The following is a 144,179-nucleotide window of genomic DNA, read 5'->3' as shown; positions in this document are numbered from 1 at the left end:
AGGAACTATATGTCTGCCAGTTCACTAAACTATTGTCACCTTTGCCATAAAACGTGGTATTTTGGCTTAGGCTTGCAGGAATTCTTTATGAAGTGAGACAATTAACACTGGGAGAATAACACTGGGGAACAAGTCTCCTAGTTCAGTATGCCTCAGAATGATACCAAACCTTTTTGAATTATTACCACATACAACAAAAAGTACAGAATGAGAAACACAGAAGGTAGAAAATCACTCCACAATGTATGATTTATGTAACTTGTGAAACTGAATTCTGTAGAAACCTGAATAAAGAAAATCAAAACAGAATGCACCATTTATTGGATGCTATTCACTTGAAACACAAAGCTGGACTTATACTAGGAATTCTCAAATATATGTTTGAATACTGGGAAATTACTCCAAAACATACAATTTATGTCTACTGCAAAGTACCTGCTACTAATTTAGCTCCAAATGGCATTAGCATTTCTAGATCCCCCAAGTCTGCTTATTTTTCCACTTCTTCATCTTTTGCCAACTTTCCATGTAGTGTACACACAGCATATTTCACACAATGCGACACAGAAAAGCTGAAACTGCTAATATAAACTGGTAAAAGAAAACCTTCTAAAACAGCAATTCTTTCCCCAGATATTGTTAAGGATTAGCACCACACACCGTCACGCAAGTGGAAAAAGAGAGAAGGTAGATGTAAAACATGCATAATGCTGGATCACTGCATTTCTGAAAGGAGTGAATTCCACAGAGGATTAAATCAAATTATTTTCTCTCTGGGCATGTAAATACACATCACTATGGAAAACAGAACAATGTATTATTAGCTCCCTCATATCCTAGTCTATGCAGGCCACTATGGAGCAACTCTGCCCCCTCTTTCACAGCTGTAGACGATCTCCACAGCAGCTGGCTATGCTCATCAATTTGAAACATGATTTGGGAAGTCCTTTTTTGCACCATTACCACACATTGGACCACTTACAGCCCCAAATCAGCGTGGTGCTTCAGCCTGTGGTCCCAGGAGAGCACTGAAACAAGTGAGTCAATTTATATACTTCATCTTTTAATGATTTAGAACCTCTGGACAAGCTGTGATTTCCTACAGTTATACAGATCTGCAAAAAATCACCCTCGTGGCTCCTCCACAAGCCAGATACACTGCCCTAATTACTTCTAGCAACTAAATTCAGTTCTGTAATTTTTTTTTTAATTAGCTCAGTATTAAGTAGGAGATCAGGAGTTAGATGTAAAATATGTGGATGTGTATATCTAAGTGCGTGCATGTGCTTATGTATCATGTTTGTGCTTCATAAACCTTCTGTTAAAGTTTAATTCTCATTGGATCATATATATATTCTAAAGAATATTGAGGATTTTTGCAGGCTAAACATTTTAAACCTTGGAGTTGGATTTTATTTCCTGCTGTTTTGAAAGCAGTTTAATGCAGTGAAATACGTTCTGGAAGTAACGCACACATCCCAGGATCGGTCACGTAATGATTGATTTCTCTGCTTTCCAAGCAGATCACAAATACTAATTTCAGCCAAGGATAGCATGTTCTTCACTACTACAGCCAATTTTTTTCTGTCCTGTGGGCCAGATACGACCAAGTTCTGATCTGAAAGCAGAGTTGTACAGAAATGGCTCACTGTGAATCAGTATTCCCCCCCAAAACACCTCCCTCAGAAAAGATTAGGCAAAGTTTTTGCCATGTGGCCTTCTCAGAGGAGTGAGGCCAGTTTTAGTTCTGCTTTGCACTCCCTTAGAGCAAACTGCAGAAGAATCCTGGTAAGCGCTCACCGCCGCAGCTGCTCCAGTCTCGCCTTTCTCCTGGACAGCTCTGGCTCTCGCAGGTGGCTCCACCAAAGGCAATTTTCACCTTTGTGAAACTTTCCCCAAGTTCTGTGCACAACTTACAATCAGCAGAAGCAGTTGTAAATCCAGCGATGAACCGGCACTGAATTCAAACCTGCATCCAGCTTTGCAATCATTACCTCTGAAGTTGCATGATCACTTGTAAAGGGAAAAGAGCTCTACGCATGTAAGGAAAAAGCTGTAAGACTGAGTCACTGCTTTATGGTTGTTTCATTCCAAAAGTACTTTCAGGAAGTTTGTATCTCTCCATATGCTGTCTCAGGGTAATAAGCTTGGAAGCAAAATTAACAGAAGAAATACCTTCTTGTTTCGACGGCAACAGAATAGCCAAATTCGTTCAAAACACAAAATCAGACTGAAAAGTTATGAAATAACCTAATTCCAGTGTAAGTTATTTTGGATCTGAGCAAAAGTTTAAAGGCGAAAACAGCTCAGAAGAATATCTTGCTGCAACTAAGAAAGTCAGCGCTACCTTTCCACACATCTATAAATCACTGACCTTATGAAGCTGCATATGCAATAAAAATCAAAAAGCAAGTGTATCAGCTGGTAAAACCAAAAACCAAAAGCTACCCCAGATGTATAGAAGTCAGTATTACCTCTACAAGCCAGTAGGATTATTTGCCCTCCATTTTACACTTGTTAAAATCATGTCTGTCTTTTTTCCCCCTTGTTATCCTGTTTCTGAATTATTAGTTTTTCCAGCCTTCTAAAGAACGACATCTCTGGACCTGTGTGCAGCTAAGCAAATCCAAACAGAGTATAAAAAAAACCAAAAAACCCAAGGTTTGTTCCTCTGAAACACACAGGTGAAGACATCTTCAGGAAGAGTGCAAATAGTCCTGTATTTCCTCATCTCTCTAGCTAAGAGGGATCGGTGCACCCTTTCCTTGGGGACGGAGGGGGGGGCGTCTCCCAGGTGGCCCTAGCACCCAACAGCAGAGCTCCCGGTGCTCAGCTGGCATATGCAGAGCCACGCTGAGCAGCTCGGCCCCGGCACACAGGGAGAGCACTTCCCGCACGCGGACCTGACAGAAGCAGGTGGGGAAAGCGAGCAAGGGAGGGAAGGAAAAGGCATGACATGGCAGCGAGAGATCTGTGTGAGGACCCCTGCTGGAAAGCTCTTTCAACAGGTTTTTTTCCCCAGCAGCCAGGGAACATACAGCATTAGGATTCCTGAAAGCCTAGTTAAGGGCAGGCAGTCCTGTGGTTTTAGGACCCAACAAAACCGATTTTGCTGCTCTGTCCATTTGTCTGTGCTGCCTGTGGCCAAAAGCCATCTCTGTTGCCCTGTGGTAGTTATTGGCAGTGAAGTCCTGGAGGACAGAAGTATAAATGGGTTGAAGTGTGGAAACCTCATAAAGGATGCATCCATCAGTAGCTAGCAAGAATGGCAGTATGGACAAAAGCTATAGTTCGGGATGCTCCTCTGAAAACACTGATTACCAAAAGTGGGCAGTTGTAACATATATATCTATAGCTATCTTTCTATATACACAAACTCACACAGCTTGATACTTAAATTCCTGTTTTAGTACCTAATACCGACTACCATGGGAGACCTACAGCCTGACCTGATATTGCCATTATTTTGTCACAGACAAACAATTACTAACACCCCTTCTTGCAACTCTTGCATGCCTAGGTGTGCTCTTGCAGCAGTAGATGCAAAATATTAAGTATACCTGGTGGCGTCACTGAAGGAGTAGTCAATGGCCAGCCAGCTGCGCCTGCAGGTGCATCAGTAATGTCCTAAAGTACACTGCCACCTTGTTGTGCTTTAGAGAGATGACAGCAAGCAGCCTTTTTTCCTTCCATCTCATTCCCCCCTCTCAGCAGGTGTGTGATTTAGAGATCAGCAAGGTCCTGGCATGGAGACAAGCACTGCTATGTTACTGCAGCGGAGATTAGGGGTGATGAGGATGCCCTACCGGTACTGCCTGGGAGTCCGGTAGGATGCGCTGATTCTACATGGATGCACTGAGAAAACCCACCTTCCCCTTTCCAGCCCTCATACTACTTAGCCTACTTTAAAAGCACATATCATTTGATGGTTTCTGGGTTGTCTAGTGCAGTACACGTTTGTCTGAGAACAAGAGCGATGTTTCACAACAAGCAAGATAATGCAACTGGACTGTGAGTGTGTATAAATCAGTCCAAGAACTCTTTGCATTTCTCAAAGTCTGTAGCTGGCAGCATATTTCACAAATTAAGTGGTTTTGCACACATCTGCATATTAAGTATTGCCAGGGACTAAAGTAGAGTTTAGTCCCACCTTGGAGTAAAGAACTATGGAGCAGGAGGGTGAAAAAGCAAGCCTTGTCTTTGCTCTTAACAGGCAGCACTGGCAGATAAAACAAGGAGCAGAGGAGAAAATTAAGTAACTTCACAGCACCTGCTTCAGATCTCTCTTGCCCGAGATCCAGGTCCATCTGATTGGCAGAGGGCTCACTGCCTGAGCACTCTCTGCATCTGATGATCCCTTTATTTAACCAGGCCCCAAAGCTGTTTTTGAAGAGCTTTTGCCTGGCTTACTAAAAGCTGCAGATTGATAAAAAGGGCTAAAATGCCTAGAACTGGAGAAGGCCATCTGAGGTGGGTGGGGAGGGCTCCCCTGAAACTAAGCAAGCTCAGCCTCCACTTTACCATCCCTCAAAGACTATCTGAAGCCAGTCTGAAAACTGAGTTGGGGAAATACAGTCTTGATGGAAAAACTATGTCATAATCAAGAAACTGTTAGAAACAACATAATCATTTATCGAATCCTCCATTTCAGTGGAGGGAATCAGTCAATGGGGAAGCTAGAAGACAGGGGAAAAAAAAAAAAAGAAAAAGAAAAGAAAGGATCTGGTCCTGATCTTACTTGCCGTATAGATCAAGACTGGCTCCAGCACATTTGGTTAAGTTACGTTGGAATAAAGACTCTATAAATAGAATCAGAATCTAGCCCACAGCTCTGGATTTTATCAGGTTGATGACACAAAAAAGTAAAGTCTGAATACATGCACTGAAAATGAAGTGCAAGCACTTTAAAAGATAAAGGTCCAAGACTGCAGGACTGGAGGCTTCATGGACTGTTTGTTGTTCTGTGTAAATTCAGTATGAAATACTGTCATTCACTTCATACAAATGTGAAAAGAAGCCTATAGGATGCAAAGGAATGAGAAATCAGGTTCTTTGGGCGAGCTGTATGCCTCCTGTTGACAGATCTGCCTCCTCGGGACATCCCCTGCACACACCTCCATGCTTGTCTACACACAGAAGTTTAATGGGTTCAACTTAGAACAGTTACTTTTTAGGAGCTGCTGACATTCATTCCTCCTGATCTGGAACTGATTTTATTGCTTTAACCTGAGCTGTACTTTTACGTACATAAGCGAGGTTAAAAGCAGTTTGAAAGTACACAGATAGTTGCATAGCTTTATCTCCAGTGATAGAGAATCAGTCTCTTAAACTGGAGGTGTTTTGCACCAAGGTCAGCCTTCACAGTGTTCTCCGGATTGCAGTGCGGGGTTCTTTCACTGTTTCCTGCACATGCTTGTAGAGCTTATACAAAGAATCTGGGGCCAATTATCGTGAGACAGCTAAAACAAGAACATAAGTTAATTAGTTAAAGAACAGTAAATTGAAATCAAACAACCTTGTTGTTCCCCAGGACAGAATTTTAGCTGTTTCCTAAGAAAATGTAAGGGAAAAAAAGAAAAAAAAAAAGCAATACCTCAGGAAATACATCTTAGTACTAATAATTTGAAAGCTCTGTTTTCTGGAACCAAGAACACCACAATCAACAGTAGGGTTTTTGAAGAAGGCTTAGGAAAAAAAAAAACACACAGAAAGGTTTCAGGTGAACTAATTTTTTTTAGATTAATTCATTTAAAATGTAGAACTTGGAGAATTTGTTTAAACAGACAAAATTACTTGTTCAGACCTATCTCAATATCTTCTATTTTCTGGCCATCACCAAGAGGCACAGGCTGCCTTATGCCTTACAGTCTATCACTGTGAGAGATGAAGAGTGCTGTTCATCCCATCCTTTTTTTCCTTCATCTAAAATAAAATTAAAGACTGAAAATCTGTGCCTGTCAAACCCTAGGAAATATGTGAACTACATGGGAAAGACAGTGAAAGTCTTGCCTGTGTGTGTCACACAACAGACGGAGAGGAGAAGGAAAGAGCATCCCCCTTATTGTGGTGTTTCCACTACAGCATCTGAGGCTGTACTAAGCGATACAGTGCAGCAAAAGCTATTTATCAGCCCTCACATCTGTGCACACACAGAGGCAGTAAAACAGGACTGTAGTAACTAGGAACATCTTGATACAACATTTATCGGAAGGAAACATAATTTCGCATTTCCTTAATTTCTGAAGGAAAGAGGAGAGGAACCTGATGAATACTCTCAAAACTGCATTCAAAGAACTGGTGGGAGACCAAAGCAGGCATTCAGAACCACAGAGCTTCCTCTATGAGCATGAAATGCTCATTTAAAATTAAGTTTAATTGGCTCAGATGTCACCAGCATGAGAGAAACAGCAGCATCTGGGCAAAGTGCTCAGCAAAAGGAAATGAAACCATTAACACAATGCAAAGAGCCAAAAATAAGCACACACTCATGCAGCTAGCAAAGGTAACTCATGGACAGTACGTGTCTTGATTTCTTGGATGGTCTCTGCTTGAGGATGTCAGCCAAAGGCACTCCAGAAACCAGGGATAACTCTGGAAAAGTCTAGCCCTGATTCGGAAGGACTCAGAGATTTTATCCAGCACAGAATTGCCCCAAATTGGGCTGCTGGGTCTCTAACAAGTGAAGCACGTCCTTGTGTTCGCTTTTGCTGTGGGAGTGAGTTAACATAAAGATTTAGCACTCAGCTAGCACTTGACAGCACTGATAACTGAAAAACTGATTCTTTTGTTTTTTTTTCTCTCCAAAAAAATATTTGACTCTTTTACAGAGTGAAAACAAACATTTTCTGAATTCCTAACAAAGTAAAAAATGGAAAGTATTCTCAGATTCAAAGTGCTTCATTATTGTCATAGCATTTCGCTTTAATATTGTTTCAAGCATGAAAAAAATAGACTGATTTTATATAAAAGCATTGATATCTCTGCCTTCCAAAACAAGAGACTTGACTAAATTGTCATACATATGGAATGTGTTGTTGCCACTGAATCTGCATTTTTTCTTGGGAAAAAAATCCTGTTTCAATTTACATCTTCGAAGATTTGATTCACTTTTTTTTTTTGCCTTTACTTGCCTTTTTGCATTTTTTTAATTAACATATATGAAAGTAAGGTGTGACCATAGGCATCACCAAACCTCAGCTTTATGGTAATATGATGGAGTTGCCAGTCTGCTGCAAAGTCCCCCTTCCCACACCTTCCTGTCGCCCCTTATGTTTGTATTTGACCCTGTAGTGTGGGTAACAACGTTGCATATCTTGTAAACCTCACTCCTGCACTTGTAAACACATACAAGATATTTCATCTAGTATAAAAAAACATGTTGAGTTGCATACTGCAATTTCATTTTCTTGCTATTTTTGTGTTGAATACCACACTGTATCTTCATGGTTTTCAGCCTTTACTTGTTATATCATTTGATATAACAAACCTGATAAACAAACTCAATAGAAATGTTAAATGTACAAATGGAAGCTAATCTCCTTTAATATTAAAAGGGTCTATTTCAGCTGAATAGTAAAGAGGAAATAAAATGCTTCAGCTACTCTCAGCCACCATTTAAGAAAGAAACATCTTGTTAAAGACAAACTATCATCACAAATACCACACTTAAGAGTTGATTTTTCCTTGCCTTAGCTGCAACAGCTCCTAAGTTTACTGGAACACAAGACACTAATAAAAATAACATGGCCTGTCTGCTTTTCAATTTATTTTGTGCCTTTGATGAAAATTTTTGTCTAGCCACTTTCACAGCTTCCTCTTTTGCCATATTACTCTTATAAATATGACAAGAGGAGGAAGAAAGTCCTTTTAAAAACATACTAAAAACATGACTGATCAAGGACTGCATCTTTAAATAAATTATTGTCCTCTTCAAAAGAAGGAATTGCTGTGCAACACTCCAATGCGTAAGACAATGAACTGTATTTTGATTTCTACTGCATTTATAGGGCTTTCCCAACATTAACGAACCGAGCCTGTCACCCCTCCTCCAAGAGCAGAGGTGGTTGCTTCTCCCACATAGGGCGATGGTGAGGGTAAGTGACTTGCCTTGGGGATCGCGCAGGAAGTTTGGGGCAAAGCCAAGCTTAGCTTTAAGCCCTCCTGGATGACATACCCATGCCCTGAACTGAACCCAATGGTTGGATGGTCTTTTCTCCCATACCCAGGCAGTCCACTGCCATTGACCACAGCAAGAGGCTTCTACCAAAAGGAAAAAATGGAAGGGAAGGAAGGACTCTTCGACACCTTTCTAGCCCTTTTCTAGCTCTTAGCCCTCTCATGCTCCTGAATCCTCAATTACCAATGTTAGACATGGAGTTCAATCATTCCCTCCCCTTCCAGCCACTTGGCCATGAACCTGTAGCACCTAACTGCACCATTTCACTAGCTCCTCTACTTTTGACTTGCTGATGCAACCACCAGAACAGGAGCTTAATATTGCAGGATCCTCCTCCTCTCAGAACATGCAGAGGCCTCACCAGCTACAGAAAAATAATAGATTGAAATTAAAATCATTGTGTACCTGTGACTCAAAAAATCAAAAATTATCAAAAGGCTCAGATCCTGAGCCTCGCACTGCTGTCCTGTAGCGCAGGAAAAAACATTTGGCAATGCACACATCACCAAGTTGTTTATTTCTGAATCACATCAAACTAACAAACATCCTCAGCAATCTGTTGCTAGGTACTGATTTATTTGATAACTTAGCGGACTTTGAACATCTTTCCAGAAAGAATTGCTGTCCCTGAAGGATTTGTCGCTATTCTGTTTGAATGAAGCAACAACAGCTGAAAAACTCATGAGATTTTTCAGCAGAGGTAGAGGAAAATAACTGTTTGCGTTATTGCAGACCCAGAAATCAGATCACACAGCAACTGTGAAGCAGCCTCTTTTGAATCCCAAGAGCTGTGAGGGGTTATTCAATCTCATGCTTTTCAGGGGAGATTAGATCCAAAACTGGAAGAGACCAGTTCAGAAACAACCCAAATCAACAAAGCTTTCACAAGAGGTATACTGTTCAAAATAAAATAAATCTTCTTCAAGCTGGGTGATCTTGGAAGATTTACTCTATCATACTTTTGGTCCTGCAACAGAACTCAAGCAATTTTGTATCATCAAATTGAAACTCAAGTGACTAACTAGGCTTTCAGCTTTAGCCTAAATGTAAACAGATTTTCCCTTCCTGTAGACTGCTTTATGTTTAAGGATGTCAAAATACTCTGCAAAGGCAAGTAAATAATATTCTTTTTTGCAGGGGAAAAGGAGGATATGATGCACAGAAAACCAAAATGACTTACTGGAAGTTACCGAGCAGTAAGTAATATAAAATAAAAGACCCATTCCTCATCCTGTGCTTTAATTACCAGGCTCCTCTGCAGACCAAATATCTTCCCCCATGAAACGCTACTGCAACTCCAGAAAATACCTGCCCCTCTCAAGAGGCTGAACAGAAGAACCAGTGAACTGGTTAGTTTTAATGAAGCTGGTTTGTGCCCAGTGAGATCCCACGCAAGCTAAGGTTTCACAAATGCCAGGGCTGGGCAAGAGTTCAATTGCCCTTTTGGGACCACAATAAAATAGAAGACTGGAAACCAGGAAATGATTTCAATGCTCCTATTGATTTCACTTGAGAGGAGAAACTGCTAAAGAAAAGAAGGAAGAGCTGACGACCCAAGATGCGGCACGGCCCATAAGACGGCACGAGAGGCTAGGAAGTCAGAAACACCTACCTTTCTGTCTTGCCTCTGCCTGTTTGCTTCGAGACACATCATCTCTCTGATCCCCCTTCATCTGTCCCACCAGCTCACGAGGGATAGTGGGAATCCCCCCCAGAGGCAGTCCCCATCAGCTGCCTCTCGTGCTCCACACAGCCAGAGCACCCCTCGAGCACCCAAGCAAAGTTTAGTCCCAGCCGTGGGTATTTTGGACACCTCACGAAGCAAGGGCTGGTCTTAAATAAGCAAGTTCTGAGTACCAAATATAATTAGGGTCCAAACTTTCACTAAACACTGGGAAAAATTTAAAACCAGGCTCAAACTTCACTGCCACTCTTGCTGCTTATAAAGAGAGGGAGCTGGACTTCATACTCACGCAGACTTGGTATTTGAGGTCTCAAAATGGATCTGAAACAGCGCTAAAATTGCCATAAGAATACAATTAAATCCCACTGCCAAAACCAGGGAATGGCACCGCATTTGTCCATCAGAACCTTCATTTTTTTCCATGCTACAGGAAAAGTCTTTTAGCAAGATTAAAATAAATCCTTGCCATCTTTTCAGAACCCATGCAAAGCACAAAGCATCACACAGACACAGCTAACTCAGACTCCAGATCTTCTGAAAGCTGATGGAGGCACACACAAAAAATTAATTTCCAAATATTTCTGCTTGCTTTCAAAGCACCCATAATCTTAGAAAACACTGCCCTGGCTGACTGAAGGCAATAATCTCTCTGGCAGACTACACACAGATCTGAACTTTACTTTTCTCTCTAAGCATGTTAAACTTTACACAAATCTACAGGTCTGCCAGACTTAGTATTTGCAGGAAAGTGAATACAGCAAGGCCAGTCTCTTGAAGGTCCTCTGGTTTCCCATGTGTCTGCTTGTAAGCCCTTTTCCTCTAGCTTGCAATATTATTTTGCTGTACCCTTCCAGTACAGGCAGCTGAAGTCCTGCAAGAATATCCAGTGCTGACCGTTCTAAGGGGCTGATCCAAAACCACAAGAGATGGTAGAAAAAATTGCTCCATTTGACTTCAGTGGCTGTTTGGATAATCAGGGTCTTACTGTAATTGTATGGCTATATGTTATGTACACTATATTATAAACTATATACAAAGTCAAAAGTCATATTACAGTCTCACATCACAGGCTAGTTTTGGTGCCAAATCACATCCCTTAATCTGACAGGAGGGAATAACTTTAAAAATAGGTGAAATACAAGGATTCATATGTTGTACCTTGCATGGAGATCCTGCTGCTTTACTCGTTTCAAAACTCCATCTAATCTTTGGGTCCTGTGAAGGGCATCAGTGAAGTTAGGATCTAGGAGTGGACCTAAAGTCCACTAAAGTCACTGGGTACCTCATGGCTTTCTGTACACTTTGCATTCGGAGTGCAACATCTGTACAAAGCCCAAATCTCAGAAAGCTGACTCTACAGGAACAAATTAGACCCAGTGCATCAGCAGATCCAGAGCATATGGCAGCTTAAAGCCATTTTGTATGAAAGAAATTTAGGATAGAGGATCAGACAGGCTTGGTTTCTGCAAGGAGATAGGATTAACCTCTTGCAGGCAGTCTAGCTACTAGCATGGTCTCTTTCATAAATAATTCCTTTTTTCTTGAAGCAATAATGTTAGAAGGGTAGAGCAGAACAGGAGGCTGAGAGCTCGACTATCCCAAGATCTCAGGTCTAATGCATTACTGCTGAGCATCGCAGGCCTCTAAGAATGAGCAAAATCAAGCAGAGTATTCAACTGTCTACTGCAGAGCTCAGAAAAATAAACTGGAAAACAAAGCTTTATATTGCATCTTAGACCCTGTGCCTGCCACTTCCATTCACAGGCTGGGCTTCTCACCCAGAGCCACACTGACACCACGCATTGATCCTGCAGCAGGATCCATGCAAGCATGAAGCCCTATGTAACATTAACTATCCCATGCTCTTTAGCAGCACTACTTTTTCCCCTGCAGATTGTAGCACCCACAATAATTTCCCAGGGGATACACCAAAAAGACAAATTTCTCAGTACAGGTCTGTCAAAAAAAATTTTTCTTATGTAAAAAAAATAACTCTGTGAAACATAATGTACTCATGTGAGAACGTAATCGTAATATTTCTAAGAACATACAGTATATCATTCTGTGTGTTGCATGCTTAATCACTTTGCACAAATTCACGTACCTGTCTGTAACATATAAGGCAGAGAAAGGGAGCCTGATTCTTTTTATGATACAGATAAAATCACCCCCCCCAAAATTTTTCTGTTAAAAATGCGAGAACAATACAAAGGCTTCAAATGCATTAAAAAGTAACAGCATAAAAATAAGCTATGGGTATTTACTGGTGATGCAATTAGGCCACAAGCAGATTGCAGTTTAGGTGTCACAAATTACAATGCTCTGATAGATGTAAAAAACACTAGCAAGAAATGACATGGTTTTCAGTCTTCTCATCTTGGACAAAGCTGAGAGCTTTTCTAACATAGAGAAATAAAACAATAATCAATTACACATACAGCAGTGAGATCTTCTGGTATGCAAGTGTAATCAAACATCCAAGGTCTGACAATCAGGGAGGCTATAAACCTGCAGATACTGTTGGAGGCAGCTAAAGATCGGCACATCTTTAACTATGGCCATGAATACCAATGAGGTAGTTTTAAAAATTAGTGTGTCATCATTTCACACCTGAAATCATAGTTAGACACCAGGGGAAAGTAAAGCAAACAACAGTGACAAGAGCTCTGCTCTTTTTGAGTTCGAAAGAGTAGGAAGATGAATTTGGCTTGCTTCACAAGCAAGCCAAAAACCTGTTTCTCTAGCCATTTAATTGCTAATCCTTTCTGTTTGCTTTCATACAGTAAAGCTTGACATTAAAGAACCTGCCAGAATCTTTGAAAAGCTTGTTTTTTGTCTCTTTCAAATTCAGCAACATAATGCAAAAGGTAAGAGCCACTTTATAAAACTGAGCTTCTGTCTCTGCATAAAACGCGCTTAAGATAAAAAAAGTCAAAGTAGTACCTGCTGTCTCAAAAATACATATAACAAAATGAATTTACACACTTAAAATGCTTACAAAATTCAAGTGAGACTTCAAAACAAAGCAATTACAATTACTCCATTAATAGCATGCTCTTAATGAAAATACACTCATTTTTTCAAAGTCAGCTTTTTTCCTAAAACTTAACCCCCTCTCCCCCCCTTTTTTTTTAACAAAGAAAGGGAGGAGTAAAACCATTCCAGTTATTTAATATCACAAAGAGTGAGAATGCATAAATGCATACACATATGTGCTGCTGAACACAAGCAGAACTGTGCAACTATGAGTCACAGGATCCCATACTGCTAAATAAGTTTTGCATTTACTTCAAGAAAATCCTGGGGAGCAGGGAGCTTCAGGGCACTATGCTGTCATGGTATGCTGCACATGGTCACAGGCACATTCAGATATTTTAGGCTTTCTGTATGACCTGCCATAAGCATCTACAACTCATATGAATCTGGACTGAAGTTACTTATCAGAAACCACACTGACATTCTGGTTACTTATATCATTTTGATATCTGATAGTCTCTGTGACACCAATAAACCCATCATGTATTAGGATGAGAATACATTTGATGAACAATGTCTTTGAAGGACCACGTCAAGGACACCAAGAAACATGTTAATCTCCTTGTCAGTAAGCTCTTGTTCAAGACAGGTCTCTTTCATAACAGCTATGGTCACTATTTGATAGAAAAGCTTTATTACAATGGAAGTGAAATATCAGCTATATAGAAATAATGTCAAGCAAAAGAGTAAATTATAGAAAGGGTTGCCAAACCATGTATTAAAGTTGCTTTGACTGCTCCAAGGCAGACTAGCATAGTTCTTTTGAAATGATACTGGAAATCCTCAGTTCAAAATACACTGCAAAATTATTCCAAAAGGGATTCACTCTCAGTTGGTGTAAAGCATTGTGCTAAACTTGTGTTAAACTGCCTCCAGCAAAGCTGCAACAGTTTCTTCCCAAGAAGAATCTGACACAAGTATTTGAGTCAGGACATTGAGAAGCAAAGTTTACAATATTCCTTAACCCAAGGAAGCAGCAAAGTGGGATGTTTCAGATGTTCTCCCAGGGTAGCTAGAGTAGGACAACCTTCATTTCTGGACTGGTTTCTTAAATCTCCAAATGTCTATCATTTCTTTTTTATTTTTATCTTCCATTGTTTGTAAGTCCCATACTTTTGACTTGGTTTAATTAGCCTGGTTTCCAATGAAAATCAGATTTCCAGATCAATCTATGTGTCTGTCTGTAGTAAACTTCTAACATGGATATCAGTCCAATCAGACAGAGACTAGAGATCTCAAAGACGAAGAGGTTTCTATGTATTTTCTGAAACTAGAGTGGGGGAATGCCAAAGTTCAGTTTTCCACTAACAGATTTTGATTCTGTTAAGGTCGAAACAGATTCCTAGTCAAAGGAGGCAGCCTGCCTATGTAGCTGTCAAAATAGTCAGCAGAAGAGAAGCTGTATGGGAAAGGATGGGAACTTTACAGGATATGCAGTGAGAACAGAAAGTAATTTTATAATTTACTTTTTAAAAGCCTATGAATGTAAAGGCTCAAGACCATAGGAAACCAAGATCCATTAGCTCCCCTGCTCAGGAACAACTTAATGTTTTCCTTTTATTGTCAAAGAAAGCCTGACTTATAACCTAGAGACTTGATAGTATTTTCTGCAGCCACAGAACTTAACATACCTTTGTGAACAAGGCAAATGCACACAAGTAGTTATATTTAATCTAACATTAATGATGAGATTTTTATTTTTAAGCTTTACTGTCATCCACAATAAATGGAACTGTTACTGGAATCGGTGGGAATTTAGTAATCCCACTGGGCTGGCCATCTCTGCCCAATGCTTGGTAAAGCTGCTGCGTAGCCTATACATCTAAAAGGAAGGAAAAAAAGGACTCTGTATGAATGAACTAGTCCAACAGAAAGAAATGGAACCTAGCTAACAGCGCCCATCTTATTTTACCTACATTGCAACTGATGGCAGGTCTACACTGAGAACAGTCCTGAGGACAGTTGTGGAAAATGCACTGAGCAGGAATGCAGTAATGTCTTTGCATTAGTCCCATCTGCTCCAACTGCATCCCTGTGCCACTCTCATTCCACTTCAAATAGTAATTTCCACATGGAACAGACTTCTTCTGCATCCAGCAGGGTAACTAGGTATGCCATCGTCCTTAGTCCCACTGCTGGGCCATATGCATCGTGCTCGTGAGAAGGAACTGCTACTCTCAGACCTATAATCTGACTAAAGATTTCTCTCACATCATTCACTAACTCTCACACTAACCAGAATAATTTTCAAACTGTTTTGGGCTACTGCAAGCAAAAGAGGTTTCCAAGCTGCACTGGTGGTTGTCATTAACATATGAGCATATGTTGATATGGAATCGACTTCTTGGGGAATTCAGTTTAGCCATCCAAACACACTGCTTTGACAAGCTTTCAGCACCCAGGCAGCAGCTAGTCCCGCCAGAAACTACAAGAGCAGGAAGACAACAAAAAGACTAGTTTCTTCTGCAAGGTGATCTTCTAAGATCAGCTTCATGTGATGCAGCACCACATCCAGGCTCAGGAAACCTGTGCTGCTTAGAAATCAAGAAACTAGGCACCGGTGAGCAACAGCACTGCCAAACTTCAAAGCCTTTCCTCCCTGTCTCGGCCAGTCAGCGACTGTCTGCTGTGGTGTGAAGGCCTGGACTGCAGGGCTAGATACAATGGATATGGGTTGCAGCTATCAAGAAAATGCTGTCAACACAAGTAATGAATAGTTATTGATGATTTCTGCAGGTATCCAAATTGCATTAGGATAACTAACAGAAATGCCTCCTTATTCTTTACCTCTGATATCAGGCTTCTTAGGCCCTAGGCTGAAAAGAGTCTTTGCCATTATGGTTTACAGTGGCATCTATGAATAATAACAGGGAGTGATCTAGAAAGGTTTGTAATTCTAAGGCTTCCACCATTTGTGTCTTTTCTAAATAAAGAAAAGGGGAGTTGCTTCATTGCCCACTACTCCGGATCTTAATAGCATTATGCTTTTATTGTGTATACTCTGCACCTGAACTTGAAAAACTTTCCCTATCCCCATTGGATCATAGGAAGAAGCTGCATAACTAGTGCCTGAGCAGCTGCAGGTTAATAACAAAGCATGCATTTGGGAGACTTGTCTCATGGGTAAGCCAAGGGCTGCTACACAAGTTCAGCCTTATATTCAAACTGCCTGTACCATGCCTGTAAGAGTCCTAGGGACCAAGAGGCAAAGATTTAGAGACAGCCAGAGAGCTCTAAGAAGCCAGACACCGGATACACACAAGCAAGAAGCAGACACATTTTATTCCTACTTTGAGGATACTGATTACTGGTTTAATTCAAAATTAAAATCCTACTAGCTTTTCTCTGTTAGCTCAGCTTCCCAGGAATTATTTCAGGAGTTTTGGTTTGGACTGCTCTTTAAAAAGTCTTAAACGACAAGGACTGTTTCAGTTGCATGAGCTGGGTATCACCCTGGCTTTGTAGAGGTGGCTGTGGCATTGGACACTTCAGAACTGGGCTCTCAGCAGAGGGCCATTGCGTCTGCTCTAACATTGACTTTGTCACCTCCTTCAAACAGCCTGTTGATCCATGAACATGACCGTACAGATCCACAGGGCCCACTACAAGAGCACAGACACTAACAAAAGTAGCGTTACTATGTAACTAACAGGTGAAAGCTAATAGGCAAAAACCCCATCTGACTTCTCACAGAAGGAACAAACTACCTCTCGCTCCAGGTGCTCCTATTGTTTGGTTTAGGAAATATTACCTTATGGAAATGTTCTTGAGAAATGTATACTAAAGATTAAATAAAATTATTCTTTGGCTTTACAGAAGGGTGATTGCAGAGATATGCAATAAAGACTAACAGTGCAAAAATGAAAGTAAAGACAAGAACAGAGGAGAGGAACATTAAAGTCTGTTAGTATTTGCACTCTTTGTTCACACAGCAATCAGGATTAAAGTGTAGCCTGTGGTAATTTGTGTTTGGTTACCTTTTGGGAACGCTGAAGTCACGAATCAGGTTCCCCTGCTGATGGGCTGGAGATCTTTAAGGTCACTTAAGTCTGTGCACTCTGTTGGAGGAGGAGGAGAAGCACTAATGGAGCATGTTTTTTCCAGTAATGCTGTTTTTCCATTCCTGGGCTTTGTAAGATACCTTTGTGTCCTTAATATTACCAGATTTTGTTTGGCAGCTCCCTGATCATGGAGAAGCTCTCTAACGCCCACACTGCCCGTGTCCTCCTCTGCCTCAGCTGCAGGAAACACCCTCCACTGCCTGTTACCAGTCTTGGTGGGATAACACCCGTGTTTTTTCTCGTGCTCTTCTCTTCTTCCTCCCTAAATTTGCCAGGCATTGTTGGGCTGAGAAAGCCCACAGCAACTAATTGCTCAATACAGACACTATGGAAGGAGAAGGAAGAAGTAGTTGTTCTTCATTCAGTTTTCACAACCTGAAAGATCAGACACCCTTTCACTTTTGGGAGGCCAGCCTCAGCACCTCTTCCCAGTACTAAAAAGCTACGTGGAGCCAAGTTATTTTCCATCTTGCTCCTTCCCTCTTTGCCTTCGCACCTTAGCACAACAAAGCTTCTTGTTTCTCCAAGAACTTCTGCAGTAAGTAGCTGGCTGCTGTAGAGTATCAGTCTAGGGATTTTCACTTACAGTGCAACACTGGGTTGGAGCACAGCCAAAATAGGAGGCCTAAATAGTAACTACACATGCACCTCTGCAAGCAGTCCAGCAGGGACCCAAGGGCAAGACTTTTTGCCCATGTGAACATTGGGATGGTTGATTATACACAGGGAACAGCTGTTCATCAAGGAGCAGTTAGTAACTGCATTTGCTTCTCTGCAATCAGGACTAATATTAACAGTTGCATCACTGACTCCTGTGATCAGGAAACACAGGTGGTGCCCATTTAAAAAAGTTAGAGCGCCCAACTAGATACACATTATATTTTGCATGAGTGGGAGGCCACACATTCCTGTTGTAAAATGAGCCATAAGGTGGCACTACTTTGCAACATTACCTCAGAGTGTTTTCCCTAACTTGCCATTTTCTATGCTCTACAAACAGGGACAGAGTTTCCACTGAAATAAAACGAATAAAATCATTCTACAGAATTCTCAGTATAGGGAGACTTAACGTCATTGGCATATATACCATCAAGTGTATTGTTTATTCCTCAATTGCTAAGTTTTGTCCTGAAAAACAAAGTGTCTCAGATATTTTTGCTCAAATGCTGTACCTCCTATTTAAAAATGTATGTTTGTATGTGTAACACACACCCACTTAGTACAAGTGACTGTCCTCTGGCACATAGTATAAGATGAAATACTTGGACAAGCACCTCAAAAGATTCTTTGTTCTTTTTCTGTGCCCTATTAATACACAACATACTTCTAAGAAGTGGTTTTCTGTTTCACACCTAAAGTGCAAAAAAAGTCTGGCACAGAATTTGGGAAGGTAGGCTTGCATGCGAGGCAACAGCAAGCAGAAGTCACAGGAAATGTGTGGTGGTTATGGTAAAGGGAACTGCAGGATTCCCTGTGACTACTGCTGTGCTATTGTGAAACACTCCGGTAAAGCAGGCAACATTTTGAATGAATGGAGAGAGGGACTGAGAGCCAAATATAAGAAGGAAGGAGATGGTGACAATCTGGCAGAGACTAGTGAAAGACTGTGATTCTTAACATATCCTCTCAAATGCAATATGAGGACCCCATCTGAACAGCTCACATCTGCCAAATATCTTGTGCACATACAGAAAGATGCTAGATGTGTGTCAGAGTGTACAGTGCCAATTACTCATAGCACAGGGAAAAGAAATGGGTCAGAATATAAAAGATTACTAACTGAAGACTCCTCTGCAGGGTTGGCATGTAGGAGCCCAACAGATCCCAAAACAGCAAGGCCACAAGTACAGGCCCATTTGATCTTCTAGTGTCCAGCTGGTCTCCTGCAATCCAAAGAGCTCCTCAGCTTTCAGGCAGCTCTTTACTATGCACATGCAACTTCCTGAATATCTGGCTTTTTTGAAATATCTGCCACAAAATACGGTTTGTCCACCTCCAGTTACCACATACTGTGCAGATGAACACTTAGGGACAGACAGTGTAACTACCTGAGCCTAGACTTAAACATTTTCTTTCCTGTAAGAACATCATAGACACTTACTTTTGATCTAGCATTACATCCCAGTAGTGACCTTGCTCAGGTATCCTTTTAGCCAATGACTTAAAGCATCCACAGCTCTACTCAAAAGCCAGTGACACCATGGACAGCCACAGATCTCTTTCACATGCACTACCCAGTGCAGTAATGTCAACCACAGACTGACTTCAGGTGCATGCAACTGCCAACGAATTGACCCAGGCTTTGTTTCAATGGAAAAGCAACATCTACTACTCATTGTAATGCTAATGTCCTAGAGGACACATATACATATACAAAGCCTGGCAGAATGCAAAGCAGTGAAATAAGACAGCTGGAGAGTCACCAAAACAGTCCCCTCCATATAAATATCAGGATGTCCTAACTTACTAGAGTTTCAAACATGAAAATATGCTAATACCAAGAATTGTGTTCTGCAAACAGGTCTCTTCATTGTGTAGCAGCTCAGCTGATTTTGAACTAATCCCTATCATTCTGATAAAGTAATGTAAAGCTTATTGATATTGAAGTTATCTGAAAAACCTTCCATGGATTAAAAAAACAAAAGTCAACGATGGTGGGAGGTAGGAGGATGGCAGGAACTTGTGAGCATCAGCATGCAGAGTTAATAAGATTCTATCAGTAAAACTTATATTATGCATTTTTATCTTTTTTTCATCACCTGAGCACCTAAGATCATCTTTATTTCAAATATCACCATAGGAGCAGTAATTAATTCAAACGGAGAGGGATTTACTCTAAAAGAACATGCAAAAATATTCCAAAACATTCTGAGCTCCAAACCATAATAAAAAGAAGAGTATTTAACTCTAAAATACAATATTCGGAGAAAATTAAACCCACTACCTAAATCTGACTTTTTTATTTCAGTCAGCAAACAGTAAAGACACTAACTGTGAAGAAATAGTACACTGGCTTTCTTTGAGAAATAGGCTATCAGGCTCCTTTTCTGTCCCCAATAATAGCTCAAAGATTGCCAGCAGCAGTGAGAAGCACTTGGACCTACTTGGCTCTTACAGATCTTTTCGAGTTGGGTACTAATAACAGCTGCTGAACTGGAGCCCAAAGATTAAATACTATAACACTCTTACAAATCCAATACAGAAGCACTTCAATTATCCAAACCTTGTGTTATCCCAGATGAGGTCTTGATTCTTAATACTTATTATATTGAATATTCCTTCCATTTTCTGAAAGCTTGATTATCAAAATTATTCTTTGTCCCTGACGGCGCATGGATAATTGAGGTTTATAAATTTCAGGCAAAACGGGTTTTATACCTCATTAAACAGATCCATTCATATTTCCACAGTGTAATTCCCTAACATAATCTGTGTAGTTTATATGCTTATGACTGGACAGCCTGAGTCTCCTAACTATAAGATAAACTGTGCTTTATGTCTGAAATAGCTAGAAACCAGCAAATCAAGTGGGAGGGCTCCAGCTTTTGAAGCAGATTGATTTTCTGTGCTCTGAATAGGCATGTAAAATGGCACCATTTGTTACATTATTCAAGCTGTTTAGCTGAACAGCATTTTACTAATGTCTAACTTATACTGGCACTGATTATCAGTTGTTTTTAGTAAGAGTGAGAGTCCAGAAGGCAAATCATGCACAGCTGCATGAGTTTAAGCTAGTACCACAAAATGTAACATAAAGTTACTAATTCTTAGTCTGGTGTAGCAATGCAAGCTATACAGAGTGAGCTCAGCATATGACTTCACATACTCCTTTTTAAACCTTAGTGGCGGACTACACAGAACTCCACAGAACAAATTAATTCCCACGTGTTTATCTCAGATGAGGTACACATAAATATCAAAACATCAGACTCATTAATTAGTCTTACTAGTATCTGTCTGGCATTCTTAAAAGAGGAAACAAAAGCACAAGACACGCAGATCAAAGTCATGGGGAAAGCAGAACACTTTACTAATCAATTATTCCGTCAATTTGCTTGGGAGGAGTCCCTGGAAAGTTTAGGGAGGTGTGCAACTGCCAAAGCATCACAGGGGTTTGGTTCCCACGTAACAGCGTATCCCACTGGCAAACAGAAAAATGCTAAAAATACACTATTAATTAAAATTGGGACATTAGTTTCTGCTCCATTTTCAGGAAGACAGGTTTACAGGTGAGACCTAAATCTAATCCTACTCTTGCTAGTTAAAAGGCTTAGAATATACTGTTTAGTTCATACTTCATTGTCTGAAGAGTATCGTAGCAGTGAAACATACCTCAGAGAGACACAGCACACAAAAGAGTAGTCACAGGGCAAAACTCTGCAAAAACCCTGACTCTGAGGGGATCCTTCATGAAAGAAGCGGGATTTGATGAAAGGCGAAGGAGGGTAAATCGTTGGGTACTCACTTTAGCTCAGCGACTGCAGAAATATGGAGCAGAAGCAAGAGTCAGGGAAGGGGACATGGAGCAGCTGTGAGGGAATTGGGAAGAGCTCAACCAAAGTAAGACAGGAGGAGACAGGCACCACGGCCAAGGCACATGAGAGGGCAGAGTCCCACCAGGCAGGCCAAGCAGGCCTGAAGGGACACGGCATTGGTGGAGGGACTGCAAGAGGAAAGCAGTGTGGTCTAGCATGGGAAGAGGCATTTGCAGGAGCCCCTCTTTCGGAGGAAGGCAGAACGGGAAGTGGTTGCAGAAAATAGATAGGGTATCATGGAGCAACTCCTGCACTTGCAGGATAAAAAAAAAAGATGGCCTTTAGAGCTTCTGAGACTACATTACTGCAGACAAATGAACCTGATCAGCCTTTCTGTGAACGAGTCGCAGCATCAGGCCTGGAGAGCTCAGAGCACACAAACTGCAAAGGGCATTAGAATCAGCAGAGATAAAAACAGTGAGTTTTATGCCATTTCTACTACCTTACTGGAATCGTTTCATGGATATTTCATTATCCAGAAACTTAATTTGATAAGAAAGGTAACATAACTATCTGTGTCCTAGTTCTTCACTATACTGAAATATTTGTCTTACAAGATATTATTCCCAATGCATCACTGGATTTCCACTATACATAACAAAGAATCTTGAATTATGTTTGAAGATCACTGATCAGAAAACATTAGCACTGTTAGAGAAGTCAATTACAGAGTTTTAAAAGTAACAAAAATGAAATTGGTTTTCATTCTTACCTTGCCTTTTTTTTAGTTAAAGAAGGTCCTCCCCAAAAAGTGCTTTTTATAAACCTAGAATTAGTTTACAGACTTCATCTGAAAAATTCAATCAATCATACTGGCTTCTGCCCTAAAGTGGTTAACATACTTTTTCCACACCATTAGATTAAAAATACAGGTGTTGCTTGCAACTACAAATCCACCTTTAGGAAGGCAGTCTCACAAAATGCCAAGCTAAGGGCACCTAGTTTGAGCTGGGTTGAGCTCTTTGCAGGATTAAGCCCTACGAAGCAGAAGTAGTTTACAATACACGGGAGGTCAGAGTAGCGTAACTCTCTGAGTGAGGTTGCAGACTGTATCTTGCACGGCATGTTGCCAAGCAGCTGCAAGGAGCAGAGAATAAATACAGATGGGAGGACGTAGAGCAGCAACAGGGGAACTACACCAAGAAAGCTTTGGCTGCTGGAGAAGGATGACAACAGGCAGCAGGAGCAGAAGGAGCCCTGGACCTACAGAGCCCAGCCAAGAGGTCACAGCAGAAGAGCCTCTGAAGCTCCCAGCAATGCCTCTGACCTGTTGTCTGTGCCATCCTCCTCCTCCCTGAGACGGAGTTTCACTAGCACAGCTCTCTCAGACATCTGTGTCCCTGAGCCACCTCCTTCAGCTGCTTTCTCTACTCCCATCTGCTTCCTGACAGCCTCTCCACACACACACACTCCTCATATGTTCTGGTGGTGCTGGCCCTTTCCTTCTCCTTCCATCCCAGTTTTCAAACTGGGGTAGGAGGAAGCACATGAAAAAAAAAGCTCTAAAGTTGCTAAACAAGCTCTAATCTTAAACCCTATTAGGATGAAAAACATAAATAAGCTTAATAATAGGCATAAAAACCTGACAGATCCTCCCTGAAGAACCATTCAGCTATTCCAAAGAGGCACTGTTTTCCCAGGCACTGGTTTAGGAACATTTTCTTGTTCAGAAGAGCACTGATGCACGTGCCTACATGTCTGTGTGCTTTCAGAACAGAGTATCTTCGAAAGACAAAGTCTAGTATCTTGAAAACATTCACTTACAACTACCATTTTTTCCCATTGGCTTCTTTGGTGAGCCTTAGGTCACAAAACTTTCTCTCTTGCCCTCTCATCTAACAACACAGCGAAAATAATTATCTGCAACACTTCATAGTGGTGTCATGAGGATTCTCTAACACTTATAAGCACTGTGAAGATGAGAAGCCCTAAACCATACAGGCATTAAGGTACATCAGGGCAAAAGGCTTTTAATGCACACTTAGCACTGTGGTGAATATCTCTCCCCTTCCACCACCCCATATTAACATCTCTAAAACTGTTAAGCCAAAATCTGCCCTGTGGGACAAAACCGCCAGAGCTGATCCTTGTATAGACCTAAGAGACTGAATGAAGCACTCAGATGAGTAAAGTTAACAATGCAGATCTTCTGCACAGTGAAAATTAGAGAAGACACATGTAGTTTCAAAAACGCTAGAGAAGCAGTGCCACAGCAGAAAATGTGCTTATGAAATCAAAATAGGCTCTAGAAGCAAGTCACAAATTAATTGAGCCTGGGCAATATTTAGCTTGAAGAAAGCATTACTTTCTTCTCATTTGATGCAATGCCATACTTCTCTGTGATTTAGTGATTTGTGCCTCATATTCCTAAATTATATTCTGTCTAAATTTAGTTGCCATAGAGAACAGTAAACCCAGTCTGAACACCTGAGCATTTGTTGTAGGCAGGCTATTCTGCATTGGTGGTTCAACACAGTGGAACCAGCAATTAAAAACTGCCTGTAGCAAGTTTGGCTTTGCTAAGAGTCATAATGACTGTGCTTGGTTCAGTAGACAGCTCCTCTTCCTCCCCACTTTGCTGCCCTGTATATGGAGACCCAGCCCACACACACTACCTGCCTCTGGCTCTCAGGCTGGAAATAGTAGCTATTTGGTTGACCACCCTGCTCAGGTACAAACAGTCATTTTCTCGTCTGTCCCTTTGGTGTTGCCGTTTGACAGCAATCCACATTCTCCTTTAAATTCACTGGGGAACCACACTTGGGAAAATAAAGGAGCTGGCACAGACCCCAACAAACTCAACTGACCAGTTCCCAAGGACTGGCGCAATGACGTGAGGCCCTGCTATCCTAACCAGGCTGGCAAGATTCAAACTTGAAGTGCTTGACCAACCATGAGCATCAGGATCTCCTCTGGCTCCACCAGCTGCTTACAGAGGAGGCACAAGTGTCCCTTGCAAGTGCCAATAATGTGTACTATTCTTAAAGAGGTGCTGTTAAGGGAGTGCTTTCTGTGCCCAGCTTGTCAAAGATCCTGCTTAACCTCTCCTGACAGCAGTTTTAAAAGGGTACCCTGCCCTTAGAGACCATATCAAAAGAATGCCAGAGCTGATCAATAATTCAAAGTCAAGTGGTGCTGAAATATGTTTGGGAAGTTAAATGCATGATGGTACTGCCACAAGCCCACTTGGATGTCAGTGTGACAGTTGCACTGTGGCTGAGAAGGCTCAACGCAGCTGTGACCAGGTCTGGTGCTCACAACCATCTCCACGCCAGGCAGCGGCAGGCAGGCAAGAGAAACAGAAAGAGTGACTTGTGCACTCTCCTCCTTCACTGCTGCATAGCAGGGCTGAGAAGAAGGGAGGCTGTGCAGCAGTGAGGATTTCCAAAGCTTTAAGGAACTAGCAAAGAGAACCCTTCCACTTACAAGTCTGAATACCAGTTTGCCACAGAAGACTTGCTATGATTTCTCTGATTCTAGGAAGGTATATGCATTCCTTTAATGAAAACATTCTGTCACCACCTGTCAGGAATAAATTCAGGCAAAGAAAACAAGACAATATTTAACTAGAACACAGAATCTTGCAAAACACCAGAGCTGATTCATCCCTTCCCATCCCTTCCCCCTCCACTCTACTCTGGGCACCGTGCCAAGAATAGATTAATTTGACCTGCCTGGGGATTTACATTAGATTACTATCCGCTACCAGTGATTCCAAATTCCTTTATTCCCCCTGTACCTCCCTATTTCTGTACGAGACATACTGAATAACAGTAACTATTTTTTTTCTTAAATTGTTCCAAATTTCTGTTGTGTCTGGCAGGAGCAGTGCCAAGCACAAAAGACTTGACCACTTACTCTCACCCCTAGGACTGGAAATCCACACTGTTAAGAAATAAATCTGTATTCTTCTCCCAATGTGTGTGAATTATAAGAGTATTATGTATGTAGCTACACATTCTTGCTTGCTAAAGCTACAGTCCTACTTTTTAATATCTGAAAGCAGTAGTCTAAAAAAGTCACCTGTTGTAAGATTAAGTTACAAAACCCTCTTGGATCATATTAAAAAGAGGAGTGATAACTGAATGACTGTCAGGAAAATGTTGTGGCTATCACTCAAAGCTGGAGACATTTCATTTTGTGTACTGTCAATTCATTCTACATATTTTCCACAATGATGGCAGTAGGGTTATAGCCTAGAAAACTCTCCTGTTACACCTCATTTCTCCCCAATAATGAAAAAGATCAAACATTATTAAGGTAATATGACACTTACCACCCTGCAGAAAGACCTTGTTCTTCTCTTCCCTCACCAAGGTAGTCTCTGAGCTCAGCTGCGAAAAGCCTTCCAGTTCAAAGCACTTTGCAAGGCACAAAAACCCTAGTTTGTCTGCATCAGTAGAGGAACTGGCATCAGTGAATGGTAGTTAAAGCAGAACTCTCTCAAAAGTTTCCTTTGCGTTGCAAAGCAGCTAGGCTGAACAACTCGGTCTACCTGAGCTTTCCCGCACACCAAGCAATTATCCCTGGGGACTGCCCACTCAGGTGGTAAGCGAATGGCAGGGAAAGAAAAAAAGCATCGGAGACTGGACACAGTTGCAAGACCGGACATGGCTGTAACTCTGCTGAGAGTTAATGCAAACGGCAAAAAAACTCAGAAAAGCTGCCCTGTTTCTTCCTCCAATAAAGGTCATATGGGAATCAATCTGCTGCGAAGGTACCCCAAATCTCTATAACCAGCCCTGCTTTCAACAAAATAATAAAATAAAATAGCCCTCAAATCTAGCTTTCAGGAAGACCAGAATAAACTGAATCTAAACTGAATCTAAACTGTAAAAAGCAGAGGCAAGAATCTCTCTTCAGGCTTGCTTTATAAATTAAAGAGCATGAAAAAGGACAAAAATTCCTCTTTATTTCTGAGCAAATCAATATGTATTATACATCCTTTTTCAATATGTATTATACATCCTTTTGCAATCATTGACTCAAGTAGGCCAGTATCAAAGGACTACCACTAGGGGATATTTTCTTTAAATGGTTAATGGATTTTTAATTAATTGTGTTACCTGGAAATACTATCTTGACAAAAAGCAAGATAATTAAAATGTGTTATAAAGCGTGTTTATTCATCTGTCCAGAAACAAGCAGAGAAAGATAAAAAGAAAAAGATGACTGAAAAAAAAGAACAGCTGACAGAACAGCTTTTAGTGCATCTGAAAAGGATAGAGAACTACTGAGGGATTTGCAAAGTCAGTTACTGGTACGGCAAATCGCATGCTAGCAAATGTCCAGGTTGAATGAAAATAAAAAAAAAATAGCTGTACATTTCAACTTTTTTTCAAAAAAGCAGAGTGTCTGAATCAAATTAGCAAGCATTAGCACTATATTGCCATTGGGAAAAAATGTTTATTTTCCCCTTCTGGAAAAGATTTTGACTTCCCATTAAGAATAAAAACTTTCAAATCATCTTTCAACTAGAGGCTAGTTTTTCAGGGAAAAATTAATATTTTCTGAAGAAAGATATGTTCTGCAGATTTTTTTTAATATCAAAACCCTATTTTCTATTAAAAACTGCTTTCACAGAAATAATTTGGGCCAGTGAAATTTTTCATTTTATAACGGCTTGTGGCACTCAAGGTCAGGCTCTACTACATTAAATACAATAGCTTAAGATCAATCGTTCAGAGGCAGAAACCTAGTGACCAAAGAGCCTGTGCCTTCATTTTATAGGTCCTGAATCCACATGAGATCATGCACAGATGTCGTGGAAGGGCAGCAAAGGTGAGCCCTAGCCATTTTTCACATTATAATTGGAGAATATCAAAGATATCTGAAAGTCTTTCTTAGTCTTCAAAAGGTTCCCACACCTACAACATGCACAAGATAGTCCGTAGCAAAAAAAGATCAAGCAAATTTGCCTAAAAATCACACATCAGGTCAACGGCCCAGTGGAAACAGAGCACCCATTTAACCAATCCCAAACCCAGTCCACGGAGCCACATGCTCTATTTTTTTTTTTTTTTTGGGGGGGTGGGTAGCAATCATTATGCTAAGGACCTCAGGTCCATGCCAGTTCTCCTCTGAAGACAGAAGTCACACCCTCAGAGGGCCAGGCAAGGGGGCACAGAACAGAAAAGTTCACTGGTTTCCAACAGAAGAAGCATTGAGGAAAGGTTTACAGTGCTTAAGAGTTAACAATACATTCTGCTGGTCTGAAAAGTTTGAGATATCTGGCCTAGAAGCCTCACCACAAAGCAGTCAAGACAACACATTTGTCAGCTGGATATTATAACTTAAGGAGACCTTGGTCGTCATCAAACTACATGGAATCTAAAATCAAACTATCTGGTTGTTCTTGAAATGTTCCAGGAAATGCGCAGGTTTGCTCAACAGTAGCTGCCTTAGCTGGAAGTAGGGAGTGTTACTGCTTGGGAGATGCACTGGGTGACCTTCACTCCAGGCCAGGAGGCACTTCTCCTCCCAGAGGAAACAGGCAGCCTTGGAGACAAGGAACACAACCCCCCAGTGCCAATTTTTAAATGTCCTTTTGCTGTGTGTTCAAGAGGCAGACTGAAGGAATCCATTTTCTGCACTAATTGCAAATGACAGCAGGAAGGACTGACAGGAAAAAATAGTGATACACGGATTACTTACCAGGAATTCATCTTGCAGTGCCCTATTAACTCTATTTATTTGGCCACTCAATCCAGCACAGCTATATGCCCAGACGATGGAAACAAAAAAATCTTATGAAATTGTAGTTTTATCACTGGGCAGACTTGGAAATAATCCTTGTTAAAGGATTTCCCCCCTTTCCATGCAGACAGAAAGGTCAATCAACACACCTGTCCTCTTTTTTTATTTCTGTTGAGAGATCTTTTTCTACACTTGTTTTTGAAAGTTTAGACTTTATTGGATTCACATTAAGACAACATTCTAGTAGTGGGTAACACAAGAGAAAGAGATTAACTGCTCTTTTTTGTGTTCCTTGTGCTAACTTCTGCTTTGTCACAAGCTCAGAACTAAGGGCACCGTGGCAGGGCTCTGAGATGCACACCTGCCAAGTTTCATCCACCTCTACATGTGTTGCTATGCAAAAGTTATGAGCAAGTACTCAAAATAGCTCTGAGTATTTTGCAAGTACTTTGAGTTGGTCCAGAAATGTTGGCTCTGGATCACTGGCCCCATGCTCCAAGCAGAGGCTGTGGCACAACATAGGACTCGAGGGATCTAACAGCGGTGGTGATCTTGTGCTGAGCAGGACCTGGGCAGTAGACGAGCAGGGCACTGTGCAGGCCAGTGGGGTGCAAGTTCAGTGACAGCCAAGTGCAAGGGAAATTTGTGGAAATGAGATATGCAGCAGAGGGAAACAGTGTAGGGCAGTAAGGATAAGTATATCTAGAAGATAATAGAAAACAGATCACCCTTTAAAACTTCAGTTTCTCTACCCTTGAAGTGCTTCATAAAGCAGTTTGAGACCTATGGACAGAGGAAAAAAACATACAGAAGAACTGATTATCTGTGTCCAAGGGCAATATTCCCTGGCCTTTCCAGCTCACATACATGAGGACAGGGAAATGTTGGTTCTGGGGCAGGCAGCCTGTATAGAAACTTGCAACCACCCATTCTGACCTGCCATTCCCCTGAACAGGAGTCAGTGCCAGGCCACTAGCACAAGAAATGGCTTACAAAAAATCCTACTGTTTTTAGTTCAATGAAGCCAAGGTGCATAAGAGATCTTAATCTTCCTCTATTTGTTTTCCCACTGCTTCAATCATAAGTTATGCACACATTCTCTGAGACAACTTAGACTCATAAGCATTTCTCAGTTGACCTGCTTAATCAACAGTATGACTCCAGTAGGTCCAATATCTCACAAGCAATCTCAGAGGAAAACAAGGCTCAGTTTTGTGGTGATGGACAATAAGGAACGTACTGACTCACGCTAAATCCATGCCAGGATCTTGGCTGAAACAGTGGCCAACAGCTGTTGCCCAGGAAAGACTATAACAACAGAATAATCACGTAATGATACTCCTCAGAATACTTTCCAGCTGCTAGTGTTCTGCAGGTCAAGACCTTTCTGAGGCAGCAGTGTTAATTTTGTATTCAGTGGCCTTTGAAGTATTCTTTGTCTATTTGGTTTTTGAACCAAATGTAAACTCGACACCTCCACAACACCCAATGGCAAGGACTTTTACAGCTAAATTAGGAGCGTATCCTTCTGTTTTGAACCTCCTGCCTGGCAGTTTCATTTGATGCCCCCAGTTCTTCTACTGAAAGAGACAGTGAACAATCATTTCCTAATCCTTCCTCTCCATGCCATTTACCGCTTGCTCTCCTCTCTATCTGCCAACAAAGGTAGAAAAGATAGAAATATGCCCAGTGAAAAGACAGTCAAAAACACTTTAGTAGTTTAAACACCATTTTCAAAAGTGAACTCAGAGACCTACATATGTAAACCTTTTACACATCTTCCATTCAATTTTGGCTCTGTGCTGCCTAACTACAAAGAACTTTCTTCTAATATCTTAAGAAAATAATTTTTAGGACACAGATTCTAAATAGATGGTAGATATATTTGAGAGGGCTCATCAACATGAACTGACACCACAATGACACTTCCAGCTTAAGATCTCTGAAACTGCAGAAATACTAGCCTACCTTTTAAACATCCTAGTTTACTTTGCAGAGCAGATCAAGTTACATTTCCATCATCTATTGCCCATCAGCAACATCCACTACCATAGAACCTGAAGTCTCAGTCTTGGTCCCCTTTATTCTGTTGCTATCGTTTCAAGCTCTCTTAAGCACTGGGAAATTTTTGCCCCATGTCCATATTTCCATCATATATATGGTTTGCAGAGGTGGCTCCAATTAGTTGAGTCACAGAGATAAAACAGTAATGGGAAAGCTGAATTCTTCAGCAAACAGAAGTGGTTGAAGTAAAGGTAGCAAATCCCCTTATCTTTAGTCCTTCAAGACCAACACTGATGTCCTATCAAAATCTTCACTCACACATCATGTAATCTGCTAGGCACTTAAACTCCTCCAGGCACCTACATTTTCACCAGCAGAAATGCTAAAATTCACTTAAACCCTCATAGCCTATCCAAGCTCCATCAGGGATCACAGATTGCCTGCTTGTCCTACTTTTCCTAGTAGCCCAGTGGGAAGGCAAGAGACTCATATTCAAATCCTCACTGTGTTTTGTTCAGAGCAAGAACTTGCTCAGTGCTCCCACATCTCAGGATGGCTTGTCTCTTACCAAGTTAAACTGCTTGCCTGTTAGCTCTGCTATATCTAATGCTTAACTAAGCTCATCTGCTGTCATGGATTTAACTGGAAACATATTTTCTATTACCTGTGGGCCGCCAAAATAGTAGAGTCTCCAAAACAGCAGAATAAGGAAAATCTCATTATTACCTCAGCCCTGATGTGTAGTCCTTGACTGACAGCTCTACATATTATTTGAAGATGAGCTCTGAGCATTTGAAAACAACAGCAAATTGTCCCAGTATGTACAGTTTTGCACAAGTTGTAAAGAACAGACAATGGCAACTTGGTTAAAAATAAAACTTTCATTTTGCTCAAACATCTAGTGGTTAAAATTTGTAACAAGATATAGCACTGACCTGTACCTGTTAAGGGATGCATGTCCCTCCTAACTGTGCCCAGTGCCTTATGAATTCAACAGACTATCACCAAGCAAGCTATTCCCTTTCCCTCCTCATATGTACCTACAAGAGTAGCTACTGACTACTGAGAATCAGAGGCAAAAATACCTAACAGCATTAAATGAGATATAATAAAAACTGAAGCAACACACAATTTCATCTTTATTACACATTTTATTTAGCCAAACTTGGATTTTCAGCATATGCCCCCATACTAATTTCTTCATTTTGTTGCTCCTAAATGCTAACTTCTTGTTGATGTGTTTGGTTTCCACTGTTTTCCAAATGTGGATACATCTTGCCTGAAAAAATAGCTCCAGCAGATTTGCCATGTGAATTGGGCTTTTGTTTTCCCTAGTGAAAATGAACAAGATACACAGTGCTGATGTTCAAAATGAGAACAAAAGCAGCCAATGAGAATTTAAATCTAATATGTACCTCAGTGATCTGGTGAAAGACTGGCCAGGCTGAATAAATTAGCTCCTAATACGGTAAATTAAGACAGGTAGGTCATCTGGCTAAAGAAGCTGAAAGAGAAAAAGTTCAAAGAGATCAGAATGCTGAGGTTTGGGGAATTGGCTTTCCACTAGTTGCCTGGAAATTTAGTCTCTCTTTTCCTCTCTCTTAATTCTGTTACCTCCTTCCTCCATTTTCCAATAGACAGCTTGTCTCTTAACGAGAATGCCAGTCTATTTTATTTGAATAGGGGGAAGGTATGCAGAAACAAGAAAAAACCTTTGGGATTCTCTTCCTGCTTATATTTACATAGGGATGCTAATAGGAAGCTAAGGGAAAAGCTAACAGCATATGGGAGAAAAAGGATGAGGTCTTTCAGCTGCAATGAAATCAGGCGGACCTACCTCAGCTGACAGTAACTGTGAATGTGGCTGCAGCACCTAGATACTATACAATGGTGTTCTTAAGAAAGTGTGTTTGTATAACCAAGAAAATATTTGGAAATGCCTATGTCATCTTTAACTATTTTGATCGGCTTGGGGAGGGAGGAGAAGCAGAGTTGTATGGTGGCTAGGAAATCCTCTACATACAGGCCTCATGTTTCCAGAGTCTGAAAAGGAGGTATATAGAGAGGATAGAGGGGAGCACATTCTCTGGAAGGATGAGACTCCTGCAAAGCATCTCAAATAAAACACTAGGAGAAGTAGGAGACCTCGACCTCACTAATGCTTCAGAGAAGGCACTCCTGTCAAGGAGCACATGTTAGGCATAGGTAGCTGGAGGCAGCAGAAGGTCAGAGGCGGCAGGCAGAGGTCTAAAGTGCTCCCTAGCAGGAGTGCAGAGTAAGATCCGCTTCAGCTAGGCGCCAGGGTCAATAGAAACCATTGAAAATAGCCCACCAGAAGTGTCATGCTACTGCCCATCCTTCCCCATGGCGTTCTCTCTTCCTCCTCACATAGTTTGCCACCACATACAGCACCCTCACTTTGGCTGAGCTGCTCTCCTTCACAAACTATAGCAGAGACCTAAGGAGCATGATGAGGGTCACCTGCCTAAGCTGTACCACTGCACTGGTGAGCAAAAGGGCAGGGGAGGATATGTGGAGCATCATCACTGTGTCGCTTTTGTGAGGGGCCAGCATCTGTGTACCACTGCTGGGTTCAGGTAAGCACTACCTGAAGGATTTACCCTACAGTAATGACCAAAGCACAGGGAGCAGGCAGGCTTCTCCCAGAAATCAGATTACCCGGTGAACCAACGGCTCAGTAAAGGGAAGGGTCACCCCCACACACACCTCAATAGTAGCTCCATCAAGACTCTAAAATTTCACTGATTCCACCCATCCTCCTGGGGCCATTTTCTCCATGTAAGTGCTGAAGTTCACCACACCCCAAAGAGAAGGGCAAAGATATATTTATTTTCCTCTCTGGCAACAAACTCCAGGTTTTTACTATGCTTTTGAGACATTTTGAAACAACTTCCCTACTTACTGTTCATTTATGAGCACAGACAGAGCTCTGAAAACTTGATCCAAAGGAAAGGTGTGGATTTAACATTGATTCATTGACACACATTAAACCCAGTGCAAGCATTTCAGCTCTGTATCTCAGTGGCCCAATTCACTCCAGCTTGATTCATTTTTTAAAGCAATCAATGAAACATCAACTGCATTTAGGGACAGCAAAGTCAGGGAGGTTCCAAATGTCAGTCTCCCTTTTGTCACCATGAAATCACGCAACAGGAGGAACAATGGGAAAGCAGGGGGTTCTCCCTAGTTTATCTTCCCTCCTGACAGATATAAAAGCAAAAAGGGGATGCTAAGTGACAGATGATGGAAGCTCCTCCAGAACTGCAAAGGAGAAACAGGAGTAGACAAGGCAATCAACACTGAGGTTTCACACTCCAGCCTAGAGAGCCATGGCATAAAATTGATTTTATCTGTTAGTTCCCTACATGGCAACTGTTTTACCACAGCATGCTAAACACCTGATCCATCAACTCTTTGAGGAAGGCTCTCCACGTGGTTGCCTAACACAGGATCTGGGCACTTGTAATCCAAAGCAAGACCTGCAAGTGAGTTGTTCTTCCTTTTATAACTTGGTACCTTTCCCTAAATGGAGATTCTCTCTCTTAGAAGGTTCTTCATGCAGCCTTCATTAGCTCTGAGGTCTTCCTTAAGAATTAGGAATTACTACTGTTATCATTTTAGGCTAAAGGTAGCTTAGTTTAACTTCTATTTGTACCACTCTCCTCTTTGTACAGTAAAGGAATTCAGTGCAAGTGGCCTAGAACTGGCACAGGGGTCACTCTGTAATGGGCAGTGAGCTTAACACCCAGCACAGGACAGGCAGCCAGTGTAGTTTAGAGCAGTCCTCAAACTCGGATTCAGCTCTTGCACAGTCTCAGAATTAGGGATGAAAAAAGGCTTGGATACCTTGTATCCACAATCCCCAAGATCAGTTTGGCCTTCAAGAAGCCCTTAATTTCAAATCTTGACCTTCTCTGCAGTCTTTGTCCTAGTAAGCAAAGGAGCATATGAAGGCTAATAGAAGAAGGCAAAAATCAGATGAAGCATTTCTTCCACTTTAGTCACCATGCCAGAATAGAAATAATCAGCTTTCTCTTACTCAGTCTGTCCAAACTATGTAACAACTACATAATAATTAACACTAACAGTATAAAACATTGCTCTGGGACTACCTATAGAAAGAGATTAGTAATGTCGGTTTTTAGCAGTCTGGCTAAGTGGAGGGTTCCTCTTCCAAACAAAGGGAAGATATCCTCAATCATCTTGTTTGTTCTGCACCAGTCAGGCGCTGCCAAACTCAGTGCAGCCATCAAAACGCAGATAGCACAGTGGGAAGTGCTGAAAAGAACACCAGGCTCTCACCATTTCACGCACCACACACAAAAGCGAGAGATTTCACACGCATTTTTTTATGAAATTTGTGGGATGGCTTGCTACTCCAGTTTTCTGAGCTGCTGCAACAATCCCAGGCTAATGGGTCTAAATGTGTAACAACAAAATTTGCAAAAATAACACGAAATAAGAGCAAGACAAGAACAAAAGCGGGACAAGAAGACTGAGCAGTTACATGAGTCATTCTTTTGATAATGCTCCTTCTACACTGTCAGTTTCCTGCTACAGCCAGTTTTCAGCAATGATGAAAACCAGCCCAGGTCCACCTAGAACTAAATCTTGCACTTAAGAAGGGCAACTGAGAATTACGTTAGGAGCTGTAAGGTCTGCATGCACATGTTACACCTGGGAAAAGATTCCTACGGACTTTAATACCCTGTGGATCCGGCTTCAAAGTAGAGCTGGGGTAGCCATCCTCCCCTCAGCTCATTCCTTCAGGTTATTTTTCTATCGCTTTTAGCAGCTCCTCCACCAGTCACAAGTCTTGCATTCACCTTCACATCACATAAACAGCATTACTGCCCAGTGCAAAAATGAGGAGCGATTCCATGTGTCCCTAAACATGCTTTTCCAGCCCACGAACAACGTGCTGCTGCGCAAGGCACAGCCGAGGAGGGCAGGAGAGCCACAGGCTGCCGGCCCCGTACAGATGGCCGATTCCCAGCGCGGCAGCTCGCTCCGACGAGCCCCTTGAGCGGCTCCGGGCACGTCGCACTCACCCTCCGCCGCCGGGACGAGCCTCCTCCCTCGCCGTCAGGTTTCGAGCAGCCGCGGGCGCCTGCAGGGAGCCCTCCCGCTACCCGGACATGTGCCGCCCGGCTGCCTCACACGCACCTCCGGCCGGAGCACCGGCATCCATGGCAACTCCAGCCGAAAAGCGGCCACCCCCTTCCCGCAGGCCCCGGCTGCAGGCGGGAAAGTTTCCCTGCCTTCGCGCCACCGCCTCCCCGCCGCTCCCCGTCAGCGCCCGGGCAGCTCCGCGACCAGCGGCGCGCACCTCGCGCCCGCGCAGCCCCCACGGGTCGCCGCGGCGACAGGCGGCGCCGGCGACCCCGGCCGAGCCCCACCATGGACAGCGCCGAGCGCCGAGCGCCGGGCCCTGGCCCCCGCGCCGCAGGGCGCAGCCGCCGCCCGGCGACCGTTAACGGCCCAACCGCCCTCCGCCGCCGCCGCGCCGCGCCGCGCCGCCCCCTGGCGGCCGCGCTGCGCCGCCCCGCGCGGCAGCCGCGGACCCTCCGCTGCCGCCTCCCGCGGGCCCGCCGGCCTCGCCGCCCGGCCCCGGCCCCGGCCCCGGCAGCCGCCCCGCGGCCAGGCGGCGGCGCGGAGCCGCGCTGGGGGCGCGGGCGGCGCTCCGCTTACCTTTCGCAGCATGCTGGACGCGCAGCGCGGGCTCCCGCCCGCCCCTCGCGGCGCCGCCGCGCGCGGGCAGCGCGGCGGCTGGCGGCGGTTGGCGGCGGCGGCCCCCGCCCCGGGGCGCGCAACCCCGGCCGCGCCGCGCGGTGCCCGGAGCCGCCGCGCGCGCCGCCCGCCCGCCCGCGCCCAGCCGAGCCGAGCCGAGCCGAGTCGCGGCGCCCGCCAGCCCGCCTGCCCGGCGCGGGGGAGCGGGGCCCGCACGCCCCCGCCGACCTGCCGCTGCCGCTGCCCCTGCCCGCCCGGCCGGCGGCCTCCAGCCGGGGCCCGGCCTGCGCTCGGCCGGAGGCCACCCTCACTCTCCGGCCGAGGCGACCCAAATTTGGGCTGTCCTAAATCAGAGTCCCCGCGCGGTCGGCGCCGTGGTGGACGGCCTGAGACGCTAACGGCGGTCAGCCTTGGCCAGGCCATCGTGGCACTTCCCCTGCCCTGGGGCTCGGGACACCCTTCCCCGCTCCCCACCGCGGCAGCGCATCCCAGCGGGTCTGGGCACAGGCGACGCAACGGCAGGCGTTGTGTCTTCCCTTCTCTTGGGAAGAAGGATGGATCGTGTTGGGCTCGATGGGTGCATCGCCCTGGCCAGATCTGGACGGTGGGAAGCCGCTCGGACCCCACCGATCTAGGGCTAAAACACTCTGTACAGGGTTGCAGTGCTCCTGTAAGAGTTTCCTGTAACAAAACAAGTCTTACCCAAAGCAAATTACACCTATTCCAGGAGCAATTTACATCTCCAGCAATCTGTAGTACTCTGTCAGAGTTACAAGCTGTTCTCAAGTTAAAATACAATCTGATCTTGAAAGGTATTTAGTGTTAATTATAATGTACTTTCTATATTACCATTAAACAAAAGAACCTGTGGCTCCTGCTGTCCAGTGTGTGGAGGTGAATCATTGCTCAGCTTGTTAAATCAGCGCCCACACACACCCCCACATGCAAGTGTGCCCAGTCACTGAACTTGACAGATAAACCAGCAGGCTGGGTCGGGTCTTGGAAGGAAGGGAGCATGTATTTTCCATGCTGAAGCATGTTACTCTCTCTGACCAGTGGTAATTCATTGTTCCATGTTTGGCCTAAGCCCTGTTAGGTTGTAAAGTCATAGATTTCACACACATGAAGCTTCAGTCCTGTGAACACTTAGGAGATTGGTGATAAACTGATTTCGAGCAAACTAGCTAGTAAGAAAAAGCAGACAAAGAAGGTACAGAAACTGTCATTAAAATTATACTAGGAATTAGTCTGACAGGAGCAGTTTAAGTGACTGAAAACCTGCTGGCAGGTTAATATGTAGTTTATAACCTATTTAATGTACAGTGGGAAGCAACATCACAGGACTCTGCCTTTAAATCTTAGCCATCATGTCTGTGAGTGTGTGCGGACCGAGTCAGACACTGCTATCCACTTTGATCTCGTGGCACAACATATTACTCAGCACAGTGTTCTACTAAAGTACTAAAGTGAAGGCAGGGTTGCTCAAGTTGAACCAGTTGACTAATGTGATGGTTTTTTTCCTTACCTATGTAACAACCTTATGATGCAGTTGTTGCATTATAGGTGACAGATACTCAGGTTTGCTGGGCTTCTCTGAACATGCTAATTGTGTGTATGATGTTGGTTGTTAGTTGCTTTGCTTTTCTCAAGACTGATCATGCGGGCTTCAGTGGTGCTTTTATTCACCCGCTCAGGTTGTCTCTTCCCTTTCTCTTATCTATTGAGAATAAAGAACCCCTCATTATGTCAAAATACCGGTATGATATGTCACTTTAGATGCCAATTTACAGAAATCAGTGGCATTTCCAAGAATACTATCTGACATTGATCATTGACTATTCTTGTCCACTAGCCAGCGTAAAATGATATGATACATATCCCTCTTAATGTGTGCGCTATCATGCCTGTTTGTGACAGACTCTTAAACTGCTTTCCTACTTTCCAGACATTTTCTCACTGAAGTGCAGATATCCGTTTTGCGTGAGGGTTGACTGTGTAAGCCTGATAACACCAGTGTTTTACCTATAAGTGAAACTGGATAATCAAGAGGAGTAAGAACATCAGCAATAGTCCTGAAGCATATGCATCTGGGAATCCGCTCTGAGTGTGAAGTTTGTTTTCTCTGTAGTTGCACTCATTGAAAGATGTGCTCTCTAATCACTTCTTTTCTGAAGAAGATCAGAGTGTGCTTAAAAGGGAGTTGGAATCCTAAGATTTGGGTATTACAATGGTTAACGTACAGGCATGTGGCTCTTAGAGTACCTCAAAATTCAGTGCTAGGTACCTAGCCTTTTTCTCTGTTCAACACCTTAGAACAAGGTTCACAGTAATCTACTGTTCTTGCTGAGCCAGAAGCTGAGCTCAGCACCTGAACTGGGTCTCTGAAAGAGCAGTCTTCTCAGGATCGCTTACAACAGGTTGCTGGAAATGTAGCTCTGCTCTTTGAGACCAGAGCTTTTGTCCTCCCAGAACACAGGGCTGGGCCATTTTCCATGAAGGTGGACCCCTGTGTCCATATCTTCAAAAGCTGCATTAGATGCTCATCTTAGGGTGTGTTTTTTATTTGTTTTCTCATAGCGACAGGAATGCTACTGCCTCCCCCTTGCACTGTAGACCTCTGCACTTGTTCTGAAGCTAGCTATAAAAGTCTGATGCTATCCTTTTATTTTGAAAACATGAACACGCTGGGTGAGATGAAAAGTTTGGATTCCAAGCCTATAGAGAAATGCAGTAGGCAGGGATTTGAGATACAACTCCAGGTCCAGCTGGCCAACCAGCAGCAAAAAATTAACTTTACTCTCTCATCTTGTCTGCAATAATATCATTTCAGCACATCAACTTCACTTACATTTCACCTCTTTCATCCCATCTCTATCATTTTTTGGTGATCATCATCAAATGTTTGGAGTCTGCATGGCACCCTTTCTCCTGCCCCTGTGTTACTGTAAGCTCTCTATATGTTCCTCCCCAGCACACTCACTATTATGTCACCCTGTGTGCCCCTTTTCTCCTACAATTGTAATCTGCTTACGATGGTTGTGCAACACTAGGCATCTTCAGAGGAAGTCTGGGCGTGAAAGCAATGGATGGTTTGGTGGGTTTGGTTCATGGCCTCCAGGAACAGGCCCTTCATCAGTTTATCTGCACAGAAACTTCCTCCTCCAGAATTCCTCTACTTAAAAACAAGGCTGACAAGTATCATAGTATTATTTTCAAGCTTGTTTTGACAAAGCCTTGTTAGTTTACTGTTTTTAAGAGCTTTACTTACATGCAATAATACCGCTTGATCACAATACTACAGCTGGGGACTCCAAGCCATGGTGGTCAGCTCAGATGAAGTCCGGACTGGCAGGGACTGAACAGCAAGAGACATTCAGCATGCCTGTGCCTGCTTTTTGTTTCCTCTGGCTTTCACTGAGGTTGTTTGGTTTGAGCATCTTCCTTCTGCAAAACTGTTAAAACCACTCTGTTTGTATTTCCTTCCCCAAACAAAGCTTGGGTTAACAATTTACTGCCTTCTAATGTTGGGACTATTTTTGCAGTTTTATGTTACTGAACTGAACGGTGCTACAATGCCAAAAACTCTCTCTACTTCTTTTTGCTAATGTATTTGCCAATTTTGAGGTTAACATCACATTAATATCACTACTTCACTAAACGATATCAAAGGTAAACACAGAGAAAAGGTGAATCAATTTCTCCATTAAAGCATCACTGTATATTAACTATATAATTCATAAAATACCATAATATTGATTCTAGATATGCACTGCATTTGCAGTTTTGTGCCCCTAAATGACTGGCTTTCCATCACTTTTTCCTGGACAAAGCCATAGTGCTCCTGTGCTGATGTGTGCCACTGATCTGACACTGATTTTCACAGGTGAAATCTTGGATAAACATGTGGAATCTTCAAATTCTGCCTGGACAAGTTTTCTGCTGAGTAAGAGGGTATGTCTAGTGAAACACAGATGGATGATAGCCAAAGAGGAAAGGCTAGTTTTTATCATCTCCCTTAAAGATTTCTATGAACTCCATCTGCTCTGTCCTTCTCTCCCAGTACTTTACAAATGAACCAAAAGGGAAATCTGTTCCTTGCTTTGTCCCTCTGTCACCACCAAAGTCTAATTCATTCTTCTTCAGCCACATACATTGCCCTTACTACTTCATAATCAACCTTTCAGTACTAAATGCAAAAAAGCCACAACCTAGACGATTGTTTTTGTCTTCCATTTTCTTTCCAGTGGTATCTTCCTTCAGCACCTCCTTGTACTGGGAAAGACTTTTTTCCTTCATCCTATCTGCCCCTTCTGCAAGACTTCAGTAGTCCTTCCCATGCTCCCCTGTCTCTGAAATATAACTCCTGCATGGGTCTCTCTCTTCCCCAATCCCCCCTGTCCCCTCCAAACTAGTTTTCACAACGCCATGCTTAAAGTTGTCTCTGCTAAAGGTAGGAGAAGAACTCTTATAAATAAAAGTGACATCTGAGCTTTGGATTTATTTTTACTTGAAGTTGTGGTGTCTCTTCAGATAACTGATAGTAAAGCTCTCAGGTTGCTTCGCTGTTTCCATTTTACAAGAGCAATTCCAGTGATGCTTTATAGCACATCTGGCATCAGCAGGCTCAAGTTTTCTGTATGGGGGTGCAAAGATTTTTGTTTCTCTGGTGTTTACTAAATAATTCTTGTCTTATGCAGATGTGAAAATGTTGTAGACCTCAACCAGCTCTTTAAAAGCAGCATGTTTGAAGTGCTTCTAGCCAGCCTCATTTCTGCAAGCTGAAATGCAAAATGTTGCTATGAGAACAAAACTTTCTCTCCACCCAATCAACTGAACCAAGAGTTTTGTTTTTTTTCAAATACAAGATTGTCTGTATCTGTGCTTCACCTAATCAGTCAACATGAAACAGAGGACAATCATTTTCACAGCCGTTCATTGAAAAAAAAAAAAGATTCACAAGCATTTTAGGAGAGGGAACTTGCCATCTTCTTGTAGAACATGAACAGACAATAACACAAACTGACAATCCCATTTGGCAGTGAAACCAAGGAAAGAAACAGGTGTGAAACTGTACAAAACCCCAGCTGTCCAAGCCCATGTCTTTCTTTGGGAGAGAAAGTACTTGCATGAAGAGGTCTTCAGTGAACACTGGAAGACAAATAGTTGTAAAAGAGGAGGAGACTTAGCAGTCCCATCAGCGAGCACCTGCTCCTTCAGGGAAAGGGGCTGCAGAGAGCCGCTGGGTTCATGCTCCTTCTGCCAACTCCTTTACCATAGTTTTAGTCTCTGTCATTAATGTTTTAACTCAGTGTGTCTGTCCACAGCAAATTAAAAGTAATGTAAATGTAGCTTGACCCCGTCTTGTCTGGAATGGTGCATACACATATTTGTCTTTTGGCTCAGCTGAGGTTTAACAACCTGCTAAACTACAGTAATCTGATCGTGTATTTAAGTCCTCTGTCTCATGTCAGTCTGTAAGCAGTAAAGACATTTCCCAAAATGGAAAAAAAATCACTAGTAATTTATTGGTAGTTTTCAGACTAATTCAAATTTCTGTTTATTGACAGAGATTTTTCTGCCCTGTCAAGTGAGGGGAAGCACTAAATCAAACTTTAATAATAATAATAAAAATATCCTTCTAATGTTTTAGAGTTTGACTAACACATTCATGAATGTGAACACAGTAAGTCTTTATTAGTGAGTGATTGAACTGTCAGTCTTCACTCCTTCTTAGTCATTATAACGAATGAAACCATACCCTTATCAATCTTGGATTCTGTACACATGTCATAATCTGTCTTTCTCCTCCAAGAGCTATCAATTTAAAGCTTTCAGATGGTCCATAGAAGAAAGGGAGTAACTGTCTGTTCATAAAGGCCCATAGTAAATACAAAGTGATGGTGTATGCATGAGTACAAAATAAAAATTGAGCATCACCCTAGTTATCTTCTTCTTACAGAATATAGAAATATAGAATATATCTGCTTTGTGGGTCTTACAGGTGTCTTGGAAATTATAGTGACAAATTATTCAATTTCAAATCAGTCTACATTCAGGTTTAATAAAAGATTTAACTAAACTTTTTAAAATCAGCAGAACCTAATTCAATAATAACATTGAAAGCAGGAAAATAGCAATGATGTTCTACATTACAGAAACATCTCAGAGTAAGTTTCTCATGTGAGTCAGACATTGTCAGATGTGGTCCTAACTCAGAAAGAGAGGACAGATTCTTCTGTCAGTCCGCCCCACAGAGATATTAAAATCTCCCATCGGTGCGGGTAGTGCGAGTCCTCGGGTGGGTAACACAGAAGAGAGGTGATAGTTTTGCTCATGAATATGACATAAATAACCAGAGAAACACAGAGAGATTCTTGAGCAAACTTCTGCTCAAAACGCTTGGAGGTCGGCAAGCGTGGCTGAGTAGGTATTAAAAGGCCTGGCTTGAGGAGGGCTTTGACCACGCGAAGTGCCCAGCGTACAGAGGACCAGACCAGGGCTGCTGCCTCCAAAGTACTCCGCTTCGGTCTGAAGAGATGCTCACCACTGCGCTGTGTGATCGTAACATCTGAGTAAGGAGAAGGAAGACATTTCACAAAAAGCATTGAAGAAGGTCCTGGGGCCTTTTCTCTTCATCACAGTTTTATTAGCTCAGTTATTCAATTAGGAGTATGAGCACTTATGAGTACACTATTTTTTTTAAACTAGGATAGCTACAACATGGTACAATAAGCAAACTATCTGGTGTAAAAACAATTATACCAGGATAGTTTATCTTGTCTTCAAGGGCAAATATTTCCAGTGTAAACACTTCCATTATAAGTATAACATGTTGATATCGTTGTGCCGCAGCTTGGAGTATTTTGCTAGTTCTGTTCTTATGCTGAACTTGCTGAACTGCTGTAATATGGGCAGCACAGCTAAAGAGAAAAGCATGTGGGGTGAAGGAGAGGTGGAAAGGAAGAAGGAGCATATTTTTAAAGCAGTTTTACTACTGAGCTGCTTGGGCGGTGGGCAGGCAGCCTCAGTCCCTGCTGATGCACATTGGTTGTCTGGTCTCACCTGCAGAGGTTCCTTGATGGCAGCAGTCAGCGGTGCACTCATAATCTGAATATATTAAAGGGTTTTGTTGTATCATTTCCACTATTTCAGTTTACTGTGATACTCTCACTTATCTTGCTACTCACGCTTCTCAAGTTGCACTAAGCAACCTGAGTGAATCCTCTATTCAGAACTATCCTTTTCACCATTTCCTGGAAGCTGTCACTCAGAATAAAGAGAGAAAATTAATAAAAATAATTATTTACAGTGCCCTTTGTTCCTAGAAATCTGGAAGGCACACAGTGTTGATCAAATGCTGTTCCTGCCCGTGTGAATGCTTCCATATGTATTTAGACCAGGAATTTTCATTATAACGGTAGACTTTAGTGTTATTCCTCATTCATGAAACAAAAGAATTGCCTCTCAAGCTGCCACAGTTGCAGCGTGATGTTTAACTCATTGTAATTTTAGCAGTTGTGTGTTCAGGATCACTATAGAGCACTTCACAATCCCATTTTTCACCTGGCAACTCAGATGGTTTTGCCGCTACTACTGATTTGTCTAATAATTTTACACACAGAGCCATCTTCTGCTATTGTTTATGTACACATGGCTTCCCATTGAAGGCAATCCTGAAATTCATAGTATCAAGATATTATGCTGACAGCACTGGCTGAGGCTGATCCCGAGCTGCTCACTCAGAATGAATTTAGGATCTTTTTAGTTGCTAAAGCACCTAAAATCAGAATATAATTGCCAGATTTTAAATAGCAACTCTATAGGTTGTGTCTTTCCTCTGCCCTCAAAAGAGGAAAATGCTACAATATGTTCTTCCTAGCTTCTCTACCGAAGACCATAGTAACTAACAGCTCCAGGACAGATGCCTCCCACATTCCTTAGTCATCATAAAGCAAATGGTCTATCCAAAAACATATGTTGGTGTTCACTCACCTACGAACTTCAGAGCAAATGGCCATCAACAAGGAGGAGGGAAAGCAGAGTAGTCTCATGAGTGCAAGCCAGATTGAATAGCAAATGAAGTGAGCATGGATAGCAAGCATCCATCATCATAAATTATCCTCAAATTCTCCTTCCACATGCAATCATCGCCTTGCATCTGATGCCTCTCAGACAACCTGTGACATCTGTGGCCTGAATCCTGCAAATGACTAGACTGAGTAGGAAATGTGCTCTGTGAACATGTTGTTCATTATAGCTCTTTTACCTACTGATAGCTGGATTGATTTGAAATGGTTTATTGCTTACTCACCCTTCTGCATATGTGATTTAGATGAATTAGTGAACTGCCTAACAGTCGGGCAGCAAGAGCTTCAGTTCAGCAGAGATCTTGAAATTGCCTTTTCTGCCTCTATAGGCAGTTGCAAGGGAATAGAAAATTGTACATTCCCATAAATGTTTTCATTTAAGCTAATATTAGATGAAAGAGATGAGGTTTGTTAAACTGCTTTTAAAATAGAACTTGTATTTTGAGCCTACTTGTAGGAAGAAAAAATATGAAAAGGTAGTAGTCTCTCAGTAACTGAATATGGTGTTGTTATTTTGACATATTTTGAACATAGGTAGACAGATCTAGATAGCTAGATCTTAGTATAAGAAGCCAGCTGGAATGTAAGAGACCTGTTATTAAAACGGTAACTCCCCACAAAATGGAAAAGAGAAGGGAGTAATAGTAAACGCATTCATTCAGTATCACCATTACAACATTATCATGCAGTCCTGAGTTCAAAATTATTAGGGTGATGACATTAGCACCAATATCTAGCAGTTATTAGGAAATGCAGACCAAGCAAACCACATAGGTGTGTATTTTGAAGCACATGAGTAATCTCAGAGACTGAGAACCTGTTGAAAGACACAGAATATTCCAGTTAGTTAGGTTGAACAAACCAGAATTAATGGAAATACTTTCATGGCGGGTGCTACCCTGTCACTTGCAAGGTGACCTCAGTGTAACTTAGCTGAACTTCACATACTGAGCAGCATTCGTAACAATTTCGCTGAGTGCCATCCTGGTGCAACCCTGTAGATTTTCTAAAAGATACAGAAAGCTGTTTGTTTGCTTTGGGCTTTATGTACTCTTTAAATAAAGTCATTCTCTTGCCCCAGCTGTCGTAAGGACAAGCGCAGTGTTTCCCAGGGCTGGCTAACTCAGATACGGTGCTGCCGCAGGGTCTCCTAGGGAAATGTTTTGCATCCCTTAGCTGACACCGACATTGGAGAGTGCCGGCCCTCTCAGCAGCTGGCTGGAGCTGTAGGTCCATTATCAAACTGTGCTTTGACTTCAGTTTCGCCTTCTGCCTTAAGCTTACAAAATTTTTAATTTAATTCAAATGATCAGATACTAGTCCTGACTCAGGAAAGCATTTAATCATATCCTTGAATCCCTTAAGAACTTGTTTAAGGTTTAATATGCGTTGAGATGATTTCCTGGTTTTATGCCACACATGTTAGACTGTCCTGAAATGACTTTCTGTCTTTCTTAACATCACTTTGCCCTGCCTCTGTGGAAGAAATGCTGTTTAGAAATGTTCCTTCACTGTCTGCCTTCACAATCCACCACCAATCTCTTCACCACATAAGGGATATTTGGTAGCACTTGCTCTGAGGAGCAGATCCTCTGCCGGTACAAATTATCATGAAGAGCGCAGCTCTGAAGAGTCCCAGCGTGCAGCTACATCCACACAAAACTGGAAATACAGGATAACTTGGTGCATGCAAAGGGCCGCTGGCCACTTCCAAAGCATAATAGTGACCTGCTTTTGTTAACAGTAAGGACCTGGGAATATGGTAACTTGGATCAAATGGAGAAAAAGTATTTTTATGTTTTTTGCAGTTTGTGTATCTTTTGGTGGATGCTCACATGCTGGACACCCAGTGTCTAGCTCTGCTGTTCTGAAGCTGTTTACTTCTCGTTTGCCCATAGGGAGGCTTTGAATATGGGTGTCTAAACTAGGCAGTGTGACTGTCCCCTCCGCTCTTCCCCCACGGAGCCAGTAATTAGAGCCAGTTCCCTTCCCACAGAAACAGGGAAGAGGGTACTTTAAAAAATAGGAGAAATGCAAGTATAAAACACAAATCTGGCAAAGAAAACGTAACATTTTGGAGATCACATTGGGCCCTTTAATTACCAAGTACAAATAAAGCTGTCAGGCATCTACTGACAGTCTTTAGAAGCGATCTTTAACACAGCATGGAAAAAAATACAGCCTCAGTGTGCAGTGTCAGATCAAAGTTTGTCTTACTGTAGATTAGAACAGAAGAATACACTAAATCTCAGGATGACATGTGGTATTTCAATACAACATTGGAATCTCTCGGGCTTCAAAAGGCTTTCATCAAGATAATCTCCATTTAAAGCTGAGCAGTGTAAACTGTGACCAAATCGAAGACTGCAAGCACTAGCTCTCAAAAGCGAGGCACCAAAAAGATCCCTATTAGTTGGCATTTTCCTATCTTTTAACTCAACACAGTGTGCTGCGAGTGGTATTTGGGTGGTGCAGAGCAATACAGAAAGCCATGGATGGCTGTGTTGAATTAGCTAAGGAAGGCTATAATGTTGACTGCTTCATAAAACAGTTGTATGAAGAGCAAAATCATTTCCCTTCACGGAGGATGTTTTTATATATTTTGCCTGGTAAATAGTAAAATCAAACATTAGAGCCATAAGTATTGAATACAATGGATTTTGGCATATGATTTTTTTTCTGTTTTTATTTCTAGCAATTTCTAGATACAATGGGTTCGTTTTGAACAAATTTGGATACATCTTCTGTGGCAGCGTGTATTAGACTGATTTGGCACTTTTAGGCTGAGAGGGAAAGGGAAAAGACAGGTGCCTGCTGCAGGGGATTCGGTCAAGCCCTAAAAGCTCAGTATTTTCTAATTAGAGAAAAAGTAGCTGGGATCTTGGAAGGTGTGAAGAACTGGTAGTGGTGACTCTGTGATTTGGTTTGTTATGAAATAGGTCACCCATTAAATATAGGTAAATACAAGCACTGTTGCACAAGCAGTGGAACTAAAGAAGCTGTTCTCCTGGGAGGCATTAATTTATTCTTTCTCCTTTCTCCTTTACCCAGGCATAAATTGTTATAAAACTTGCAGGAACCTGATATCCTTGGGCCCTTTACATCTCACTTTTTGGGTGGCAGCGTATGTTTGTTCTCTGCTAAACAGCTTAGCAGCAGACATGGTATTTTCGAAGCAAAAAATACAGCATTATAGTTGTGTCAAATACTTCATGAGCCTCTTGGGTTAGGAAACCCATGATTTAGGGAACACCAGTGCTGATAAATAATCCTGATGTATAGCAGTTACCGCAGTCAGAACGAGAAGAAGCATAAATCAGTTTTCTTCAGAAATTCCTGAATGACAGGGTAATAAAGCTGGTGTCACTGAAGAAATAAGGCCTAACACATCAGGTAAGATATATAAAACAAGATATTTTAATGTAGTTGGGAATTTTGACAGGTAGCTGTTAAGTACTTTGTTCATGGAGCCACCAAACGCTAAATTAAGAGTGCAGCTCTAGCTGGTGTGAACTCCCCCTCTCATTTTTCTGAGGACTCGGCATGGCTCATCCAGAGGCTGCCGGGGACAGGACTACCAAGGTTTCCAACCCTGGTCCTGTGGGTGGAAGGAGTGCACGTATCAGCTAGTAAACCGTTCTGTGTTTTCTGGAGGGTCGTTTTTCACTAAATATATAAACAAGGTGTAATTTTAGCATTATACTGCTTCCTATGTCCTGACTTTGCTACACCCTTGCCATGCAGAGGGAAAAAAAAAGACCCACAGTGTCCTGAAGTTTCTCTGGTGTCAATTAAAGTGACTCTACTGAAGGAAATAATAGCGTAAAGCATATGGAAGAGGGGAAACAAGCTCTTTGTAAATGAAAGCTGAAGCACACAAAGTATCACAGGAAGCAGAAAAGCTTCACTCAGAATCTAATGAGTGTCCTGGCTTTGATTTTAATTCTAGTTTTCCATTTGTCTGCTTGCTCATTAACTGACAGTGAAATAATTGCTTTTATTAACATCAGGGAACATAGCTCTTGTATTGGTAGCAGTGGAAAAAAATGGGAACACCAGGAGACTAAAAGCAGGAGTTTTCACCTTTCCTTCACAAGCCCCTGCCCATAGGGTACAGATTTGAGATTTTGGGTAGAATATAGTCTCTGGGAGGCATGGAGTGAAGGGAGCTCAGGCTGGTGACCCCTAGCCCTATGGGGAAGGCTCCTAGAGTGGTCCCAAGGGGTCCAGCCCGGCGCTTGGGCCAGCGGCTTCTGCCTGGTTTCAGAAGCAGGAGCCCACGGATGGCGTCACTCCACGGGGCGCTCACCTGCTGCAGATCTCTGGTCAGTGGGGACAAAATATCGCTTACAGGAGCGATTTTAGATGGAGGCAAAAAACGGCTGAGCGCAGCGCAGGCAGATAGCGCATACCAATACCAGCAGCGCTATGGAAAGGCCAAGCTGCAGCTGCTGGAAAGAAATAGGATTGTACGTTAATATCAGTTAGATATAAGTTGGGTTTTGATCCTCAGCAGCAGAGGAGGATGTTTGAGATGAACTTTATTAGTCTGGAACATTTGGATACCGATGGACCCCGAGAGCGGTAGAAGAGTTGACTGAGGATCTTTCTGGTTCACTGACGTTGTTTTTTGGTATCTTTTTACAGTCCTGGGGAAATTCTAGGAGATTGGTAGAATACTAATATAAAATGGTTTAGTTACTTGACTGTCATAAATATAGCCTAATACTGACTGGGACTGCAGAAAAAACAGACTGGTGGAGACAACTGGGGGGGGCGGCACTCAAAGAATTCAATGATGGGCATACAATGTCAAAGACCGTGATCTTCCTGAGAATTGCCAAAGAAATCTTATTTCATCTTTTCAGATTAGAGGTTTGAGCAGATAAACAGGGAGATACAATAACTCTGCATGCTTGCAAGGTGGATAACAGGTAGATGTGGGCACGGGGTGAACCGTGCGCCGCGCCGGGGCTGGAGGTCCCTGTGTAATCCCCCAGGAGAAGAGAGGTTCATACATCCTTGACTCCTTGCTGCGGGCCCGGGGGGAATCACCCTCCTTCTGAAAAGGGTGGTAGAAAGTTGGCAGGGGAGGAGAAGCACAGAAAAGACGAGGGAAAACAGCCTTGCGGTGGGAGGCTTAGCAGCCCATCTTTTCTGCTTGCCCCCAAGAAAAGCAAGATGTGACTTGATTATGGCATACGAGCACTTTCCCCAGCAGCAAACCCTGGGGACTTGTCAGCTCGCAGAGAAAGACATAACAGGATCCAGGGGCTGAAAGCCAGAGCCAGACAAATTCACTGAGAAATAAGGCCCGGCTTTTTACCAGCGCGGGCCACTGGTCCTTACAACCCACGGCCAAGGAGAGACAGTTCTCCAAAGCAAGGCAGGGTGCTTTGCAGAAAGACTTGCTTTAGCCAAACCCAGATACCTCGCTCAGCTCTGAGACATGCAGACGTGAGGTAGCGGCTAGTAATTTCTGGGAGGCGAGACCAAAGGGTTGAATGCTCCTTTCTGCCCTTAAGGGCTTCATAGTCTATTGGGCTTGACACATGGAGGCCCGTCAGGCTAGGAGAGCAAGGGGCGATTTCTCCAGCTGCCATGGACCGAGCACAAATGTTCCTTGTATAACACGGGCACGTTTTTGAACTTTTGAACGTCTGATTCTTGGCAGCGGATGGCGACTGATAAAAGCTGCTGGTTTCCTCGATGCATCTCAGTAGCAAGATGCTCTGTAGCTAATTGCCGCGCGTGAAGTTAATTACAGAGTGTAATTGCACATTGTGGCAGGGGGGCCATGGATAACGGCGCTTTGCCCCTGGTGACAAATCAGACAAATGGGCAAAAGCCTCGTCACTGCAGTCAGGCCCGAATTGATCCACTGTCAGCTGTGGCTTGTGTTTTCCTATTACTGGGGAGCAACAGTAATTACAATCCCAGCTAACGGGAGGCACAAGTGCAGATAAGAAGCCACTTGGGTTTGTAGATGAAATAAAAGTTTACTCAATGTCATCTGACAACATTTATAGCACGGGTTAATTACCGCTCACTGTTTTTCTTTTACAGGTACATAACTGCGCTTGCGAGCTGGCTTTGGAGACTCCCATCTGTACGTGGTTATAACGGGGATGTGGTTGTCTTGGTGTCCAATTTTTGGAAGCCACTTCTGGGCTTTTCTTCAGCTACCAGAATTAAGCCTGTAGCAGAGGTGAGTCCTAGGGCCACCGACAGCCTGTGCTAGCTGAGATTGGCTCGTAGCCGCATGCAATCTGCCAGCAAACCCCTGCAGCAGCCGGGGGCTCAGAGGAGGCGGGCAGCAGTGCTGCACCCGCAAAGCCCGGGGTGGCCGCAGGGAGCCACTGCCACGGCTGTTGCAAGGGAAGCTGAATTTGTCGGAGAGTGGCCTCAGCTTTAGCTGAATGGCTGCATCAGTTGAGTGGTGGTGATGTAAATGCATTTCCCAAGTTAACCAAGAGAGTGTGAATGTCTCCATGAGTTGGCCAGACCAGCATGGGGGGAAGCGTATACGTGCCTCAGCCCACCAGAGAGTAAATAATAAGTGAATAACTAATGAATTTTGAAGAGAGCGACAGGCCCACTTCTTCCTTCCTGGCGGCTGCAGACGTTCAGTGTCGTGATGGTAAGCGTCTTATAGAGACCTGTAAAGGGGATCACATTTGTATTGTGATCCAGCTGTATATGGTGATTGCTATATTCTGCTATGGGTAACTTACACCTGTACTGGGATTTCAGTATATTGCTGTATCACTCCGCTGGACCAAAATCCTGTTTAATAAGTGATTTGGATATTGAACGTTACACCCTCCATGCACAGAATATCCAAAATAACCTGGTCAGGGAGCGCTGGGCTCTGACCCTGCGGTGGCTAAGTGTTGGGGGGGTTGTAGCGTAATTACTTAATGGCCATTTTTGTAATCCACGGTGGTAGGTACCAAACAGCAGCAGCAACTGTGCTCCAGTGAAGGCTCCAGCACTGGTGGGACGCGGGCTGTTATTAGCGTGGAGTCGATAAACGTCCTCCCGATTGCTTGGGCTCCTGGGGCCGGCGTCCAGCCGGGAGCAGGCGTTTGGGGGAGTGCAGGGTAAACGGAGCCGGAGAGCCCCGTCCAGGTGACGTGCAGCCTGCGAGGGCCGTGCTGCTGGCGCCGCGATGGCTGCAAGGGCAGCAAGGGCAGCGTGTGCAAACCCAAAGCACGATGCTCCCCGCTGCTGTCAGCATGAGCTGGATGCTACTTTGGGGCTTAATCTCCATGCCCCAGCTTTCTGTTAAAAACATAAATAACGGGGAACTCCAGCTGCCGCGCGGAGCACCCCGGCCTTGTGCTGAGCGGCGGCCAGCCCCAGCATCCCATCCCATCCCATCCCATCCAATCCCATCCCATCCCGCAGGGCCACCGCCACCACGCATGGGCTCTGGCACCTGGGTACCCAGGGCGGCCAGCCCTGTCCTGCAGGATCCACTTGCCACCGAGGTCCCAGTCCGCTGGGATGAACTTTGGAGAAGGCTCACTAAGAAACCATGCTAGTAAGATTTTTGTGCTCAGTCAGCTTATTTCTGCCCTCGCAGGTCCCAGGCTTTCACACGTGTCACCAGGGCTGCAGTTATTTGCTGCACAGCATGGAGCGATTCTGCCAGGACACATTTGCCTGTGTTCCTGTTTTTCAAAATGTAAACGTTAATGGCTAAATCAAGCATTAAGCGCCTAAAGACTAACAAATGCGTAAGGCTTTTTTTTTTTTTAAGAAAAAAATCCATCAGAAATCATTTGAAGTCCCTCATTTGAAGTCCGTCAGAAATAATTTGAAGCTGCTAAAACATACATTAACATCGCCTGGTAGGATTCACAGCAACAGCACCACAGGCCCAAAGTGAAACTGGGCATTTGCAAAAAATGAACCCTGATCCCGCTCGAGGGAATGCAAATAAAACTGCAGGAATCGCAGGAAAAACAGGTAGTTTTTAATCTGATGTCTAAAAAACCATAGAGTACTAACACCTGCAGACTGAACTCTTCCAGACAGCATCAGCTTGATGCTGATCCTGTCCTGACCTGGAAGCCCGGCAGCCCATGGCTTGCAAAGGCCTGGATAAAACCCTGGCTCTCCTCCCACTTTTGCACCTGAGTTGATGTCTACAACAGCAGCGGAGGTATGAGCAGCTCCATGCAATACTCCCATGGGCTTTAGCTCTCCCAGACCCGCACCAAATCAGTTAAGAAAGCTTTTTCTAAGGCAGAAGAAATAAAGCCCAATATTTCTTTCACTCTTCCTCTTTTGAAGAAGTAAAAGGTTTGAGGAATTTTTTTTATACTGTTATATTGGAAATGTAAATTTTGCTTTACTCTGTTTGTGATATAATCTCTAGCTCTTGAAATATAGAAGTGCCAGTTTATCACTCAGTATATATGCTCCCTCTATAACACCTATAACATAGGCTTATTTTAGTGATAATTTTTTTTTATTGCTTTTAATACTTATTTGTAGCAAGTAGCAAATAGCAAATTCTTGAATGGAGAGAATTTTTTGCAAACTGACTAGCCAGCTTCCAGCTGGAGATACTGTTGAAAACACCAAGACTTTCAGGCTCTGGGCAGAGTTTTCAGTGTTATTTGTATCTCCTTATGCCCGTGATATGGAAGATAGCACAAGCCTCAAAAAAACCTTGCGCTTTGCTCTCCAAAGAAGCTAAGCAGCCCCATCCACCCCCAAACATCCCGGCTAAGTAACCCACTGCTTTTCGGACTCCCTCACATTAAAAGCTGCCAGGGGTTTCTTGCTTCCTCCGGCCACTGCTTGGCTGCAAGGCGCCAGGGAAGCACCACACGGACGGAGATATTGCTGAATTTGGTTTTGCCTCATTGAGTTTTTACGAATGGTTACCCTCGGAAAAACAAACTATTAATAGGTCTGTGTCTGAATGCTTGGCTGCACAAGGCTTCATCTGTCACACACAGGCTATGCTTTGCTGGATCGCTATTCCATCGGCTGCAAATCCTTTGGGCTATGAAGGATACGAAACAGTCCCACAGCCACGTGCCCTGAAGCTAATATTAAAATATCTATCACAGAAAAAAGGGAGGAGTCCATTAGAGGAGTGGATGAGAAATTATTCCACAGTTAGAAATAGTGTTATTCTAGCAATATAAATCAATGTAAAACAGAAGTCTCTTCAGCTGTATTTGCTTAAGTGATGTTAGAAGTTGTACAGATATTTAAATAGATTCTGAATTCAGGTTGTTATTGTGGAGACTAAATTACACTATGCACTTAAAAATGCTGTTTGTAGGTAATTTGAATAAAGTAAAAGATAAGCTCCTAAAATTTTAGTTTTCTGCATATCCTTCTTAATCAGAACAAATTCCAAAACACGCTAGATGTTAGAAACAATCTGTTAAGCTCTCCTTTAATCATTGCTCCTGCTCTAAATAGCCACCCAAAGAACTGGCCAGTGCTTAACTCCTATTCTCTCTCTAATGGCAACAAAAGAAAGTTTTCGGTTGCGACATCAAAATCTATCTTTTCTGCCTTATCAGGTCAGTAAAGGCTAAACTGATCTAAACCAAGTGATTCATTTAATCAGCCAGCAAGAAACTTTGATTTAAATATCAGTTTTTAACTTGTTTTACATATCTTCATAATTTGACGAAAGCTGAGCGCTGTTTGTTGGAAAATTTATAATACAAATTTGCAGCTAAACTTGGTATTTCTTTTTCCTAATAAAGTACATCTATACACATTTGTATATACACATTGTTTAACACACATGTATTCATGTTCTGATTTTTTTTAATCTGCTGATATGTAATAGGGAAAAGAAAAGCCCTGAATCAAAACCTTAATTAAAATTCATATAGGAAGTTATAAATGTAGGCTTTTTTTTTAATAAACCACCTTAAAGGTGGTTATTTCATAGCTAAATTTAAAAAATACTGCTGTCTTCCCCCCCCCCCCAAATCCTGCTTTGATTGTGTCCTTTTGCATTTGTCGTACGTGAAGAAAGCTAAGCAGTGTTCCTGAGCACCGCAAAATTCGTCTAAGAAATGACATCACGTGGGTTTAAGCAACGCAAAACATAAGTAAAGGAAACAGCCAGACCTGGGTTTGTTTTCGGGTCTTTAGCCAGGGAAAGTGTCTCCAGCCCTGGATGGGCAAAGCAGGCTCCAGCCGTCGCGCTCCTGCTGGCAGCCGAGAAGAGCCCCGGGAAAGGGCAGGCGCAGCAATGCGCTCCCCTCTCCAGACGCCGCGCTGGGATTTGGCTGGGAGCGGGAGCTGCTATCGAGCCAGCAGGGTGGCCCCGCTCCCCTTCGGAGCTGGAGGAGGGTGTTTCAAGCTCGGCAGCTCTCCCAGGGGAAATCTCCACTGGGCACTGCCCACTGCCATTAGCCGCTCCCATCTCCTCCGCGGAGACAGGCTTCCCCCAGCCCAGTGCAGTATTTGCTGTGGGATTTGCAGCAGCGACCCGAAGCACCATTTAAAGGCCGCCGCTTCTCCTCCCCACCTTGAAACAGCAGCTTTCGTACACCCCGTGCAAACAGTAGCTAAAGGGAGCACCATACCTGTAGACGTGCATTTGTTTTAACCTCCTGGCCCAGCACGGATCTGCTCCCTCTCTCCCTCTTTGTCGCCAGCAGACCACCAAGCCCCACAGCGTTAGTAACTTAAAGGTTTGACTCCTAATGCATCAACGCTGTGGAAAACACACACTGGCTTCTGGGCAGATGATAATTTTTCAGTCATTTCAGTCATTTTCCTAATTCTCATTCAAGACTGCTTCCCAGCACCAGCCTTAGCCAAAAACATCCCAGAAGTTGAAGACTGAGCTTATATGACATGGCAATGCTGGGTGGTGACCACTTAAGTTAATATCCTTGGCGTGCCCTCAAGGCGGCGAGGGGGAAAAGCACAGAGCAGTCAGTAGCATGGCAGAGGCTGGGCAGGAAAAGACATGGCCTCCTCCCCTTCCCTCCCTGCTTTCTCAAATGTTCCCGGATGTCCTTGCCCTTCAGCAATTCCTCTTCTCACTGGAGGCAGAAATGATTAGGAAATTTTAGCTCTGCTGCAAGCTCCTCAGTGTGGTGCTCTTGCTGCCTCTCTCCCCCATCCATCTCACTTAGTGAAGCAATGCTTTGCCAAAGAGCAACAGCAGCTTCATTAGCTGCTTTAAACATCAACACCAACCTCTAGGCTCCAGAAAACACTTCTCTCATTTATATTCACCGACAGCACCGGTCACCTGTCTGCAAGGCAACCTCCACCCGCTCCAAACCTTTTCAGCCAGGGCAATTTTTGGTTCTCAAGACCAAAATCCAGAGGCTGAGAAGTTCGTGCTGATGAAGACCATGCTTACTATAACGCTGCTGTCCTGACTTCCCAGCTTGGACTACCAGGGTCTTGACACAAAACTGCCCATCAATCAGTTAAGAGAGGCCTCCCTGGTGTGAGGGGCCAGGGCAGCGTGTCCCGGCATGTGACACAAGCCAGGTCGGCCATGGGGCTGAACGCAGCGCACTCAAGACACATACGGCCACTGTGCACCAGATTCTGCACTTCAGAATACATCCTCCAGGACTGAGCCGTCTTTACCGAGACCTTGACATGGGAAGATGATTTTAATTTGGTGTCCTAAAGCCCCTTTTTCAGTCATTCTCCATCCTAACGCCTTTTGGACCTGATGCCCGGTTTCAGCTGTATTTGGCAGCAGGGCACAGCCCCAGGCAGCTCTGCTAGAGAAAGCAGTGCCCCGGTTAGGGAGGCGTACAAGTGACACAGCCGTGGCCTGGAGTCGGCCACAGTGAGGGCACGGAAAGGTGCTGATAAAGACAAACTTGTATCAAAGCAAGCTTTAGCACTCTGCTGCTCCTGGAAGAGGTAGTTGTCTTCTTAATGGGATGTAGGTCACGTGTCAGAAAGTTGCCTCTTCTAAATGCACATTTAGTGTAAGGGGAATATTCTTGTCATTGCTTCAGCTGCACTTGGCTGAAGACGCCATCTGCTGCAGTACTAAGCCAGCTTGGCATTTAAAATGTCATTTAGACCAGAAAGCAATTGAGCTTGGATACCAAAGCAGATGTCATCAGCAAAGGTGAACTTCAGTAAGTGAATGAGGTTCTTGATATAAAGGCTGCATCACATAGGTGTTTACAGAGAGCTCTGTGAAAGATCGCTGATTTTTCTGCATAAACGTGCTTTATTTCCCATACATACTTTATGCAATCTGCCATGAAGAAGCAATATTACAGCGGATCTCAGTAAAATTCTGCAGACTCAGATGGTTCAGGTGAGGAAAATTTAAAATCCAGCATTTGTGGTCCCTAATGCTTAAAGCAGATCAAGCAGCTTTTCTGTGCTGCTGAAGCCAGGCTGACAGCATTTCCCAAACTGAACTAGAGTTTTAGGCTGGGTCTTTGGTTCAGTGGGGCAGGAGGAAAAAGCCCGTTTCCCTTTCTGTGCAGTATTGCTGCACAAGAAGCTGTATAAAGCTTTGTTTGCTCCCTCAGTATTTCTGTACCAACTGACAACAAAAACATAAAGCAATGCTGAAGCCTGTTTTTTTCAGCCCAGGAAATATAGAAATAGTTGCTATATCATCCTCTGTCCGCTGAATACAGAGGATTGCTCTTAACCGTACACACTGCAATCTGCTTAGGCTGCAATCTAAAGCATCCCCAAGACAGAGAGAAGGAAGAGGAATGAAGTAGGTAAAGATGCATTAAAAAAGAGGAGTCTAAAACTAACAGTTATTTGCTCTAGCCAGGTTTGCACCCTTGGGGCAAGTATAGCTGAGTGCTAGTAATCAAGCTCTCGAGCAACTCTGGAGGACACTTAGTTCTTAAAGTCAAATAATCTATAAAGATAAAGTTGTTTAAAATATCCTTTCTATGTATGTTACACAGTATGGCTCCAAATTGCTTTTCAGCTGTGCTTTGTGCTTTTGTTGACTTAATGCAATTTAAATGTTATCCTTTTTAATTAGATATGTTAGCAGATCACTGTAACTGCTACTTTCTACTAATAGACTAAAACCAGTTTAAAGCAGTTTAAGTTAAAGAAAAAGCCCTTTAAGTAATGAATTGTCAATAAAAGCATTTGATTTAGTACAGAAGTAACTGAGTCCTAAGTGAGGCAAAGTCAGATGGGGATGGGAAGCAAGAGAGTCCAGCATGGATCTAGCAGTGCAGCCTGTGGGGTTGTTCTTGGAGAGTGAAGTATTTTTTCCCTGAACAGGCAATTGCAAGTATATAATATACTCAAAACACTTCTTAGTAGTCTTTAACAATTATTTTTATAATCTAGTTATCTACAGACTAGGTTATCAGATTCAGGAAATTTTGTGGAGACAGCACCTGTGCTAAAAATATTAGCAGTCTGGAGTAAGAGTCAACAAAATACAAGATACAGAAAAAACAGTCCCAAATCTCTTTTCCAATAACTTGAAAACTTCACATTTTTGAGACTAGGTTCTGGTATATCTTGCTTCTCTACCTCCCCAAAACATGTGAATTTTCAAACTTTCATAGACCTTCTTTAAAGTCATGTCACAGCAAGGCAAGCAGCCGATCCCTAAACCTCACAAGAACATTTTCCAATGAAACTCCATGACACAGAAGCTACGAAAAAGATTTTTGTGACAAGGGTCCAGTCTTTTTCATCTGATTCAAGAAGGTTTTGCTGTTCAAGCAGCAACTCTGTGACACGAGGCACCAACTCATCATATTGCAATGAATTGAACACCTCTACAGGTCTATTACACCAGCAATTTTAAGCAAGTTCTCCACTGTCAAAATTTAGGGGATTAATCCAAACCCAATGTAGTGAAGGGTCTGTCCTGGTGACTAGAGACAGGGAACAACTTTGGTGCCTGCATATGGCTGAACTCTCTTTGGAGAGGGCTGGAGTAAGAGATATCATTTGGTTATTATAGCCTTATAAAAAAGCAATGATACATACTCATGCACAAAAAATTTATGAATAAAAACTGTAATCCCTGATTGGCCTTATTATTCTAACTTGTCTTATAAATATTTAAGAGATGGCTTCCTAAAAGAGTATGGGAATGGTATATTACTTGCCATGCAGAGAACATAAGAGGATAAGGTTAAAGATGAGAATCATGTACTTCCAATTTACATTCATACTCTTTTGAATGCTACGAATGTGAGAAATGACTGTCACAGGAATGATTAACACCAAAAAGTTTAAGAGCTGTTTATGTTAAGACAAGAGCCACTGATGATATGACAAAAAGCCTAGTATCTTGATGAAATTAACACTTACCACATATTCTGTCCTCTACCTCTTACAAATATTTTCTCAGTTGGTTCCCCCCAGCTCAATAAACTAAATTAATTCTGTTATAGGAGGCTTTTATTTTGATCAAAACCAGTGAAAATATAATTTGCACTGAAAGCCAAGGTTTAGGCAAGTTATATTTTTTTGCTGTTATTTGCTAGGTGTTGTAGGTGGGATCCACTCTTGTATCTTCTTGCGAGTAGTAGAGTAAGGTACATACTGTCCAGGAGTGCCACTCAGATTGAATTTATGGTTCTCCCAAATAAATTTACGAGCAACTGGTGGATGAGTAGTTGGAGGGTCCTCCGTCATACAATGAAGCCAACGATGCCTTAAAAGGAAAGAGATACATTATTATTAAAAAAGAAAACAGGAAAGAAAAAGGTGTTAGGTGATCTCTCTCTATAGCAAACCTTCCTCCTGACGGTTTCACTGTTACATGTTTGCACAGCCTTAACTAACCAGCCAGCTCAAGGTAAGCACTACAAATGGCGAATAATACGAGGTCTGGTTTGGGTTTTTTTTTTTTTTAGTTATCAGATGACCATGCTGTACAACTCTTTCATACCAATTCCAAGGCCTTCATGAGGCCACTATTTAGGAAGTAGAATAATGATGTAAATTCACCTAAAACAATTCATGTAAATGTTTACTGACTCTGCAATAAAACGATGAATGCAAATCACTAATGGGGTAATTATCAAGTGATTACAGTGATTATCCTTTACCTATAAAACTAAATACCAACCCTCCTCTGTGCAAATAACATTAATGAACAAGCAAAGTATTTTCTACAGTAATCTACTGAAACACTACTGCAGGGATAGAAATGGGATGAAATCAATTCAATTTATTTCGGAGCCCAAAGCAACTTTCAAACCTGAACATCATTTTTATTATCTGCTTCATACTGCATGCACAGTTACAACAGAAGTGAGGTTATCATTCATTTTGACACGCTTATGTACACTTTTATTGGGGTGGAATTAATGAGGCTTTTACTAACCAGCTTTTGTCAAAGATTTGACCTAAAAAATGAGAAGTCATCTAGCCCAGTTATTATTAAAAAGCCTACAAATTGCATCCCCAGTTCTTAGCAACAGAGCCTGCAAACTTCATTGACAGAGCAATACAAAAACACAATAAAAGTAGTAAGAAATAGGTACATTTGTTTGACTGACAAGCATATTCCAAATCTGAAGAGCTCTACAGCAGATGAGTATCTTTTCAGTCAAATAGCTTCTACACATTTATTTAGAAAAATAAAAAAAACCAAACACTCACAATTTTGGATACAAAAATCTCACTTAGGAAATACGTCAGCCATATGTTCCTTTTCTATATAGAAAAAAAAAAAAAAAAACAAAAAAAACCAACGCCACACCAAACCCACACACTGTAGAACTAAGGACTGCCAGGAAATTGATTTGAATACAAAACTGGATGAAATTATAAGATCTTTCAAAAATAAGGAGTAAAAGCTTGTTTAAAGGCAAAGAATGGCCTACTGTGGGGAAAATCATCCACTTATCAGTTTGAAAATTATATACACATTTTCAGATGCAACAAGGACAGGAGGAGAATCCCTCTCTTCCTCCTTCCAGTCTCCTTTGTAAATCTGCTATCATCTGAAGTATACTTTTCACACTGCTTCTGCTAACAAAGAAAATTTTAGATAATTATTTCTGTCTGGAAGAAAGCGGCCCGATAGCACTAATCATTCTGTGGTCCAAAGATACAGGATCAGGTCTTGTTTGTTTTTAAATCTGGCACTACAAGCCTCTTGGCCACATTACTCAATTCAAATCCATTAAAACAACTGTCTGTATTGGCAGGCTTCATACTGTGTGAGGCATCACTTGTCCTGTGATGGCTAGCACCAAAGTTGGCAGAAATGAAAAGCTAATTTGACAGAGGTGAGATCATGCCCAACAAATCAGCTCTGTGTGGCTCACACTAAGTAATACACAACAGTTTGTGGCATGGGAGGCAGGGGAAGAGAGTAATCCACACAGCCATATATGTTCTGCCAATACTCACTTAAGTATTGCATTTCAAAGCACTTGATATCATCACTCCTGAGGAACCACCGCTTTTCAAATCTGCTTGCTGTAGCACATAGAGACAACATAAATTCATACATCTTCACCTAGTGGTGCTTCCGCTAACAGTGCTTAGGAGTTCTGCAAACAAAATCTGTGTGTGAATCTATCACCATCACTCACTGTTCTCCCAAGCCTCCCATTCCCCAGAGGGCTGTGCACATCAACAGGAGAAGCAAAAACTTGCTTTCTAAGATAGAAATGCAGTTATAGAGCCCCTGCAAGCCAGGTTGGAGCAGGTAGAACACAGGAAGTGTATTAAAGCTCAGTTAAAAACTAACAGATTTCAAGGTTGCATGATGTCTGGCATCTCTTTCATTACAAGTTTATATATGTTGTACATTCACTCCTTGAAACATTGGAATAACCATCAACGTTGAGTTTATTTACTCATTTAACTCAGTCTGAAGAAAGACAGAAAAGCTAATAGTTTCATTCTATTATTTAAACTTCATTATTTTGGAGATTTTCTAAGACTAAATCCATGAAATATTTTGAAATGTAATATTTTAGAGTAATTAAAGCATTACTAAATTGGCTTTCAGGATTTTCTGAAACTAAAACAGCAATATGAAATTGAGCTCAGTTTAAATAGATCAGCAAAAAATCCCATTTTCTCGCTGGAAAGTAGAAATAAAACTGCACACTTTCTATGAGACCGAGCACTATAGTCAGAGGTACTGAAATACTTATTTCCAGAAGAAGCTTCGAAAGTTTGTTTGGAACCCCATCAGCTAGTAAGCATGCATATATTTAAGAGCTTCAAGGCGACTGAGTGTAGTCATGACAGATTTCCTTTAAAAGCCCAACATGAAACTTAGAAAAGCACTTCAGTTTGTGGACAGTCTGCTGTCTCAAACACAAACTCTCACTCTGCATTTCAGCAAAACAAGTAAAAATTGAAAAAAGTATTCTGGGAAGACTTTCCCCTTGACAAACTCCCTCAAAGAGTCCTTTGAAACCCTTGACGTCTGATACACTCTACTCCCAGATGCTCAAGAAAGCTTTTCATGCACTAGTCTGGACAGCATGAGTAAAGAGATTTGACATCTTACAGATTGCCAGATTTCTATACAAACTCTGCCTATGAATCTGCACATGGAAAAAATAAGATTCGGAAGCAACTGATGACTTTAAACCTACAAAATGACCAGACAACATATAGAAGTTAAAGAAAAAAAAGGTGGACAGCAGAAGCCCTAAAGAGGTTGAAGCAGTTCCCTGAACCTCAGGGCAGAGAAACCATGTACCACCAAGCAGACTGAGGCCAGTCTAGCCTCTGGACTTCTGCTTAAGATGAACAGATGAAACATGCCTTAAAAATATCTTCAAGTTTCCTCAAAACTATGTAGATTTTTCCCCCAAACCTTAGACAAACACTTAAAAGCAAGAAGAGCTCAAACTGAAGCCGCAAGGGACTGGAGCCAACTCCATGATGTACAAGATGTCAAACAGGAACTGATACTGCACCAACTCGGTAGCTACCACCACGTGGACTCCTGCAGGGTTCAGGTGCTGTCACCCTAAGTTTAGAAAGTCTGCCAGGATGTTAGCATCCACTTTTTTCAACAAGTTAAGCAATGCTGCATTAAGATGAAGGAGAGGCGAAGCTATGCGTTACGGTCAAAGGGCAAATCATTTCAAGGCTTTCCCAAGTATTTTTAAGTGAATAGGAGAACAGATTTAACTCTGACTAGCATAAAAAGAAGCCTTCTGTTTTTTAAAGGTAGTTTTCACTTATTCCTCCAGATTCATGCATAGGAAGAGAGGGAAGGAGGGACAAGAAGCATGTTTTTATTTTTGTACACAGGAAGGTTAACTTTGCTTTCCCATGCAAGCTACTAAAACATATTACACAGTAATGAGGCAGCATCCCACTTAGCTGAAAGTACTACACCAGAGTTTAGAAATCTAGTTAAAGAAAACACAAATTATTGTTAAGTTACTGAGAGGATGGAAATTTTACTGCCCCTCTCCCCCCACCCCCCAATCTTTTTGTTGTTTTCTTCAGGCAGACATGAAAAGCAGCAGTTTTACATAAAGTAGCAAACTTCTTAACATTTCTTAGTACCTTGGCAGACCTAAGTCAGAGATGCCCCATAAATGCACACACCTTACAACTTTCAGGCCCACTAACAAAACGCATGTACATTATTAAACTGAAGTTATATTTAACATGTTTCATTCTATGACATTAGCACACGTGAAGTTTCTTTCAAAGATGTTAGATCTACACAAGAAGGAAATAACCATCGAAGTGCTGGACGGCCATTACACATACCAGGCATGATGCCAGCAAAATGAAGCTGCCCTGCAAAAGGAGAAAGCTATTTGGAAATTACAGTTCTTTTTTTCCCCCCACAGAATATAACTTATATTGAAAGAGCAGAATTATTTTTAACTAATTTAATATTCATAAACTGTCCGTCTGTTCTTGCAAAATATTCAACCAAAACGCAATCCAAATTACATTACGCCAAGCAGACTGTACAAACACCAGTATGTGGTCAGCTACAAAATCATTTGAATACGATTCAAAGGAATCACACACCTCTGGCATACGGCAGGATATCAGGCCCTGACTTGCACAGGCTTTATATAGTCTCAAAAGGAGCCTTTACTCTAGAGCATTATCCTGTTGAGAGTGGAAATTTGGGGTCCAGCTTACCCCTTTTGGTGGGCTCAACCCAAAGCCCCTAGGGCTCCCTGACCACAAACACATACTCTTCCAAATTCCAGCTACAGGAGTATCCCGAGTGCTGAATAGCTAGTAGGAGCCCGCAACAGGAATAAGCAGGCATATAGGAAACTTTTGCATGAGACACGTGAACATAACCTGAAAAAAAATCAGGACGAATACAGAAGATTCAGGAAACAAGTATTTCAACTCTCACCTCTGATCCCAAACAAATGAAGGGTGGTGAGACACTCAATCCTCTCCCCTCACCTTGTTTCAGTGGAAATAACCAACAACTCCCTATTTATGAGACTCAAAGAATCAAGAAATACAAGAGTCTGGAAGGGATTTAGGTCAATCTGCATATGCTTTAGACCTGAGGAAATATCAGCTACATCCACGCCACTCCCAGCAGAGACCTGTTTAAGTTGTTACAGAATTACTGTGATACTAGCTTCTTAATCTTCCCAATCTTCCTAATGAAGATTGGCAGAATTTTTTAATGGTAAGGATGGTAATGTCGAATCTGTATCTCTTCTGTAATTTATCCATTTTTTTTTTCCCAACTGTCCTCAAAGGTGCGATTGCTCTTGATGCTCTTCCCTAGGTCTATGTTTTTCTTAGAGGATGGTACCCAGAGATGAACACTTGTACCTACACAAAGTCTTCCTGGTAAAAAGAAGAAAGGAAGAATCACCTTGCACCAGGGCAGGCAGTAATTCTTTCTACATCTCCGCAGTGCACACTTCTTTCGCAGCAGTATGATACTGTGGACTTATTCGGCGGGCCATCACCGTAACACCCAGATCACCCTGCAGCATCAGCACTTGCTCCCCTCCTGCACACCGTCAGGTGAGTGGTTGCTGGTGCCAGAAGCGCAGGGTCTCGCCCCTCTCTCTGCACCCAGCCAAACGATTCCCCTCCTTCCCTGTCCCATGTGATCACAAAATGAGATAATGCAGCTTGTTAAGTTACCAAACCGCTGCGTGCGGATAATCTGCACCTGGTAATAACTTTCATAAAAAAGCAGCACTGAACTCTGCTTTGTCTATTGATATTTTACACCCCTAATATTTCACTTCTCTTTGCAGCCTTGGATAAAAGGGAAAAAGAAAAGCTAACGCTGCTTTAAGCACATTTCCTTACTAACCTGCCCACAGCACTTCACCTAGTCCTCAGCTTCTCCTGATCCAAAACTGCTTCTGCCTCGAAAAAGGAAAAAAAAGAAAAAGAGTTTTAACAAAGGACTGTAACCCTTGCCTCAGGAAGGGGATAAAATGGACTGTTATCAAGAAGTACACATTCAAGATAGACAAAACAGTTTTCATAGTAAAAAACTATGAAAACAGTTTTGGTACCCTGACTAGTACTTACAAGCTGGTTTTACATTCCTAAGGAGTCACATGGGAGAAGGTTTCTTTTCATCTTAATGCTAAGATTTTCTTCGCTGAAGCCTTTCAAGAGCTTTTTCACAGAGGCAAAAGCACAAAATACTAAAACCTGAAAGCCATTTAATCTTGCCATCTGCCCACTTGGTTTTTGATTACTTCTGAGCAAAAAGAAGAAAGTTTTGCTTGTAATGAATGCATCCGTAAATAAATTTGTGACTATGCATGAATGTGAGCACATGCATGAAGCAGCATATGTGGATTGTATAAATAGTATAACTTGAGGTTCCTGGAGCTGATTTGCTATCTGTAATATTTTTAGGCTAAGGGATAAACGATTGAGGAACAAAAGGTAGTACTGGGCCTTCTAACACAACAGCACAGTGGAAGTGAGCTCAATGCACAGGTCAACGATTACAGCAATTCTGTAACAAAGACATTTATGAAAGTAATAAATATAGACCTAAACAGGCATTGGTACACGCAGATTTAACTTTAACATTTATGTGTTTACAGAGCACACCCGATCAGCAAGTTCAAAAATTGAGGTACAAAATTTCATCAAAAAAACATTTGCCCTTCACACTACGAGATGAAACAAGTGCCCAATATGTCATATAGCATTACAAGAAGATTATTAATACTAATCATTCATCACATTCCCAATGCAAGTATTGAAAGAATTTCAAAAATCTAATTAACTTGTCTCCACAAAATAGATATCATCATCTTCCTTCTGAAAGTAAGGGGGGGGGGGGGGAGAACAGTAACAAGGAGGTCAAATGACATGATTAAACCTGAGTAAAACCACAAGGCTAAATATTCCAGTATGGGAGCTTTTTAAAACAAGTTCTGAAAAGAGCTGCAGTCTCCATTCCCTGCAGAGCAAACAAATGTCAAAACAGTTCCTTCAGACACTGTGATTTCAGTACATACACTGTCAAAGGACATTGCACCAAACAAATTATTTCAGAATACTGAAAACATTCAATAGTTTCTTGAAACTGGTGCTACACTGTGTTACTACATTTCAGAAGTTTTTTCTTGCTGCTTTTTTCCCTGTCTCCAATATCTGACAGAAGGTAAAGGACGGCTAACTTAATTTCCGTTTTATTTTTTCGAAGACAGCTGTTTTCAAAATTTCTAATAGCATTCAAAATGCTTCCTTCCAATTTATCATGTATGAAATGCAAGGCCTGCTTGATTGTATCTCAATAAAGTCATACATATTCCACAGTACTGAAGTCACACTACTTACCCGCAAATTATACATTAAGATCCAGTGTGGTCAACAATCAGAAACATGGAGAAAACCTAACTGTGGTATGACTCGCAATGAAAAAAAGGAAGAAGAAAGCATTTTTCCTGCAGAACTTCTAATGATTCTCTATTCTTCCAAGAAAATAGCATAACTATGCATACTGTAGGATTTCTGTAAGAATACTGAAAAATAATTGCAGACTAGTTAGCATTACCATTAAAAAAAAAAAAAAAGGCAAACCTGGAATCTTTAGGTTAGCCCTGGTCTTAAATTTCAATTTTGTTTAAAATCTCATCTTCAGGCATGATAGTCGCAAAATCTTTTCTGAGAGCAACACCAGCATAAACACTGTAGTAAAACCTGCTTCCACAAGCAGCGGGTACAACAACATACCTGTGTAAACAGAGATGAATTAACCCAGCTGTTACAGTGGTACTTTATACATTTCCTGGTTGACCCAAGGCTGACAAACTTCTTGTCCTGACTTCCCATGTGTTAAAGGGGAAGGCTAATGCTTTAAGAAATAAGCATTTCTACAGCTGACAGGAGGACAGGTGTTACAATACTACAAACCACACAAATCTCTTCATCAACAGAAGTAAATTCACACAATCCCAATTCATCTCCAACACATTTCTGGGTGCAAAAAAAATCATTGTTTCCTGTGCAGTTGCAAAACCCCAGTGCAACAACCACGGCAACTTCTACAATGCATTAATATTTTCCAGTCAAAAGCCTGTGGCACATTAAAAGTCTAAGACAGTATAATATCAGATGGACAAATATAGAATTTTAATAGACAGCATTTATTCCCACTTAAAATACTTCAAATTTTTAAAGTGTATCTCAACAATGTAGAATTACACGTCAATGAATTAGTCATGCCACAGAACCATGATTCCTACAGAAGAGTGAGGGTCCAGGTTGCCATGGGATATACAGATTTATCAGGAAAATAAAGCATAGAATACTGCACAAGTAAGGTTCCTGTCAAAAATATATTCGACTGCAGGACTGTTTCCCTCTAGTGCCCTAGTGCACAGACCAGTCTTGAAAATAATGAAGAGTTTACTGTTTTTTCTAGGGCAATTTCCACAGTGATAGGAAAACAAGCTTTTCTACCTCACTTGTTTTATGTAATCTAGACAAGCCGTTTAATCCTAAAAAGCCAAATTTGATCCTCAGAAGAACCTCTTTATCAAGGTGTGTAGGGACACGACCGATACCACACCAGCATGAGCGAAAAAAGAATACAAAAACTAACAGTGCCGCAAAATAAGGATAATCCTGAGAACAGGCATAGTCTAACAGTTAAAGGATAAAAACTAGAACCACATGACAGTTATAACATGGATAATAAGGAACAGCCCCACACTGGCAAGAACACTCTAGTTTTGGAGATTTGGGATTTTAATGTCACTTCTCGGAAACAATGCCATAAAACTCTTGCTGGACATGAAAGAAAAAGAGTTAACTGCACTAGATGCTATTTTAAGAGAGGGAGAGTTTGAAATAAAATTGACTACCTAGACAGCCTACCCACACACTTCTCAAATGTTCAGATAACGAGAGCCACAATTTATGAGTTTGCATAATTAACCTCAGCCTCAGCTCAGAATACCTCTCCCAGGAGATAATAAAAGCCAGAGTTCAAACAACATTCAGTCTACCCAAGCACCACTGAGCTCATACCACCTTGCTATTGCTTTGGGCCTGACATGGTGTTTATTCTCAAGAATCTGGTAGAGATTACTCTTGCTAGCTGAAGAACAAAATCTAAAAATATACTGTTATTTTATTTGATGTGTGTTTTTTCTGGATCATTTAGCAAGACAGAAAAATGTGCCTGTTAACAGCTGTGTGGTCAGAGATCTGAAACTCAAGTTTGTGCAGAATTATTAGTGACATACATGAACAGAAAATAAAACCTTCAGAAAAATTATAGCCAAGTAGCAGTACATACAGAGTATCCTTGCCCTTGCTGTTCAACCTCTTGCAGAAAATCAATATATATCAATTAAAACAATTATGCTGTTAATGGCTATTGTTTAAGAAATATTCTGTCATGCTATGAGCTAATTTCATGTTCTTGTCTGGAATGGGTAATAGTAATCTTAAAATTTATTTTTCTAACATTGCCTGCTCTATGCTATTCTAAGCTTTGCCAAACCATTAAGAGGGAATCATAGCTAACATGGAAAATTGGATGAAGAATAACAGGGGAGTACTTTAACCTGTTCAGTCCGCGGAAAAGCTGGCAAAACGCTCTTCTCACTCCAAGAAGCAGTAAGTGCTACTGGCAGGACAGTAAGTGATACAACACAACGAATGCAGTTTCTTATTGCCTAATCTTTCAGATGCTTCCTCCCGTGATACTTTTACCCATAAACCCACAGGAACTAGTTCAATGAAATTCATTCATCATTAAAATATGCCACTAACTGATCATCAGAAAGTTTTCAAATACATAATACAGTAAAAATACAAGTGAAATTAACATTTACAATGGTGAGCAATGGATGACTGTCTTCCTACACCTTATTCACAGGTGTCCTACAGGGTTCCCTTCAAAGTTTTGCATCTACCCTATGCAAAATGGTAGTTGGTAGAAATTAAAACTAACATCATGGTACTTCCAATTCAGTCTCTCTTTGGACTGGACTACAGATGACAGGTGTTCATCTTTCATATGTATGCAATATTAGTTTCAATTATCTGTTCAGTGATAAGGCAGAAAAGGAAAAAAAGAACAAAGTGGGAGGCACCTTCCCTGAAACAGAGAAAACAGTAGGAAAAAAATCAAAAGTGCTCATAAAAAAAAATACATTTTTCCACCAGTAAGTGCTATTAGGAAGTCAGCAGCAAGGGGAAATTGCTGGAGAAGAAATACTGAAGACAGTTTCAAGAGAGAATCACTCTCATGACTCCTTACCTATGATGACATGACTTTACTCTGCATCTGCCAAAACCACATACTTCCCCTTCCGCAAAACCTATTATACACAACTGCATCACGATAAAAAAAAAAAACATAACTTGTCTCCCAACAAAGAGCTAACTGATTTCTTTGCACAGAACAAACCAGGTGACAGGGACAAAGATGAACACTCTTGCGACAGCTGGGTTCAGACGTGGCAGCAAGACAGGGAGAATATCACAAGGACTGCTGCACTACTCAAAGCCTGGAGTGCCGCTCTCAGAAAAATTAAAGTAATTCTCCAGGAGTAGTATTTTCTACTACTACAGGCACAGGCCTGATCTTGCATTTGTAATCCACATGGTCAGTCTGTCAATATTTTACAGATCCCTGTCATTTAAATCTGAAGCGGGACAAGCACTGCCTCTCCTGAAATCAATGACTGTGTGCCAGACTGCCCTACCGCCAAACGGAGACCCAAAAGTCTTCGGCCAAGCCACCTTCACAACTGCAAGGGACACTCGTGTGCACGCTGCTAGATGAATCCCAGATAAGAATGAACTACATTTGCAGCAAGTGTCAAGTTCTGACAATGAAAAATCATAAAATTTTTTGGATCGTGCAGTAACAAGCTGCATCAACTCTGATGCTTTACTCAGCAATCCTCAAAGTAATCAAGATCTGAATCTTACAAAAATATTTTTTTGACTAATTTCAGGACTGAAACAGCTTTAAATAGGCATTTTGTATTGCAAATACACTTGTGTTGCAAATCCCACCCATTAGCTTCCACCACTGGAAAGGATTTGACAGCTTTATCTTAAAAGCAAAATTACACTAAACATTGCAAATCCCAATCTTAATTTCTAAATCATATTAAGAAGTAATGGGCCCAACAGAAGCCTTACCTTAGGTGTTCTGTGGTATGTTAAATGGTATGGTCAAAATTTTGAATACTGCATACGCACATGTGACCAAGTTATAATAATTTATAAAACTATCAAATTTTAAGCTTCTGCATTTCCTTTGTCAGATTAATCTGTTAGATTAAAAGAGAATTAGTGTATTTAAACCCTGCATTCAGAGAAGAAAACAATGCTATAAAGTACAGATATTCAAAACTAACTTCCATGACCTCAGCAACGTGTAAGCTACAGCAATTAATATATAGAAGGCAATTACTCATGACAATGCACACAAGTAAGACATGAAGTTAGCCTTTTCACTCCAGCCTTCCCTAGCCCACATCATTTAAATCCAACTATTCCTTACAGGTGTGTACACGCACAACTTTTTACAATTCAGTTGCATAAATAGTATCTCAAACCTGCACTGTTTCCTTTGCTTTTGATGGAGTACAAAATAAACCAAAAATGTAGGAGGTCACAGTACTGGGTCCAAAGCATAACCTACCCATCTTGTGATGCATGTATCCATCACTGAGCCAGTGACTGTTTCAACAGTGATTTCTGAATACTGAACATTCCCTTTCCCAGATGGCTATTGGGAATTGGGCTTTAATGTGATAACAAGATGCATGAACAGACATCATGTGCCTGCACAGAGCCCTTTTGGACACACTGGTCTGCCAGTAGGATTGAAGGTTTTATTCAGCTTTCTCCTAATACTCATTAATGTTCTTAATCAATTAAGACTAATCAATGTATGGCCAATCTTAATTAATCAATGTATGGTTTAATCAACAAAGAACTTTATCTGTAGAAACATTCCCTGGAACGGTACCCTCCTTCCACAAACTTAAATAAACATCCAAAAAACCTTTCTAAATCCAAATGAAAGTAACTATCCTGAAATCTTCTTGTCATATATATAATAGCTGCATCCAAGAAAACCTTATTACCATAAAATCATATTTTTACCATCTGCTCTGTAACAAAGAAAACATACAGACAGTTACAACATTAGTAAAGTCCATGCTATTAAGTTCATCAATAGCTTACCATTCAGGGGGCACCATACTTCCATCAACTTCCCAAAACGTGTTTTTGCCATTCATTTCATTAGTATATATGACCCATCGGTGTCGACCTTAATTAGATAAACAGAAATATTGTACTAGCTTAAGAAAATAAAGAATATTCATATAAAGGAGACAACTCATGAAAACCCAAGGAAAACTATTTTGACTAAAAAGATTTACCATTATGGGCACACATTTCAAGTTCAGTACGGCCATGACTATTTGACTATTAAGTAGATCAAGTTTTTATTTTTCTGATTTTCTGCATTTCCACTGTTACAGCTATTTTTATATGGCTGAATCTACAAAGCTCTAACAAGGGAGCAAATAGTAGCTATTGTATAAGCAACTGCAAATGGGAACTTATGAAACTCTTTTCATTAGGAGATGCCTTTATTTCAGTTACAGCTTCCTTTCTCAAAAGGGACACTGCCATTAGTAACCTAAGATTAAACTGAATTCCTGCTGTTAGCAGTTTCACATATAAAACTATGAAGTAATGTTTACCAGCAACCCTGTTTTCTCCACTTACCCTACAAGTTCACCTACAATAGGCAGAACTTGAGCTAACCAGTCTGTTAATTGCTTATGTCGCACTTTGTTTTCAGTGCTACCTTTTGGAGCGCTCTACAAAGGTTATTTGCAAACCCTTCACCTAAGTCAAGGTAATAAGTTTAAACTACCTTGTGTTTCTTTGCCCTGCAGTGATCATGTGAAATCCAGCTGTGAGGCAGTTCTAAAGGCAATTCTCTTCCTTCCCTCACCTGTTAAGCTACCAGCTTTTAGGTCAAAAACTAAATTCAGCTCTCAGTCACATTATCATATAGACATACCTACATGGAAGGCACCTGACTGGTTCAGATTTATCCCATATTTATTATGTCAGATTGAATCTGTTTGCAAAAAAATTGATGGAAGCAGTGGAGAGATAGGGGACATTGAAGCATCTCTTTTGGCCCCCTAACACTCACACAAGTCAAGTGCGAGGAAATTGGGTGGCCAATAAATGGATTTCATTAGCAGAAACTATTTAATCTATACAAAGTTGGATAGCAAGTCAGGAAATGTTCACATTAGCACACATACCAAAGAAGTTTCTTTTGTCTTCATAGTATTTGTTTCCATATTTGTCGACTCCTATTAACGTACCAGTCTTCAAATCATTGACCCTGTGAATTCCCAAAACAGCAGTTTCAACTGACTTCATCATCTTAGAATGAAGCTGCAGTAGAGGTCACACTAATCATTAAAACCCTTAAACACACGTACATAAAGCAAATACAAGCTTAAGGATTCCAAAACATATTGCCAACTCCTGCAGCTAATTGACAGCATGCCTTTACTGTGTGCCCCACTGACAGGATAACGAAAGTCATACAGAAGGGCTTTTGGGGGCTGTTATTTATTCAAAAGCTCTTTTACAATGGAAGATAAAGCAACTCTGTAAAATACCATAGTTTAATACCACAGAGCAACACTCACAACATCTTAATTACCATGGAAGAGAGTCCCACAGACACAAGGAAATTCATTTAGTTACAATAACAGAGTATGTTACCATCAAACACGTAGAAGCAATTCAGTCTTTTAAGTAACTTTCCAACTGTTTCCATGGCCCATGTCTTTAGAAATCTTTCAATCCAGAGAAGTGGTTAAATTCTGTGATAATGATTTTGGTTTTATTTGTTTCTAACCTAGCTGTTAGGATTGCAAAATACAGTATCAGGTCCACATAAATACAGGTAGGCTTTAAGTATACTGAGAAAACAAACTGGACACTTCATTACAAAATTTATGATGCAGTACCAGTGTTCAAAGTTTAGGCTGGTTGCAGGACTGCCTTCCTAAACAACAGTATTTCAAATAAATTCATTTTTGAAATAAAGCACCACTGTTTTCCATAAAGCTCAAGAACACCTGCTGTAACTAACATTAGTTAGTGCTCTAGCAAGTGCCAAAATTAAAGCATTTGCTCTTAAAGACATTTCAAGAATTCTGACAGAGTCAACAACTTTCAAGAGAGTCAGATACTTCTGAAATTACCAAACCATCTGCAATGAAGTGTCCAGGGACCCATCGCAATGCTTTTTTCCTGCCACTAGGGCATCTCAAGGATAGACCCTGGCCTGACAGCCAAAAACAGCAAAGAAAAGTTATTCTGGATAATTTACTTCATCGAGCTCTGCATTGCTGACATTTTGTTAGGTGGTGTTTTCTATCAATTTATATTTCATACAACTCAGGAAAGCAGATTTGAATGAGCTAACAGATCACCACACAGAAGACATGCTTAATCTTCAAAAAGATGATCAATGTTACTAATGATTGGACTAGGATGATTAACGGGAGAAGGAGTCTAATTAATTAAGTGTAAGGAATAAATGCAATGACATTAATGAGGACTACTTATTTGAATCAAAAGTGTAAGTCCAGGGAGCAGATGAGGTTCTGGAGATTGCTCTCAGTATTCAATATTAGAATGTGTACAGTTCATCCACCGAGCGTGCTGCTGTGATTTTACAGAAACATGACCTTAATTTGTTTTAATGATTTTGATAAACTCCCAGGTCAGTTCCTGGTGACCAACTCCTGTAGCTAATTGACAGCATGCCTTTACTGTGTGTCCCACCATATGTACAGTATGTGCCTAGGTGTGCTTCCTTAGTCAGGAGTTTAACTATGCAACCTACTGAGCAAGCTGTTGGTTATCTTCTCTCCTGGGGTGCCTGAAAGCAATGATCAGTTCACCAAGTATTCATTTTAAACCTCTGAGGTTCTAGACAGAATTATCCTCTCACACAGCTCTCTGGTATCAAAGAGACATTCAAAGATCTCAGGCTAAGTTATTTAAGCCTGAGCCCCCAGCTTCTAGCTTCAGAAAAAAACACGGACATTTCACTGCTAATCTTGCTTCCGTCTTCCTCTCCCTTTCTTGTAAAGGTTGCCATTTACCACTTCATGCCCTGAATCAAACACAAACAGATACTGTAGTTACCACTTTCAGAGGCAAACAGGACATTTCCTAGCCAATTTCACTGAGTTTCAAGGAAGGAGAACATTTGCCGGCAAACAAGTCATTAAGAATTTGATTTCTACTGTATAAAACCCATTCACATCTCCTCAGTGGGAAGCATATAGAGAAAAGCAGGGAAACTTAGAAAAAAGTCTGTCTCCTGACTCGGACAAATCATTTTCTCCATTTATCACTAGAACAACCTCTTACATACACTGACTGTTGCAAGAAAGATGCATCTTGAGCACTCCTCCTGTAAGCATTGAGTCTATTTACCTTTCAAGCTTGAATGGTAAAGGTGAGGCAGCAATTATGTTTGTAGCTGGTACTGATATGAGGATCGGGTATAATTCTTTACCTAGCACACTGCTCTTCTAACTTCACTCTTCTCAAAGAGACAGAAGAGCGTTGCCTCCAATCTCGCCTACTCCCTTGTTCTTCTGAGTAGAAGGGTGTCAACACAACCTGTGATCTTAGGTTCACAAAAGATCCCTGACAAAACAGTCAGTAAGATGTGTTTAGGAAGATGCATTCAGGTGCAAATGAATTTGCAAATTCTTCCCTTACATTTTACTTTCCCCAGCTATGTTTCTTCTTGAGAACTACAAGTATAATAGCTACGGCCTCAGAAGGTAAACAAAGCAGAGAACACAACAGGGAAGTGATGGGGAACAATCATAATAAAACACCAGTTGGGGAGATCAGGTATTGTCTCAATATATTCTGTGAAAAAGTCTGAAATTTCCCTCTAAAAATTCTGTAAGAGGAACGTCTACCTGAGCTGCTTTCTGCAGTGGAGACAGGAAAAGCAAAAGTTGCCCTTCACCACAGGTAGTAGTAATACAATGATGAAGTTGAGAATTCCCGAAAGTCCAGCTGACTTTAGGAAAGCATTTGATACTGTGCCACAAAAGAAATGAGAAAATGATAGTAAAATAGTGTAAGAACTGTGAAGGGATATGTTGCCTGAGAGGAAGAAGACAACATGCTCAGCTGAAGGAGGAAATACTGAGCTGATTGAAGGTTATTAGTGAAGTTCCTCAGAGAATGCTCATGGTACTAACCTTATTTAACATTTTACAGGGTTCCTGACCAAAACAAAAACAAAACAGACCCCCCCCCCCCAAAAAAAAAAAGCACAGGAGTCTGGTAAATGATGATATTACCATACAGAGGAAGATCATAGAGTTATACAGGAAGTGCTGCATGATCTTGAGGGCTGGAGTAATACAACTGGGATGAAATTCAATGGTATGAAGTACAAGGTCTCACACACCTGGAGATAGTAAGACTGGAAGTGCCATGTTTGTAATTACAAGGAAAACACCTGGATGTCACAGGGTAATGATAAGCTGCCAATTAAGTGACATTAGGAGAGGGGTGTGGGGAAGACAAGCTGATCCCAGGATATATCAGGTTAGGCATCTTCAGTGAACAACGCAAGTATTAAAGCCACTGCACAAAAATACTGATGAGGCCTAATCAGAAATGGCATGTAAAATGTTATGTTTTACTGGTCAGAACAGATCAATTTAAACTAGGGTGAATAACGGAAGAAGGCTACTATGGTGACTGGAAAAGAAATAAGTTTCAAAGAAGGCTCAAACAGCTTGGCTTGTTTATCCTAGCATAAGAGAGGCCTTGGTATATAACAGGGCACTTCACCTTTGAGAATCCTTCCTATACCGTACTCCCAACTACTGATTAAAAAGAGCCATTTAACTACACGGCTAGGTCTGCACCATTCACGCGTACCCTGAAGAAACACTCTATTATTTTTCCAAGCCCGGTTACAAGGGTAACGCAGCCCATCAACGCTGCCGCAGCCGGCCAATGCGCTACTCGGACCGCCAGCTTACAGTCACCGCTTCTGCGGCCCCGCCGCCGGCCAAGGTGACCCCGCAGCGCGGCCAGGCCACAGCCGGCCCGGCCACCCGCCCCCGCCCGCGGCGGCTCCGGGCCCCTCCGCGCGGCGCCGCGTTACCTCAGCAGCTGCCACAGGGCGCCGCGGACGCCGCCGTGGCCGCCGAGGTGCTTCAGCGCCCGCTTCACCAGCTGCACGTACTCCGCCATCTTGGGGCGGCACCGCCCCTTTCCGGCCGCCTCCCCTCCCCCCTCCCGCCGCGGCGCAACCGTCCCCAACGGTAGCCGGCTGTCGCCTCGGAAGCGTTAGCAGCTGTTCAGCTCCTGCACCCCTTCCCTCATTTCCGCCGCCGGGATCGTTTTCAGCGACTCCGGGTATAATCCCGTGAGCAATTTGTTTTGTTTTATCTTCAATTTTATTTTATTTAAAATGAAATTATTATTTTTATTTTTGTTTTTCGTCCTGGCAATGAAATAACATGGATTAAAAATATTTTTTGTGGAGTTAAAACGAATGAGCTCCGTCCAGGTCATTTTACTGATCCGCTTGGTGCTGGGGCTCTTGCAGTTAGATTGAGACCACAGAAGAGGGGAGGGTATTTTCACCTAAAGCTAGGAGATAGGATCAGCTTCTTAACGGAGTTTTGAGCCTGCAGAAGACTTTGTGGAACTATGGCCTAAATAGCGGGAGCAGCTTACGGCGTCTTTGAATTATGTTTTGATTTTTCTTTGTTTTTCTCCATTAATTGGCTCAAGAAAGGTCTCCACTGGGCCTTTCACTGTTACTGGCTCCTAACTGCTCCCGTTCCACCACATCTGCTGGTGTTGCTTTTGCTAATATCAGGCATGAAAAACATGTATTACTACTCTGTTCAAAATTCTCCTTGAACTCAGTGCAAATGTCATGACTGAATGCAGCAGAGTGTAAATATTACATCTCTCTAGTAATTTCTTAAGGCATTTTTAGAAGGCAGAATTGAAATGCTGTGTTTTCATTCAGATAAAAATGTCTTAGGGATCCATCAGTATTATGCTTAATTTCTACAGTGCTTAAGACTTAACACAAAGACTGTGTTAGATGTTACTTTTGTTTCCGGAAAGTTTACTATACTGAACATCACTGCATCAGAAACTCCTGCCTATTTAATGCTTTCTTCGTCTTCTCCTGTGGTCTAAGTCAATGGCACAGACTTACTAACAGAGCTCTGTCAGCATCCTTAGAAAGCAACGATGCCAGAGGAAAATTTTTAAAGTTTTGAAATTTCACATCCCTGCTAGCCCACACTGGAGAGGGCTCTATAGCACAACACTGTAAGAACATTTAACCCAAAACCATGCCAGCTGTTTCAGCAATCTATAAAGCCTCTTTACATATCAGTTCTTGTCTTCATGCTATTCAATAGTTTTACCAATGATAGAGGAAAAAAATTAGTCAGAGTAGTGACTAATGGAGAGGACAGATCACTTTCACAGAACAATCTGGATTCCTTGTTGAGTTTGCACAAACAGTACAGTCAAATTGTAAGAATATACATCTAGGAATAAAGAATGGAAATCATATTTACAAAACAGGAGACTTTCTCCTGGAAAACTCTTATTGGAGAAGACTTGGGTGACATAGCGAATAATCAGTCAAACAATGAACACGGTGATGCTGGGACCACAGCGGAAAAGGGAATCAATCATTAGATGCACAGAGGTCTGTATGGTAGGAATGAAGTTGTATTTCTTAAATATTTGGCACTTGTCCACCCTAGACTATTATAATGCTTTCTTATTTTTCAAGATCCTACCTGAAACGAACATTTAGAGAAGAGTGACAAAAATGCTTCAATCACTTGGAGAATATAGTGAAAGACTCAGAAGTTCAATCTATTTTATTGAAGAGAAGGCTGAGAGATGACTTGATCACGCTCTTTTGGTTCCTATATAGAGAACAAAAATTTAGTAAGAGCTTTCAATTTACCAAGGCTAAAGTAGATGAAACCCAAAGCAAGATAAATTGCAAATAGAAGATGCAAATTTTAACAGGCCTATTAACCATCTGAACAATATTCCAAGGGTGATGAACTCTGTGTCATTGGAAATATAAAAATTAAAACTGGATGATTTTCTTGTAAAACAAGCATTGATATGGAATTTGAATAGCCTGTGATCAGCATGAGGTTGGACTACGCTATCAGAGAGATCCCTTTTGGCTCTAACCCCCTCACTGCCTGCCCCAAATCTGAACACATTAGTTGCTTTGTTTCTAATACACAACCAGAGCATAATAAGTAGGACCATATTTTTCAAAGATATATTCATTTCCTGAATATCTCAAAGTATGGCATGCAACTTCTCTTGATGACTTTGATAGCACAGAACAGTCTCACTGAATCCTGCAAGTTTTAGTTTTTATTTAAAGAACTTTATTCAGTGGTACAGTTGATCTTGAAACACCTAAATTTGTATATTCTCAGAAAGTGCAAAAGATCAGTTGAGCTACAGAATAATTCAATATTTACATTTTACCTTAGAAGAAATGTTTTTACTGTTTGTCTATTCCACTGCTATTTCCTTCTATTCTTAGTAAAGTCATATAAATTTATGCTGCGATGATTCACAATCCACAGAATTAAACTAAGAAACAAATTCAACACATTAAAGACTAACAAGACCAAATTATAAAGATTTTGAAAATTCTGTCACTTCCTGCCTCCTCCTGAAATGTAAAAGTTCCAGTGGCAAAATCCAATACACAGATCTCCACAATTCACTATCCCCTACTTCCAGGCCAATCTCTAGTCTCTCTTAGTCTAGTCAAAACAAGGCAATCTCTAATGCTTTCACCAATAGATTTTTAGCCAGTCCTATAATCCACATTATTTCCCGGAAGCACAGTGAAAAAGTTTTTGTCACTTGGGTTCAGCTACTCTAAAAAAAGGTTAATTCAGAGACTGAAATTAAAGTGTAATGTGACTAAAGAACTTATAAATATGTATTTTATAACTTTCAAACACATTCAAATATGTTTGTATTAAAGTGACAATAGCAAAACACTTAAAAACCCCAACATGATAACTTTACTGCCATTTTTAGGAAATGCATGTCACTACTTGAGAATTGTTCAGGTTACACCACAAGCAACAACTCTGCCTCCATCCTTCACTTCACAGTGGCAGAATTCCACTGGTTGCAGTGTGAGAGAAAACCTCATTTTATAGTCATTCCTCAGCTATCCGCTGTTAACCAAAATGCGCAGCTATTTGGTATGCTCCTGAATAAGCTCTTAAGGAGCTTAGACACATCAGTAGGATCAAGCAGCCTCCGTGTCAGCAATGAACAGCTTCTTAGCAGCTCCTCAGGCATTAGACTCCAGATTTGCAGAGCACTTAGAAATCTGCAGGACCAAAACCACAGAGTCAGCTGCTTACAAGTCTCTTGCCAACCAACTTGCTTGTTTAGGAAGCTAGTACAGACAGCTTCAAAGCATGGCACTTTGTTTCTCTGGAGGTCCAGCAACAGTTCTGCTGAGTAAAACGTGCTGTATTAATTCAGAAGAACCCATGGTGGAGCAGGTCAATCCAGTTTCTCTGCAATCACAGGCAACTCCACCACAGAAGGTTAGTTAAAAGGGTCCCCAGAACATCGCTTCTGTGCTCTCCCCTTTTTCCCCACCACACCACAAAAGCCACAAAATACTGTTCTCTCCTTATTAACACCTCCACTCACCTTCCCCTAATCCAAGCCCAATTAACTTGAAAATATATTTGAGCAAGCATAACTACAAAATCTAATTACTAAAAAATAACTAGGAAATCCATTAGCTCAGTCAATTTCAACAGCCACAGAAACCTTACAATGTCCAGACATTATGGTACTCAAAGGCAGTCATGCTCTCATGGTCCAAATGACTCACTTCCAATTCCAGCACCGGGACTCAGAGGACACATTCAGTTCCCACACTCGAGCTGAAATGCACAATCCTCACTTCAGAAAAACATTAATGTACTAGAAAATTGTATTACGCATTAGTATATGAATCAGAGCAAGGGTTGGGCATTATGCTTGAGAGCTCAGGGTACAGAAGACTGAGGTGGCTAAACAGGGCTGTTCACAGGCATGTATTAACACAGGACTGTACGCAGCCTGAGGAAAGCTGAAGGATGACAGAAGGATGACGTACAAATGTTCCTTGGGGTTATTTCACTGGGAGGTCTGAGGAAGAAACAGAACTGGATGTTTCATGAGTAGAAAGAAAAAAGGGGATGCTGGGGGTAAATGAAGTGTTCTGTACAACGTTTTACTATTCATCAAAAGAGCACTTTCTCTAGAGAGCTCTTCCCTTCAGAGGTGAACAAAAGGCAGTGAAAAAGAAAATGCTATGAGAGAGTACTTGATTAGCGGCCTGACTGGGGGACCAGGGCTCTGCAGAAGTACTGAGAAAGATGATTTTTTTAAAAAGAGCCGAGAGAGTCTGGAGTTAATTCTGGTGGAGGAGTCTAATTCCTTATTTCCAGCTCTCATAAATAGTCAACTCATTGAATTACCCGAACTTTATCTTTTGCCACTGCACCTTTTATCTGCAGTGTATCAGTGGGTAATATCATTTACTTCATGATAAATATGTTTCAGAATTTAAACATGAAAAGCATGGTAGCTCACTTCTCATTTCGGATTCTGTTTTAGGTTACCTGCACATTCATGCCAACACAGCAAACATTTACAATTAGAAGACAAAGACTTAAAAAAAAAAAAAAAAAAAAAAAGGCACTTTTAAAATTATCATTGAATAGTCAATTTCTGGAATGGACTGAATTTTGTGATAAGACTCACAATAATAAACACGGATAAATTCATTATTTGTCCAGTAATGTTTAAATCAGAGATGATTATAATTAAACCTGAACAGATGAAGTCTGTATTTTGTCAAAAGAAGAAGTGTCCAACCATACTCTAAACTTCAACTTAAAACTGATCTATAATGAACTGAATAATGACAGATTATTGCATTATATGAAGATCTGTGATCGGAGTTCAGTGTAGTACATTTCTATGTAGTGTTTTAAAAGCCAAAAATGCTGGTAAGTTAAATTTTACAATAAATTATTAAACTTTCAAATATGCAAATTCATAGGCCAGAAAGTAGTAAGCACAAAACCAAAGGGTTAATAGCAACAAAGGGTAGAAAACAGCAAAATATTGCAATTATCACAAATCCCAGAGTCTCAATATAATTGACAATACTACATCATGTAATAAAAGTGTGAAATATCCATAGACTCTTTGTAATCATATATACTCTTTTAGGTCTGTAAGTCAATTCATATAAAACACCAACAAACGAATAGGTTATTACACTTGTTTTCTATAATAGAAAGTTACAATTTATTTTAAAAAATACAGCCAAAATAGACTTTACAATTTTAGTCAGGTTTCAAGACATTTACAGCGACTTTTATACAACAGCAAGACAATTACAGTGATATTCCAATGCTTACATTAAAATGGATGTACTAGCAAACTAGAAGCCAAACAAAATGAGCAGACCAATGACTGACTTTCGCTGATGCTGAGGATCACAGACAGAAGAAATGTATTGACAGGGTAAATTTGTGACTGCAGATGGTACTGCAATGAAAGTACTTTTGAAAAACTTTAAAATACAGCAACTGTTTTTACCAGGAAGTTACCAGTATGAAACAAGCAACCTGGTCACATGTATATATTTACAACATACATTTTTAAGAAAAATGTTTTGAACTAGTGAGTTCATTATGTATAACACTGCTTCCATCTTTATTGATAGGATTCTAAAATGTATAAATTTACTCATTTTTCCATTCATGCAGTTTATACTAATAATCACTTTTCTTGCTCTCAAGATTGAAAATTTTAAAGCTGTTGAAAATAAACTTGTCCTTTCATTGGTAAGGAGACTACTGTTTATTGGCTAGTAAATGCCACAGTTTGGTTAAGTCCTGATTGGGTGTGAAAACACTTAAGACTGCTGAAGATCAAAAAGCTGAAAAATAAATTAAGGGTAAAGAAAAATGTTACAAAGTTATTGAAATATTTTAACGCCCATGGTGGAGCGAGTTTCAATATTTGCATTTTTGTTAGTAGATCACCAATGTTGCTGAACAGCATGAAAAAAGAATAATATTAGCCAACCTTTCATTCAGTAGCAAAGAACATTTAATCATAAGGAAAAAAAAAAGACAGTAAATCACAGAGCTGGTAATGTGAGATTATGTCATCAGAACAAATAGCTGTTAGAAACACGAAGGGCCTGAGCTGAAGGTAATTTAATTGAGCAGCAGTTATCTTAAAAAAGCCAGAAATGGAAACATGCATATTCATCCCTGTATTAATTTATCTGCTTTAAAGTTACCATTCCTGAGAAAACCCACCTTATGCCTCGTTCCTTATCAAAAGCATGAAATTTATAGTTTAAGAACTCAAAATGATTAATGAAAAATCTTGACGAGCAAAGTGAATAACATAGAAGCAACAACCTGCACTATGGGATCATCATGAAGACAAGACAGATTACTTGCCAGGCAGCATAGGGCAGTCTGTACCCTACCTTAAGCCAATACTGAACTGAATAATGAAGGTTTATTATTATGGAAATTTTAAGAAAACTTTGGAAAAGAAGATTACTTACCCGTAGCTGGAGCTCTTTGAAATGTGTTGCTTTTATGCACATGCACTCTACAGATGTCCAAACACCAGAGGTATTCAAGATCAGAAACTGGGGGGTTTTTGGCCCTCAGAATACTGCAAGCATATACTCACATCTTTCTCTTCTCTTGCACTTGACAGCAAGTATAGAGGGTATAATATCCCGACAAATCAAGGGAGAAGGGTATACGGTTAATGAATATATGGACAACACATAAGTAACTGGAATCTCTTTGAAATAACTAGGCGCTCCCTGGGCCCATATTCTCAGAAAAAGGTGGCTGGGGGAGACTTTTTTGTTCTTTGGTTGAAGGCTTCTTGAACTTGTTAAATCAAGTTCACTAGATGAATGAAGCTCCAACTGTCCAGTTTGCAAAGATAAAAAATAGCTATTACTGAACAAAGTCCCAAATGTAGTCAAAGAACTATTAAGGGTATATTCTGATTATTGACGGTGACTAAATTGTATTGTTTTCAAAACAAATGTAATACGGTTTGTTATCTAGTTCGGAGATTTCCTGTTTGATTTCTCACCTGTCAAGATAACTAGATTCAAGAATGTCTGAAAGTCTCTGTCCTGTGTAAATAAGACGACAATACTCTTCATATTCCCTCATGACCCAACATTTGAAGGGAAGTCTCAGGCCTAGAAATCAAGGATTTGAAAAGAAAAATATGGATAGGTTAATTTTCTGGTTTAGATGATCTGGCAAAAATCCTAGATGAAGCCCAAGGGATTCTCCAGGAAAAGAATAAAAGGTGTGGGAGCAGAAAAAGTCAAACCCCATTGGGGTTTGGATCTCCTGCTGTCCTGCAGAGATGACAGGCATCAAAAAACAGGAGGAACATGTTTCAAACACCTGAATTTTAACAGTCTGATGTGAAACGCAAGACCAAGATTCTTGTGCTCTTGAGTTAATGCAGCTTAAGAAAGAGAAAAGACTACTCTTCTCTTGACCCAGCAGTCAGTAGTGATGGTAGTCCATGCATTACTGAAGAAGGCTAACTTGTCTTCAAAGAGGCTAGGGGACAGAGGAAGCAAGAACAGAAGTAATCCAGAGAAAATAAAGTTCTGTGGCCTTCTCCTTCAGAACACCTCTCTGATGAAGATGGATGAGCTGCAGAATTCAACTGCTAAAGATCTACCTCTGTAGAAACACTGGTATTTCCTCAACTGTTTCTGTGGTTTGAAGGTACCATGCAAGAGGCCAGATCAACTGAATTTTTTGGCCAGCTATAAACAAAGAACTGCATATCACATCAGAGACTTAAACTCTGGAGTCAAATATTTCTGCAAGGATCTGTGAGATATTTACAGAATCTACTAATTTTAGATGGAAAACAAGCTTTTATTTCCATCTGGGCTACATGAATCTGGAGAACAGTGGTGTAAAGAGGTCCAATAGACCTGGAAAATTATTTCAAGAATATATTGAATGCCTGGGGAACCAACTTCAAACTATTCAGGAGTAACCTGCTGTCAGCTTCCTTAAAAAGTTTAAACTCAGAGGACAGTAAGTCTCCTATGCCTGTTATGTCCTGAAATACAGATGGGGCCAGAAGAGGGTTAGGAATATCACAGGGCTAGAAAACAGTGCCAGAATTTCTAAGCAGAGATGAATTGAAGGATGATACACCTCCCATCTGCACCTTGGTTTTAAAGATAGCAAGATGGGCCCATATTCTCAGAAAAAGGTGGCTGGGTGAGCCATACCCATAACCACTGGGGAGGGAACAAGCACAATGTATTGGCAGAAACATAAGCCCTGCTTATGAGATGCATGCCTCCTGGATGGCATAAGCACTGAAGAGAAGTTGTCCTCATACTGCATGAACTCCAAGCAACGTGAAAGAAGAGCTGAAATCCTGCACCCTACGAGAGGTGGGACGTGGGAAGGGCTCAGCTGCCATGGCCAGCTCCAGCACCTGAGGTCACCATCCAGGAAATCATCAAATGCCATGGCAGACTGAGGAGAGATGATTCAGTCCCGTCAAGGGTCCTCAGCAGTGAGTGCTTTGGTCTGCAGTACTGAGCGTGACTGCTCCTAAAGTACAGCCTCAGAATACAGAACTTGGGCAGAGGAAGATATGAGCAGCTCACTTACTGGAATTAAGAGAACAGAGTAATTCACTGTCAGAGGCAGTTCTCTGATCCTTTTTGGCTGATTAAGATTCTCAGGTGCTGAGAAAAACTACAGAACTCACCGAAGCCTCACCTAGTAGTCCCTCAGTGCTGGTTTGGCCTTGGAGTTGCTGGTGCAGAGTGAACTCAGGCCTCTCTTACAGCTGAGCTTTTGGCTAAGCAATTTTGGCACAATCATGTGTTTCTTGATCAGTCAAAGGCTCTTCCCAATGTTGCCAGAGAAACAGACGACTCAGGATAAGCAGACCTGGGCCTCAATCGAAGATTTTGACAATCCTAAATGCTAGTGTCACCATCACTTTTACTAGGATACTTCTCTCATTTTAAGCAACAGATATTACATTTTCTAGGGATTTATAGCTTCCTGTTGCAAAAGGAAGCAAGAAGAGCCCACATCAGTGTTACATGACAGCGAGGTGCATGCCTCAAGACAGAAAAAAGTTTGAACCTACCCTTAGATAGAGCCATAGAGTACGATCAGGCAAGGTATACCAAGTGTTTAGACCCATTTCTGATAAGGAAAGGAAAAGCAGGGGAGACCGTGAAGATAAGGAAGGAGAGTGGATTCCACAAATTCAAATTTAAAATATAATCATATGAGACTGGTTGGAAAAGAGAACTACATAGCCAAAGGCTAACCATAATAAACCATTCCCCGAATCCTATGTAAGGATAAAGAGGTGAACAGATGCACAAAAGTCCAAAACCATGCTTTTTTCTTACAGAGGTGGTTAGAAGATATTAGAGGCTCCTGGAATGCCTCTGTCTTTGTGCACTGAGTATGAAGGAAGGAGGGGTAGTGCGAACAAGCTTTAACTTCTGAGACCAAAAAAATAGGAGGCTGCTCTCTTTGAATGCTTGCAATACACACTTCCCTGTTAGTTTTCCATAGGTCTACCAACACATAACACTACAACATATTTATGTATTCCTTTGCATCCACAAAACAATGAGTACTGACCCTTTGCAGTTTCACTTTTAATCAACTGCACCACCATACAAAGAGAGTATTTTTCAAATGTGAACTTTCTCCAATTTCTCTGCACTTGAAATGGTATCCACTGTTTCATTCAGCAAAAAAATGAATCTCTCTTCAAAACAACAGAAAAACTGAGCCTGATTCCAAAGGTCTTGTTTCCATGGAAACACTGACCTTTTCAGGACCTTTGATCATGTATGTTCCATTCAATCAGTGAGAAAGAACTAGCAGCAAAACACTGGAAACACAACTCAGAGAGGAAAGTTAATTTATTTATCTAAAACATCAAACTAAGTTGTGATACCTTAGTTCAGTCAAAGCTTCTTCAGTTTCTTCACAAGCCTGGACTTCATAAACAAATATTCCAAGTTCATCTATCTACAAAAATAGGATGGACAATTCTTGATTTTCTTCAGATACCAAGTTAATTTACAAGTCCTTGAAGATCAGATGAAAAATAGGAAGTGATCCTATATTCCTTAAGACACTCCACCACATTTCCCAAGTGTACAGGAAAGGAGGAATTTTAGCCTTCTTTTGAAAGGTGCTTGGGAAGGCTTATTGTCATCTCTTGGAGACAGGGTATGCATTTACATCACCATGACTGCCATGGTACAGAATCCTTGATTTCTACTTTTATACGGCATGACCAATTATTTGAGAGTTGTAGTCCGCTGTCTCCATTCGCAGAATATATGGGATGATGCTATCAATCTGAACATTTCCAATTAGTCCTGCAAAGAATAGCTCTTCGGTAATAGCAGCACTCATCAGTCTAAGAGCTGGCAATCGGAGAAGAAGTCTAGACAGTCTGAAAAAAAAGTTTGGTAAAAAGTGTTATGCAATTGTGGTCACGCATTTTGATGTGATTCACAATTATGTTATCAGTAAGAGAACAGAAAAAATTAACAAGGGACAACACCAGTCAAAATTCAATATAAATAGTTCACGAAAGGCATAGATAATTAAGCCAACAGATTATATAATTTATGGCCAGTCATATCTTTGACAGTACAGACAAAAAAGTGAACGCACAAGTCAATGTACATGGATTGTATAGTATGTTTGGACTTAGACAAACAATCAAATATCCCAAGAGGGTGCAATTCAAAATGCAAACATTTAAAATATTTCCTTTTTAAAATGTAAAATACACTCGGGCCTTGATTTTGGAAAGTAACAATGAATGAGCACATACATAATATAAGTTCACTAAATGTAATTTCTTAACAAGATTTACATATTTATTACAAGAAATATTGCACAAATCAAGATCACAGATGCTCTGAAAAGAGAATCAAATGAGGTAACCATATAAGTTTACACACCTGTAAGTATCATCCGGATATGCTTTTGTTATGTAGTCTTGGAACTCCATGTAGGCCTTTTCCTGAAATTTCTCAATCTGTACTACGTTTTCAAGACCAGGGTGATCTGAAAGACACTCTACATTGTTATACTTGTTCTATATAAAATGTGCTAAAATCCATACAGATTATCTAATTGTAAGCATGCTCAGATGATTATTTAGTAGCTGTTTCCAACAGTTTTAATAGGACACCTCTTTACCTCCTTTTTGATGCTGATGTTTTACTGAATTGCTTATAAATACAACCAGACACTCTAATGAGTTCAAATAAATGCAGTGCTTGCAATATTTACAACAATCTTGATGATACAGCTGTGTTCTCTGTGTTGCAGTAGAACAGCATTGTTCCAGTGCATTCATATTTTTCTGGAAAATTGTATGCACAAATAGCATTTGGATCAGAGGTGAAGAATAAAATTAGGATCAGTTGAAAAAGCAAAATAAAAGGCTATGAGCCATTTATTGCCTAACAACTCCAGAAGATATGTTTTTCAGCTGTCTGTGCAAAATTTTCCAAGGTTCTAAGTATAATTTTCAGCATTGATTTAAAAATTTGAAATTTAAATCTCGGTAAAAGAAAGGGTATTAATCCAAGTGCCAAGTCACATTTGGAAATTACTCTCTAGTACTTCTGAACATTTTACATGGTCTATAATTTATTATCTATCTGGTTTAATGCAAGTATATTACTGTCATAATATCATGACAAATCTCAAATTGTATTTCTGAGATGGGATCATAAATGATTACTGCTAACAATCACTTCTCCTCTCCAAATATATGGCCTGCCTTCACCAAAACCAGGAGTTTTTGGTCTAGCTCTACAGCTGTGGAAGCGTTCTGAGCAGTTTAGCAGTTACGTGATACATTCGATTCCCCTGAACCCACCATTTCACAGATAAGTATCTTGTCTTGTCTAGTAATTCAGATATTCCTTATCTCCTTAAACCTGACAGAAAGCATGATTTCAAATTAATGCAGAGGACAAGAGGTTAGCAGGGTTGTAAAGAAGCAACACATTTTGAAGAATTACTACATACATGCAATGTACGTTGCTTCATGACATTGCTTTTGAAACAACATCAGAAACACAGCTAGAAGTCAACTTCCCAAAACAGTAGTTTGAAGAACACTACTGCTTTGCTCGTAGCCATTTATGATGATGCAAAGCCTTCTAGGTACTCCTTTGCACTCATCGCTTTGCCTAAGGCTGTCTTGTGACTATCAAACAGCTGGCTTGGCACAGCAGATTTTCAGTAATCTTCCAGTCTCCAGCTACAGAAGACAAATCAGCAGGGACCACTAAAGCTGACATTCTTACCTTAGGACTCTGCTGCATGTGCAGCCCAGCCCCATCCTGTAGGGGAGCATTAAAATCCCCGATATTGTAATATTTGGCCTGTGAATCATTGCCAGAACATCTCTCCTGCTCAAGGTACTGGTATAAGTTTCATGACTTCGAGAGATATGAAGATTTTTTTATGCAGCTCACAGGATCAAAAATATTGGCTATGAAACAGTACATTACCATTAAAGCAGCTACACATCGTTAGGTATGTGATCTGAAAGCACCTGAGCTAAAGAAAACTCAGCTCAGTGATGTGACCTGATAGTCTTTTCCTGAGATTTTTTTCCTCCTACCTTTTGTATTGCCAAATGTAATTGGAAGGAGACAAATTAATTTCAGACTAAACAAATAAGTAAATATTGCTTTGCAAGTGTAAGCTTTCTAGGAAAATATTTTCTGTTTTCTAACAGAACTGGTTTCTTCAAATATGCCAACAGATTCTGCCATAAAACCTAGTAGACATGGTGCTAGAAGAATGGACTTGAGGTATTCTTCCATCATTTTCTTTCTTTTCTGGAGCAGCCTTCAGAGCTCCAGGAATGGCATGAAAGGACTGTTTTGGGGTAAGGAACATCTAAAGTAGAAGTCAGTCTACTGAAAGCATGATCTACTACAATTAAACAAGCAAACATTCACCCTCTCCTCCTCCCCGCTTAAAGAAAACCCCTAGCTCTGCTGAAGTAATAGCAAAAGTCCAGACAAATGTAAAGTCCTTAGCAGATGAGGACTGTTAATATTGCAATTAGATCCATCCTAGCTACTGCTTATCAGAAAACTGAAATAGTTCTTGTGCTTTAGCGGACTGTAAAAGCAAGCACATAAACACATGCAAGATTGTTCCAGTCATGAGGACTGAGACCAGGGATTAGGTTCTATAGTGAAAGCACTCAGGATCTGATTTTCCTTTAGAGGTCCAGAATAAAAAGGAGGTCTCTCTGGAATACCTTCTGGGAACTTCTTGTCTTTACTGTAGGGTTCTGGCATTACTTATACTGCTTCTTATTTGCAAGAAGTCCTTTCACCTCAAAAGTCTTCCATTAATGCAATATTAAAAGAGGAAATGGAAGATAGGCAAAGTTTTGCTATGCACTTAGATGAATTCCATGGATTTCTGCTGATGCTGCCACTTTCACTGAGAGATGTGGATCCTCTTTGGAGAAAGAGAAATTACCATATATGAAAAGAATCATGTAAAGATGAGGGAAACTGCAAAGCAAGAGCCCCACAATTCTTATATACATATATAGTTTATATATGTATACACACACACACACGTACATATGCGTACACATATGTAAGAAAACCTGCTTGAAATTTACATTTTGGAAGTGTCCCAGTTCCAGAAGTTTTTCTTGCCTCAACTAATACCTCTCTGAAAGGGTGAGCTGCAACAGACTAGAAAAAGAGAGTTCTTCTGAAATCTAATAAACCTGACAAGAACCAAATACCCGCTTCTCCTCCATATCTGGGGTGGCCAGATTTATGCTGAATTTTCCTGCCAGAGCCTGTCCTCTCATGGGATAGATTTTTAGAAAAACTGGTACTTTAAGAAATATTTGTTCTCTCTGAAGAACTTCTGTTTGCTATTTTAATAGAGTAATCTCCATCAATTTGATGTTGCACTATGGTCAGCTTGACTGCCACACCATGGAGTAGACGGCGTGCCTCTGAAGTCAAGCCATACTTTGCATCCTTTCCCTATCCACCTAGAGAAATTTTCTTGCTTAAAAGAATGAGCCTTTACAAGCCCTATGGTTTTTGAAGAAATTGTCATTTTCCAGTCTTCATAACCTATACTGATTAACATTAAATACAACAGCACAGTCTTCACTGTCATTGAAAAAACATGCAAATTAAAATACCAAATTAGGATATTTGAATATCCTACACTGCAGATGGGGTAGTCACTAAGATTAAGATAGCTTTTTAAAATTCACTCTGGTCTTTTCTATGGGACATCAGTGTCTAAAAAAGGTAGAGCAATGAGGAATAAGCAAGCTGTTGATGCTTTTAAAACTTTCTAATGCAAAATGGAGTGATTGAAGATTTACTTTCTAAATATGACAGTGAAAAACTCCTGCAGATACAAAAGTATTTGAAGTTTATATAGTTTTATCCAGAGGTGTTTTTTTGTTTTTATTTTAAATCTCTAAACGCTGAATGATGAATCTAAGACCTGGAATATACTGGAGAAATTTTTAAAAAATTAATTTTAGTTTTCCACAGTCCGCCCAGGCATATGTGTTATATAATCTATCTGATCAATCGTTAACTATTTTAACCAGAGGACCCTTCCTCCTCCATATTGTGGACTTCTCTCTCAGAAGGAAAAAATAATCATTATTTTATTTTATCTTTATTGTCTAAAGTATGTCCATAAACCTTGTTTAGAGTATATTATTAAATACTGGTCAGAAAATAGAAATAGCAAAATAAGGGAATTTTTGTGGTGTTCAATCACCATATTCAGAAATGCTTTATATACTAATTTATTTTCATAATACCCAGGTGAAGTGAGATGATATATTACTGTAATTTTACATGTGGGGAACCAAGGCTGAGAGAGATTGTGTTTCATACATTAAAAACTCAACTTCAGTTCACCTCAGTTGCATGTGCAAGAACAACACTTCTGAAAATTAAACTCCAGGTCCTCAAACAGTACCCCAGAAAGGAGGCATATGATTAAAGGTAATCAAGGAGGTGTGTGGGGGGGGAATCAATGGCAGAGGCAATGGTAAAACTTAAAAGATCCAAAGCAGCATTCAGCTCTTTTCATTAAAAGATTAACCCTCCTCTTTCTACAGTCCTCTGCCTCATTCATTACATATCTTCCAAGATTCCTCAACAAGTGAAGCAGGTAACTGTAGCTGCATATAATGAAACAGGCAGAAGTTAAATGGCAAAAAATAGCATATAGATAAATAATTCATGACTGTCATCATACTGTTTTTGTACAGAACTTAGCATAGCTAGATTCTAATTCTGAAAAACAAAGATTTTTAGGTATTACAAGTGAGCTAATCTCAGTTCCTACTCAGCCTACTTATCTGATGTTACTTCCCCATTTTCCAAAAATCTGTTTCCAACTTTTTCCCTTTCTTCGTCACCCCTTAAAAGAATATTAAGAAAAACTTATCTAAAAATATGGCTTTGTGGAAAACACAGCAAATTTTTAGTAGAGAGTTTTAAATAGACTTTAGACCACTGAAGACTTTGTAGTCATAGTAAAAGAATAAAGTTTTACATTAAGAATAATTACATACCAGGACTGAAGAGGACGATTGCTTTCAAGTAAGCATATTCATATCCATCCAGGCAAAGCTTTACCATACTGTTACAGAACTCTTGCAGTTTGAAGATATGCTCCATTACTAGTTTTCCTCTGTCTGTTGGCAGCTTATCTAAGTTAACACACACACAAAAATGTAAAAACCCCAAAGTCAACACACGTGCAAAAATGTGGTCACGTTGGATTGTTTAAAACTAAATGTGCTCCTCACTTATATTAGATTCAAACAGCAGGAAATCTAAGCCATCTATAGACTCATAGAGTGGGTCTGAATAATCTAGAAACCAGTTGTGATTGAATTGTGATTATGTGATTAGGACTACCACTTTTTTTTTTTTTTTTTAACGCTGCTGTTGCAGATCTGTGCCCTACATCTTAGAATCAATGAGGTAGGTTGGTGTACAGTTTCATGGGTTACTTTAGTCAAAGATCATGCCATTGCTGAAAAAGATGATGTCCCAGAATGAATTCTTCAGTTCCTTCATTATAAAAGAAGAGGAAAAATCTATAGTTTAGTGGGTTGTTTTTCTACAATTTACCAGCCTGTTTTTGCATAGCATTGAAGACAGAGAATTTTCACACATGTAACAACCCTAAAAATCTAGTTAACCTGAAAATGCTAAGATTTTTGCAAGTGTATTTACCTTATTAAAAATGTGCTAGGCTATGAACAGATGAAGACTACATTATTTTTGACTGATTAGCTTTTAGAGCTGAGAGCCTTGCAAGCATTAACAAGCACACAAAGATTAGGCAAAAGACTCCATGCACTGCAGTTTGAATACTCCGCAAAAGAATATTTCTTTCACTGAATCACAGAATCACAGAATGGCTGAGGTTGGAAGGGACCTCTGGAGATCATCTAGTCCAACCCCCCTGCTCAAGCATGGTCACCTAGAGCACATTGTACAGGATTGCGTCCAGGCGGGTTTTGAATATCTCCAGAGAAGGAGACTCCACAACCTCTCTGGGCAACCTCATCCAGTGCTCTGTCACCCTCACAGTGAAAAAGTTTTTCCTCATGTTCAGATGGAACTGTCTGTGTTTCAGTTTGTGCCCGTTGCCTCGCGTCCTGTCGCTGGGCACCACTGGAAAGAGTCTGGTCCCATCCTCTCGACGCCCTCCCTTTAGATACTTGTACACGTTGATAAGATCTCCTCTCAGCCTTCTCTTCTCTAGGCTAAACAGGCCCAGCTCTCAGTCTTTCCTCATAAGACTCACTATACAGTAAATTAAAGAGCAGGCCAACTGGCATCTCTTTCATTTGAAAGAAAACCATGCAAAAGATCTGCATTTGCAGGATGTATGATTAGTAAGGAAGGAAGTATGTTTAGTGTAGATCTGCCAGGAAGACTTGTATTGCTCTGACTGGCCACAGTGATGTAACAGCAATTAAACAGGTGATTTTGGTGAGAGATATTTTAAGAAATCAAGAACGCCTCCAAACAAAATTCCAGAGTTTGGCCCCTCCAGGGGTACAAAGCATGACCTTTTTTTCTTGCAGACTGCTAAATGACCTAAAAATCTTCTTGAAAATACTGTGTGGGAAACCAAAGGTTCAGTCACTTGTGATTAGACTAAAACACAGACACAATCCAACTGGCAATAAGTTCTTTTGATCTCAGAAGTAGACAGCAGAAATGGATACCTATGGATAGACAATGTTGAATGTGTAGCCAGGCTGCCTTCAGTAGTCGGGGACAAAAATTTATGCCATGTGTTGTTGCTGCTTGTTGGGGTAATTCTGATGATCTCTGTGAATTAAGGCATCTAACATTGGCATCTAATGTGAAAAGTACCTACTCATTCCAATTTTCTTCTATGAATGCAGAACATGGCCCAAGGAACCAGACTCAGGAAGCCTTCATAATTGTAATAGACATTATCAATTTTTAAGAACTGGCCCTTAAAAGACAAGTCTTCTCTGTTTTAAACTTGCATATAAACCTGAACTACAAACAGAATGTCCTCGTAAATATGGTAAGAGCACAAATCTAGAACTGCTCACTGGGATGTTGCAGCAGAGACAGGATTGGGGCAGGTAAGTCAGAACAAGCTTTGAACCTGGTATCAGATTCTAATAAAAGATTTTGGAAATATTTCCCTTGGCTTTAAAGCCTTTTTAGAGAAGGAGTTCAGATCTGCAGTGCTGCCAAACAAAGATAGCATAGGGCATTCCTGTCATCTGCAAGCAGTAGAGGCAAATTTCAAAGACAGGCAAACCTCAAAGTCATCGTAAAAACCAAGACCACCACACGCTAAGAAAGAAAGATGCAATATCTATGAAATACAGATAGCAACGAGCAGCTAAACTTGAACTTAGCTAACTGTAGTCTAAAACTAGTATACAGAAGTGAACAAGCCCAGCTATGTAAAGAAAGTACATGAACAAGGCAGCATTAGGTTGCTTTGTTCTCACAGCTTTTAACAGCAAGGAAGAGTTAGGTCAGTCTCTACTCTGCACACTTGGCACAAAGGACTCATATTCACAGTACATTTATGTTCTTAAAGATGATGCGGTGTTGAAATATTCCTATTTTGAGCTGAAGTGCACTAAGAGCAGAATTCTATTAGCTACTACATAGACACACAATTTAAAAAAGCAGTAAATACCAACTCATGTTAGAGAGACTGATAAACATGTTTTTTTAATTTGGGGGAAAGGAAGTATTAGCATAGCTGACTTTCAGAAAATTGTTAAGAACTTCCATCTTGTGGACTGTATATTCTATTACTATTTTGTCTCAGTGCTACTCACTAAGCTCTACAAAGATTAAATTTACATTAATAATTGAAAGATAACTAATAACTTCTGCCCAGTTCAAAACTTAAAAACTATGAAGTTACTTTGCAGATCTGGGAATACAGACAATATGCACCTTACCTTGCTGTAAACTGCCATGAAGGTGATTAACAAATGCAGTTAATATAGTTGCCACATTCATCACTTGTGAACATTGTGCCAGACCAAGTGTAAAAAGTTCATTCCAGCAGGCTTTTACTAATGATATGCTGTTATCCTGTCTATTAAAAAATACAATAATTTCACTTAATAGGACCAGCCATTTGTATTTATATAGCTTTTCTAATTTAAAGAACACTTCATGAAACATTCACCTAATTCAATCATTGCAACCAGTACCAAAATGAAGCCAAAATCTAAATCAAATACCTCAAAAGTATTTTTATTTTCATGCTAGAATTAAAATACTTGTTTTAAAGTGACATTTGTATAGAAATCATTTTTGTTTGAACGATAAAGGCAATAGGCAATCTCTATCACAAAAACAAGCTAAGTTACACCAAATGACAACTATCAAGGCATATTCCATCATGCAAGTTTTAACAGGATTTACCCTAATTTTTAGACAGCATTTACAAGGAAGAATGAAAAGAGTTTACATTCTTCCTGCATTGCAGATGTAGAATAACTACACAATGGTCTATTTTTTACTTGAAATATGGCAGATTGGTGGAATTTTTTAATTAAAAATAAGAACGCACATGTGAAGTGGAACACATGAGATCGAGTTCCTAAGCTTCTAGACTGCTGTCTTCTGCAGCCCTTCCATGTTTGGTATCAGCTTTGAAATAGGGACTTAAAGGTACAAATAAAAGTTGTGAGGATTGGTTTGTTGTACGAATTAATCCTTAAATTAAGTTTCATATTTAGTGATTTTTTTTTTCACATGTTGAAGCCTAAAATCAGGTATGTCAATCCATATTCAGGTGCTTCTAAATTAGTAACCTAATGTTCAGTAATGCCAAGCATCTCTAACTCATGGAGTTCAACAGGAGCTCAGTACCTGAAAAGAAAATCCTATCAGTGAGAAGTCAAACTCAGGTACCATGTTCCACAGTTTTAGCCAGTAAATATAAAAAATGCAAAGTTAAAAGAAGCAAAGACCTACCAAAGAAGAAAAGCATATTAAAGCTAGGATTTCAATTACAAAAATATGACAGAATGCATTTTTGCAAGAATGTTAGTGCAATCTTAAGAAAATTTCTGGTGATTTATTGTAATACTATTTATGTGCCAAATGACTGATTAGTGTAGAGTTGTCCTGTAATGGACACAGAGAGCTTATCTAGGTCAGTATTGTTAGTGTGATCCAATTCTTGTTACGCTGTGATACTACACACGCAGCTCCTATGCATACTTGTTGCATCCTCTTTCAACTCCTGTCAAAGGGACCGTGCTGAGGTACAGTGAAAATATGGTGTACTGGTGTACTCAGCCGATACGTGCTCATGTAGACAACAGTATCATCTAGAACGACTTTATGGGCTGATCAATCTTAGACCAGAACCAGCTGATCAAACTTAAGCAGCCTCAAAGAACTACAGGGCGTAACCAGCCTGATTAAGGTTTCGGTAGGACTCCCTCTTGCCCTGCGCAGATCCTTGTGCAGAAGATGAACTAAGCAATAACGTGGTATCATTAACTAAATCAGCATGACAAAGACAGCTGTCTTGCTGAGACTAAGGAATCACTGCCAGAGGAAGAAATCACTTGGATAAAATCACCCGTCTTCCTTACAAAACTGTTATTGTGATTTTGCTCTGGCTCATCAACTCCTCTCAATTACTAGTACCAAGAATTTCTTTTCATTTGAAAAGTGAAATGAGTCACCCTGCTAGAAGTTAAAATTATAGTACGTAATGTACTCAAGTTTAAAAAGCTGCATTAATTTAAAAAAAATTCCACTTGAAAACACTGTTAAGATTTTAAGCTTTTCAAAAGGCAAATTGTATATTCATGTTAAGTGGTGTTTAAATATACTGTTGCCCATGATCTTGATTGGGGCTGGAAATGCTAGCACAGGTGAATATCAACACTATTAGCACAGCCTACTCCTTCATTTTCTTATTCAAACATCCAAATATATTTGGAAGTAACTTACTCAAAAAATCATGCAGATTTTCTATAAGTATTTCCACTTCACCTGATAAGTCTTTTCAGAGAGAAAGTTCTTCTGTGAGACTTTTTAAAAAAAACATCATTTTTTTACATTGTTTTGCAGCATCTCTGTGTTACAAAAGACTTTTAAAAATGAACAATGATGCAATTCACTCTGCTAATTTGCTAAGTACTTCAAAATTCTGCAGGGCAACAGCTTACATTAAAAATCAAACATTATGTTTATGCTTCTACCTTCCTTTTCCCCCCTATTGTTTTATTTTATAGAATTTTACTGCATCTTTCCCCAAAACACAGGCTTCAGTTACACATAATACAATATTTTTTCTTAAACAATGTACAGTCGTTTGGCTTGAACAAATGGTAATCACGGATCATCCTGCCTTTGAGAAGCTTTCTGGAAAAGGGGACAAACCTTCCATTTAAAAAGGAATTCTCATTGCTACCACAGAGTCATAAACTATTTTGATACTGAATTCAAGAAAAACACTAGATGAGAACAGAGAAGGACAGGAAGAGATTTCTGGTGAAGACCAACTGGATTTGTACTCCATTTGTGTCACAGCTGATATACTATCTTTACTTGTTTGATGTGTCTTCATAAAATGACTTGTGAAAGTAACATAAATTACTTTTCCCCATACTGTTTGGAAATGTTTTCTCATGACAGTCAGCAATGTACTACTACACAGCTTAAGAATTTTAGGTGACATACTAAATTCTGCTGGAAAAACTGGATGTTAAGATAACTGCAGAGAGAATGATAAAAATTACTTGCTGCTTACAGCAACAATTTGTTTTTGGAAACTCCCTGGCAGTTAAAAAATTCTGAAGGCTTGCTGAACCTAGCTAACATTTCTCCCGTATAGTTTAATAAAGACAAAATTATTACTACTAATTCACCTACAACAACAGCAATATTTGGAGCTCCAGAGATCAGATTTTTTTGGTGACTGCTTGATAGGCATCTTAGTTCAGGATGTAACTATTCACAAATGATAGCAAGTCTGATTTACTGAAAAAATTAAAGAAGTGGCAGTGTACAGACATTTGATCTTTATGAATCTGCTCCTTTTTTCTTCAAAACCCAACCAAAGTAACTAAATTTGGACTGAAGTTGGGAGTAATTTTGAATCAGCAGATTTACCTTCATGCTGAAGATCTATAAGACATTTTTAATAAATGGTTTTATATTTTAAAATGACCCTGAAAAAGACAGTAAAAGTAGCCAATTAAAAAGCGGGTATTCACAATATGAGAGAATATAAAAACTGATCACTTACCCTAAAGCTTGGAAAGATGGAATGGAACGTGCCCAGTGCATGGACAAGAAAAGCAATCTGGAGGCAGACTCGCAGATATAGTGAACGTTCAGATATTCAGGCATAGGAGATGGCATGGTGAGCTGGTAAAAATAATTAAAAAAAAAAAAAGCATATATCAGTTATTTTACTTTCTTCACGTAAAAAATATCATAAGGAAAATCAGACTTGGTAGTTTCTTTTAGAGAGAAAAAAGGTAAACTTAGTTTTAAAATAAACATGGGATAATCTTGAAACAAAATCAAGTGGCTGCCTTTGTTCCAAATTAGCCACACTGCTATATCTTAATGCGATTGAAAAGCAACAAAGAAAGGGCAAAAATTTTGAATCTTTAGCTTAGATAAGGATTCATGTCTGGGACACCTGGAGATGGAAAATCCCAAATAAACTCAAATTTTGAGACATTCACAAAAGAATAAAACTTTTAAAAGAATTACTGTAAATAGGATCATTTATGAAGTTTCTTACATTTATAAGTAGATAAATATATTAAAAAAATACAAACACAGAGGCACCATACCTTTCCAAATCTTGCCTGAGAGGAGTAGGCCTGAAAATTAGGGGAACTGCCACAATTACTAGTTGGAGTTTCTTGGAAGCAGAGAGGGGATCCTATCTCAGAAAGACCTTTGATTTGTAATTTTTATTATTATTTTATAAAATAGTGTTTTGGTATGTGAATAAAATACCTATATACAGAGCTGCCCAAGTCCTAAAACAGTAATCAAGATACATCTGAAACGACCTTTCTGAACTTATATGAGTAAAATTAGTGTTTTTTCCTTTTCCTTTTTTTCATCCACGTGAAGAAAGCAGGATTTGACCTCAAATTGCTAATTACAGTGCTGTAGTTTTATTCTCAGAAGTTAATTCTTTGTAATATAATGGTTCGGCTAAGATTATTAATGGAATCTGACATTTTGTTCTAAAATTAACATTAGAAGTATGTTTATCTGAGTGATCAAAACATGCGCTGATGAGAGGGGCAAAGCTTAATGCAGTGGCTGGTGCTGAAGAAACTTTTGGATAAGCAAGCTTTTGGATTTGTCCATGAGTAACAGGAAGATGAAAAAAAGATGAAAGAATTTCTGCAGGCTTATGAAATGAGAAATAAAGTTAGAAAATATTTGGCCCTCTAATAAAGGAACCAGATTTTCCCTAATGACTAAAGTCAATTAATGCCGTACTAAAATAGGGTATATACACAAAGGAGAAACTGTGACAAATGCATTTAGGAGCTTCAACATCCAGTTAGAGAACACATTACATCTGTCTGATAGTTATTTTGTATTACTAAGTTAAAACGGTCATAAATAGTATATAATAATTCAAAAATCTTAAGTACCCTGAATGCCACGTGTGCATCACTGAGTAGCGGCCCCTCTATTTCAACGATATTCATGCTTGCTTCTCCACCAATCAGCTGTACACTGGCTTCGATACTTTCAGAGTTTTGACATGCTGCATTCTCTCCCGGATTTAATGCTTTTGCAAGAGTATCAAATGCCCTATAAGATAAAAAAAAAAGGGGGGGGGGAGCAAATTTCATCTTAGAGAATGTTTCGATTTAGAAGAAACCTACACATCTTCAAGCAGTATTTAGGTGTCTGTTTCAAACAAGCAGAAATGGAAAATAAGATACAATAACATACTTTTCCTACATTCTACCTAACAGAATCCCCAAAATCTCCAAATTACAATGTCTCCAAAACAAAATCAGCAGCAGTTCCTGTTCGCACTAGTCTCCAAAAAATTCACAGTTTTGACATATTGACTGAGCTGGTGAATCACAGTTTGCCTTTCAGGATCTCTTTAGTGGTGTTTACTGAGAGTGTTGGCATGAGTGTTTTTAGCGCATGATCATCAGACTGTTGTTAAAGCAACTTAATGCACATGTAAATTGTACAGATTTTTGCTGCTATGAAGCACAAATAGGAAGAATAATTTTTTTCTGGCTTTTTCATATCGTAAACTATTGTTATGTTATTCAACTTAATTTGAAAAGACTGCTTCTAAATACATAGGAGAAAGTACTCTCATATTTTCAATACCACTCTTAGTATCCTCTAATGCGGGGCAGTGACTCCAGCAAAGACCAAGTCACATGCACAAACATTACTGGCGGAGACCCCAGGATAAGCACAGATGTATTACTCATTATTTTGCTGCCCTGATAATAATAAATAAAAGGGAACACCTGTATATACCACCACTTCATTGTTCCTCTATGCACAAACACACCTGAGAACCAAAACTGACACATCTACACTCATTACAGATATAGAGTCAACCAGTGCCTGCAGACAGATGAGATATCCTGAGAGCAGCATCACTTGTATACAAAGCATCACATGAAAAAACTCATGCACAGATGTCCAAAAGCTGATTCGCAGCCTGTACATAGAGCTGATTCTCATTTTGCGTAGATATGTTTATTGTCACCGAATCTAAAATCACTTTCAAAAATTCTATTATCTAATTTGGTGTCAGAGTGGCAGAATTCTGCCCACCTCCTCTTCCTCCGCATTCTCTTGCTACCTTAAATGTACTAATATACTAAAAACCTGCATGCTTACTATTTTTAACATAACTGTTTACAATCAAAAGAAACAACACAATAAACTAGCTGCTGACACCGATTCAGGCTTGAGATGGTAAATGAACTGGAATCGTTTTTGGTCCTACACTTGCCTATACACCTTTATTTTAGCACATGGAGGTGACTGGGGCATGCACAAGTGGATTAAGTGGATATAGCTGGGAAATTTTCTGTCTCAGGTATATGGAAAGTAGGCATAATGGAAATGCACTCATGTGCAAGCTCTGGAAGTTATACTGCCTGTATCCTGCTAGGAAATCTCAGTGCCAGGTCCTGCGGCTCACACTTGGCAGCGTTATGTAGAGCAGGCAAAACCAGCAGCTCAATGGCAGCTGCTTAGGAAAAACAAAGCATCTTCAGGGTTGCATGCACTTAGCAGGATAATTTTCGATTTCTTTTGCAGCAGGGACAGAAACGTAAGATAGAAAAAGATCTCTCTTTCCCCCCAAAACTGGCTCCCTGAGTCTGCTGCTGTCAGAGAGACTATTGGCAGAATAAGCCAAAGCAGCCATCACAGATGTCGCTGCCAATCCTTTATTTGTTCTAGTTGAGCCTAAAATACTTTTTTAAATACTCTGGGCAAGTACAGCTGTTAACCTTGTGTGTCGACGATACTTTGTTTCCAACTTACTCTTTGAAGGCTTGCTTTCAAAGGGACCTCTTCCCTTCTGTATCATACTCTTGCAGCAGTAAGTCCATTGTTTTTATTAGGCTCTGCTTCCTAATGCCTCAACGTTGGGGCTCCTGTTCATACATGAAGCCCCAACATCTAAGTTAACTCACATGATCAAACATCTCAAGATAAAAACACTAAGGAAAAGAGTGTCTAGAACAAAGCTTGCCTGAAAATTACAAAAATCAAGCCCACAAAGCAAGAAAAAAAGATATAATTAACATTAAAACACATCATATTCTTTGTTAGAAACAAGTTCGGTTGCCTTTTCACCCAGCTCATTCACTAATGGATATATAGGGCTACCGATAAGCTGTAAAAAATGAACATAGGCAATGAAGCCATTATAGGACAAAGGCATATAACATTACAATATATAAGCAGCTGAATGCTAGCAACAGTCGTAGACCAAATTTTTGTCAGCAAAGTGAAAGCTTTGCTATTGTAGCTGCAAGCAATGGAATATAATAAAATACATGAAAAACAATGATACAAGCTGCTTCTTGAATCCTCCCAAACTCATTTTCTTCAGTAAACACCTGTGTATGTTAGATGAAGTTGGTGTAATCCCTGGCAAGGAAATCAATGATTTAGACTAAAATTTTAGTTTCTGTTTGGGTAACAATTTCCCTTCCACAGGAGCATTTGACTTGAAACTCCCTATTGGAAATCTATTTGGTAACCCATTAGAAAAGAGTAGGTATTATCCTGTGTCAGAGCTCTTTTGAGCTGAGCTCTCTGGCTGAGAGACCTTCATGGCTTTTCATAAACAAATTTTTAAAACTGAACAGAAACACTGAAGCCGGCAAAAGTAAGTGTCTGAAAGTGCCTGGAGATAAAGCCATGAAAGGTCACTGTGCAACCTTATTTCTGCATCTTTCTGAACACCCACAGCATTGAGTTTATCAGCATATACTATGATACTCTTTATACAGCATGTTCTTTACCTAGGAGGACATAGCAAAGGTCCGGTCAGCAACTTGCACTGACTTTCTGAGCAGCACATAAACATAAAGGAGCAGAATGAATGCTTTCTGCTTGCAGTCAAACAGGGTACTAGAGCCCCCAGGGGGAAACCATGTACTTGGGTCAGTACAAGCTACTCCACTATATACCAGTCCTTTTCCCTTGATGGATTTACTCCGCGTGCATGTTTTCAATCCAGAATGCGTAATATGGATGTTGTGCAGCAAATGACTACTGGTGAGACAGTTGTCAGACTCCTGCACAAGATGACAACCAAGGAAGAACACGATTGTCATTGAAAGGGTAACTGAATAAGCAGTATGCACAGTATCTTGCATTTATGCTCACCAAAATGGCTCAGTTAAAATCAATCTAAGAAACAAGTTCCTAAGATATACAGTGAATGTATCTGTATTGACAGTGAGCATTATTTGAATTCTTCTGTGTAGAAAGAAAATACTTTTCAAACTTTTAAGGGGACTAGCAGGCATTAAACTACTTATACAGATGACACTTCTAAGAAACATTTTTCCAGGATGATACAAAGTACTAACAGTACTGTACAAGATCTAATACCCCTTATTAAGGACAATCAAAAGGTAAAACAACCAAAAGGTAAGATTTACACTAAAATTAATTCCAATGAACAACCAAAAGTATTTACTTCCTCAAACCGAACTTATTTATGATTTTACTGTGAAGAATTTTACAAGATTAATCTGCAACACAAGCTCAGTCTGCTGTTGCTATTATTTTTAATGCAGATAAATGATCTGATGATTTAATTAATGATCTGAACTGACAGAGAAATCCTCAAAAAGAGTAATATTTTCAAGGGTAACATGCCTTACCTTGTAACGTCACTACTAGCTTGCTCTTCTTGCTGGAGTTCAGATAACGATGCATCTCCATTACTTAAACTCTCAATCATAGATAGCTCAGTACTGCTTTGAGACATGTCTTTGGATTTACTTAGATTTGCTAATGACGTCACCACATTTGCCAGCGTGCTTAAATCTCCCTGACATGCTTCAACCTGAGAGAAAGGTACAGTGTTTAATTCTTTCATACCGGCAACAGTTCACTTGCATTAGAAGAATCTAATTTTCACACTAACTAGTGAAGAATTGAGCTTGTGAATAGACCTCTAAGAAAACTGTTGTTTCCAGTAAATGGGTAATCATAACGCAGCAATTGGACTCTGCACTGTTTCTAAATGTGAAAGATTTAGACATTTACTTTTACAAGTAATAGATACGGGTATCTTTCAGAAAGAATGCTACAGAAGATAAGAAACTGCAACAAGACATTTTAGCATCTCCACTCCTTAGTCAAATACTCAACTGGACTATAAGACTACCCTAGACTATATATTTTGCTGCTTCTTTCCATTCTGTCCGTTCTGCAGTGCATAAAACAGACAGTAGTAAAGGAGTACAAGAAAGTTTGAAAACGAGGAATGGATAAAAAGTCACCTTTAGGCAAGCAAGAAAAGAATCTTGCTGCAGCCTTTTTGTTTTTTATGCCTTTATTTAATCTCAAGGGAACACAGTGATTCAGTAATGACCAGTAATTCAGAGAGGCGGTAAGTCATGTTCCCCTCACTCCCTCAATTACTTTAATAAGGAAGCTGCACAAGTACCTGCTGCTGCTAACATCAGCATGCTATGTGTCATTTAGCTTCCTTAGTCATACTCCACAGAGAGAACTGGAAAAATTAAATGGAAGAAACAACTTTTGATGGGGCCCTTTGCAGACAGAACAAGCAGGGCAGAATACATGAAAACAGTACAAAATAAGTTAATATCAACTGTAAAAGTACAAAAGTGTGTGTGTGTGTGTGTGCGCGCGCGCGCGTGCTTGCATGTAGGGAAATTATCACATGGCTTTAGTGGACTAAGTGTAGCAAAATGGAAAAAAAGGAAAACCAGCTCAGAAATATATCATAAATAAAAACGTTGCTGAGATAGCTCATATAAGCTCTGCAAAAAATTAGCGATTCAGGGGAAAAAAAGCTAATGACATTTATGAAATGCACTGTGACAATGCTATATCTGCAAAGGGTAAGGAATCCTGGGTCACACAATCTTAGTTGTATTTTACAGTTAGAGGAATACAGGTAAGGACAGATGATCCTGAACACCCACACAAGAATGTCTTTTGAGTAAGAGTCTGAAGTATTTCAAGTCCAAGTTGGAATTTGGATAGCACACGCCCATCAACATAGTGAAAAAGAAGCCTCCTGTACTCAGTCTAAAATGTGAGAGCCAGTCAGTGATTTTTAAATGAAAAGGAACTGTGCTTTTATGGCATGGCTTTTACTAAAAAACAAATATTACAAGCAACTCAGGATCAAGTTTTGAAATCCTTAGGAAAAAGCTTCTTAAACCTGAAATTTTATTCATGCCCACATACTTGCACAGAAATTATTCCCTTTTCCTTCACTGATAAGCTGTCCCTACACAAACCTAGTTATATTTCCCCGCCAATCATCCGATTTATTCTGCAGTCTCTGCAGTGAGATTGAAAGGCGAAAGACATTTTTTCCCATTCACTTTTCCTCTCCACACCTGTATTTTAACCCTCTTTTCAAAAAACTGTGAATAGGTCTTCATATTCTATTAAACTTCAGTACTCAAGATTTTAATTCTACAAAACACATCCATCACTCTTGTCTACATGTGGGGCCTTTGCAACCTCACTATATTGATACCAAAAAAAAAATAAAAAGGTCCAAGTGTCAGGATTGCCAAATAAAAACAAAAATAAGGCAGCTTTTAAAGCTCTCTAAAAAAGGGAAAGAAGGTCCCTTTGGAGAAGACTCCATTTCATGGAGTTTTTAGCATTTTTACTAAGAAGGGCTAACAGCAGTCTTCTGAAGAGAAAACATCTACAATACTGGGTAATCTTGTAAAGGAATGTCAGTGTTTCAAAAACGAATATTATCAAAACAGAAATACAACAAAACAGAACCACCTTCTCTCCATATATGCAAAATTATAGCAGTCAATCCATTTAATATATTAGTCACATCATCACATACCTTATCTGGAGTCATCAGCACAGTAGGCTCACTTTTTATTCCCGACTGATGAATATTAACAAACATTCCTGATTCCAGCAGACCTGTTGATCTGACACAAACAGCATACAGTTTAATTTTCTGGGGATTTCAGGAAACAGAGATACTCACTTCTGAGAAGCATTTACATACCTTGCTGTTTCATTGTCTGTTACAAAAGTCGGAGTTGCAGCTAATGGACTGCGAAGATCTTTCCGAATGTAGATCTTTTCTGTAGAAGCTGCACAGTTTGAAGATTTTTCTCTTGACACTTCAATAGGTTTCCTCTCACACTGAACAGCTAACAGAACAGGATGCAACTATTAAGTCACATCATGAATTACAGTCTAAGAAATAATACTTGTTTTTTCTCTTCACTTATTCTGCAATTTTAATAATGATTCTGAGAATTTACAGAGGGGTTGAAACTTAAAAAAAAAAAAAAAACGAACTACCCAATAAGCTAACAATTTGGGCAAAAAAGCTCCCAATACTTGATTTGTTCTTTACGGAATGATACAGTAGTCGAAGTCTGAGGCCAAACATATAAACTTAATAAATTTTCAAGCTACAATTAAGTGAGAAAACCCTTTATACCTAATTTTAAATTTGGATTCTTAACAGAAGTCTTACTGCTTCCCTCTCTCTCTCAATTTCACTAGCCCACACAGTTCATTTCTGAAGGACTCACAGTACCCTCTTCCACGCATTTTGGGTCTGGTTTACAACTTTATGCACTTCATGAGATTGCTGAGAAAGGGCCGAGACATTTTCAAGGGAAAATCACCCCACTGAGGAAGCTACAGTACAAGATGGTGCCGAGATTGCTTTCCTCTCCCTGCTCCTCTGAGGTACGAGATTTCTTATCCCCCAGCAATGCTCTCCTCCACTCACTCTTCCCCCAGGGCCCAGAGATCTTTTTCCTGCATTTGCCCCCCTCCCACCTCCAGCAATTTTACTCTACTTGAACAGTCTTCCATGGAGGGGCAAAGCGTTGACAGGTGAGCTAAGGGGAAAAGGGGAGGTCCACTTTTACCCCCTCAGCTTTTCCTCCTTTAACTGAATTTGTTTCCGCTGTGCTGGAAAACTATTACTAGTTTCCTCGGTAAGGGTTTTAAGGAGGTGCATGTGCACAGAGGTTCAAAGGGGGCAGCAAAACAGAGCAGGACAGCACAGAGAAGAGCACAAGATTAACAATGTGAATGCAGTAACAGCATGGCAGTATCGGTGCTGAAGAATTCTTGTATTGTTTGTTTTTCTGCATATTTAGTATATACTAAATAGTATATATAGAATAATATATAGCATTTAGGAATTGATACTACTGTGGTATTAAAATAACACTACATGTAATATATGGAAATTTAAAAAGGAACTTGAAATCTCTAGGAATCTGTAAGGATTCATCTCTAGATCACTATGGATGTCTGCCTTGTAAAAACCTGTCTCTGCTGAGCTTTGCCAAGAGTGAACAGGAATTGTCAGCAACCTAAGTTGTAGAAAAAGTGACAAGAAGGTAGAAGGATTCAAAATTTTCAGTAGCTTGATTTACACACAGAAAATTTGAACTGCATATATAAAAACAGGACATGGAGACGTGCTTGACATTTGCTGCCTAGGTACAACAGTTCCTCTTTATCTCTTTTACCTCGTGCAATGTGCTTACTAAATTTATAAGACTGTATGTAAGATTAAAAGCATTCCAGACTTTTGATCACACCAAATTTGCACAAGTCTTTAAAGAAAAAAGATCTAATGATTTAAAAGTAAATAACCAATATAACAAATTCTTTTAATATAAAGCATCTTTTGTAGCACATACTTTAACATAGCTGCTAGCTAAAACGATCTCCTAGTACCAGATTTACACTTATTCAGACTTACAATCTTGTTTCATTCCAAATGCGATGCATCTCTGCAGCCGACAGTACTGACATCGATTGCGGTGGTGTTTGTTAATGACACAGTCTTTTGTTCCCCGGCATGAATAAACTAAATTCTTTCGTATGCTCCTTTTGAAGAATCCTTTGCATCCCTCACAAGTTACTGCTCCATAGTGACGCCCTAGTTCCAGAACAACATAAATCAAGATATTAGTTTTACACTGCTAATAGCTTTTCTTTTTTTTTCTTTTTTTCTTTTCTAGAGTTTATATTTATTCAAGACAAAGTATTTATGATTTTATCCAGAAAAGGAACAATCTTATTTTTTCACAGGTCACAAATTTTAAAATACACCTTGTGGCTATAAAACCACACGAAAGAACAAGCAAGCCATGTTTCTAGTTTAAAGCACTTATACAGGATAAATTTTACAAACAGGCAAATAACCAAGCTGCTTATTAATTTCTTGCTGAATTTGTTGACAGCAATGTTAAAAAAGCTCAGAAAACAGGTACTTAAGAACATAGGAGAAACACTTAATTTATACATTCTTAGCAAATTTCAGAATTTTTTTCAGAATGTCCCCACAGCCAAGTCTGATTATTGCTCATTACAAATTTAGCTGTAGAAACATATCCATTGAATATAATGGAAACATGGAAACTGCATACATAGCATTTGACAGCAGTAGGTGATCACTTCAAAGCTCTACTTTGGCCTTTCATTTTCCTAATGGGATAATGGTACATCCTTAACTCTTTTAGTAAAACTTTTTATCGAGACAAGTAAACCAAAACAGCTAAACCATTTTTCAAAAATCAGTTCTTCTGTGAATTTTCTAGTATAAAATATGACTATATAAAAATTACCACAGAAAAAAAGTTAAGTTTAAACACTACTTTTCGTAAGTAAATTATTCTGATCCCGCTATACTGCAAAATGCACAAGAATTACTAAAAAGCACTAGTTTTGATTAAAGCATACTTAACAATTCCAACAGTCTTAATCCTGTGATCCTAAAAAAAAAAAATCTAAAAAGAAAGATCACTGATAAACATTCAAAATACATACTGCAGAGGCATCAAGGCTTGTCTTTGAACTAAGTAGGGCATATTGCAGAAATAAATCTGAAATATGAACTAATTTAAGGAAAAATATATTTTTAGATTCTTTCCTCACAAACTTCTTTATAGATACCTCAGTCACACCTGCTAGAAGTTTTGAGAGATTCTAACAGGTTTCCTAGATTCCTTTATCACATATATGCATGCAAACTGTTATATAGATGAAGAAGAATCTTAAACTGCTTTTATGAAGTTGCACCACTAAAAAAAAAGAAAAGTAAATACCTGATGCCTTGTCCCCACATACAACACACAGATCAAACACTTTATTTAGTGCCTGTTCAGTGGAAGAGTTGTCTGTTAAGATCTGAAAAAAAGTACAGAATGATTTCATTTTTCTTTGTCTTGACATTAAGACAGACTAAAATAAATTTCATGCTTATGGTTTTCCTCTAAGATAGGGGTCCAAATCTACAAAGTATGAGGTTTTCTCAACTACATTTTACAGTCTTCATAGACACAAAGGAGCTATATGCCACTGTGTTCCTATTCAGGATGGAGTAAAAGTTTTACTTGTAATACTTTTCAAGATTTTTTCTATATAAATACTATTTCTGCAGAACAGACCGGTATTTTGAAATACATTTAGTATCTGCCTACTCTTACCTTTTGTTCAATTCTGTGTTTAGAGAAAACTCATATATCCTAAAGACTTGGTCACAGTACAAAAGAGACTGAAGCATTAAATAAAACAAAAAAATCCTTTGCGGAAGCCATTATTTCTACATTCAGATTTGTTAACTTATCATAACACACAAATGGTGGACCAACAGAAAATGTATTCTGAAAACAGTACCATTAACTATCAAGTAGTATATAGTTTGGTGCTGAGTAACTGCTTGATATTATTACAGTATTCTTGTCTTTCCTCATTAATTTCTCTCTAGTACCTGTAAAGCTTCGTTAGCACATAATCTTCAATCCACAGCACCTCAGAGCAGGTGCAATAGCCTTCTATTTGATCTTTAAAAAAATCGATCACACTGAGACATAAATAAAGCACAACTAAAATTAAATTTAAAAAAGAAACACACATGTGATCTCATAAGTAACAATCAAACATCATCTTGACAATAACGTAAAACAGAAGAGAACAAATTTTCTTCCCATTAAAAAGTTATATAAATGTACAGTTTTAAGAGTTTCTAACTTCTACTGTGTCTTAATGGGAAGGCTGACTCTTTCATTCCTGCTTTGCATATTCAAAGTAGGATCTCTGATAAAAAGAAAGGTATCTCTTACTGAAAGAGGAAGTGCCATATCCTCTGTAGAGGAAATTAAAAATTATCTTTTTTGGAACGTTTTGCAAATCATACAGACTGTACATATAGAAATGTTTAACAAGCATATTTCTTTCTGGTTAACCTTTATTAACAATACTGTCTCACAAATTCACCTGACTTTTTTTTTTTTTTATATTAACATCTTTTAAAAAAACATACTGAATGAGTAAATAGAAAATTAACCTTTCATTCCTTCCTAATTTCCATTACTGCCAATATGTATGTTCAAGACATTATATAAAATAAATACATTTCTAAGTCCTTGCATAGATGAAACCTGCACTGAAACAGGAAGTTTCACATAAGCAAGGACTACAGAATGTGGCCCATGAGGAGATGATAATCTCAGACTCAGAGAACTCATCACCTTGAACCTCAACATGTAGAATCAGAATTGCTGATAAAGATGAAGAGCCCCTGGAGGTGAAGACGACAATGGGAGGAAGGGCCTTGCAAAACACATGAATGGAAAGGTAAGACGCCATGAAGGAGAAGTTTTCGGCATAGCAAACGAAGGGACTTTCAAGTGAAGGCTACAGAATTTAAAAAAATGCAAAACTGAAGATGAAAAGACCATTCAGGAGAGAAAAATATGAAAAAGACCAAGGAGCATGCAGCTGAATAACAAACAAATGTTACTCTATTTCACCAGCGTTAAGTGGAAAAAAAAATTCCTACCAATACATCTGAACTGACAGAAGAACAAACTAACTGAGCTAACAGAATACTCTGCTGCCTCTCAAGCTATCCTACTTTGCCCAAGTTGTACAACTAGAACTGGAGCTTTGAACTGATCATCCAGACTTTCCCTACATCCGAATCTTGCTTTTTTAAATCAGTGTGATACACTACTCATCTCTTATCTTCTAGGCTGCCTTTGAAAATAATTTTCTACAAGGATTACTAGAAACCACATCCCACTGGTTTATGCTTTTGTTGAGGTTTACGTAAGATACAAATGCAGGACACTACAGCACCTGCCGAAATTCCTCTCAGTCAGACTGACTTTTGCTACTGCTTCCATATTCACAGCAATCAAAAATTCAGAATCAGAATTCTTTGGAGCAAAGACTTTGTATATCCATTTGCAAAGATTTATTAGTTTCAAAAAATACATAATACACAATACCAAGTTATGCTTCAAGCTTGCACATGTGGGTAGTTAATCAGAGATGTGGACCAGCTCCCAGACAAGTAGAAACTAAAATGATCAGGAGACTTTAGCTTGGAAAAAAGATTACTTGACGCAGGATGTAACAGAGATTTACAAGAACAACAGAATCCTGTATTGCTTTTTCTCATAGTGCAAGAGACAGCTAATGAAACATTTCTCAGAAGATAAAACAAACTAAAGTAAGTATTCTTTGCACAACATACAGTTATACCATAGATTTACAGCCATAGGATATTGTGCAGGCCAAACCATAAACGGTCTATATAAATAACAAATAAGTTATTAAACTAATTAATGGAAGGCAGATCCAGAGACAGCTATCAAATGTGATGGTCTCACTATAAGCTCCAAATCAGGAGGTCCCTCTAAGCCACTGCCTACTGCAAGTGAAAGGACATGCTCAGAAGGACTACTATTTACTTGTCCCCTTTTTAATACCTCTCCCTATGCATACGTTTGATAATGGACTAAACGGACTGTTAGTATAACAGTCCTTATGGTATCTGGCCTACCACACTGATCTAACAGCAGCATAAATGTATGTGGATAAATCAGTATGCAATAACCCTACGCTTCAGCTGATGTGCAATAAGGTCCTACTTCATGCAGCAGGAGCTCCCGCCTCCCAAGTCTTCTGTGCATGCTTTCGCACTCTTCAAATCAGGGCCACCATGTGCTCTTTAGGTGAGGATGTGGGCCAGAAGATTCAAAAGTGGGAGGGTGAGGGCTAAGGAAGCAGCACATCCAATTTGTGTGGGAGTAAGGAGCACTGGGGGCCTGTCTGGGAGTTTCAACCTTGACTGTCTACAGTCCCACATCAGGAAACCCAGAATCTTTAATGTTGCTTTCCTACCCCCACTGCGTAATGTACTTCCATACCATATAGTCTTTCTCAGAAACCAACTTTGGAGAATGATTCACATGGTCGAACAGTAGTTACAACAGTACGTGAAAAGGAAAACAAGAAGAAAAAAATGTTAAGTGATAAGGGAGAAAAGAGCAAGTTTTCAATGATATTTGAAAATAGATGGAGACTCCATGAAGCAGAAATAAGAAGGACTGTCAGTAGGGCAGGAGCTGGAAATGACAAGGACAACAACAGTCTTTCTAACCTCATGAGCCAGGGTATAAATTTAAAAAGCAACAGATTTACAAAAAACAAATTTTCTTCATAATTTCTAAGCATCTGTGCCACGTCCTAATGCAAGGAAAAGTATACAGTTAAAAAAAAAAAAACCCTCAAAAAAAGGAGAACCCAGACAGACATATTTGGAAATAAAACATCTCTTCTTATCCCATTTGAACCAATATTACAAAATAAAGTGGATTATCTACCTGGATGTGTTGTGCAGATATATCAGGGGATGCAAAAAACAGTTGGTTGACACCTGCAGCATCTGGAGTTGCTAGGAATACTTTTCCTGGAGTGGATTCTTGTCTGGCAAGGATCACCTTGCTTGGGGTAGAGCCATCATGATTTGTTAGGATGAACTGCTTGCCTGCTGAGCTCTGATCAAGTGCTGTAACAATCTGAATCTTCTGGCCCGTCTGCTGATCTGTGACAATCTAATAATACATTTATCTCAAATTGTTATGGTAATTGAAGATCACTCTTAGGGCCCAATCTGGGCGCTGAAGAAAATGGGATTTTTGCCCTTGGCATTTGTGAAGCAGGATTGTCTCCCCCTCTGTCACACAAGTGTTAAGTAAATTCAGGAAAAGCTTGGCTTCTCACTTTATTTTAAACATGTTTCAATCAAGGGTGTTTGAAGTCAAAACCTGAATTCATATTCGAGTTTTACAAATGGCCCAAGCTTCTACAACGTGGCCAAGATGCTGACAATTGTAGCATCCAGATTTTGAGGTATGGCTGTAACTCAGCCCTATGAGCTCTAAGGTTCTGAGAAATCATTAACTCCCCCAACTTCACTGCACACCACAAAATGCGCTCGGCACCTCCCAAATTTGGACGATTAACAAGGAGCTTTCTAACACCGCAACTGTCCCCTTACTTCCAAGTGAAAAAAATAAGCATTAAACAACAAGAAAAGCAATAATCTTGTCTCACCTTGAACACACATTTTAGGCTTTAGAATTTTTTTTTATATATATGTTCCAAAATAAAATAATTTAAACAGTAGCTCTCTCCCTGCCATTTTCTCTTCTTTTAATGAAAAACTTAATTTCATAATGTTTCATTTCATAATCAAGAACAGGCCTACATTATTTTTTCCATTTCATCTCTATTTTCAAGCACAAATACAGCTGATTTTTATTAATTTTTTGCCCTTCACTAAACTCAATTTTTTGCTACCTTTGTCAGAAGGTTATAATCCTCAAAAACAATAGTTAAGATTACACCTCTCTTCCATTATAAATCTCACTTTTAATCACTTCCTGCCTTTCTCCATACAAAAGTCTATACCAAAAACTGCCCGGTTAATTCTGAAGACTAAGGAGAAGCACTCTACAAACACTATTTTTTGCAAACTACTTTTGAATTACAAATCAGTAAAACAGGACCAACTTAAAAGTTTTAACAACCAAACATTAATGCGTATCTATTCATCCCTAACACTTACACGGTCCTTATTACTGAGGAGACAATTTATTATGTCTTCATTAGCTTCACCTAAGTAGGACAGCAATATCATACATATTTTCCAAGTGGAAAATGGGGGCACGTAGAAATTGAATGAGGCATAAGTTCACACAAGAAGTCTGTATTTTATCAGCGTTACTGCTGCACCGTCACAATTAGCATATTAGTTTCTCCAGATGTTCAATGCGTTTAGTTTCAAAAACTTGTTTATAGTTTGCATTTGAAAAAGATAAGCAGCAACAGATTTATTAATTAGTGAGTATCTAATTTCAGCAGATATAACTCAATACCACCAAATCTCAAATATTCAGCAATTATGAGATTCAAAAATATACAAAAGGAATGCATTTCCTTCTGGTGGCCTTCTGCTATTAGTATTTTTAGGGATCACATTTACAAATATTTCTCTGCAAAAACAGATTTAAAAACTTACTTAGCCTAGAAGTACAGGTAAGATTATAAAACTCCAGAGGCTAAAGATATAAGAAAAGAAACATTAATTACTCTGACACTTGGAGAGTAGGGTGCGAAGATGGAACAAAAACCCCATACCAGTTACCAACCTCATTAATACGGCATTTTTCATTCTGTTTTCCGAGATAGCCACATGTCCAGGACTATGAATGATTGCAGCAGTCCCTTGTTTCTGCTTCCATTTCCTTTCTCTTGGTTCTATACTCCTTAAAGGCCAACTAAGGCAAACATTTTAATTCCCTTTTTAATTTTCTCCTTTCACTCCATTTTTCTTCATTTTACAAACTTCATTTCTCATGTGTCACTTCTGACTATTTTCTAAGCCCCTTCCCCCTTCTTTCCGAACACCTCTACTTTATTGGGATTAAGAGAAATCCGCTGCATAACATCCTCAGATGGGTGCATACAGGTACAGAAGCAAAACACAGAATATCGTGCTGTTTCTTGAATTTCCACAGCTGTTCTTTAAAAGATACACTTACCTAAAATCAGCCTCACTATTGAAATTTGAAAGTGAAATTGTATACATCAAAAACATTAAAAAAAAAGAATACGGCATATACCTTATCTAGTTAGTTTTATATTATACCTAACTCAAAAAATACTTTGTCAAAAATAACCAACATACAAATTTGAGCTGAAGGTGAAGGTATTTTTTGATTATATATGTTAAATTCTGAACATAGCTGAACATTTACACCATGTCTGAAGCAATATGCTTTCCTATAGTAGACCAGCTCCATATTTTACTCGTCAATAAACACATCAAGATGGTAGGCAGAATAACCATTGCTAATTCATAAAATTCATTTCATCTCATCTTTAACAAATAGTGTCCCAATTCTTCAAGTGGCTTCCTGGCAATCTAGGGGGTTGCCCAAGGAGATCTCACTGCATAATACAGTAGAAATCTAGTGAACGGTGTTATTTTAACTATTATTTTGATATTTTATCCATACAAAGGTATCTAATCTACACAAATGCCTTCTGCAGCTCTAAAACATTTGGCAGCTGACAGAGGCACAACAGAAAGCAGTTTAAGCAATTAAGAAGAGTCTGTCTGCAGCTGGCCTCTTATGGTCATCTACGTGCACAAACTCCACTTAAATCACAGAGAGACTTTGAAAGTGGAGCTGCCTGTCTAAGTATAACAACGTGCATGACCTAAATGTTCAATAATCAGAGGGAAAAAAAAATCACTCATCTTCTCAAAGGAATCCATCAGGGTTCAGTGACAACACATCATGTTTCCTAATAATCTGAAACTCAATGCTGCCATAGGCATCATGTTATAAAACAAAAATGTAGTAATTCAGGATTGCCTTCTTAAAAAATACATTTTCCCCATGTCTTTCATTTAAGCATCTTGATGGCTGTGGAAGATAGTTTTTTTCTTTTATGTTTTTTTAAGTCTTTTTTTTTTTTAAATAAGTCTTGCCTTCTATTTCAAACTCATTTCAATAAATTAATTACCTAAATAAGTCAGTGTTTGTGTTTTAGAAAAAAAATGTTTCTAAACATATGCAGAATCCACTAGTTTATAACAGAGCTGGTTTTGAACAGAAATGTCCATTTAGAAACAAATGTGGCAATCAACTTTTATCCTCAAAACCAAAATGTTAAAGTTCCCTAAAAATGGGGACTAGTGAAACATGTTTTGAAGAACATTTTACTGAGCATTTTATATTTCAAGTGGTCACATAAAGCAAAAAATATTAACTGAAATTATAAACTCAAAATGAACCAATTTAAAATATTCTTTAGGAACATCTTACTGAACTACATATATTTCTCCTACAAGCAGTTTATTTTTGACTACAAATTCTGGTTTTTGCAGAATTTTCATTACTAAGTTCTACCTCATATCTAATTTATTATTATTTATAGTGTTGCCATGTTTGTAGAGCCTGTTGCAGGAAGCATCCCATTCTACGCAGTATTGTTCCCCACATACCAAGAGACAATCTCTGTCCCAAAGAGCTCACTATCCATCTTGACGCAAAATCAATGAGCATGGTGAAAAAAGACACAGAACAAAGTAGCTGTGATAGAAACATGGGATCTTCCAGCTACCTGAGATGATGAAAAACTACATAAAGGCCCCTGAAAAATAACAACCCTTAGAAATACAATTCTTCCATGTTCGTCAGATTTGCAGTAGCTGTAGTCCCTACCCAAAAGCAGTCCTCTCTTCTCCCCCTCAGTGGCTGACACACAAGGGTTTAGAAGTTTGCAGCTAGCTTTGAACCAACAGAGCTGTCTTGCTGTTCAAAAATAAAGGCTCATGGTTTTGGACACTGTCTCACATTCAAACCCTGATGCTGAGATTACATTAAATGGCTTACATTACAAGGGGCATTATAGCATACACAGGTTTTGATAGGGAAAAACAGAAAAAGAGACAGCACTTGATTAGCAGAAACTAATTATTTAAAGGTATGGCTGTACACGAAGTAAAGGCTAACACAGAAAAGTCATGGAGGTAGCTGAAAGAATAAAGATCTACTGGATAGGCAAGACTGGCACCATGAATAAGAGTACAGGCAGAGAGGTGATACAACAAAAGATCATGTATGGGCCAGGGCGGCTGTGAACAGCCTTGGAAGGTAGGACAACGCTTGAATGCAATGCACTGAAACTGGAAATACCAGTGAAAAGTACCAAAGAGTGAAGCAGCAAAACAAAAAGCAGCCAAGATTACGCTAGCAGATGGCTCACCTGGAGTGCCTCTCTGTGCAACAACATATATGTGAGAATATTTTAAAATTTATTCTGCAGTTGATATTTTTCTCTAAGAGGAAATTTAAAAGCAAAATGCTTGCAGGGACTTGCATTGACTTTTAAGGGATGAAAAGTAAAATCCTATTCCCCAAATTCTCCTCATCTCCATATACACGCATTTCTGTTGATTATGGTTTAACTGTCCACACTGCCAAAAAACTTCCTACCCTCAACTGAATTCAGGAGATTACTACCTCGCTAGGCTACGAAGTAGTACAGTGGGATGTATAACATTGGTTGGGACAGCCAACAAACAACATCCTTTAATGCACTTCTCAGGCTTTAGTTTGCCAGTACTTTTTATGACTTGTATCGATAATACCAAAAATACAGCTGCTTACTATGAGCCATGCAGCATTCCCTCCCCCTGCAAAGTATAGAAACGTTGCAAGAACTCAGCTGAATACCAAATCTAAAAACTATTCAGCTTTTAAAGAGCAACAGTATTATGGTATTGGGAAAAGTCCTTTTATGTTCCATGTTTCTCATTTTTGTTAATCTTAAAATTCTTAGACAGAAAAGTAGGAAAAGTCTTTTGCTAGCTGGTTTTGGACCCAATTAACATAATTTTTAACTAATGTAGGCAATGGATCCCAAACAGGAGGGAATCCTCCAGGTCTGAGAAGTAGAAACAGTGTTGGAATGTTTTCCAGACCTTTTATTCCTGTTTGTATAAATGGTCTCTGCCATCCAGGACTGAATATTAACATCTCAGAAAATAACATGAAGCAAATAAAAAAGAATCATACATAAAAACTGTCAGAAACAAATACTTCATCACTACTTGTAAAATATACTGGATGAGGCATACCTGTATGCGCTGTGGTAAAGAGAGGCCTGAATCTGCAGGGACAATCTGTATTCGTTGTGCTGCCCCATCCATCAGTGTTTGTGTAACAGCTCCTTGGGAATGGGTGATCTAGAAGGAAGAAACAAATCCAGTGGACTGACGAGGGATATACTGCAGTACTCGCGTATGGTTTCACCACTTCTGATTTCTCTGCAGAAAGCTTTGGGAAGTGTGACACTTTCACCATATACAGAATGCAAATGTTTGCAATCTAATTTAATAGCTTAATTTTGCAGGTTAGAAAATTCTACTAATTTCAATGTTTTGCCATTTTAAAATACCTTCCAACACAAAATTTAGAAACATTTTTGGTAAAACAATTCGTTGCTGACAAATCCACATAATCAGATTGAATATTTTCTGAATTATAACTGCTGATAGGTATGAGAGACATACCCAACAGGATACCTTTTATCATAGCTGTGCCACATTTACACTAACATATTTTTACCTTAATGCCTTACTGAAAGTGACAAAAGAATTTCTGGTGTGGAAACACAGCATTTGCCCTTTTCTGTTCCGCTAAGCCTTAAACCAGCAAAAACACAATAACCAAATTCTATACTGGGGAACTATCAAGAAAGTTGGAGTAAATTAATGAAATGAGTGAGATCAGTGAGCAATGGATCTTAAAACAAACTTCTGTGTGAATGCTCTGAGACAGTTTGTGGAAGCACTTTAACTATTATGAGTATTTTTAATTTCTTAACATGCTATAATGCAAAGGTATGCAGTGGAAGGTGTTATTCCTTACGTTATTTGTCAATAAATATTAAGTACAACTGCTATTTACACAGGCTTGATCAGTAAGGCTGGACTCACTGTAGCACAACTGAAGTTTGTCTTCATGGGGTATTCAGATACCTTCAGACTGACACTTTTGACTTAACTTAAAATCCCTAGCAACTCCTCAAACTCTTTGCACCAGAACTAGTTATACAGTTCAAAACCTCTGTAACACCCTGCAATTCTGTATTAATAATTATTCCCAACATTTACACTATTACAAAAACATTCCTATTCAACTGTTTTTTTCTAGAATTAATATACAGAATATATATATATCTATATCTGCAGTAAGGGTACAGTTTAGCGACTGGTTGAAAGCTTTGTAGTTTCTGCTGGATTAGCTTCCCGATTTTGCTGACCAAACCACCACATACGTGCTTAGTGCCAGCACAAAGAAGGGGGCAAGAGCACAGCTGGAGACGAGTATGAGAAGGGGAAGGGTGGTGGGTCAGACTTCCCCTTACAGCAGAAATACAAATTCCCAGCGGCCTAAGCTGATTTCAAAACTCCACCCAAAAAGGCATTACTTTCGGTACCAGTTTCAGCTCCTGTAAATTATCCCTTTAGCCTGGCAGGCAAAACCGGTTGTTTAGTCATTCAGTGCTCTGGACTAGGATGTTGCAAGGTTAAAAAATAGCCCAGCAAAAGATGGACAGACAAAGGCTATTCTTAACCTAGGCCAAACCTTCAATCCAGGTGTCCACAATGCTGAGATGCATCCAAACGCGTGGGTGGGATTAAGCTGCTGGGGGGACTGCTTAAACTGCCAGCAGCATCAAAAGAAATACCTGTCAAACTACTGCCCAAGCCGTTTCTGAACACTGCTTTCTAAAAATGTAAGATTTTTCATAACTACGAATACTGTCAGTATTCAAACAGTTCATCCAATTCTTTGCTCAAGTAAAGGACAAAGAAGAGTCCATTATATAGCAAAATTTAGAGCTTGCAAGAGGTATACGCAAGCACAAAAATTCTGTATCAGCCTTTCAAATGACATGTACAAGTGGTGATTTACAGGCAGTCAGGCTTTTATGTAAATTTCTCTTCGCTTTACAAAATTAGCTACATATTCCAGCGTTGATTTACGCTTGGTACTTGAAAGTGTCATGACCTATGTGCTGCAGAAGGTAAAACTGCTTATCATTCCCACAAACTGTCAGTTTGACAGTTTTACTTCTATAAAAGTTTTTATTGCAGTTAAAAAAAACACTATTGACCAGAATAATTACAGTATTTGTTAAAAATTATATTTTACATGTATATGACAGATTCTGTTCAGACAAATATGCAACTTTCTTCTGTTACTGTAACCCGGTAGGACTGCGGAAACAAACGGCCACAAACTTGGTGTACAGAACCACAGATTAAAGAAAGATGATTTTGGGGGGCTCTTGATATACAACCTCCCAACCTGAATTAAGGAATGTGATCTTGATGTAGACATATGAACTATCAAACACTCAATGAAAGGTGATTAATAGTTGGCAGATTCATGGCCAGACTATAAATTTTTTCCTTCTTTCTTTTTTTTTAAGGAAGTTTTGGGTTTATGCAAAAAAGACCCAAGTGACAAAAGCACATCTTTGTGAACATCATCATAAAAACATTCATGATAATTTTATATTTTAAAATGCTTCATGAACAAGAATTAACATTATAAAGAAATCAAAACTACATTATAGAACACTTCTGAGGATTATTTTAACAGGACATAGCAGCATCTTCTATTTTTTTATGAATGGGAAAAACTATTTTTCCTTCACGTTCCACTTGCATAAATCCTTCTTGTAAACTCAAATAAAGCCATTTCAACATTCAAGAGATTACAAATGCTAGCAAAAACACTGCTGAAGTTCCCCAGAGCTTCAGACACGGTTTTCAAAGCTCACATCTGTTATGAACTTGGCCAAGCAGATTACTAGTTAGGGGCTTCGGGTCAGCCTTGGGCAGGAATGCAAGTGTCTGCTTTGTGCCAGGATGGGCTTCACTTTCTACCCCATAAGGGAACTGATCCAGCCAGGAGGGAAAACACCTTACTCCGCTATCCTGTATTTTTCTTTTCAGTTGTGCCCACCACATGGTGACACAGAGAGCTACACCAGTGTGCTGCAAGGACTGGCACAGTGTGAGAGTAAGTGGCTAAGCAAGGACTGGTGAATGCTTAAGCCACTGCCCTGCCAAACAAGAAATGCCAGACTCAGGCACAGCAGGACCCTGTTAAAGGACAAATCCTAACCTACACTGCTGACGGAACGATTTCCATGAAACCTGTAAGGCTGCGGTGCCGGAACGAACAGAGACCATCCAGCAGCTCCTTACCTACAAATGCAGCAAACTGCGCCCCCGCTGCCTGGTCTTCTGCCCTCCTCTCTTCTCCGGCTGCCAGCCACCTCCTGCGCGCTGGCTCTGGTACGCGCCGGAGCCTTCTCGGATGCTGCTTGCCTCGCTAACCCAGCGGAAACCCTTCCATTTGGTCTGCCCGGGTTGGTTTGCTGCTGGTGTGGGAAGCCAAAGCAGCTCCTAGAACAAGCTAACAACTACAGGCGCGAGGCAAGTAACCAGGAAAGGACCTTCCCTTTCCAGCAGCAGCGAAATGCTATATCAGCTCCCCGGCTCGTGGAGTCGCATTACAAAACGGAGAAACAACTCTCAGAGACACTAAGCAGCACCATAAAACTTACCATCCTCTTTTCCAAGCGAAACGTGTACTTCAGCTAGCTTTGACTAATATGTTCTTCTGCACAAAACAGAACATGAAATATGGCCATCCTGAGATCTCCCCAAGGAATTACGTTACCAAAAGAAAACCACACTAGACACCCCTCTACCCTGTAAAGAGGGTGAGGGAGAGAACGAATATACCACATGACATATAACACTTGTGTCCTTTGAGGTATCAGCAGCAACTCAGATGCTACAATAATGAAAGGCATAAGAATTTATATAAAGGAGGATTAACATCCCCCCACACCTTTCTATTTGAAATCAAGACCAAAAGGAACTAAAATCACTTGAAAAATAACTCTGTGTACCACACCAGACAGGAAATCAAGATTGATTATTTCAAGCTAATAAATATCATTTTTCTACTTCTACCTAATTTAAAGCAGTACTAATTTTAAATAGACCATACTATGATGAAATTTTCTAAAGTATGTGTATACTTATCCACACTTCCAATCTACTCAGGGATCTCCAGACGTACTCTGACTGCAGTGCACACATTCTGTACACAGGTTATAGAAAATAAAAACAGGAGTTGGCAACAACAAGAATCGAATTCTCCCCCTGACTTATAACAAACATCAACAAGTATTTTACAAGGAGGAGCACTGCAAACTTTCACTTACGAAAACAAAAAAATCACAACAATTGAAGCAACTGCTTAACTGGAAAGTGAAAGGATGTACTGAACGCTCTCTCAACTGCAAATTTGTAACTAAAAGTGAGCAAAGCAATTATTATAGAAGTGGAGAGCTCTCTGGAGACTACTACAGGCCTCAAAAGCACAGCTGAAGACCTAGCCACTTACTAGAACACTGCTAGATTTTCTTTAGCTTCGTTTCTGCGGGATAAACTTTGGCAAGAAAGAATTTGCAGCATAACTTTAAGATGGACATAGTAAGTTCTTCTAATCTTCCATGGGAGGGTCTTCTGGAGCTTTAGGTATACTAAAAACTATTTTCTCTTGTGGCTTTGTTTTTTATTTATCAGCCTGAACATTTTATTACTCAATGTCTTTTAAATAGGACTCAAAGTTTATGTACCTCTCCCATTTGCTGTTCAATAATTTGATGGGCCAGTTCCTCTATGGTTGCCATGATCTTTAATCACCAGAATTTCCTGTCAAAGAAAGGAAAGAAGATGCTTAACATCTGTAGCCTCAACAGTAAAAATATCTCGGGGAAAATATAGTTCACCTAAGTAAAGAATCTTCACGGTTGTTTGAAGGGGACATTCCTGCAGAATTTAAAGCTCAATTATACTCTAAAAGTAATCACTTAAGTTTCTATTTGCGAACTTCTGATCATTTTAGGTGGGTAACTCACATGAAGTTTTCCTATTCTTCCCCACTGCCTTCCCAAAGAACCCCAACACAATAAACCCCATGAGAGAGCACAAGTGCATCACTGGCCAGGCCATCAGCAGGGAGGTAATTAACATCTTAAAAATTGGAACCCAGCCAACAATTTTGTTGATACATATCAAGAAAAAAAAATCCCACTTCTTCTGAACTCACACTGATTTTATAGTTGTAACAGGAGTGCTTAAAGGTCAATTTTGTAATTAATATAAGGCACTACTGGGAGGCAAAACCCAGTTGCGCTAACAAAAAAACAAACCAACCCAACCAAACAAAAAACCCAAGTTGACTATTCTGCCATCTGCCACTGCAGCTACAGTGTAAGGTGTCCGAATCTTCCTAAGAATTTTGTAAGATTTAATAGACAATAATTTAACACAGTATTAAGTATTCAGATCTAGGCCTTGTTTGTTTGGATACCTAGCTAAAAATATACATTAGGCAGTATATAAAAGGAACATAAAACACGTTATGAAGCACCATAAGTACTTAATTTTCTGTTAAAAGCTGTATTAAAAATATTGTAACATCTACTTTTTAAATGAGCCAAAGATTAAAGGATTTGTCTATTTACTAAATTTACTTTGCTTCAAATACAGTATGCTTAGGTTATACAGGCTTCTCATTGCAAACAAAGTCATAAAGATGTTTAACACTGACATACATATTCCTGTATGAACATAAGAATCAATGGTGTCAGTCTGAAAGATTTTTTTACATAGTATGAAAAGCTTTATTTTATTTACAGGCAGCAATGGTATCGTGTAATCATACAAAAAGTTAGAATATTCATGAAAGTAGTTACATACGCAGAAAAGCAGGTAGGTATATAACAAATGCACTCACTTGATTTTTCACCCTTTAATTTTGCTGGAATTTCCATGAACTATCTCCTACCCCAAAGATGACTAGACCTGCCCAACTAATTGTGCAAACAGCAGTGTAACTCCTTTGAAGCCCGCTCTGCTCTTCAAAAGAGAGGTCTTGTTTGACTAAGGCGAGAACTGCAGCCCTTTGAAGCGTGCCTAGCACTACACTAAGCTCTGAGGGACATGCAAGGAAAGGCTACAGAAACTGGTGTGTGCGTGTATGCGCGCACACACGCAAATGATTCTTACTCTCCCGCTAGCATGCCCCACTGCTAGTTTAATTCAGACGAAAGACAGCAGACATGCATCTAAAACATGGGACTGAAGATCTAATAAATCTAATAAAGATCTAATAAAAATTATTAGTCCACAGCTGCATGCAGTGAGGTGGGACACCACCACTACTCATGGATCACTTAGAGTACATCGTCTGTCTGTCTTGAAAATCTCTCTCTTCTTGTTTTAAATAAAACACTAGCAACAAAATAACGCATTGTTTATATGCACGCTGCCAGAAATCTGTACTACTTCATTTACAAAAAAACTCAGGTCCCTAAAAGCGAATTAGAGAACTATTTAGTAACGAAGACACACTTTTGGGTAAGACCAACGCAGGCAGTGACAGACATGCACTGCTTGCAAAGAGTAGTTTCATAAGATGTTACTGCTTTGTAACATTTCGCTATAGCAGAAATATTGTGCATATGACAGTATTTTGCTGAAAATGAAAGGTAAACAAGTAAAATTCTGAAATTTGGGTCTGCTCTCATAGGATGGTCTCATCTCTGACTTTGCTTTGAGAAGGCGTTTGGCCTAGAGACTTCCTGAGGTCCCTTCCAACCTGAAATACACTGCGATTCTTAAATGCACCATTTTTTTCAGTTAGGGGAACACCATGAGTTCCTTGCAACTACAAAAATACAGTATTTTTAAAGCAGTTTGATTTGCGAATTAATTATTCTTCTTTAAAAAGCTGAAGAATCTTTTCAGTGCTTCTGCATAGATCTACTGTATTGATATTTTCAAGAGCACAATAAAAGACTATCTCATTTTCAAACAGAATTTTTGCTTCACTAAGTGTCTAGTTTGAATAGCTATGCACAAGAAAGTTCATTTTGAATAGTTTAATCCAATTTTATTGACCAATAATGATTACAGGCTTAGAACAAGTGAAGAATACATTTTTCCCTATGTCAGCCTGGTCAGATACTACAATCTGCAATCCATTTTCCATTCTATAATCACTGTCTCTAGCATCTTCTATTTTCTGGAAAAAAATTAGACTACATTAATACCATTATTTTTCCATCAGAAAAGCCATGTCTATAATCTTTCCCATAACAAAGTATGATTTATGACATTCTCAGTTTTAGTCGTATTTATCAGCACAGCCTACAGGTACTTTATTTGATACTTTTCTAAACCTCTTAGTGTTTTGGCCTGCAGAATTAGCATATTCCAACAAGAATACTGAATTCTAATTATTAGTGCTATAGCTGTCTTGTACTAACGCAGCAACGTATGAAAATGAACAATACAGTACAGGGGAAAGGAAAAGCTTAATTTATAGGTTATCTTGTAAAGATTTCAGTCAAATACTGAAAATACTAAACTTGCAAAAATTGGAAAAATAACTCTCACAGAAATTGGCACAAGCACTAAGAAAAGAAAAAATTCCTACCTATGGTACCTACGGTACTGCAAAATTATATTTAAAGAGTCTCTGTATCTTTAATGTTCTCTGCCATACACCTACACTAAATTAACATACAGGCACATTAAGGTTTTTGACACAAACTCATGGAATAGAAGATGGGGAGATCTGGTTTCTCCAGGCTTCCTGGATTACTTTAGCCATGGCATTAATAAGGAGGAAGGGTCTTCTCTTTTTAATACCACAGCCTTATTATCATCTCATCCAAATCCACTCTGCCACCAAAAGGGCTAGACCCAATCTATTCCTTGGCCTGAGTTTCCAGCTTCTCCCTAGCGTCAGCACCAGCACATCCGTGCCTTCACAGCCAGCAGGAAGGTTTTATTTTTGTCCATGTTACTTCTCAGCCCAGTGACAGATTTGCGCTTGCTGTATGAGCGTGCAACGCCATGGCTGCACCAGCGGCACCAAAGAACTGGAGGTTCCCCCCTTTTCACAGTAGCAGCGATTTACAGCTTAAGCCAGGCATGAAACCACGTTTCAAGTCTCATATTTTCCCACAGCTCTGTAACTTGTTGCGAGCTGGGCCTTAGAGTTAAAATGCACTTTTTTTTTGGATCTTACAGATTAATCCGGTGAGGAAACAAGAAATAGAGGATGAAAAAAAGCAACATACGGCACCAAGGACAAAACACTCATGATGGAAAAGCGGTTCAGTAGAGACTTTATTCCAGAAGCAAAGGTACCGTGGGATTAGGAGACTGATAGGGATCTATCTTCTTGCCTCACCCCACATTTCTAGGAAGGGAAAATTTTCTATTTATGAGAACCTTAATAGTCAAAGCTACTTTTAAAAACAATGCAAGGAAAAGAGTGCTGTTATTTCATAAGAGTTTCAGACAAATGAGTTTATTTATAGCTAACTAGTATTCCTACAATGAAATACTCTGCATCACAGACATTTCCTCTCACTAGCAGATTTTAGTCCTCCAGTTAATAGGTACTGATCAAGTCCCAACAGATAAGAAAATGGTGTCTCATTTTTACGGGTAATCTAAGTTTTGTTCCACTTCCACTCCTTTAAGTAAATGTTTGATGAGTAAAAGGAAATTATTACTCTTTACAATGTTAAAGCTTAGTTGCCCTGGAGCATACATATACAGCAAAGTTATTTTTGCATGAGATTTGGAATTAGCAAATCAAAAAGAATGAAGAGCTCTTATTTAATCCTTGTTTTGTGTCTTTAGCTGCAGCTGACCACAATCGCTGTCTTGACATGCATGCAAAATGCTCTTAGGATTCTGGGGAACTGAACCAAACAATGTAATACTGCTAAAAATGGTGTGAGATTATACATCAGAAATATGCTATCTTGCTTCAAAACAGATCAGAACTATTAAAACATGTTAATATCTTTATAAAATGATCGTGAATTATTCAACATCATAAAAATTTTTTTTTCCACTCTACACTATGAAAAGTGAATAAAGTGATTTTATTTTTTTCGAACAGTTACTGAATACACTGATACCCTTAAAATCAGCTCCACTGTCGGACTTTATAGCTCAGTTGAATGCAGACTGGAAAGATAAGCTTATTATTCCCTTCATTTATGTCTGGACCCCAAGTGCCCCAGCAGGCTCTGCAGGCTCTCCCCCAACACGGGGTCCGGGTGCCTGGGTACCAGCGCCCTGACCGTGCCGATGACGCTGCCTGGCTCCACCACGGCCCTGCCATTTTAAGACTTTTAGGAAGAAAAACATTTCCTCCTGTAGCTATAACCCCAGCATCCTTCTCTTTTCAAATTCTTTGAAATAACTGATGACACTACATTTACTGTGTTCTCGCTTTTACAGGGCTACTTGAATTTAATCAGATTCTTGCCTTGCCCTGCTTGTTAGGCTGCAGTTCCCACCGCTTCCTTCTTTGGCTTCTCCTGGCAGCCCGGCCCTTCCCTGCCGTGCTGACGAAACACTTGGTCTCCCAGCTCATGCCTGATAGGCAAGCAAGCAAGATTTCTTCAATGGTATTTTCTTCAGCCTTTCCCCAGGCCGAATTCTGGTCCCTGTCTTTCATTAGCTAAATAACAATAATGAAGTATTTATGTGAACAGTAAGTCTTCCAAGGTAGGGAACTCTCAATCCATTTTTTTTTTTTTTTGCAAAGTGCAGTCTTATACAAAATGTTTAATGATATACCAAAACTGGATTACAGCTGTAACCCACACTTCTGCAGATACAGGTCTGTATGGAACATTTCATATGCCTTCTTCAGCCAGATATTGCTTCACTGAATTGCTAAAAAAATTTAAAAAATTAAAAAATCCCCCCTACAAACTTTGTGCACTACATACATAAGTTGCATATGCAAGACCATTAATACCCTAACAAGTTAGAAGCAACCAAAGTTTATAGTGATTACATTTTGGACGTGTGCAAAAAAACAAAACACCACCCCCTCCCCCCCACCGCAAAAACCACTAAGATTCGAAAAAAAGTTCAGACTTCCTCTCTTAAAAGTACTGTCATTTTTAAAAACTGCACATTCATCTGCATTGATCAGAATTCATATGTATTGTAAGTCAGAACACTGATTTGAAACCACATGGATTTTCACTGTCTACACAAAAGTTCAAGAACTGAGCAGTTTACAAAATTATGTAAATTTTATATTTTTTCTGCATTTCTCCCTGCCAGTTTTAACAGAACCAAACTGCACTTAGCAACACAAATGTAAAGCAGATACACCAGTCTAAATTGATGTTATCCTCCAAGTCTTACGTTCCACAGCTTTTTTGCAGACGCAGCATACAGGCACATCAAGTTTGCAGTCTTGGCCACGTATATTTGCTAGGGCCAAGCCTGCGGGCCCACATGCCTCACATCCACTTCAGAACATAAAAGGGCTGGAAAAAACAAAGAAACCCTTTATTTTGTCAACAGAGATACCAGGTTTTATAAGTGTCTGTGCTACTAGGAAAGTAGGATGGGTCATGCAATATATATTGATACTGTAACTCGGAGAACGACAGTTACAGTAAGGTAACTTTAAGTGCTTGTTGAGATACATATTCCACTTATGGTCACTACTTCAAGTAACTAAGGCATTAGAAAGTATTTAAGTCTCCTTAAATGCTCCCTGTAAAACAGCTATAACAGACAGCATTTATTGGAATAAAACACCACATTTCAACATCCAAATCTCCAGTAGTTCTAAAAGAAGCTTCTAAATCTTCTAAATCCACTGGAGTAGACTTTTAAAATGGTTGGCATAATGAGCTATTTGATAGTAATATTTAATGCAGTTTAAAAAGGGAAAAGGGGCAAATTTTATCCTCTCTGCAAGCTCTACGAATAAACTAGAAGAATGCCCTACAAATCTTAGTCTTAGCTAGAACAACAGTGAACACGAAAGCTGTACTGTCTGGTGGCTTCTTCCAAGACACATTGCAACAGAGAAGCCACGTTACTTTGCCCAGAGGACAGACACTTTGGATCAGAATTTAAACCGGAAGGTTTACCAGATTCAAAAAACAAAACTGGTTTGTTCAAGCTGGATGGCCAGATCTTTCTGGCCATATTCTATCTGAATTTTCTGATGATCCCAAGAGTCAGCATAATTAATGAATCTGCAGAAGCAAGTCCATGACCACTGGGGACTTGACTCCTAGCGAGAACTGTGCTTTCACAGCCAGATGATGCTCCATGGGCTGACAGACAAATCACCCTGCATGCTCTGAAAACAAGTCTTACTTACTGGGCTATGTGTCCGCAGCGTGGTACCTATTCATGAGGCAAACTCTCACCTGTGTTTTAGGGTGCATTTAAGCTTGTGCTGTTGATTATGTCCTGAAAAAGACACGTCTTTGCTGTAGCAAACTCTTTGGGGGTGGTGGGAGTTCACATCAACTTCTCTTTGTTGACCAAGTCCCAAGGTAGTGAGCAGTTGAACTGCTGAAGAAGTTGAAGTTGTGGATCTCTGTTTAATGAGAGTGCATTTCAGATAATGTAAAACTTGGATTGTCTTCTCAACTATTTTGCCATATTGCCAAATACTCACCAAAAGCATGGTGAGAATTTGTACTGGTAATGGCAGAATTCTGTACTGGTACTAACACCTGTGCGTAACAAGAAATATCTCTTGCCAGCAAGACACATGGCTGTAAGAAAGCAGATATTTTTACATTATTAATTCAGAGGATAAGTAAGAGCCAGTGTTATCAACCAGAACTAAAAAAAAATACTTAAAATATTCAGTGCTCTCAAACCCAGAACTGGCCAAAACCCTCCTTTATTCTTAGGTGGTAGGAGCAATACTAGTATATTCTCTTTTACTCTTAAGCAAGCAGTGGAAGAGGCTCTCTAAAAGAGACGCCATGTCCTGATGTATGATTTTTTTCAGGAAATCTGTATTACAGATGAGGAAAAGGAAGGAGGAGTTTGGAACAGAATAAAGTGTTGCACAGTTACAACCCCCAAGACATACCGAACTCTAGCAGTACAGTCTAAATGCCATGAAACTAGAGGAAATTTTAAACTGAAAGGGCACTGATGAGCCAATCTATCGATAAACTGTTTTAAAATCAAAATGCTTTAAAGGTGATGATTGTTAAAACTAATGAAATTACAATGGACTTTGAAAGCCCGACTAGATCAATACTCCCTAAACAAAATAATGTTTCTATCTTTCCCCAGTCAGAAGAATTTTATTGGTCAGAAAAGATTTTGAGATGCAATTCTCAGAACCAAGAAAGAGAAGTCTGTATTTACAAGAGTTTTCAAGCTCAGCTATTTCAGGACTTGAAGAACATACTCCCTCCATTCAAAACACATTTAAGGAGGTTTTTCTCGACCACTATGATCTTTAGAGAATGAGCTGCAAATGGTACAGCTCTCAAAAACGATCCCTCAATGAAGCATGAGAAACACTTAATGTCATCATCATCAAGATTCCCAACCATCACATAAGGTCACCTTTAAGAATGTTAGTTTCACTGTAACTGCTAGACCCTATCCCTGATAGTGCATCTTCGGAAAAAACAAAACAAAACAAAACCCCAATTATTTATTTTCTTTAGCTCCTTACAAGCAGTTAATTATAAACACTGCAAAAATAAGCAGGAAACGCCTCTTGAAACTTAAATTCTTGATCATAGTTATTCATGGATTCACCAGCTATGAGCCTGAAGTACAAATTTACATATGCCCCAAACCTGTTGAGACACAGAAGCCTCAAACCAAAATACAAAGCTTTTCAACTGTTCATCCCGTCACTCTGTGTTGCTAGTTAAATCACTGTGCAGTTCAGATGCACACTTCTGCAGTGTTGTCTTGGTAGGAAATAAAGCGTGAGCTTGGGAATCAAGTGGGGTGTGTTTTAAGGAAACACTTTGCACCCACTGGTTAGTTCCCCTAAACTGGATGCTACTGCCCTCACAGCTAAGATGTATTAGTAAAACAAGCTAGCTTAAATGCTGAAAGTTGTTTAAACTATCATGTTTTACTTTACAATAAAGCAGTGAAGGAATATACACGCAGCAAACTATGATGTTCCAGCCACAAGGAAAGTAACTTTCAGACAGAGGCAAAAACCAAACAATCAGAAGTGCTAATGTTTGAAACTTTATCCAAAAGAGCCATCTGCCTCTCATTTGCAGTAAACTTGCTTGAATAGAGTACTTCAAGCATACAAACAAGAGTGAACTCCTACAATGAAGAGGAATCTGGAGAATAGCTTGTGGCTGTCCTACCCCTACACACTGTCTGGAATAAGCACAAGGAAACTTAGCCCATGGGTGCAGAAGCAGCTGTCAAAGCAAGGAAAATCATCTGACCACGAGCATGTGGGGCATATATACGATGGAAGAGGAATATATGCAACTGAGTAAGAATCTGCAGCTACTACAGGCAGACCACAATAAAGAGTTGCCATGATAAATTGACAGAACATTTTTAATAGTTTGCAAGGACTATTAACTAGTTGTTCCTTAGCTCAGCCTAGTAAAATAAAAATGTTAACTGTGTCAGTGCTCCTGCTATTACAATTGTATTATTATTAGCAATGGAAAATTTCTGGAAAGGAATCTGGTATCTGATACGGATCCAGCCTAGACTAACTCTTGATTACCTCGAGTAGAAGACAGCCCTGAAAACCTTGTTGGTACTCAACACAAAATATTAAGCAATCCACCTTTGACATGCAGTTATTATAACGAATACTCAGAAACCAGATGCCTCAACAAATATTGTAACTAAACACATTACTGCTAAAATTGCAATAGCATAGAGTGTGTGTGTGTGTATGTGTGTGAGTATATATACACCTCTAAGAGGGTACCAAGATTGTGACTACAAGTTTTTGAGGTTATACTGCAGAGCTGTAAAGTGCTTCATTTATAAATGCTGATAAACCGTTTTATGGAGAGGCTGTGAAACTTAAATTGGTTTGACTTGCGAATTGTTAAATTTATAAGCTCAGTTTAAGTTAGAGTCAGTCCTCTTCTAGACACAGAACATACCGGTGCATTTATACTGCTGCAACATTGCATCTTTAAGCTTCTGTGCAGAAAAAAGCCTGTACACAAAACTAAACTAAGACCATTTAAAACTGATATATGCCAATATATCTCCCTGGGGATTATTTAACACAGATGGTTTTTAAGACTGATGTACATCAGGCCTGATTTATGAAGTTATATTGATTATGAGGATATGGTCTTATTCTGGCTTCACTTTAGCAGGTGACATTTCTTCGTGCACACAAGAACAACCTGCAGATGAATCCTTCTTAGTGATCAGTATCTCAGTCCCACAACAATTCTTAGAAGCAAGTGGTCAGTTGGAAACTCTTAATTTAACAGCTCTTATAAGCAGAGAGAGCATAGCTTGGAACACCCCACTGAATTAATTCTCCATCCAGTCTTCTCACTCCTGTATATGTGTATGCGTGGGTGAAGCTACTTCTGAATCAGCTGCTGAAATCACCAGAAATTAGTGTATCATTCTGAAGTCTGTCATTACTGTTTGCATTGAAATGCCATGCAACAAACAGTAATGTTCAGCAACTGGCTCAACAGCAGCTCAGCCATCTGTGTACTATAGGTGGGAGGACAGCTAGGACTGCTAACCATCAGTGGTTGTACAGATGTCCTTGGCTATACACCAGAGCTCTTGCAAAAGTAAAGGTTGTAGGCTTAATTTTGACCTGAAGAGCTGGAATTCCCATGCACTTTAATTTTATCACTTGCAACTACAAGGTGCATAAACATGAGAGTAGTAGGTTTTTTCTTTTTTTCCTTTTTTTTTTTTTTTTTAACTTTGTGATCCCTAAACACAAGGGCACTAATTGACCAATTCAGCACTCATAACAATTCTACTCTGCACTGAAATGCATTACGTTAAAATCCTTGCTCTGAAGAACATCATCCTCACTGGTGAAAAAAACACAAACTTCAGTGCTTAATTTACAGATTTTTGGGCATCACTTAATGACACAAGTAAACTGATGAAATGGCTAGCTGAAACAGGCATTCCTCTCCCATTGACCCATTTTTGCCTTATTCCTTAATCTTGTCCTTGTGCTGGTATTGGTATACACCTAACCCCCCTGGGAGTCAGTTCAAGAAACTGAACTGGCAGAAACTTCTTTCTGATTTGTAGAGTCAGGATACGGTTTCAAAGGCAGCTTGAGCGGAATTACAGCTCAGCTATGGGGAGGAGGTCCTGCTCGTCTTGAGCAAGCTCTGGCGTTCCTCTGATCACACAGGAAGCCCATTCAACTCACTAAAAAGACAGAAAATTGACCTAGCGGAAAAGCAGCAAACATCTGCCAAGTAAGCATGCTGAATCACTTTGCTTTGCAATCAAGTTAATTCTAGAGCGGCCAAAAGAAAGAACATGTGGTTAGATGTCAGGAGAAGGAGTCAAAAGGAAGATGAGAAAGGAGGTAAAACTCACTTTTCACTTTTAATGGTGGGGAGCTGTTAATTCAGTTCGTCTGCACTGTGAAACTGTATCCTTTATTTTCAGCCTGTTTAGCTGCCTGAAGCAGCTCACTGCGGAGTCAGACAAGCACCACTTCCAGCTCTGCAAAGCAGCAAGACTGCCTCTCTGAACAGTTATGACCTGTCAGACCGTGCACCTTGACATTAGAGAGATGGAGAGTTAAGACAGGTCAACTAGAATTAGCTCTTAAGAAACTTTGGGACAGTTGTAAGAAGTTTAATAGTTCACCTTTAGCTTACCTAAGGTATCTATGTTATACTTCACATCAGGTATGCATAATCACTCTTTAGAGATCCCTGCAACAAATTAAACAAAAAGAAAAAAAAAGGTTTTAGCCTTCTTTTCTTGTATTATGTAAACTTACATATTTAGCACCACATATTTTCATGCTTTAAAAGCTTCTTTTCCTGAATTTCTCTAGCCAAAATTCCAAAATACTGAATTGCTTCATATAAGTCTTATGATTAATACATTCTAAACTTGGAGCTACCTGGGCAATGCTCTCCAAATACTTTAGAACAAACTTTAAATTTCCAAGTAAATAAAAAGATTTAGATTAACTCCATCCACAGTCTGAGTTTGGAGCTTCAGTAACTGCAAGTCAACTTCAAGGTGTCCATCTAAAGTGAACTGATTTCAGAAATGCTTCTTTATTCCAGACTTGTCCAAATCATGCCACACACTTCCAAGGCATCCATCAGGTGGCATAAACGTTGGGTTTTACTACTAATATAGAAAACAAGTAGACCGATTCAAATAATTGACATTTTCTTGATTCAGACTGTTCTGCTCTCCTTTCAAGGCAACAAGACTAGTCAAGATAAACCAAACTTTATGCAGATGCTAAAGGTTTCTAATCACATTTATATTTCCTTTCTGATCCTATCTACAAAAATAAAGCAATAAGATCTGGAATTCAAAAGAGATCAGAGAGCACAACATGAAACAAAGGGCACATACTTTTATGATCCTCTTTAAAATATCCCATAACTAAATAAATGAAAAAGAATGAACTGCAAACCATAATATTATTACTCCAAGAGGGGGGAGGAGGGAGCCAAAACTCCTGCCAGTATATCAAGCACTAAGAAAAGTTATTAGCAAAGCTTGACTAATTAACTTTTACCTCATTCATATCCCACTCTGAATACCCTTGCAAATTATTTTCCTCACTCGCTGATTTTACCATGACATCTCTTTCATTCAACTGCTCTACTGGTTTCTCTTTCTCACATCAGACTTAAGTTCCTTGCCTTTATTTCTCAGAAACTTCGTAGTGAAAGTGAAGCGATAAAGAAATGTTTTGCCCTGTGACCACTGAGTGAACGATATCATTCTCTGTTTCAACTCCCAAAGCACTTGCTTCTGTAACTTTTTGCACAGTGGCCATTAAGATTGTGAAGGCTCTTTCTAAAACTACATAAAACTAATACATGATCCTCCAATTCTTCTCAAAGGAGATGTGCTGCTTATAGAAAACTGACAATACTTAGACTGTCAACATGATTAGATCACCGCTTCTCCAACTGTCCAATATTTTCTTTTTGTAGCCGTGTACTCCATCAGTTTGTGGTGATCTGTTTGGACTTTTTGTCAGCAATGGTAAATTCCTGGGGCCAGGGAAAATTGCTTTCTTGGAAGATATCCAACACAGTAAAGCCTCTCTTCTATTGCTCGAGGTAAAAAGTAACACAAACATTAGCACCTGTATTTATGCCGGCTAGAGTTACTTTACCAGGTATAATCACCGCATGTGTTTTTGAAGTTATTTCTTGAGTGCTTGACAATATTACTTCCCATATAATTAAATCAAAAAAAAAAAAAAAAGGAAAGCTCTTTCAAAGACCTATGAAACAGAAACTAACTGAAGAAGAATTATATATCCATCTATTTTCTTTTGAACTAGTCCCATTTATTAGAAGAAGCATCTAAAAGCAGGCATTTTGATTAAAGGTAGGCATTAGATCTTTTCTGTATTACTTAAAAAGCTTTTATTGTATCTCTCCTTAATCTTCAGACTCATAAATGAAATGTAATTTTAATCTCTTTCTGTGTGTAGATCCTATGCAAATATTGTTTGTTTATGCTCCTATTAAATGAGTTAATGAGCCTGACAGGCAGAGTCAAGATTATTTTTAAATACATTGCTGTCATTAGACCAAACTTGTTGGTGCTGAACCTGGCATCATCGCCAATGGTGTTCCATCACTACTTTAAATATGCACTCCGTGCGCCACCGTGTCGGTGGGAGAGATTCACTAGCTTGCATTAACCATTCAACCACCTTCTCTGCCTCTTGCTCAGTTTGTATACACCAGCATTTTCTCAATGTTTTAGTCAAATAAGCTAGCAAAGAACTACTATTTAAATTGTTTGCATTAAATTGTTTGCATTTGGCTTACTTCAAGTGAAAGGGGTTAAGAAGCACTCCCAGGAGAGCAGGCAGCAGATGTGAGGGCTGGTAATCAGGAACACTAACCTGTCCACTGGTAGAGCTATATCCAAAACACATCAACATTTAACTCATGCCCTTGTCCAGAGACAAAAGTTGTACAACTTTAATGATCGCTGTATGAAGTTCCTGCTAATGGGATACAAAAATACTATACCAGTGTAGACTGAGGAATTTAAATGCCATAGCAATAGGAATATCATTTGATATTTGGACTCTCCATGTGATATAAACGGTAAGGTCTCTTGGTCTGTTACATTATAGCGATGCAGCTATACCAGCAGTCCAATGTAAGGTATCTCGATTCTGATACAACATCTTTTAAAGGAAGGAGAGCAAACTGCATCAGTATAAAGATACAACATACCAAAATTTTATCCACCCAAGATCTTCAGTTTACTTTAAACACACACAAACACACACACAAAAAAACCCATCATAGTGCTTATCAGTATAGTCTTACTGCTACAAAAACAACGCTTGTAAAATCTGAGTAGTTTCATTTATTCTGCTAGTGTTGTCAAACCAGTTTGACTCCATATCTGGATGGAACGCGTATGTGTTAACACAGGTGTCTTTTCTGAAACTAATTCACTTGTGGAATACATACCAGTAAAAAAATCTGATGTGCATTTAAACTAATGTAGTTATGTAAGAACTTTGAGCATACTTTTGAGGTATCAGCATCTCAACTATTTATGGTTGAACAAGTTACTGTCAACTTTTCTTTCTGGTTTTATAGAACAGTAAAGATAAGTACAAGAAGATTAACATTTTTTAGGAAAGCTCAGAAGGTTACCATAATGGAAAGATAGCCATGAAAAAAATCCCTCTTAGAAGAAAATATCTTAACCTGTTTCTATAGTCATACTGCTTCAGTAATAAATGATTTCAACAGATCTTCAGAAAATTAACTAAGGATTTGCTGTCCCAGCTCAGATCATCACATTGGGCTTAAATCTGCTCTATATCTTAAAATGGAAACTAGCCTTCCTTTTCATTCCCAGATGTCACCTTGCCCTAATTAAGAATTTAGCATAACCTACACAGAACTTGTTTAATGAATAGCTGTATGTAAAATGAAAGGCATTTAAAAAAAAAAAATCACTCTACATTTAGATGTGACAGGGGTTTCTGTTGCTTGTTTTAAACCCCAAGGCTATTTAAAATTAGGAATAGTATTCTGCGGTGCTTTATAAATAATAAATCAAGCCAAGGAATCGAAACACATTTGTGAAACAAATGATGCTATTCTGCTCAGTGCTGCATACAAAAAAGGCTCAGTGAGCACAGGAACCTAAACCAGCTATTCTTGGATGATCATTCTACAAGTCATATTGCTCAAGATGGTAGAACAGTTGGCAGACTTAAAGGAGTAACATTCTCTTCATCAATGAACTAAGGAATATTTATGCAACTCCCGACACACAGTTAGATACTGTTTATTTGCACATCAAGATTTAGAGAACACACATATTGTAAGAGACAAAAAAACCCAAAGAACACTGAAGTAGCTGGAATTGCAGGCAAGCAAGGGAAGACTGGACACTTGTGAAAGCGTAAGGGAATAAGTAAAAGGCATATACCAGTAGAGAAAAAGATGCATTTGTAAGCATGGCTGTACATTCATTTTAAGTCATTGCTCTCACTGCTTTAAAACTGCTGTGTTTTTCATGTAAGCAAGCACTACAGTGGGAGGAAAGATGAGGAAACAGGATTGCTAGGATGAACTTTCAGGAAACCACTGAGTCATTCTTACAGTTTGGGCCACCAAAGGGGACAGTCTCACTTTCAGCCCTGTGCTCCGGCTGCTTTTATTATACCATCTCTAGAACTTGCCTGGACACCTACAGAATTGATTCAACTCACCAGCCCCACAAGAAACTGGGGGCGGGAAGGGGGGGGGGGAAGGGGGCTGTCTGCAAGCTGAATCAGTTCACATAAGCATTGGATAATCACTAGAGCTAGGGGGCTATTTAATCAGGTCAAGCTGTCTTTTATAACTTCAGCCATAGACTGCATCTCCACTTGAAGCTGACAAAATCCGGCATGGTTACACACACACAAAAAAAAGTAAACTGGTTCCCTGTACCAGGGCTGAAGCTGCACAGCGAACCAGATCAAGAAATTCATCCAGTTGAAGACTCCACCCCCCCCACCCCTTACTGGGTTCGTTTCAGCCAGGTCAGTTCTCCTACCTGGCTAATGCAAAGCCATGCGCAGACTACACTAACACAAGAGAACGAGCACAAATACGCCTTTCAGGACACACATTGGCATCACACCCACCATGGCATCATTACACCATTTCATGCAAAGGCAGCCCCACTCCTAGCTATGACTTTTCTCCCTCTTTGTATTCGATCTAGTGGCTGTACAACTGCAAGGTAAGCTGATGCTCTGAATCTATTCATCCTGCAACTAACCATCGTTCTGTGAGACACAAGGAAAGCAGGCGGAAGCAGGAATAAGACCATTTCTTTTGGAAGAAGCCCCTATTGTTACACCACCTTATGCACAACGCCACATTGCACTCATAGGTCTGACGTGACGTGACTGCTTGGGGCATTCACTGAACTACAGCCACAGGCAAGGTAGTCAATAAATGAAGCTATTCTATGGACAAGACTTTCAAACCTGTGACTTAAACAGTATTACTTATACCTCTCCCCTTGCAACTTGCACATGTTCCTATACTCCACAGAAACTTCCTTAAGGGAAAAAGAGGGAGTTTTGCAGACATCTTTCCAGTAAATCAATGCTGACATGGTTTCAGAAAAAACTAACTCTATAAATACCATCTTCACCCTCTTCTTCACAGACTTTTCACTTTATCAACTCCACAGAGTAATTTTTGTTACAGGGAAAGCTTCCCCCCGCCCCTTCTTCCTACAAACAGTGGTATGTATTGCAACGTCTAAAGCATACATTGCACTAAGAAGGGCAGAGTACTGGTCCCAAATACTTCCAGCATCACCTTCTGCTCGTAAGATCACTCAGAGTTTAACTAAGTGTCCATAACTCCAAGAGATTTTTTTCCTCATGGTGTCACAGTAAGGTTATTTAACACCCTCCTCCTCCTCCTGGCATATGTTATCAATGTTTTCGTTAGAAAGCACTTCAAAAACTCATGCTGTCTCTATAAATCGGGAAGCTCTCATTTAACATGCAGACTGAAAATTCTATTATATCATAAAGTAGCTTTTTATTTAAACCTGAAAATAAGTGTGACTTACAGAGCAGCTCATGAAGATTTTGCATTAAGCTGTGAGCAGAAACATAACTTATTATGCTAAATCTTTTACAGAAAGAATACAGAACTATATTAGGAGGAAAAAAAAAAAAGCAGAGAAGTTTTGGTAGCTAGATATGGGATAATCAAGGATGGTATGTAAAGCACTCCGGAAAAAATACTCAGGTTAAGTCAGTAAAGAGTGAAAGCATTAGTCACGTTGACACTTGCACTGTCCTGCTAATACTTCAAAAGAAACCTACTACCAAAATAAGCGGGGCAGTTTTCACAGCACAGTCATTGTCAGGCTATAAACAGTAACCTCAACTTATTTGAGGTGACATAACAATTAATTATAGCTAATATGATAATTTTAGGGTTTTTTTAGTTTAGTTTTTTGTTTTTAAATTATTGGTTTAACTTCCTAAAAGGACAAGATACATAGCTTAGCCCAGAGTGCGTTGTTACCAAATTGAACAGAACTAATTCAAGTAAGGCCTGGCCCAAAGTAACAAAATTAATTTAAGTATTGGTGCAGAATGGCAGTTCTAGTACCATAATCTTCAGAAAGGAATGTACTTCCCTACATGATCTGTAGCACTACATGGGACTCTCTCACAATGCAAAACCTGTCCCACAACCTCAAAGAATTGGAAACAAAGAGTTTTGATTCTTCAGAAGAGAAATCCTTTGTTGCTTTGTTATTTGGAGAGTTTGGTTGGTACTCTCTAAATGCAGCAATCTCTGGAATCAAAGGCTGATGACTGAAAGATAAGGATATGGACAGGACTAGATACACAATGAGAATTTGGTTAACTGCACCTTTGCGGTTTTATCTGCCATACTCACTTACATGAAATATTATTTTTTGGCAGTTTACCATATGCCACTAATGTACATGCACAAGTTTAAACTCGTAAAAGCAGCCTGACACCACTGAGGAACAATCTACACAAAATGGTTCACTCATTTAACCAAGTTTGTTTAAAAGCCTAATTTGATCTTTCTGTATCACCAGAGTGTAACTTAGGTATTGTTTAATTTTCCCTGATGCCTTAAAAAAATACAGCTATGTATTTCATACCTAAGCTGCGAGCTGCAGACCGAGTGTGACTGAAAAGCATATGCAGACAGCTGTGCCAGTCAGAGACGACTGCCCCCACACCTGCCCTCAACTGCTCACCATCTCCCCTATGCTGGATGTTAATATCTCCATAGGTCCGTGAAAGCAGCTAATCACATGAGAGCTCCCTAACCTGTTTCAATCAAAACTCAGGTTAGCAAAAGCTTACTATTTAAACTGCTTAAACCAGGATGGCTGCTGAAGCAGGAAAGGGATACCTATCCTCTGCTGTCCTCCCACAGGCTGTAGCAGTGACAGCTGAAATCCACAGTTCTTTTGTCAGTAGAACAAAGGTGTACAAGTTAGACTCGACACCACTATACTCCTTGTACACAGATGAGCTCCCTATATTAAAGAAAAGTTGGTTTTTCTTTTTTTTTTCCCCTCCCTCTTCTTCCCCCCCCCTCTAATCCTGCCATTAAACATGGCTTACCTTCTTTAGGGAAACTGCTTTCCTTCACAAACTGTAAAGAAATTGCAGCAACTTCATTGGTTGCATAAATTTTAATTATATAATACTATAAGCACACAATCAAATAAAATGAAAACTAAATATCAGCAGAGAGAAAAGCAGACTGATGTTGCCAGTCTAAATATTTAGATTTCCTATTATGAATGAAAGCCAGTTTTCACTGAACTAGCACTGAACGAGCATATTAGCTTTAAGCATTTTGTAGTTATATTTTGCACTTGAACTATTTAATGCCATGCTACAGCATCAGTGCTCATTTCTTTCAATATATCTTTAATCACAGATTACAATCATGAAATAATTCACATTGAAAGCTACTTCTGGAGGTCATCTAGTCCAAACAACCCTCCCCCCCCACACACACACACACCTGAATCAACCTCACAGTTACATTGGCTTGCTTTGGGCTTTGTCTTCAGAGGTTATGAAGCTTGACAAGAAAAACAAGGCAGACCTAAAATGAAAACACCCCCCCCCCCCTCCCCCGGCTATGGTTGTTCTTAAGAGATCAGAACTCCCAACAATTTAATTCCCTTCAGAACAACTTTTCACATGAAAATACAACCCAGCAAGAAACACAAAAGTGTTAATAAGTGTCCCAAGTGAAGAGGGAAAAAGTTAGAGCTAGATAATAGACCTATTGTGAATTGTTCTCTTGTGAGAAGCATCACCTTGATCTGTCATTGCAGCGTTTAGCAGACTTAGCAAGTGGTGTCTAATTATCCAGATGGGGCAGGCTACATGAACTACAAAAGCAGCTGAGGACCATACACCCCACTTTCTGCCCATCAGATGATCTCAAAGTCCCCCACATTACTATGCATGTGCACACACTCTTGTCCACCATCACACGACAACATTTGCTCATGCAGTAAGAGAGGGACTGCAATGTCTCTGAAGAACTTCAGACAGAAGAAATGAAACACTGCACAGACCTTCAGGATTTCCCTTAGATGAAAGTCCCCCCTGGAAAGTCAGACTGCAAGGAGCAAGTTGTGGGCTAATTACTGTTGGACTAGGATATCTCATGTCACAGCTGGCTACTGTGGACTGCAAAAAGTCTTTACAGAGTTATTTTCAAGTTGGAAATGCTGTTACAGAAAAAGCCATTCAAAATCACTAAGTGTTGCAGAAGAAAGAGTCACCAGGTGAACACTGTTCATCCAATACAGTAATTGGATGTCTCCCCTCCTGTCCCCACCCCTTTTTTATTTTTTAAACAGAAGCTTTTATTTCTGCTTACACAATGCTGACTCTGAAAAGAGAGCTGTCCTACCAAAAACTATGAGAATCCCTTCCCCTCCTCCCATCTTATTTTTCTATAATAGATGGGGATGTAGCTCTTCCTACTACATCACCTTTTCCAACTCCACCTTTAACACTATTTATTAGTAACCTCAGATGAAAGAAAGCCCAGCTCATTTTTTCAAGTATCACGGTCACACTCATCTTGTAGTAAAACCAGTTTATTTGCAGAACATATGCCATCTCCCCTTTTCCCTCCGCAATTTATAAATTTACCCTGAGGCACAGGACTGTGCTTTTGCCCTTAAACAACATACAGCAGTACTCTGAAAAAACAAAAACAACCCACAAACAACCCCTGCAACGTGAAGGAAAAAAAAAAAAAAAGATCCCACCCATCGACACAAAGTAAGGAGCAGTGACAGGGTCGACAGCCCTAACAAAAGTAACAGATGGAGTCACGCAGGATAAAGCCAGAGCCACGGAACCACCCAGGAGCTCGGGAGCCAGCAGCCGCGGCAGGGCTGGAGAAGCCGGGGGCAGCGCAGCCACTCGCCCCACACGGGCCCGCGAGGGGTCCGTGCCGGGGGGGGAGGCAGCAGAGCCGGTCCTCACGCTGCCCCCCACCCGGCCAGGCCGCAGGCGACGACTCCGCGCCTCCGCCCTCCCGCGGGAGCCATCCCGGGGACGGGATGGGGGTCGCGGCGCGCCGCACAAAATGGCTGCGGCGGGGCGCGCACAGCCGGGGTGGGGGGAAGGGGGGAGAAGGACGGCAGCGCCCAGCAGGAAGGGACCCGCGCCCCCCCGCCCTGCGAGGAGGGCGCCAGAGCCCCGCCGCGTCCCCGGGACGCGGCAGCCGGCGCCGCCCGGATGCGGGAGCCGCAAGCCGTTCCTGTAGGTGAAAGGTCGGGGGGCGCGGAGCCGCCGCCGGGAGCCGCCCAGCGGGACCAGCAGCGGCCTGAGGCGAGGCGGGCCCGGGCCGAGCCGCGCTCCGGGAGCAGAGCGGCGGAGGCCGGAGCCGTTAGCGGGAGGGCGCGAGCACGCAGGCGCGCGGCCGCCCGCCCCCGCGGGGCCGCGGGAGTCGCTCACCTGGCGGGCCCGGCTCCCGGCGGCCTCTCCGGCGGGCTTATTTGTCGGTGGCGGCTGCGGCTCCGGGAGGTCAGAGTTCGCGACCCCGCCCCCTCGGCGCCACCCCCCCCTGCCCCGCCCCGCCGCGCCTGCGCCCTGCCACCCTGCGGGGCGGGCGGAGGAGGGATCCGCGCAATATGGCGGTGGTGGGGGCGCGAGCTGGGGGCGGGGCCTCGCTGCCAGGCGCTCCCCCCCCCCCCCCCCCCTCACCGTGAGGCGCTCCGGGTCGGCGGCCGTTAATGGCGGCGCGCGGAGCCCTTTGTGCGCGCGGGCAGGCCCCGGCGGGCAACGGCTCCATCCGCCGCCCCGGCAAGAGGCGGCTCAGCGTTGGGGTGGTGCGAGCTCAGGTTTTGGCTTTGAGTAGCAAATACTCAGGCAAATACACGGGTTATGCGTTTGCGGATCCAGTTCAAAATGTCTGCGATACGATGAAGACCCAAGTCACTGCTGCTGCGACTTGCAGATGCAGCCGGCAAAGACAATAAGTCACACAGGTTAACTTCATCACTCCATTAGTTACCCTAGAAGTTACTCGAGAAGTTCAGCCAACCCCCTGTGAAAGAGCTACACTCCGTCAGTGACAGCCAGGAGTAAAAAAGCTTTGCCAGTTAAAGGCCAACACTGCTCTGAAAAAGCATTTGAAAAGGTAGCAAAGAACCTGACCTTGCCTGTCAGACCAGGCTCATGTGGTGTGCTCCCTGCTTGAGTAAAGCTTTCCAAAAGGTGCCAAACCGGCAACTTACTGCTGTTTCGGTTCTTTATACCTCTAAATTCTTGTTGAGCAAGGTTGAGTTAGCAATATTTATGCTAATTAGTGACCTTGGTTTTAAGTAGCAGTAACTATGTCCCTGTTTTTCTTCCTTTTCCATCTGCTCAATGAAGATTGTAGAGCTGTGGTTAGAGATCAGCAGGAATCATGGAGGCCACCATGGCTATGTACACAATTACATTATCTGACTTTTTTAAAAACATTCAGATTATATCATTTCTACTGAATTGAATAACATCAGCACTAACATCCGAAAAGTAGAGATATGAACTACCCTGAAGAATACAAACAATTTGTATGTTAGCATTAGTAAAATCATTCACGTTCTTATCTTGCCAACTCCTTTACTGCTTTTCCTCCCACCCACCCAAAAACCCACAGCTGCAGTTGCATCTAGCTTATTCTGTTCAAGATGACTAGTTCAGTCAGTATTGGCAAGCTTATATTTTGCTTTTTGATTGAACACATTCTCTAAAGCTAAATGCAAATGAATATTATGGAAAAAAATTTAACTTGGAGCAATTAACTTCCTAGCCATTTCCTGAAAGTGTAGGATGTTACAGCATTTTCAATTTACCATACTTATCACTTCCAAAACTAGTGTGAGCTGCACATCAGCTTTCTAAATAAAGCTTATTGCAGTTTAATTTAACAAATACCAAGGAACTTGCACTAAAGCTAATTTCATACAAGCATTTTGATATCCTCAATAGAGCAGAAATGACACTGTATCCAATAAAGTGTTTAAATTTTTGTAAGTGACCCAATTCGTAATTGGTCTGTATTACAAAGGCACAATCCATGTAGCGGTGTCAGCCAGGATTATGAGAAAGAGATACAACCCTACCAAAGACATTAATGGAAGCAAAATCCTTTATGTTTTTACTGCAAAGTTATCAAAAAAATGTGCTTTCAAACATCTGTTGGTGAAGTACAAGGAGGCAGGATAACTAAGCTGACAGAAAAATCTCTTCCATACAGGTTCTACTAAAATACTTATGCCAACAGAAACTATGTGATACAGGCACACTTTACACAGAATCACAGAATCGCTGAGGTTGGAAGGGACCTCTGGAGATCACCTAGTCCAACCCCCCTGCTCAAGCAGGGTCACCTAGAGCACATTGCACAGGATTGTGTCCAGGCGGGTTTTGAATATCTCCAGAGGAGATTCCACAACCTCTCTGGGCAACCTGTTCCAGAGCTCTGTCACCCTCACAGTGAAAAAGTTTTTCCTCATGTTCAAATGGAATTGTCTGTGTTTCACTTCGTGCCCGTTGCCTCGCGTCCTGTCACTCAGCACC

General features: G+C 40.2%; 2 protein-coding genes across 16 annotated transcripts; both read right to left on the bottom strand.

Annotated features, from left to right (window-relative positions):
- Positions 1–58,240: 58,240 nt before the first annotated feature.
- Positions 58,241–75,787, bottom strand: NDUFA12 (NADH:ubiquinone oxidoreductase subunit A12). Of its 2 annotated transcripts, XM_067312484.1 has the most exons (5): positions 75,664–75,739; positions 73,559–73,629; positions 71,753–71,835; positions 70,647–70,734; positions 58,241–58,671 (listed from the first exon to the last, which is right to left on the bottom strand). In XM_067312484.1, exons 2-5 carry the CDS (start codon positions 73,612–73,614, stop codon positions 58,491–58,493), a joined length of 408 nt encoding a protein of 135 aa, XP_067168585.1. In that variant the 5' UTR covers positions 73,615–73,629; positions 75,664–75,739; the 3' UTR covers positions 58,241–58,490. The 2 variants fall into 2 exon arrangements, with proteins under 2 accessions (XP_067168585.1, XP_013803393.1); XM_013947939.2 differs by lacking the exon at positions 73,559–73,629 and having other exon boundaries at positions 75,664–75,787.
- Positions 75,788–80,891: 5,104 nt separating this feature from the next.
- NR2C1 (nuclear receptor subfamily 2 group C member 1) lies at positions 80,892–142,141 on the bottom strand. Of its 14 annotated transcripts, XR_010886550.1 has the most exons (22): positions 142,068–142,141; positions 132,694–132,750; positions 132,407–132,590; positions 128,511–128,610; positions 128,257–128,429; positions 127,232–127,356; positions 121,612–121,687; positions 117,017–117,124; positions 111,684–111,914; positions 108,117–108,198; positions 106,769–106,948; positions 105,038–105,185; positions 104,867–104,957; positions 102,675–102,859; positions 98,931–99,093; positions 97,547–97,668; positions 94,227–94,366; positions 91,317–91,454; positions 86,662–86,767; positions 85,638–86,144; positions 82,195–82,857; positions 80,892–81,549 (listed from the first exon to the last, which is right to left on the bottom strand). XR_010886550.1 is itself a non-coding variant. In XM_067312447.1 (20 exons), exons 7-20 carry the CDS (start codon positions 121,663–121,665, stop codon positions 85,970–85,972), a joined length of 1,923 nt encoding a protein of 640 aa, XP_067168548.1. In that variant the 5' UTR covers positions 121,666–121,687; positions 127,232–127,356; positions 128,257–128,429; positions 128,511–128,610; positions 132,407–132,590; positions 132,694–132,750; positions 142,068–142,141; the 3' UTR covers positions 85,585–85,969. The 14 variants fall into 14 exon arrangements, 1 of the variants encoding a protein (XP_067168548.1); XR_010886541.1 differs by having other exon boundaries at positions 80,892–82,857; XR_010886556.1 differs by lacking the exon at positions 111,684–111,914 and having other exon boundaries at positions 80,892–82,857.
- Positions 142,142–144,179: the final 2,038 nt, after the last annotated feature.

The sequence above is a fragment of the Apteryx mantelli genome, chromosome 1 (genome assembly GCF_036417845.1).
Source record: "Apteryx mantelli isolate bAptMan1 chromosome 1, bAptMan1.hap1, whole genome shotgun sequence".
NCBI lineage: Eukaryota > Metazoa > Chordata > Aves > Apterygiformes > Apterygidae > Apteryx > Apteryx mantelli.
Note: the sequence above shows the minus strand (reverse complement) of the source record. Positions and strands in the feature narration are given on the sequence as shown.

Excerpts from the sequence above, each read along its gene's own strand:
- NR2C1 (XM_067312447.1), bottom strand. The coding sequence starts at position 121,665 with ATGGCAACCATAGAGGAACTGGCCCATCAAATTATTGAACAGCAAATG. Across the intron at positions 108,199-111,683 it reads TATCTGCACAACACATCCAG|ATCTTAACAGACAACTCTTC; the intron begins GTAGATAATCCA and ends ACTTTTTTTCAG. Across the intron at positions 99,094-102,674 it reads GCTAGTAGTGACGTTACAAG|GGCATTTGATACTCTTGCAA; the intron begins GTAAGGCATGTT and ends TTTATCTTATAG.
- NDUFA12 (XM_013947939.2), bottom strand. The coding sequence starts at position 75,752 with ATGGCGGAGTACGTGCAGCTGGTGAAGCGGGCGCTGAAGCACCTCGGC. Across the intron at positions 71,836-75,663 it reads GCCCTGTGGCAGCTGCTGAG|GGTCAATGATTTGAAGACTG; the intron begins GTAACGCGGCGC and ends GGGAATTCACAG. Across the intron at positions 70,735-71,752 it reads AGACAAAAGAAACTTCTTTG|GTCGACACCGATGGGTCATA; the intron begins GTATGTGTGCTA and ends TATCTAATTAAG.